This window comes from Notolepis coatsorum (assembly GCF_963971535.1).
Source record: "Notolepis coatsorum genome assembly, chromosome: 6".
NCBI lineage: Eukaryota > Metazoa > Chordata > Actinopteri > Aulopiformes > Paralepididae > Notolepis > Notolepis coatsorum.
Genome location: NC_140170.1, coordinates 107874303 through 107996198, shown reverse-complemented (window position 1 = coordinate 107996198; position 121896 = coordinate 107874303). Strand labels below are relative to the sequence as shown.

The 121896-nt window shown below is 42.7% G+C and overlaps 5 protein-coding genes across 5 annotated transcripts; 1 reads left to right on the top strand and 4 right to left on the bottom strand.

The window, feature by feature from the left end:
• Positions 1-221: 221 nt before the first annotated feature.
• On the bottom strand, positions 222-1457 carry LOC311230950 (transcription factor HES-5-like). Its single transcript, XM_084317404.1, has 2 exons — positions 1360-1457; positions 222-1170 (listed from the first exon to the last, which is right to left on the bottom strand). Exons 1-2 carry the CDS (start codon positions 1411-1413, stop codon positions 709-711), a joined length of 516 nt encoding a protein of 171 aa, XP_084173530.1. The 5' UTR covers positions 1414-1457; the 3' UTR covers positions 222-708.
• A 5390-nt stretch (positions 1458-6847) lies between these two features.
• Positions 6848-7964, top strand: LOC311230953 (transcription factor HES-5-like; the record flags this gene model as incomplete). The annotated part of the gene is made up of 2 exons (XM_084317408.1): positions 6848-6910; positions 7025-7964. The coding sequence occupies 2 exons, from the start codon at positions 6848-6850 to the stop codon at positions 7436-7438; spliced, it is 477 nt and encodes a 158-aa protein (XP_084173534.1). The 3' UTR covers positions 7439-7964.
• Positions 7965-10529: 2565 nt separating this feature from the next.
• On the bottom strand, positions 10530-11429 carry LOC311230954 (transcription factor HES-5-like; the record flags this gene model as incomplete). Its single annotated transcript, XM_084317409.1, has 2 exons — positions 10530-11251; positions 11367-11429. 2 exons carry the CDS (start codon positions 11427-11429, stop codon positions 10838-10840), a joined length of 477 nt encoding a protein of 158 aa, XP_084173535.1. The 3' UTR covers positions 10530-10837.
• A 5039-nt stretch (positions 11430-16468) lies between these two features.
• On the bottom strand, positions 16469-17135 carry LOC311230962 (transcription factor HES-5-like; the record flags this gene model as incomplete). Its single annotated transcript, XM_084317418.1, has 2 exons — positions 17044-17135; positions 16469-16900 (listed from the first exon to the last, which is right to left on the bottom strand). The coding sequence occupies exons 1-2, from the start codon at positions 17104-17106 to the stop codon at positions 16469-16471; spliced, it is 495 nt and encodes a 164-aa protein (XP_084173544.1). The 5' UTR covers positions 17107-17135.
• An 18863-nt stretch (positions 17136-35998) lies between these two features.
• Positions 35999-112767, bottom strand: LOC311229641 (coiled-coil domain-containing protein 106-like). The gene is made up of 8 exons (XM_084315718.1): positions 112742-112767; positions 112533-112588; positions 111730-111873; positions 111307-111492; positions 97649-97795; positions 55344-55538; positions 48626-48786; positions 35999-36764 (listed from the first exon to the last, which is right to left on the bottom strand). The coding sequence occupies exons 2-8, from the start codon at positions 112579-112581 to the stop codon at positions 36609-36611; spliced, it is 1038 nt and encodes a 345-aa protein (XP_084171844.1). The 5' UTR covers positions 112582-112588; positions 112742-112767; the 3' UTR covers positions 35999-36608.
• Between the last annotated feature and the right edge of the window lie 9129 nt (positions 112768-121896).

Below are 121896 nucleotides of genomic sequence, written 5' to 3'. Positions count from 1 at the left end.
CTCACGTATATCATCGTCAATCACATCTGACTCTGCATATAGAGCTCCAAAATGTCAGAGGGACCACTAAAACAAAAGAGAAATTTTCACTTGAAAATTATTTTATTTTGAAATTTCATGGTGAAATATTGCAGTGTTATAACACAAAGGTTAAATCATATCAGTATGATACAGTTTACGTTCGAAGCAAACACGTCTGAGAGTCTTTATCAAAGTGGTTATAACCCCATACAGAATATACTGAACAATATACATTACTTTACAATATGTAAAACATCATCCACCTTCACATAGTGAAGTCAATACTGAAGAAGAAAAAACAGCCAATAGTCTAATCGACTTTTTCTGAAACAAAAGACCAATACAAAAATGTAATGGAATATAAAAGTTCCTACAAGCAGAGAATATACGGGCTATAATGTTAGCCAACACTATTCTCTATAGAGTTTACATTGACAGTCTGATATCGTGGTCTCCACAAGTGCGCATCACCTCACCTCATTAGATTAGATTATTATATCTGTATATCTGTATGTTGTGTGTATGACATAAATGTCATTATGAATTGAAAATGGTCTGCATTCTTTCTCTGGTCTGCATCCTCTTAACAATTGTGTGTATTGAGCTTTACTGTACTGTACCCATTCTGCAATCTGTTAATTAAAGTTTTCAATCAATCAATCAATCAATCACCACATCGGGGCATCATCACCAGGGTCTCCACAGCGGCTGTCTTCCGCCTGCGTTGACGCACTTTGGCGCGCTGTTCCTGTCAGCGCTGACCACGCGGCTCGCCGCGCACATGACGGCGGCGCCCCGGCGGCGCTGTGGCGGAACGCGGCTGAAGTGATGAGCGACTCTCTGTCGCGCGTCGGTCGGCTGGTTGTGCGCAGAGAGGAAGCCGAGCGTCTCCTCCAGGCACCGGGTGAACCCCTCTGCATAGCTTTGACCACCAGGTGCAGCCGTCCGACCACCACGACCACCGCCGGCAGGTGCCGCCGGACGCAGGTTCTCTTGCAGGTAAAACACGGCGGTCTCGAGGATGTCGGCTTTCTCCAGCTTGGAGCTCGGCTGCTGGCCTTGGAGCTCTGTCTTCAATAGGGCTTTCAGCTGCTCGATGCTGCTGTTGATGCGGTCTCTGCGCAGCTTCTCCACAAGTGGTTTTCTTATCTGTGAAGGGGGGGGGGGGTAACAGATTAGACATTCGCATTAAGCGTCAGGACTCCCTGGAAGAAGAGATCTTGTATCTCAATGGGACATTCCTGGATAAATAAAGGATAAAAAAAAAAGCCCCGCATAACTAGAATATCAACTACGAAGAAAACTCTAATGTAAAGTGTGTGTGTGGGCAATACCTACTTTGAGTTTATCTTTAGTAGGAAGCACAAAGTTGCACACTTTGACAGGTGCCATGCTTGTGTGAGCTGAGTTGCTCTTGAGATGAGGAGGTTGGTTGTCAGAGATGTGAGTCAGTGTGTCCCTGAAGTTACAGCCTCTGTATTTATACACCCTCCAGGCTCCCACTGTAAACAGTGTGGGTCTCACTTTGACACGAGGTTCCCACACTTGCGGGCCAATCGGGATCGCGGACAGTACAATGACAAAGACTTCAATTACTTCATGCTAAATTGAATGTCTATTGCCTTTTGTCAATGAAAGTGTCCCAGGGGAACAGGTGGAGGGTGGAGTGTGTAATAAAAGAGTGTCGTGAAAAAGTTGACTCTGTCTATTCCTTCTCGGCATTCCAAGTTGTCTCGGCCCCATTCACATGAAAGGTTGTCATTAAGCCAAATGGCGGGAAAACCTGACTACAATTAATGAATGGGGCTCCCAAAGATTATTCGGAATCAATAAGGGATTCAAAGCACATTGGCTAGCCTATATGCACTTCTTCCCGCGAAATTCTTGTGAAATAAATTGATTTATTTTCAACAATTCGTTCGACATCCAGACATCCACACACGAAGCTTTGGCAAGGCTATGGTAATCTCGAATTGGCCGAGTATTGATAGGCATGGCTAATGATTTATTATTGATTATGATCAATAAAAAAACAATTAAGTTCGTTGTTTATTAATACCTATATAATATGACAAATATAAGAGGTTATATAGGCTGGTGGTAGGCCTAAGGATTTAATTATTTCGTGATATGCATAAGTACTAATGCATTTTAAAAACCTGCCAAATGAAGCCTATAAATAATCAATCTGGAAACAAATATATAACTATAAACGAATGAATAATCCCATTAATTAATTATTATTATTAAAAAAGAATAGGCAATTATTAAATAATTAGAATTATCATTATGAGCATTTCATTAGAAAAGGTCGAGATAACTTTAAGTTAGGCTTATATAATAGACAAGGGTTGATGGTTCATGAAATAGCCTTTTTTTTCCTTTTCTTTTCCACTCTTTTTTTGTAACGTGTTTTCCCCCATATGGTCTCTTGGGAATTAGATGGCCCTTTGCGGAGCGTGACTAATGCGGTATTGAGCACGGCACACGTCCATTGTCGCCGTGTTGAACGTGTGCTGTGGGAAAGTTGGGACAACACAGCCTCCAGGATTAGTCTTTGAAGGCAAGAGCATGGCAGCTGGCTCCCGTGCGCGGGAAACCACTGTCGGCTACTCGGCTCCGGTGAACTGTATGGGATTTCCAGGCCTGGCTGGCTGTGTGTGTGTTCTCTTCTTCTCACTCAGGTTCACGGAGGAGTTCAATCAAGTTATAATTTATAAGTACAGGCACAACTTACCACGGTGTCGTGTGACTCTTTGTAGAGGGCTTGGTTTTTAAGCTAATGGACCTCAGTGGAGTGTTTCATGTAGTTATAGGGTATAGCTAACCTACTTGTTTTCAATGTACTAATTATTCTCTGACAGAATGAATGAACACAATTCCACATTATTAGATTAGATTCAGTACAACGAAAATAAGTTTGGCATCCAAACAGAGTGAAAATGTATCAGTAAAGTGCAACAGCAATATACAATGTGGTGATTCAACTATGGGTACAAATATACAAATTAATACTACTGAGTTGTTGTATAATACATAAAGACAGTATTACTACTGGCCAGCAGCGTAACTAGTAAGAGTATGATATGTATAGATATAGTAAAGCACTATAGACAGGTGAGGATAGATATATTATGTGGTGAGAATAATGATATACAGCATTATTGTAAGATGCTATCATACAGAGCTATGGGTTATATGTATACAAGCAAGTATATAGAGGGGTTATATGCAGGTATATTGAGACAAATATGGGTGTGTGTATATATATATATATATATATATATATATATATATATATATATATATATATATGCAGTAAATATAAAGATATAAATGTAAATATTAAATATGCTGTGCACTGTTGTACATGCTACAGAGTATATGGGTAGACAGTGAAAGTATAGTATGGTATAGGTATAAATTGAGTAGGCAACAGAGTTCAGAGTTGTACAGTATGGGTAGAGCTATAGGATGTATAGGCAATGGAGTCAGAGTTCAGAGTTTATATAGTATTATGTAGTATTCTCACCTTTATGGGAATTTAAAGTTGTTTTTGTTGCGCTCAATGTGATGCCATGTGCAACGCTCTAAATCCAGGGTGTTTTCTAAGTTAATTGTTTCATACTTTCATTCAGTGTCACACATTTGATCTCCATCTCCCAGCGAACCGGGCTTGTGTTAAGGGGCACAAAGCATTCCTTGCTGTTGTGCTGCACCAAGCTTTGACTCTGGGTGCCCCTGTGAGGGCCGAGGCATGGCCACAAAAGAGAGGGGCAGGTGCTTGGTGTCATGCGCCTCAAGAAGGATCCTTGTGACTCCAGCAGCAACATAAGAGAACCTGGGAAATGCCTGACCCCTCTTTGGGGGGAAAAGAGAGCCGCCCTGGTTCCTTAATGTGGGACCGCCGGGGTCTAGCATTCCAACATGTGACCTGCTTACATTCAAAGTCAAGGCATGCTTTGAAGAAAGACCACTTTAGGCGGGAAACTTTGCCATTGTTTTTTTTTTTATCCACTTTTTCTCTCCCTTTTCTATTTTTCTCCCATCCCAATGTGCCAATTCTTCCCTCCCCTGTCTTGAACGCTGCTCGCATATGCCCCCCACTGGCCGGTTGTAGGGATGATAGAAGCCTTGCATCACGTGTCCCCTCCGGTACACGAGGGGGCAGCCTGTCACATCTTTTCACCTGCCAGCACGGACTCTCATTGGCGAGGTGTAACGTGTGGGAGGCTCACACTACCCCCGCCATTTCCTGTCTCTGATGTGCAGGCGTCCCCAACCGACCTGTAGGAGTCGCTGTCCACAACATCCAGATTACCACCCATCGACTTCCACCCGCTAATTCTGCCAATTGAATTAGTATGATGGCTAACCCAAGCCGGAGGCAGCGCCGACAGCCGGTGTCGAACCCGGTGTCTCTTGCGTTGGTGACGAGTGCAATATCCGCTGCGCCACCCAGCCGCCCTGAAGCTTTGCCATTGTTGAAATACCTTCTGTCACGACGGAGACACCTCCACAAAGTGGTGAGGTTTGGTTATGGTTAGGATCTGTAACAATAATAATAACTTAATTTTTTTTATTTGTATAGCACTTTCATACAGAAGTTATTGTAAACAAAACAATTTGTTTGCTTTTGGATTATACAGTACTTGTACACTGCACAGTTTGACTGTACTATACTGAGAATGAGATACAGGTGTTCAGTCCCTTGTGTGACCTATCACCAAACCTTGAGTATCAGTGATTACACTTGTTTCTGGTGATGTTGTATACACTATTTATGTATACAACGGTGTGTGTTTTTTTGTTTGTCTTCCACTATTATCTACCTGCGGTCCTCCCTAGGTGGACTTCCAAGCTCATGAGAAGCCTTGGCTCCCCCAGTAGATGTCCAGATGGCCTATTGAGGGCAAGGCATAATGAGGGCTGATGGATCAGTGGAGGCCGCGGCAGGGTGGGGCGCTACCCTGAATGGGGGCTTAAGTGTGGGAAAGAAGAGCAGGTCGCAGCTCTCACACATTCCTCAGTGGAGAGTGGGCCTTTGGCTCCACACAGACACTGGGGCATCTGGGCTCAAAGCCATGGAGGCTGTTTGACGTGTGCATGTGTGTGTGTGTGTGTGTGTGTGTGTGTGTGTGTGTGTGTGTGTGTGTGTGTGTCTGTGTGTGTCTGTGTGTGGGAGAGAGTGTGCAGAGGGGCCCACAATGAGGGCCATCGCCTTTTTCTCTCTCAATAGGAGGAATGTCCACATTGGAATGCGTTCATATAGTCAAAAGATGTGTTTTCACCGGCATAGTTTGTCATGACTCACTTCTGAGAAATGCGTCTTGAGGAGCAGAGAAGAAAGACTGGTGTGGATTTTCCGCCAAAAGGAGTTTTGCCATCTGCCTCTTTGTGGACATATTTTCATGGTTATTAACACACACTAAGGACTTCCAAATTGATCTTTATTTTCTTCTCTCAGGGAAAACCGTCTGCAGTTTTATTCACATTATTATTATTATTATTTCTTCTTCTTATTATTATTATCGTAAAAATGTAGGCCTACAAAGGTTACCAAAATATGAAAACATATTGATAATGAACCTAATACATTTGGATACACTACATTAATGAAAATCACTGTAGCTGCAACTGTAAAGTGGAATACAGTACTTACTACTTAGCCATGCAGCACATCACAGGTTTGAGAAGCAGCAGGTGTTGGAGCACATGTTCCGTTTATGAGAGGAGAGGAGGAGAGGTGTAATGAGTGGTATGTGAGCAAACGGATACACACACACACACACACACACACACACACACACACACACACACACACACACACACACACACACACACACACACTCACTCACACACGCGTCCCTAGGCTCCGCGGTGCGTCTGATCTGGCCAGCAGGTTGAAAGGACCTCTCGGGGGGGAGGGGGGGGGGGGGGGTACTCTATTGACTGGAGGATGTGTGAGTAGGATCCCAGCCCGCTTTCCCACACTCTCTTTCCCATTTATTACATATTCTCCTAGGGGTAAGCGCAGGGAGGGGGGCGAGGTGTCGGACAATGGAAGTGTGCCTACCCAGAGGACACTGGATAATTGTGTTTAATTGGCATTTACAATGGGAATGTTTCTCCCTCCCCCTCTCTTTCATAATTTTTTTTAGAACTTATTTTGAATGGAAGTGGATCCATGAACATTATGTAATACATCCCTTACAGTGTATATTATGCTATAAATTGCATATATAGTAATACTGATTTAATTTATTACCTTTTTATTGACTTAATACTGATATATAACAATTCCCTGCCACTGGTTGCCCATTCAGCATTGACTCACAACAGGTGTTTAATATTTCAACTTCATCACACTGCAGGCATTGTATTTGTTGCAGGTTTGATACAAACGTGCAGTAGTGTCCACTGTGTGAAGTAAGCATGTGCCTTATATTTATTTATGTTTGTAGTGGCCCTTATCAGGTCCACTGTCTCACACACTCCCCATCTGCAGTGGCCATATCAGATAAGACAGAGGGAAGGTTCCCAGGTAATAAAAGAGTAATGACCTGCTTGTGCTCAATGTGTACCTTTGATAGCTGCAGCACCATTCCCTCTGTTGGGGCCATGAGACCAGTTAACCATGAGATAATAGATGCCTCTCCTATTGTCGTGTCGGCCTCGCCCACTGGCCTCAGAGTGTGGGAAAGCTAATCCAGCCTGGGACTCATGGCTTTGTAATGCTAATGTCTAGCTATAAATAGGGGAGAGGCATCCTCACTCAACTCACAACTCACTCTGCTCTCTCAGAGAAGCTCTGCACTCTACCAGAATGGCTCCTACCTACACCAGAGACTCTGACTACTCAATGCTCTCTACCAAAGACAAGCACAAAGTAAGTACTGATGGTCATCTGATATCACTATTTATAAAATCTGAAATGTTTTCTTCATGGCTTGAAATCAACATCAGAACACATAACTAACAGAATTCCCTTTTCTTTCTACAGTTGAGAAAACCAGTTGTGGAGAAGATGCGTAGAGACCGCATCAACATCTGCATCGAGGAGCTCAAGGCCCTGCTGGAGAAGGAGTTCCAGAAGCGAGACCCCAATGCTAAGCTGGAGAAGGCTGACGTCCTGGAGATGACCGTGGTGTTCCTGAAGCAGCAGCTGCAGCCCCAGAGCTCAGCCCCTCAGAGGGCTCACAGTGAGGGCTTCTCCCAGTGCTGGAAGGAGACGCTGCACTTCCTGTCGGCCAACTCCTTGAAGGACGTGACGCTCCCGCACCTCCAGTACCTCCATGCTGCCCAGAGAGCCGGCCAGGACACCTGTCCTACCTCTCCACTCTCCTCCCAGAACCACAGCCAGGGCCCAGTGAAGCAGACCCCCAGCACACACAAGCTGGTGTGGAGGCCGTGGTAGACACTTCGTGAACTCTCTCAAACCGGATGGGTGTTTACCATCTTATGTACTGTAGGAGATATTTCTCCAAATATTTCCTTGAATGGATTTTTTTTCTTCAGTTTTTGAAAAGAACTCTACTATACTCTTAAACAAATAGTTGAAATTACATTTAGAATTCTTCATATTGAAGATGTTTTGTAAAAATTCTGTCTATGGCAGTGACCTGAGTTTTCTGTGTCGTACATCTTTAATCCTTTATTTTCTGTGAAGATGCCTTGTAAAGATAATGTCTTGATCTCTATGGTTGTTTAGCCAACTGAAACCTTGCCTTAAACCTTGTTGTGATAGTATTACTGTCTCATACTGCTGAATGCCATTCATGTTTATTGAATGTATTGAATGCCTTTCATAAAGGCTGTATTGTGGGACCCCACCTGGTCCAACGGAGGCATCATTGTGCCGTGATATGAACTGTCAACACTGTGTGTTCCTTATACTCACTTCATGAAGTGATCACCTGTGAACATGAAAAATACTTCCTTGTAGGAAAGTAAGACCTTTAAGATTTGTTGTTCCAAAGAGAACAGTGCATACAAATCCATCCCAAGACTCCAAATAAACATTGTATAGATGATCATAATACTCTTTCTGCATTTCTTTGTTCTTAATAATGGTGGGTTGGGATTAAGAATGAGAAAGTACAAATAAATCCAGTCTGCATTTCATTGCAAGAGGCTCTAGAAGGGATCAATATATCTTGACAGTTCTAGTGGTAGTCGTTAATGATTGGACTACAATAATCCAAGATCATGGTTATCAGGAGGAAGCTATAGTTACTACGAGTCACTGGCAGGAATGATAAGGGAGTATATTGATTGGGTCTCTAGGCTCATTAATCAATAATGATGGGAGGGTGTTTTTTACGTAAACTTTAGATACAGAGTTTGACCTCATGGGTTCAGAGGTTTCCCTGCTTTCCCACACTCCTTAACCAACATCAGTTTGTGACAACAGATAACATCACATCAATTATTGGTTATTTGCATACGTGTGTGAGAGGGGTTGTGTTTGTACCCGTATCATAGGGCAAGGAGTGGGAGTGTGCCAGGCAGTGTATGTGTGTGTTTATTTCTGCAATGTATTTTGCATAGTTTGTGTATGAATAGAGTATACTAGTGTGTATATGTATGTGTGTGTGTGTGTGTGTGCGTGCGTGCGTGCGTGCGCGTGTGTGTGTGGGTGTGTGTGTGTGTGTGCATGTGTGTGTGTGTGTGTGTGTGTTGGCTCTAAGTGTGCTGTGTAAACACATCAGCTATATCACCTGGGAGAAGAAACCTGCCCTGCAGCCTGACTTACACCTGCTTGCATCAGACAGAGGGCAGGGGTTTCCCACGATCGTGCGCAGGTCTTGTTACAAGTACAGACCCATCCTGCCACACACACACACACACACGCACACACACACACACACACACACACACACACACACACACACACGCACACACACCAACAACAGGATCTTGAAAGGAACCTATAGTCAAAGCCCTGTGATGCACTAAGTCAATAAACTCATATCATGCTGAATGAATGAAATCAACAATAATCAAGGAATGATCAATCGACAATCAGACATTAAAAAAAAAGAAACAAATATAATATATTATATATAAGCTAGATAAAGATATCGATGGCTTGTTTGAGTGATATCTTTCATTTGGAATAGTTATCTATTGATTATTTGACAATGGCAAACCTGTGTGCTGATGAAACAGCAAGCCTATAGTTTTCCCTCCAGAGACAGATTTGTAAGGGAAGGAGAGTGAGGCAGTGGGGTCAGGACGATTCTCACCATCACGGCTGGAGGGGGTGGGGTGCGGGGGGGGGGGGGGGGGGGGGTAATTTAGCACGGCACACTTCCTTTGTCCCTCGGATGAAGGGATAGAATGGCTCAGGAGTGTGGGAAAGCTGGGGAGAGGCAGGCTCCACACACAGGAGATGCAGCCTCCAGGCCCAGCAGCGGCTAAGCTCACCAGCTGTTTGATGAAACCAGACCTGACAGAGACCTACTGCTCAACGGCAACCTGGGGCTTTAGTGCACAAAGCACAAGACAGGCACGCTCAGTCACACTTGTACACACACACAACGCTAAACATCCTACACGTGTGCGAGCATGCTTTCCCCAAATCATATGTACTGTGTACATTTTGAGTGAAAACTTGCGCACACTGTATTACCCACTTTACAGGCACTCGCTTACACAGATGTGAGTCCCTATCGTCATGGTTGAGGAATAATAGATTGGATTACATGTAACCTGATTATTGAAATCAGATTACAAAATGGTAAATGTAATCCATTACAAAAAGATCACAGTAATTAGGTTACAGGACATATGATTACTTGTTGTATTAGTCAAAAACACTGTAAGTTTAGGGTTATTATTTAACATTTTAGAGACAAAGTAACTAAATAATAACTAGTATTCAGAGTGTTCCAATTAATTTAGTTACTTTTATGTAGGTAATCCATAATCTGAAACCAATTGAATTTGGAATATTAATTATGAATAATTATTAACCATATGCACAGCCATATTTTGTATACACTTTAGAAACCTCTTCTCAGCTATTAGCATCATCGTATGATATGATGGGGTTTTATGAAAAAGTTCTACTAAGTGACTACTAAGTATGAATTAATCACATCATGTTTTGCACTTTAATACTATGGTCTACATGCACAATTGCCAGGTCTTGACACTGTTACTCTCATCAGATATGGAAATGAAATACTTATTGCCTCCCAGCAGAAAATTCTCCCATAGCCTGCTATAATGTAAATTAAAGTAATTTTGGAGTAATTCAATTAAAACCTGGAGAAATTGAATAAAAACAATATTCAAATGTTGAAGATGCAAACAGTAGAATGTGGTTTTATTTTGGTTTGACATCAATGAGCATGAATTGTTTGGGCTCAGCACCAATCACACTAGAATAATATACTATTTCACAGTATTTTCCTTTACAAAAGGTCACAATCAAATTCACTTAAAATGGAATATATAACACATGAGAAAACAATCTCTCTAAGAAGTTTGCATTACAAATGCATATTTGCCTGTTCATTATTAGAATGAAGAAGTCAACTCCACAGGAGTCAGATAGCATACCAGGAATGGTAAGACGTTTTCATAATAGAAATACAACTTTTCCCTAAAAGGCACATAAAATAAATCAGCCTTTATATGGTAAAGGCACAACTCCTTTCAGGAGAAACAGAAACAACACAAATTGTTACATGGTTCTTGCTACACACAGTAAATCAAGGACCCAGGTGTACAGTTAGCATTGAGGGTAGAGATATATCCATATAAGATGGTGAACAACCATCCTTTTGAACGAGTCTGTGCAGTAATTCTACCACGGCCTCCACACCAGCTTGTGTGTGCTGGGGGCCTGCTTCACTGGGCCCTGGCTGTGGTTCTGGGAGGAGAGTGGAGAGGTAGGACAGGTGTCCTGGCCGGCTCTCTGGGCAGCATGGAGGTACTGGAGGTGCGGGAGCGTCACGTCCTTCAAGGAGTTGGCCGACAGGAAGTGCAGCGTCTCCTTCCAGCACTGGGAGAAGCCCTCACTGTGAGCCCTCTGAGGGGCTGAGCTCTGGGGCTGCAGCTGCTGCTTCAGGAACACCACGGTCATCTCCAGGACGTCAGCCTTCTCCAGCTTAGCATTGGGGTCTCGCTTCTGGAACTCCTTCTCCAGCAGGGCCTTGAGCTCCTCGATGCAGATGTTGATGCGGTCTCTACGCATCTTCTCCACAACTGGTTTTCTCAACTGTAGAAAAAAAAGTTGAATTCTGTTAGTTATGTGTTCTGATGTTGATTTCAAGCAATGAAGAAAACATTTCAGATTTTATAAATAGTGATATCAGATGACCATCAGTACTTACTTTGTGCTTGTCTTTGGTAGAGAGCATTGAGTAGTCAGAGTCTCTGGTGTAGGTAGGAGCCATTCTGGTAGTGCAGAGCTTCTCTGAGAGAGCAGAGTGAGTTGTGAGTTGAGTGAGGATGCCTCTCCCCTATTTATAGCTAGACATTAGCATTACAAAGCCATGAGTCCCAGGCTGGATTAGCTTTCCCACACTCTGAGGCCAGTGGGCGAGGCCGACACGACAATAGGAGAGGCATCTATTATCTCATGGTTAACTGGCCTCAACAGAGGGAATGGCGCTGCAGCTATCAGACTGAACACAGGCAGGTCATTACACCTTTATTACCTGGGAACCTTTCCTCTGTCTGATCTGATATGGCCACTGCAGATGGGGAGTGGGCGAGACACTGGACCAGATAAGGGTCACTACAAACATAAAGATAATTGCATATAGCTCGTACACAGTACACCATACCACTACAAATGGTTTTTAAATTGGTTCACATGGAAAGAAGGATGGGTGTTATCTTTGTGCAGAGTGAAAAATATACATTTATTTTCATCCCATTCTCTATCTTCCAGTCTCATAGGTTTTTGCTCCAGTGTTATCATCATGCTGCATATATTATGTCAAACTACTGTAACTATTCTGCCTCTCATGGGCGAGGGCACACTTCTATTCTACTGCAATTTATAACAATACCATTTTATTTTTTTTTTTTTTTTTACATGTGGGTTCTAAGTCATTGTTGTCTTGATACAAATTATTTGTCATAATCTTTGACCATCACTGAATTAATTATTTTCAACATTATGTCTTGCCTGTTAAAACATACCATAGGTTTCCAGTGTATTTGGCAATGTGTCTTAAGCTGTGTCACCATGCATGAAGTGAACCCATGAAAGTCACCACATTTGACTAAAATGCCATGCTAATCGGGAGGTGGAATTATTTCCCTGTAAAATTACTTTATTGTGCCTATATATACAGTGTCTAAAATGGAAGAGGAATAGGCTGTTTATGGGAGAATACCTCTTCTTCCTTTTAGACACTGTCATTCATTTCAGGAAAATCATTGCAGGTAAAATGTTCGCCTGACATTTTAGTGACTTCCGTGGGTTTGTGAGTTTAAGATACATTTCCGATATAGGCTACTGGAAGCTGATGGCATCATGGCAGTGGTAATTAACAAATAACTACACATAGTGACGGTAAAAGATAATGAAAAAGTTATTTACTTAATTTAGATTTTAGTATCTCGCTCTGCGCTCTCTCCAGGGTTTTGATTCGTGTTTTTGCTTATCGGATGGTGGCTGCCCCTCCCGCGCCCATGTTTGATTGATTGAACATTGTATTAAGATTGCAGAATGGGTACAATAGAGTACGGCTCAATACACACAATTGTTAAGGGGATGCAGACCAGATAAAGACTTTCGTCTTGTTTACATCAGGGTCCCCCATTTTCAATTCATCATAAATGTTGGCGCGGCGTGGGTATCTGTTTTGGATAAGTTGACGAGTAGAGTGTGAAACGCGCCTTTGATGCTTATGGGAACGTGTGCACGAGAGCATTGTTAAATGTGCACACGTTTCGATCAGCATCAAAGGCGCGTTTCATTCCTCCTCTTAACAGCTCGTGCTCGTGGGATCAAACGCGATCATCCCGTTCTCACAGTAAAAGGCGTCTCGTGGACACAGCGCGAGGCGCCAAGAGGGAGGTGTGACAGCGGCGGCACGCGTTCTGTCTGCAGGCTGCACGTCAGTCACACTTCTGTTTCAACAGAGACGAGACGAGGAAGCTGGGGAGATGTAGGGCCGGGGTGTGACCAAGACGTTTGTTGTGGTTTTATGACCCGGGTGACTGTGGGAACGTCTCAGGTGCTAAAAGTCCACGCAGGGAGCCCGGGCCCGGACACAGGTATAAATAGTCCCTTGGAGAGACAGTGACGGAGCTTTCCCCACAATACAACAGTGCGTGCGTTGAGTGCTGCTGACTGAAACGAGATTGAAGATTCCTTTTCTTTTTCTCTCAACTCGCAAATATGGATCCTGTGAATCAAAACAAGCCCGATGATACTTCTGTTGACAATAACAGTTCAAACAAGGTAAGCTATATGGCTGCTATACTGACTGTACTTGATTTGCACGTACACGTATGCCTAATATTCAAAATATAAAATGTTTATCATTTCAAATTCCTTTTGTTTTTGTGCTCCATGCAGTTGCGGAAACTCGTGGTGGAGAAAGTAAGGAGGGACCGCATCAATCACAGCATTGAGGAATTAAGAACACTTCTCAACCGAGGAGAGCAAAGCAGGGGCCAGACCTCCTCGAAGATGGAGAAAGCTGACATTTTGGAGATGGCAGTGAATTTACTGAGACAGAGGGCCACATCAGGCGTGGCGCCCATGCCCAGCCACTCTCAAAAGGGCTTCTCCCGGTGTCTTCAGGAGACACTTCGGCGTCTGTCACTTCACGCCGCTTTGCAGCCAGCAGAGAGAGAGGACACCAAGCGACTATCTGTGCGCCGGAGAACATCCCCGCAGAGGCGCGTGCCAGGCGAGCAAGGCCGAAGGACAGTTGCAGTGAAACGGTCAACTTCTAGGTCATCACCGCTGTCCCAAGGCTCACTGTGGAGACCATGGTAGTTCGGACTTCAGACAATAATGTTGATCAAGATTTATTGACAAGCAGTTGCAGGCTTCATCGTTATCATGGAAAATGTCGCGTCTTTTGTGGGGCATGGTTTTCTTGATTCAAAGTTTGCCTAACTTGTGCAACATTTGCACATTTTTGTACATGTAGGCCTCTAAATAGTATGTATACACAGTGTATGGTAAATACAAACGTTCGAAATGTCTTATGCCTATTATAGCAATTCAGCTTCTTGAAATAATGGCACATGTTGTCTTTTGTAAAGACGTTATTATACATGTTGTGTATTTCCTCATACCAGTAGTAGAGGTCAGAATAATTGTGTATTTTCATTATTCACATTATGTCGTAAACGAACCACTTATTAAAAAAAACTGATATTTGTGGTGTTTTCCTGTCAATTCTAGCTTGCTGACAGTCATAATCACACTGAACTATTTCGGTAGATAATCATTAGCCTAATACACCTCAATGTCCTGGCCGTTTATGTAATAGCCTTCCTTACAGCACCCACAAAACACCCCTCCCCCCGAAAAAAACCCAATGCCGGTGTTACCATCAACAAGACTCAAACAACGTTCGGCAGCAGAATATTGTAGATTGAAAACGCGTGGAAAAGGATTGTGGGTCATGCGCATGCGTGCGCAAGCGCAGGAGCGCTGGCAGCAGAATTCAGCAGGGAGTAGAATTTCGCAGAACACCTGTGCCTTGTCTTTTGCTCTGTGGAGGTTAGGCCTATGCATTTCAGCACCATGGACAGCTCTCCTATGTGCAGATCAGGCATGATGACAAAAGAACCTCCTGCAAATACCTTGTAGTTTCTCAACTGACCGCTGACGGGTCTCCCATGTGAAAACTGTATTCTGACACTGAGACCTTGCCAAACAACAGAAACATGCATTATAAAATGTGAAAAATGTTTGTGGAAAATAAAAGTTTTTTTCAAAGCTAACTTTTAGGAAGATATTAGCTAAACACATTCTCAGCTAAAACGTGAGTAATGTATATGTAGAGTAGGATAAATAACCTACTAATAAAGGAGCACGTCACTAAATAAATCTTGCTGACATAATCTCACACACATCCAAAACCATTTTGTTTGAATATGGCCACCAGTGTTAATTACAGGTCCATGAAATGATAAGGTATAGCAGTCCCTATAAGACAAGGTATTTTATCATCTTTTCATGAGGCTGTAATTAACACAACACAAGGGTTCAATGACCCCGATGACATCGCTGGTGACCATATATAACAAATTTACTCTGAATTACAATGATGTCAAACTAAATGAATGTGTGCAAAGCTGTTTAGTTTTTGAATGTGTGTGAGATTATGTGCAAAATAAATAAGCATTGTTCTTTTTTGTGAAGTGCCCCTTTAACTATTCCTTTGTTTAGCCTAATATGAGGCCTAATTCAAATGAATCTGACCAAAATAAGACAAGGTGAGGAAATATCATAAGCACCATGTAGCTGAATGTGAAAAGAAATGCTCTAGAATGACATGAATGTAACTGATGCTTGAAGTTTATTTGAACAGACTCAACCAGTCACATCAGGTATAAATGTTTCAACTGATAGAAGTGATGACAAGGTCACAACAAGAATTTGGATACAAATCCAAGGCACAATATACTCAAATAGAGTACAGGACACATGTAGAATTATCTTTATAAAAGATACATTGAGTCGTTTAGAATAAACAATGGATTTATGCCCAGAAAGGAAGACGAAATCTCATTAGATTGTGTTCTTAGTAGCAAGACGAAAATAAACACTGTGGATGTTATCAATAGCTGTTAATCACATAGTGATGTACAGGTAAGTAATCCTCACTGAGGAACAGCACAATAGTACAAGCTAAATAACTTGACAAGAAAAGAAAACATACAGTGGTTTCACATTGTGAAAATGATGTCAATGTCACTATTATACTCATGTGATATTGAAGATCCCTTTCGTCCAAAGGATATAATTGGAGAATTATTGATCTTACAACAGACCACTCCTGGATAATCACAAAGATTGAAGGCATGATGAAGCCCATTATGAGCTAAATGTCACAAAAGAAAGTACTGATAATCAGTAACGATGACATTGAGAAATCAAGCACAACAGGTATATGTCTCAAGATGCAACGAAAAAGTAATTTGATAAAAATGGATCTTACAATAGATCAGTCATGAACAACCACATAGGTTAAAGGTATAGGATGGCTATTTTGAGGAAATATTCTTCACAAATCTAATGTTCCCTTTCATGGAACAGGATAACATTTCCTGAGAAATGATCTTACAACAACAATAAGAACAACAGTATGGGCAGAATGTCCATTCAAAAGCAAAGGAAAACATTTTGATCATGATGATCATTAATAAACAGAATGGTCTCTGTTTCTATTTTGATTGATATTGTCTTTGATTATAAGCGGTGACCAACATGGTCATTTCAGTCAGTAGGTCTCTACCAGGGCCTCCAGAGGGCGCTGTTGACTGGCCTCTTCTCTTTGGTGATGCTGGGCTGGACTGAGGAGCTCAGCAGAAGCAGATCACTGTCCCTCATATTCTTATCAGAGGATGACTGCAGGTTCTGGACGTGGTTCAACAGTCTTCTGTGGGACTGTGTCTTCATCTTATCCTTGGACAGGAAGTGCACCGTCTCTTGGACACACCTGGAGTAACCTTGATTGACAGCTGTTGAGCAGGAGGAGGAGCTCACTGTCTGGTACTGCTGCTGTCGTCTCAGCAAGCAAACTGTCATCTCCAGGATGTCAGCTTTCTCCAGCTTGGAGTCAGGCTGTTGGTTGAGGAACTCTGGACCCAGGAGAGACTTGAGCTGCTCAATGCTGCTGTTGATTCGCTCTCTGCGCAACTTCTCCACAAGTGGTTTTCTCAACTGTAGAAAGAAGAAAGAAGTCATTAATAAACATATTCTGGATTATCAGATGAAGTAATTAACAATAATTAAATCAAATAACTTATATTTATATATAATACAAATACATTTAGATGTTTAGATAGTCAGGATCTTCAATTTACCTTGTTGGTCAAAGTCAGGTGCTCCTTAGAGTAAGGCATTGCTGCAGTGATTGTAGGAGCCATGGCTGGTCTCTGTGCAGTAGAGGTCCCTGTGTAGAGTGAATCTGGTCTCTACTGGCTTCTTCACTCCTACTTATAGTCCCCAATCTACATATGAATGTGTGGGTCTTGGTTTGGTTGGAGTTTCTCACAGTCTGCAGCCAATGGGAGAGCTTGGTTGGACAATGAGGAATGTGGAGCTGCCACATGCTCACTGCTCTTATTGCTGGGGGACAATGGTTAGGTCTCAGGGGACCAGGTGGAGGGCTGGGGGTGATGGAGAGACTCACAGAGCTCTGTGTGAATCTGGGAAAGTGGTGACCCTGTAAAGAGACCAAGTCTGCCGCCTGATGTTGGGATCAATGACACAGCAGAGCACACGCTCATCATCCTGTCACACACGTGGGATACTGACATTGATCCTTTTTTATTTAATATTTTATAATATATATCATTTAATCATTAATTTGAATAATAAATCATTTATTTAATACATTTTGTAAAAGTGCATTAAAAAAACTGGCGATTGAAGTGATTGAAAACCTTGAATTTCAAGCTGTTACAGGTTATAGGTATTACAAACTTCTCAAATCCTTAAAGCCATGTCTATGTATTACATTATTATTACATCTACTTCTAGGTGACTTGGTAAAGGATATTTTCAACAAAACATTGTTCAACTATGAGTTTATATTGATTTCAAGATAATGAATTTCACTTCCCCAGACAGGATCTGTATTGAGGTAAAGCAGTGCGGCGATCCCACATGACACCAGATGTTTTCTCCGTTACGTCTCTGGTCGTGTTTGTGAGTAGAGAGTTGATCTTGGTTTCCCACACTGGGTCCTCTGTGCTGTGGTCAATGCAGTATACAAAAGGGCTTTGAATGGGCTTTTATTGATGGCTATTGGCACTGGGTTGTAACCAGAGACGGACCGTTTATTCACCAACCATCTGGAGGAAAAGAACACCACTGGCTGCTTCTGAAGGGTTATCTCTTGATATAATGAATATTAATAATACCAAAAAATTAAGAAATAAAATAAAAGTATCAATAATAGCATTGGATGAATTTCCCACACCAAAACCACTGTACATAACAATTATTTATGTAACAATAATGTGAGCTTGCTTTTTGTTTTTCAGCATTGAGGGGAGGGGTAGTTCCAATGTGAAGTGTGCCAATTCCCCTTTGAGAATAGCCAGGTGCCGGTGGGGTTGATGATGCTAATGACACTGAACTGTGACTCTGCTCTCCAGAGCGTTCCCACACTCTGCCAATAGACAGACCTTCCCCTAAACCTAAACAATAGGCGTGTGCCTGGTTAAATGCAAATTCATCCCCACAATTAGTTCCAAATAATCCTCCCATGGTAAACAACATTGCGTAAATACTTTTGTTTTGAGACAGCTAAAGACCCATTACTAGAAACAATTAGGTCAAGATATTAATGTTTGTTTACAGCTCAACAATATATGCTTATACATAACATTTATTACTTTGGCATTAAAATATTAAATCTTTGAAGGAGCATTGTAGCATCATGATATTTAATATTGCATGTATTATCATTATCACTGCTCTTTTAAATACCTTATTTTGATATGTAATTCACATTGCATTGCAACTCTGTATTAATTGTGCTACAGCATAAATACAGCTTGAGTGATTGATATGATGAACAGTAAAAACTGTATTTAAAAAGGAATTCAAAATGTCCCACAGATCAATTTAGTAAGAAACCAGAAAATTAGGATGATTTTAAGCTGATCAATAGATTTATTTCCATGAGATCAACAACAACCCCCCCACCCCCCGGATGCCCCAGGATAGAGGTCTAAATCTATTGTCCCCCAGGGCTCTGTGAGTGAGTTTTCCCTGGTTTCCCACACTCTGTCCATTCACTGCTTTCATTGGAGGAACAATAGACGTGTGTATTATTATTATTACACATCACATTAGCTACGGAGTGCAACCTCAATGTCTAGGAGGGAGACAGTAACCCCAAATCTTGCGTCTCAAAATAACGTAAAACCTTCCCTACTCTAATACCTGAAATGAATGCCACATATTATTAAGTACAAGAGCCATCAACTTGACACAACTGAATTAAAAACTAGTCCACTATATAACACATTTACAACAAGCTCATGAAGAATACAGATATTGTCTTGACTGTATTGTGTAGCTATGAATACTAATACTTACAAATAGCATACACCCTGTAAAAAAATATATTCTTTCATTTAATTTTTTTTGTCAACTAGAAGGCTTGTTTTGATTGTTTTGGTGCATGTAAATGAGACATGGAAGTGGGGAGTTCATTTTGTGATGTGAATAGCAAGCGAGGATAGATATTGCCTCATCGTCCTGTCCTGTTTTTTTTGTTTAATAACTCACAAATACCCCTTGGGTTAATCAGGGTTTAATTCTACACAACATGCGACAGATTTATAGTCTCATCATTGTCTTATGACAATGACAGACATTCATAAAGCTCCCATGATGTCATTTAGGTTTCTCTGGGACAGCAAATTCTTCTTCCAGTCAGAGCAACAAGGCTCTGTGTTTTTATTGGTGGCCCATATACATTTTTGGCAAAGCTGCAAAGTCGCAAGTTGTCATAGTTTCAACCTTCAATTTGAACTATAGCAAATTGATCTAGTGGAATGTTTGGGTACCAATGGATGTGTTTGTAACTTGCTTTTATGGATATTAATAACTTTATTTGTATAGCACTTTTCATACAGAAGTTGCAGTTCAAAGTGCTTCACAACAGTAAAAAATACAGGCATAAGCTATCATAAAAAAGATAGAGAGGTAGCAAGGTAAGGTAAATCACAGTGCTTCACATTAGGATCTAGCATCCCAATAGGCCTTTCTGTTTACAGTTTCATTCAGTAATACAAATAATAAAAATAGTTTAAAATGATTCAGTTAAAAAATAGGCTAAAAATGATCAAATAGAACGGACATACAACAGAGCAGTGCATCAGTAAGAAGTACAAAGTGTGATCATAAAATAGTTCAATTTTGAATTACAACAGAGCAGTGCTCTTAAAATTACAGTGCATAGGAGGTAGTGAGATAACATTTTCATAGAACCGACACATGAATTAGATAGGAAGTGTATAAAAGTAGGTAGGGTAAGAATAGTGCAGGTAAAGTACAATTTGTGTCAGGATATCCCTGATGTTTCATTTAAATGCCTGAGCAAAGAGATTTTAAGATGTCTTTTGAAGATGTCTAGTGAGTTGGCTTCCCTGATGTTTTGCGGTAGTTTGTTCCATAGTTGATAAAGGCTGCATTACCGATCCTCTTTTGAATGTTTCTGGGAGCCTCTAGTAGTCCAGCAGCTGATGATCGCAGTGTTCTTGCTGGCCTGAATCTTTTAGAGTGTTAAGATAAGATAAGATAAGATAAGATATTCCTTTATTAATCCCCTTGGGGAAATTCGTGACACACACATACAGCTCAACGTCTCATTAATGATATTAACAACAACACAATCATTACATTTTTACAGTAACAATGGCACGGCATAAATTCAACAGACATGTACATTTGTTGACACATGTCATCATTACAGGAGGCCTGAGACACTGTATGCGATAGTCGGCTGCATTCCACCATGTAGAAACACAGTGGATCGCGCCTGGTGAACTGGAGGGGGGGGCGGAGTGGAGGGGGGGGGGGGCATTGGAGATTCGGGTAAGGAATTTGGTTGTGGAGCAGTCAAGGGGGGCCCCCACCGTCGCGCATCAGAGGCAGCCTGCCACGGCGTGGCGCCAGTTGAGTTACAACAACAGGGGCGGATGGGGGGGGGGGGGGGTGGGGGTAGGGGGGGCCTCATCAATCTTATCGCTTCCAGACAGTACAGTTTGTCTCCTCTTTCCCAGAAATCACACATCGCCGGAGAGTCAACTCCTCCGCGTTGACCTTGGCCTCGGTTCGTTCCACAGCAGAAAGGATAAGGAGGGTGTGGGAAGGGGGAGGGGGGGGGGGGTGATAACATGACATGCAGCTCGAGGCAGAAATGCCGCATATAGTCAGAATCAGGTCAATTTTGTCTAATCATCGTCACCATCGTCGTATCCCCTATTACGGTACGGTGGCATCTTTATTTTCACGTCCCTAATTTCCGACGTGATATCCAGTATGGCCTGTGACCGCGAAAGTTCCTCTGCATGGTTAGAAGCAAGTCTCTCAAGAATTGTCTTCAAGCATGACTGTTCGTCTACGTGGTAGAGTTCGCCTCTTTCCAACATGGTCTTGGAGCTCAATTGTTCATCACCGCGCAGGGTACTTAGGTCAGCGATTTTCTTAAACAGTTCCATTAGGTTTTCCTTGATCCCGGCCAGATCGCTGGCCAGGGAAATCAACTTCTTCCGAATTAGCTTCAGGCAGTACCAGATCCAGCAGCTGACGGTGCCCAGGCCGAGCAGCATGACAATTAGAAGATATACGTCCTCAGCGTCGTTTATCTCCAGCGGGAAAAAGCATATTGCGAGCCAGGTCCCGTATGAATTTATGGTGTATCCCGCCTGATAGCTCCCAAGAGGGCATAATGGGTCATCCGCATTCTGCTTCCTTGTAGAGAATATGCGATCAATCGCTGTAAAAGCCCAGCTTATTAGATCCATATTACGGTCAAAAGTCGAGTTGAGTTGAGGATTCTGTTGTAAAAAAGAAAGAAGAAAAAGGTCAAAACGTCTGAGCGTTTCCAGCGAGTGCAGATCTAGGCTCCGGTGAAACAAGCTGTAAGGGCTGGTACGGACGTCTCCAAACCGATAAGAGAGAGGCCTTGAGGTGTTTCTCTGGAGGAGGGAGAGGAGATAAAAATGCGACTGCTCCTGGGAAGAGAGTGTGGGAATAGCTAGGCGATGTAGCTAGGTCCCTGTCCATTTAGAGCAGGGGTAGGCAACCCTAGGCACGCGTGCCTGCATAGGCACGCGGGGGCATTTGCATAGGCACAGGGGGCAGCGCTAAAAAAATTATTACATTTTTTTTTTTGCTTTGAAATATTATAGTGAACTATTTTGCACTGTTGTCGCATTTATCTTGTTGAAATCCTCCCACAGGTTCTTTTTACTTCCACATATTTAATTGAGACCCTTTATTTGTTTATTATTTCAATTTAGCTGGAAATACATTGCTACATCATTCAGTAACATTTGCAGAGCCTTATAACAAAAATATTATTACGGTCACCATTGTGACCAGTGGGATTAATCAACAAATTGTATTATTTATTTTTCTATTTCATTGAACATTGCACGTTAACACTTTGGCTGCCTAAGGTTAAATTCATGATATACCATAGATTGCCAGCGCTATTTGTCTATGGAGAAAGTCCCCTTCTTTGCAGGGCTATAACTTTTTAAATTCTATTGCTACATTGCCATTATTAGGGCCCATTCAAAGTCCTATATGTATTGTTCATTGTGTAGCAACGTTAAACTTTTTCATTCACATATTCATAGTAAAGTATGGTCTAATGTATAAGTATGTTTTCATCTCTTTCTGCAGCTTTCTCCAGAACGTGATATATAGCCCCAAATGCATTATATTGATGATGAAATACAGTTTGATGGCAATCAGCGCGATATAAAAAATTCCAACTAGACGTACTTCTAGAAGTTACTACACGTCATCTGATGTTGACCGGATGGGCGAGGGGGCGTTTATAATTCCGTGGGCAGCGTTATACCAATCATCTAATGTGGGTCAAATGTTGATAATAGCAGTTAGTATCGAAGACGGTAACGTTACACGCTGAAACTCACCCCAGTCTCTGCGCGCCGTTGGGCGATCATCGTAGAGTAGAAATCTTATCATTATGGGATATATTTTTACCCGGTCCATCTCCAGCTTGTATAATGGTATATACGTCCAAATCATGTTGTTTATCGAGTTATTGCCAATCGATCACCGTGTAGCGTGACGAGCCAGAGTCCCATGACCTATAGCGAGCGCCCGGAAGTACTACGGACGTCTAGGACAACCTCTATGCCACATCCTGTTTGGCGATTGCGCCGATCGGCCACCAGATGGCGCTCCTGAACCGCCAGAGAGCTCAGTGGGTCCTGCTGGTGGATCTCAGGCCAGCGGAGGGGACATATGAATCCGATCGCAGATTTTTGAAATATTGATATAAGGATGACGTAACGCGTCCTCCGGCAACTTTAGCATGGCCAGCAAAGACGTCTAAAGACGGTTCCCGGCAGCCAAAGTGTTAAAAGCCATTTTTTTACTCAAAGTGTGAGTATTACCAAGTCAACTTGTGTTCTTAAAACAATGACAATAAACATAGTTTTATTAGGTTGAAATAATGTGGTTGTGTACTTATTGAAATGAAAACTGAAAACCTTAATGCACAGTAACTGAACTCAATATTTTTAAGTTCTGGTAACTAATAATTTTTTTTTACAGTGTAGTCTTGCGATCAATCAAAACTTATTTACACGATATACCTCACATTCACATCCTGGTGTTCTCCATTAGGCCTGTAGGTGGAGCTATGACAGCACATGTACAGTACGTGTGATGTGTCCAAAAATGAATGGGCAAATGTGAGTAAAATGGTCGCACTGTATGCAGCTGTTTGTCTGCATTGCATCCCCCCCCCCCCCAACAAAGATTTACGGTTGATACAACAATCATAATAATATTGTTAATAATAACAATAATGATGTAATAATGTAAAAATTATCATTAAAAAGACCCGATTATGAGAAAAAAAAATTACGATGCATGGAATATTGTTGAGGCACACTAGTTACAACTCCATGTCAAAAAGGTTGCTGACCCCTGATTTAGAGCTTTGTATGTAAGGAGGACCTTGAAGTCAATTCTAAATGTTACAGGAAGCCAGTGTAGAGCAGCTAAGACTGGACTAATGTGCTCTCTCCTTTTGGTTCTAGTAAGCAGTCGGGCTGCAGAGTTTTGGATTAGCTGAAGCCTCTCTGTGGTTTTCTTAGGGAGACCTGTAAAAAGTGCATTACAGTAGTCGGCTAGATATGAATGCATGAATTAGCTTCTCAGCATCGTTTTGATTAATAAATGGTCGTACTTTTGCTATATTTCTGAGATGGAAGAACAATGTTTTGGTCACTTTGTTAATATGAGATCTATGTTCTGAAACTATGACAACACCGAGACTTGTGACCTGTAATGGGAAATATTAAAGGACAAAACGATGAGCCGTTTATATTAATCATTCCGAGTCATTATTATAATAGAAACGTTTATTTCACCATGGCCACAATGAAAGGACAGTTTACAGACAGATACATCATGTTCACACATAATCGTCTGGCCGTAAAGTGACCAAGAGCTCTGGTCAGACGTATATTAAATACACAGTTGTCAGACGTAATATTATACATATGAAAGTAAAACAAAAATGGTTCCCAGTCACGGGAAGCAACAACAACCTTGCTATGGCTGGGGATCTTGGAGTCTCTTAAAGAGACACACACACATTACATAGCTGGTCAGAGGGAACCAGTCAAGCTGTCTATGACATGATAATATATTCCACGACAGACCTCAGATTTGATCCAAGGGGTTAGTCCTCCCAGGTTCTTTATTAACATTTCTTTTTTTGTTTTGGGGCCGATAATTAGAATTTCAGTTTTGTTCTCGTTTAGTTTCAGGAAGTTCTTACTCATCCATTTATTTATTTATTGCCAATAAGCAATCTGTGATGGAGTTAATAGCTGTATCATTTGGTTCAGCAGATATGTACAGTTGTGTATCATCCACATAGCTATGGAAACCTACATTATGTTCACTGATGATATCACCCAGCGGTAACATGTAAAGGGAGAAGAGTAAAGGACCTACTATATTGTTTGGTTGGAATGCTTCTCTTTGTGTTTTAAAGCCTTTTCAGTGCACAAGGTCAGAATCAGAAAGGTCTTTATTGCCAAGTATACTTTTCACATACGAGGAATTTGCTTTGGACGTTACTGGTGCGACATTAGCGGACAGACATTAACAGACAGATAATGACATAATATCCGCTCTACCTTTGAGTGAGGTTACCACAGAGATGGCAACCTCCACCCTCCTCTCAGCCCTTGCAACCTCCTTCGACAAGCTCTGTCCCCTCGTTGAGAAACTTGCCCGCCGTTCCCCACCCAGTCCATGGCTGACGGATGCAGTGAGAGAACAAAGACAGGTCCTGAGAGCGGCTGAGAGGAAGTATAGAAAGTCACGCCTCACTGCTGACATCGACACATATCACAACCTCTTGTTAACATTCTCCAAAACCATTACTAATGCCAAAGCTTCTTTCTTTCACCATAGGATCGAGGCCTCTGCCAAGAATCTTCGCAAACTGCATGCTACCATGTCCTCCCTCCTCACTCCCCCCCCCCCCACCTCCTCCTCCCTCATCTTTTTCTGCCGAAGACTTTGCGATCTTCTTTGAGGAAAAAGTGGAGAACATCAGCAGCTCCTTCTCCCAACCCCCACCCATTCCAAACGCTGAATCGAGAACCTCATCCTTCACTCTGTCATCTTTCTCTCCCATTACAGAAGCCGAGACCCTGACACTGGTAACGTCGAACCGTCCGACTACATGCCAGCTGGACCAGCTACCCTCCCCACTCCTCCAGACCATAGCACCGGACATCCTCCCATTCCTAACTGCAACCATCAACTCCTCACTCAACTCGGGGGTGGTCCCCACCTCCCTAAAACAAGCCAGAGTCACGCCCCTCATAAAAAAACCAACCCTGAACCCCACCGTCATAGCCAACTATCGTCCTGTCTCTCTTCTCTCCTTCCTTTCTAAAACACTTGAACGTGCTGTATCCAACCAACTTACTGCTTATCTCTTACAGAATGACCTCCTAGACCCCAATCAGTCTGGCTTCCGGACTGGCCACTCCACAGAAACGGCCCTCATTGCGGTCACAGAGGCACTTCACTTAGCAAAAGCGAAAGGCCTCTCCTCTGTCCTGATTCTCCTAGATCTATCTGCAGCCTTCGACACAGTCAACCATCAGATCCTCCTCGCGGCCCTCGCAGGAATGGGAGTGGCTGGATCTGCGCTGACATGGCTGACATCATACCTCAATGACCGCTCCTACCAAGTGTCATGGAGAGGGACTCTGTCGGCCACCCGCCCCCTCCGGACGGGTGTCCCCCAGGGCTCGGTCCTAGGACCCCTTCTCTTCTCCCTCTACACTAAATCACTGGGTAACATTATCACGTCTCATGGCTTCTCATATCATTGTTATGCCGATGATACTCAACTCTTCCTCTCCTTCCCTCCCTCAGATATCCACGTCTCTGAGCGGATCTCGGCCTGTCTGTCCGACATCTCCGCCTGGATGACGACCAACCACCTCAAACTGAACCTAAGCAAAACAGAATTGCTCCACCTGCCGGCCAAATCCTCCCCCCTGACCGACCTCTCCATCACAGTCGAGAATGCAGCTGTGACCGCGTCGCCGACCGCCAAGAACCTTGGTGTTGTCCTCGACGACCAGTTGAACTTCTCTGCTCACATCGCAGCGACAACCAGAACCTGCAGATTCCTCCTGAGCAACGTCAGAAGGATACGCCCCTTCCTGACAAAAGAAGCCACCCAACTCCTCGTCCAATCAACAGTCATCTCCCGCCTCGACTACTGCAACGCACTGCTAGCTGGCCTCCCGGCCACTGCCACCAAGCCTCTTCAACTCATTCAAAACGCAGCGGCCCGCCTGATCTCAAACCTACCGAAGTCGGCCCATGTCACCCCACTTCTTAGGGACCTGCACTGGCTCCCCATTGCTGCACGTATCCGCTTCAAGGCCCTCGACCTAGCATACCGTGCGGCAAAGGGAACCGCTCCTGCCTACCTCCGGTCAATGGTCTCTAACTACACACCCTCAAGACCCCTACGCTCTGCATCTTCTGGCCGCCTCAGATCTACTCCTATCCAAGCTCCCGGAGGGTCATCAAAGAGAAGCCGCCTATTCTCAGTCCTTGCCCCACAATGGTGGAATGAACTACCCATCCCAGTTAGGACAGCCGAATCCCGTCCAATCTTTCGCCGTCGACTAAAGACTCACTTCTTCAACCATTATCTGAAATGATAAAAAAAAAAAAAAAAAAAAAAACAGACTAACCTTACTGTCATGCACTTGTCCTAATAAACTAACCTACACTGTAACACGCAACACTTTGATGAACATTGTTACTCAGCTGATAGAGTTATACCCTTCTTGCTGTCTTGTCGCACAGAACTTGTAAGTCGCTTTGGATAAAAGCGTCAGCTAAATGACTAAATGTAAATGTAAATGTGGTGGAGTAAAGTCAAATGAAATATGAGCTAAGTTAAGCACAATAGAATAATATATTTAACTGGGCAGATGTAGTCAATTATACAATTATATACACTAATTAGAATGAAGTAACCATACAGTGGGCAAGAATATAGTCCAGTAGGGTGTGTTAATGTAACAGTGGGGGGGGGGGGGGGGGGGTTGTCATTGAGGGTCCCGAGCCTTGTTGATGAGGCTCACTGCAGAGGGGAAGAAACTGTTCTTATGGCGTGAGGTTTTGGCCCTGATGGACCGGGAGTGGCTCAAACAGGTTGTGACCAGGTGGTAGGGGTCGGCCACAATCTTACCTGCACGCTTCCGAGTTCTGGAGGCGTACAGGTCCTGGAGGGATGGCAGATTGCAGCCAATCACCTTCTCAGCAGAGTGGATGACACGCTGCAGCCTGCCTTTGTCCTTGGCCATGGCTGCAGCGTACCATACTGTGATGGAGGAGGTGAGGATGGACTCAATGATGGCTGTGTAAAAGTGCACCATCATCGTCTTTGGCAGGTTTGATTGATAACTTTATTAACAGATTGCAGAATGGGTACAGTACAGTACAGCTCAATACATACAATTGTTAAGGGGATGCAGACCAGAGAAAGACTTTCGTCTTGTTTACATCAGGGTCCCCCATTTTCAATTCATCGTAACATATATGACATACATGACATACAGATAGACAGTACTGCTACATCTATACATTTGACATACCAGATTTGCAAATACAGTACTGTTTGTGATACGAAAAGAGTCCAGAAAAAAAAGAGTATATACATTTGATGTAGAAACTGTACATTGGAGGAGGTTGGGTAGGTGGGGGGGACTGTACATTGGAGGTGGGAGGGTGGGTGGGGGACACTGTACAACTGTACAAGCAAAACTGTACATTGGAATATTGACAAGACCATACTTGGTAATTTACTGTACATTAGAGGTTGAAAAAACGTTACAGACAACATTGAGACAAAGCTTCCTGACACATATCCATCCAAACTCTTGGAAGAACTCATTGAAATCTCATCTGATACCACCTTGAGAGCTCGTTTCAGAGTGTGGTGCTGAGTACCAAGTATCTCATGATGCAGCAGTTAAGGTGTTGATACCATTCAGCACCACATATCTGTGTGAAGCTGGCTTTTCATCCATGACAGCTCTGAAAACAAAATATAGGGCCAAGTTGAGCCTTGAGGATGACATGCGTGTGTCATGTTTCCAAATAAGATTAGTCACAACGAAATGCTTTCTAGTTTAAATTTTTTGTTGGTTAGAATAGATGACCTCCGTTGAAACTTCACTGAGAGCGAGATTGATCACGGTCCATTATTCTACATTCCATGGGCGTGTTTTATAACCATATATGGTTAATTAAGGGCGGTTCAGTATGCAAATGCTTACAATCATGCACGAGCAGATGGTAAGACGGAGTGTGCGTAGGACCTGTGCACGCGCGGTTGATGAATCACTATTTTTCTGTGCGTAGAGACATTCTAAATTCCGTGCTTAGGAACGAAAATAGAACACTTTCTACACATCATTGATAAATAAGGGCCCTGGGGTCCAGAAGTTCACCCTGAAGCAGACCTGGGGTCAGACCTTAGTGCTGACACTTCAGTCTGAAAGTAGCCTTTGTTGCTGCCCTACATGCAGTAGGTATAAAAGTAAGTATGGTATCTAAACAGGAAGTATGGTATCTAAACAGGAAGTATGGTATCTAAACAGGAATTATGGTATCCAAACAGGAAGTATGGTATCTAAACAGGAAGTATAGTATCTAAGCAGGAAGAAAGGGAATTATTCCTCAGATACTGCATTACATCACAAGTTATACAAGTGATGCAAGATGCCAGCATCAGGGCTAGGCCTGCCACGATAACACATTTTGCTGGGCGATTAATTGCCCCCGAAAATATCGCGATAAGCGATATTATTGCGACCGGTTAGAGAATTTTGTTTGAGAAATTTATTTCCCAAAACTTTTATTTTGAAGCCCACCGCTCCGTCTTTTCCGGTTTTAGACTTTTATTTTGAAGCCCACCGACCGGACCGGAAGTATTGTTGTGATTATCCTAAGCAGAACATATGAGCCGACAACTTGTCTCGTCCGGTTGTTTTTGAGCTAATAACAAATGTTGAGATTGTTGGTGAACAACTAACTTTAGGTTAGTTTTAACGTTAGCTACTAACGTTAGATGCAGCTACTACAGGCAATCAACGATGAGGAGGAAGCGTCAAAGCAGTATATAATAGAATAGCTGTGGTGCGTAAGCACTGCAGCACGACTCGAAACTACCGGAGTGTTATAATAAATTAATTCATGTTTAACTTGTCCCCGTGTCCAGTCCTTTGACTAGCCCCACCCGTTCATTGTAAACAATGATGCATGTAATTGTATTAACGTTATTCTGTGTTGTACTTGTAGCTATGCTATACGTTGTATTTCGTTTGTTAGTTATTTAGCTAATGTTGTTAGCATGGAATGAGAATCAACGCTCTATCTTTCATCTTTATTTAGCAGTCCAGTTTCTCCGGGCAGTAGCGAGTAACTACTTGGGTCTAAAAATAGCTAACGTTACACTACAAATAATGCTACTTGGTTAAAAGGAGCAACACTATTGAGAAATGTAGTTAAGCTGTGGCGTTGCCCCACGGAGCTCCCGTGCTGTACTCTAGTAACGTCAGCGGCCCGCCTCCCAACACGGACAGTGACTGACAAGCGGCACTGGTTCCGCCTCATTAAAACAAACGCGCAAATAGCAATTAATCGCGCCCGTCAAAATCATTGCATTCATTTTAATTATCGCAGCAATTAATCGATTTATTGCTTATCGCGGCAGGCCTAATCAGGGCTGTACAGTGCAAGATATATGTCGCACGTGCTACAGCAACATCGATCTGTGCGATGAATGGATTTACTTCAGTAGCACTGGTGTGATAGGCATTCGGTTCATATCGATACTCTTTTTGAAAATCCTGTGGCGGGTCTCATTTTTTCACAACGGGTCAAATGCATCTAACATGCTTTGCATCGTCGCCATTCCTTTATGCCCACATGGCCCGAAATTAACGTTACGTTAGCGTAAGCTAACAAGCTAATCCTCATCAGAGGCAGAGCCATAGAGAACAGCAGAAAGTGGGGACTGAGGAAAGGGAAAGGGGGGGGCACTCTCCCTTTCTCTGTGTGCATAGGCGCCTACATAATGGAGCAGTCGAAGCAGGTGCCCCACCACTATTGAGCTTGGGGGGGGCAAACTTGTGCTTTTGCTCCTCCACTTTTTGATCATATGAATATATAAATCTAACCATAACTACGTAATTTCAATCAAATTAATAATACGCAATGACACTTAATAGCAAGTTTTTAAGTTTCCAAAGATTGTGTGACCCCCCACATTAATGGTTTGATCCAGTGCTTCCCATGGTCCCTCCCCCAGAGCATGAGCGCATTCGACGGTACCACAACGTGTTGGAATGGGGGAGGCGGCTGGTGCGAAAACAGCTGTTCGAATGTCCCTCGTCATGAGCGTATTCGGGAGGCGGCTGTTTTGAATGCCTCACCTGGATATTGGATTTAACATTCGCTTTGTGAGGATTATCCTTCGTCGTTTTACACCAAATGGAGCAAGTCATAACATAAGTCGAACACTGTGACTGTATACTAAATGCGCAAACAGATTGAAACTGAATATTTATCGTATTAGTGATGCGAGCCGAGCCGCCATGCTTAGCGTTACCTAACCATTAGCTAGTGAATCTTTCATGAATGAATGAAAACTTTATTTAACAGATTGCAGAATGGGTCCAATACAGTACGGCTCAATACATACAATTGTTAAGGGGATGCAGACCAGAGAAAGACTTTTACATCAGGGTCCCCGTGTTGATGTGGTCATGATGTTGTTGTTGTTGGCTTGTTGCTGCTCTGCTGGGGATCGGATGTGAACAGAGGGGCTTCGGGAGGATCAAGAAAGTTATTATTATTATTATTATTATTATTATTATTATTATTATTATAGTAATTGGCTATCATACTGCAATATAAAGAATGAAAACTTTATTTAACAGATTGCAGAATGGGTCCAATACAGTACGGCTCAATACATACAATTGTTAAGGGGATGCAGACCAGAGAAAGACGTTTGTCTTGTTTACATCAGGGTCCCCCCGTGTTGACGGTCATGATGTTGTTGTTGTTGGCTTGTTGCTGCTCTGCTGGGGATCGGATGTGAACGGAGGGGCTTCGGGAGGATGGGGAAAGTTATTATTATTATTATTATAGTAATTGGCTATCATACTGCAATATAAACTGAGTTTTATAGTGAAAAGAGCAGCTTTATTGGTCAAGATTGAAGGCTCTATATTGCAGGAAATTGCACGTACAGGTGTTCATTAAATGTAAAAAAATCTGCAGTGAAGGGGGTTTGGAAAGACGATGAAGTCAGGAGTATATTATAGTAAACTGAGGACTACTGAGGATGGACAGATAATGTTGATATTCAAATATAAAAAAAATTATAATAATAAATGAATTCATGATCATCATGCAACATAAAACAATTGTAGAAACAGTTTGGGAGAGGAAGGGGTTTTAGGTTTGTGTGTTGTGAGTTCCAAAAAAAATTTACTTGGAAGTTTAAAGCTCAATATATCAAAACGTGGCACTTTACAGTGAACAGGAGGTCTATTTGTATTCAAAACAAGAGATTGTTTTTTCATTTAAATGTCTGGAAGAGCTAAATAAACTTTTTTCAAATTATATTTTCGTTACCTTTTTTGAGTTGATCTAAATGTTACTGATTGTGTTAAATGGGCTTATGATATCGTCTCATATCGATTGCAGGCACCTGCATCGTATCGTGGCAGATATCGGCAAATATCGTATCGTTGTCCAAAGAATCGATATCGTATCGTGATGAAACTGGTGATTCCCACCCCTAGTAGAGTCCACACACCCAACACCAAATCCCATAATTCCTTACAGTAACGTGTCTGGCTGTGTGACGTCAACTTGTCAGCATGAAAATGACAGCCAAACATGGCACTGCAACTAAATAACACAAATACAATAGGCACATTTGTGACTGTTACAAATATAACACGTTTTATACTTGTGCTACAAGATTTTGGCCTGTGCTACAAGATTTTGGCCTGTGCTACAAAACTATCAACCTCTGTAGCACCAGTGCTATGTGCAAAAAAAGTTAACGTACAGCCCTGCAGCATGGTGTTTTAGTCAAATGTGGTGACACTTTATGTGGTGTTTAAGACACATTTTCAGATACACTGGAAGCCAATGGCGGTGGTAAACTGGAGAAAATACTACCAAATGTTTTTCAGTAAAATGGGAAAAGATTAACCTCTTAAGCCCGGAGCCCTATTTTCTGAAAATCCGCCTAAAATATATACATAAGTAAATGGAATATTGCTCCACTTCTACAAGGTCCATGGACCTCAGTGAATGTATTCCCAGTGTCAGACATATTGTGTCTATTACTAGTCTTGCTTAAATTGTGATTAAACAAAGGAGAATATGAATTATGATTTTTCTTTGCATCTTTGACAGTGAATAACACCATGCTAATAATGACCAGACATGAAAAACTTCAGTACCTTCTTGAGATCATCATCAAAAATCTAAGGAAATTAATAAAGGGAAGATGATTAAACAGAAGGTTTTGTTGATACAGTACTGAATTCTCCCATCCGGACCAATGCAATTTGAAATATTATTATAGAATATAGAATAGCAGGCTTATAAATTACCTTATTATAGCCAATTCGCACATTTATGGATTGTGCCAAATCTTATATTTCAAATGGCCGAGTTCAATTCAGATTTAGTATCACCAGGCGTGCATAAGAACAGATAATGAAATCTACTGTAAGTACAGTAGCTTTTTAATTTTTATCAGGGTGCAACCATTTTGAAACAAATTTCAAATCTAATTGTTGCTACATGCTAGAAATGGGGAAGAGAAACTAACTGCGCTTCAATATATGTCAATAACGTTAAGTGTTGTGGTTTATTATCCCGAATAATAAGATATTAAAAAAATTCATACAGAGGCGGCTGAGTGGCGCAGTGGGCAAGGCGCTCGCCACTAACGCAGGAGATGCTGGTATCGAGCCCAGCTCTCGGCGTTGCTACCGGCTTGGCCGGCCGACATACTAACACAATTGGCAGTGTTAGAGGGTGGGAAAGCCGGTGGGTGGGGATTGGACGTTGTGGACAGCGACTCCTACAGGTCGGTTGGGTGACGCCGGTACGGCGGAAACAGGAAGAATCGGGGGCAGCGTGAGCCTCCCACGCGTTACTCCTCGCCACTGAGAGTTCGAGCTGTTGTGGTGAAAAGATGCGACAGGCTGCCTCCTCGTGTACCGGAGGGGACACGTGATGCAAGGCTTCTATCCTCACTACAGCCGACCAGTGGGAAGTATAGTCTAGCAATGTTCAAGACAGGGGAGGGAAGAAATACGAAATTGGGATGGGAGAAAATTTTTAAAAATAAGGAGAAAAAGTGGATAAAAAAAAAATGCATACAGAAGTATGAAGCTTGAAACCCCATAGAGGCTTTTGGGAAGTGTCGTTCGGAAAAATTGTTGGTGTCCTCTACAAAATGGCAGCAAGAAAACTACAATTCCTGACGTTCAAAAGTTCCAAAATGGTTGACTTTCGTGAACTAAACAAGACCAAAACGAAAATCTATCTAATAACACTTTAACCTATTGGTAAACTAACGTATTGATGATAATATACATTATAAATGCTGTTGTGACATGGTTATGGTGTTTATACTTGAATAGGTTTGAAAAATAAAACGATACTTTTGTCAAACAGTCTGGAGAGATTGATTTATGACGTGATGTCATTTGCGGTCCGCCGATGGACCGCACGGGTGGAAGAGGTTAAGAAAAAAGTAGGGCAGCATGATTTTTGAATCGAGGCAAGAATGACTTGGAATCCGCATGTTTGTCAAGAAGACTGGTGTGGTCCGTTCAATGTTAAACATGAAGACAAATAAGAAATGGATCACCTACTTTTTCTCCTCCTTTTTTCTGTGAGTTTTTCTTACCCATCCCAATTTTACCTCTCGTGCCAATTCTCCCTCCCCTGTCCTGATCATTGCTCGCATATGCCCCCCACTGGCCGGTTGTAGGGAGGATAGAAGCCTTGCATCACATGTCCCCTCCGATACACGTTTTATGAGCTCTCGGCGGCAGCGTTTTTTGGCGGAGCGCTCCCAGCTCATAAAGTTGAAACTAGTTAAACTTTTGGAAAGGAGCGCGCTCATCAATGTAACTCATCGAGGAAGGGGCGGAGCCGCGGCTGACGCGAGCCTCAGAAAAACGCTCTGAGCTTTTTTTTTCTTTTTTTCAAAGCGGTCCGCCTTGAAAAAAAGGCTTTTAGTGGACACTCTGCCAAATGAGTTAGTATGACGGCCGGCCCGAGCCAGAGGCAACGCCGACAGCCGGATTCGAACCCAGTGTCTCTTGCGTTGGTGACGAGCGCAATGTCTGCTGCGCCACCCAGCCGCCCACCTGTGAGGTGCACTTGAAAAGACAATGCATATTAATATTCACTGATATTAATAGCAACTAAATGTAAACAGCAGGTCGTATGGGGTCCTCAAATAACTCCAGAAACAGCTTAAACCGTTAAGCTGTATCCCTATTTTCAGACATTTCGCCTAAAAGTACATGCCCAAGTAAATGGAAGATTGCGCCACTTCTACAAGGTCAATTAGCATGTTCTTGGTATCTAGGAACATCTATGGACCTGAGGGAATGTATTCCCAGTGTCAGAGATATTGTGTCTGTTACTAGGCTTGAGTAAATTGTGATGAAACAAAGGAGAATATAAATAATGATTTCTTTTGCATCTTTGCCGTTCTTCTGATTTCGCTCACTGAGCTCATTCACCACCTTCTTGAGAACAAGTGTACAAAAAATCGAAGCAAATGAATAAGGGAAGATGATTAAACAGAAGGATTTGTAAATACAGTAATAATTATAACCCATTTGAATTATGAACTATAAATTACCTTATTATGGCCATCTATGGATAGGGAAAAGCTCCTCTTTCCAATGGCAGTGTTTAATCTGGATTTAGTCATTTCCTCACAGTTTTACGATAAAAGAGAGATAGAATTCGCAATATTCCGATAAATTCTTATTTTCGGAAAATCTTAAAAACATCTGTAAACAAACGTAGTGCTGAAATATACACTTTGACTGCTGTTTTCATAGGGTTATGGTCTTTACTATTGGCTACATTAAAAAAAGAAACAACATTAATTCATACAGTCTGTATTGATCGATTTATTTAACAAAAATCAAATAATTATACATTTTTAACAATATATATACATATATTCTTAACTATTGGTTTTCAATTAACCTCTTCTATTTCACCTGAGAATAGGATAACTTAAATAAACAAAACATATCACATCTTTAACTTAAATCAAGTGCTTCATGTAGATCAGCCCAAAACAAAACCTGGGAACTGACTTACGCTGAGAGTGACAGAAGGACCAGCTTCTCTGCCTCCCTATCCTAACTAGGGATGCACCGAAAGTTTTCGGCCGAAAATGCATATTATTTGCGTGTTGTTGTGATGATGTCGCGCTGTCGGGAGTCACGCTGTTTCTATGTAAACTCTGCGCGCAACGCGTCCAATAAATGCGTCTTTAACATGCTTTATATCCTTATTTACTATATGCCGCGGTTAATCACTGAGTGATCTAATATGCATATTATTCAGAGCGAGAGGGGGGGGGGATTGTTTCTCACATTGACGCTGTCCGTCTGTCGCGCGTCTACTGTGCCGAGTCAAGCGAGCACATTCAGCTGGGGACTAGAAAGGTGCGCTCAGTAGAGCACAGATGTCCGCTGCGCAGATGGAATTAATGTACTGTATGCATTCAGAAGTGCTGCATAAATGTTTTATGGACCCATAATAGTGATTATTTATTATTTAAGTTAAGTTTTGCCATAATCATATATTTTTCCATAATCATAATGTTCCACAACATTGGTAAAAAAAATTCTATTCTATGAAACATTTTCGGCCTTTCGGCTTTCGGTTTTCGGCCAACTGTTTTCTATTTTCGGTATCGGTTTCGGCCAAGAATTTCCCATTCGGTGCATCCCTAATCCTAACCTTGACCAAACTGAACCCGGATCAGCGCCTATGGGTGCAGTCAGTTTCTGAACCTGTAGGAGATGGGCAGCAGCTGGTGGGTCTTCTTCATGGTCTGCACGTTGGCGTGCGTCTGCTCATCCATGGTCTTGTAGCACCTCCTGGCGTAATCCAGCAGTTTCTCCTTGGAAGCTTCAAACTCCCCAACCTCAGGCACCTGGTGGTGGAAAACATAGAAGAGGCTTCAAACTCCCCAACCTCAGGCACCTGGTGGTGGAAAACATAGAAGAGGCTTCAAACTCCACAACCTCAGGCACCTGGTGGTGGAAAACATAGAAGAGGCTTCAAACTCCCCAACCTCAGGCACCTGGTGGTGGAAAACATAGAAGAGGCTTCTAACTCCACCTCAGGCACCTGGTGGTGGAAAACATAGAAGAGGCTTCTAACTCCACCTCAGGCACCTGGTGGTGGAAAACATAGAAGAGGCTTCAAACTCCACCTCAGGCACCTGGTGGTGGAAAACATAGAAGAGGCTTCAAACTCCACCTCAGGCACCAGGTGGTGGAAAACATAGAAGAGGCTTCAAACTCCACAACCTCAGGCACCTGGTGGTGGAAAACATAGAAGAGGCTTCAAACTCCCCAACCTCAGGCACCTGGTGGTGGAAAACATAGAAGAGGCTTCAAACTCCACAACCTCAGGCACCTGGTGGTGGAAAACATAAGAGGCTTTTCACCCAATGTCTAGAATGACTTTTTCCACCGCATTGGAAGAGTCAACTGTTGCTAGATGTTGATATATGATAAATAAAGAAATTTATGATTTGGCATCTTATTATTGGATCTTGTAACCAAGTGGCAGTGGAACAGTAATATCATGCTTATCCAAAGTTTCACCTGCTCTACCGCCGCACAGAACTCAAGAGTGGTTACTAATGGTTACAGGCAGCCATGTTGGAATAAAGACAGCTACACGGCATCTTTAGTAAGGAAGAGACAGAGTAATGAAGAGACACAGAGTAAAGAAGAGACAGAGTAATGAAGAGACACAGAGTAAAGAAGAGACAGAGTAATGAAGAGACACAGAGTAAAGAAGAGACAAAGAGTAATGAAGAGACAGAGTAATGAAGAGACCAGCGTTTCAGTTAGCCGGTAATTACCGGTATTTGACCGGCAAAATCTGTTGAAGTCCGACATATTTAATCTCTCCGGTCATAATGTCCGGTGAAAATAATTCCCTCTAAACACAATTAGATTATTTGAATTGTATTAAAATAGGCTAAAATTAAATATCCTATGCGATGAACGAAACAAACAATCATTACATTTGTTTCATCGTTGCTTCACCAAGCAGCCGGTCTAATAATGACATCCTGTTGTCAGCGCGAGCTGGCTGCTGATATATTTGCGAGAAGCATCCATCTGCCGGCCGGCAGGGTGCAGTACTCCAATTCAGCCATTGGCAATTCAGCTGTTGGGTGGGGTTGCTGCTGAGCGGTTTCCAGACCGGACCTAAAAACACTGCTGCTCCATGCTTCACGTAAATATATCAACAGCCAGCTCGCGCTGACAACAGGATGTCATTATTAGACCGGCTGCTTGGTGAAGCAACGATGAAACAAATTATTGTTTCGTTCATCGCATAGGCTATTTAATTTTAGCCTATTTTAATACAATTCAAATAATCAAATTGTGTTTAGAGGGAATTATTTTCACAGGACATTATGACCAGCACCAAGTCGTTGGTGTAATGTCCATGGTTCACATAGTTGACGTTATGTTCATAATGTTCAGTGAGCTTGGTAATGTTTAGTTCTGACCTATAGAGGGCGCTCTAGGTTTTACTCCTCAAGAGCGAGACACTCGGGTGATCTTGTCAGTGCACTACGGAGAAGCAGCGGGAGTATTGTTATTGTGGTAGTTCTAGCGATAACAGCAGGAATGTGTCTGTAAGCTTGAAGACGTTCATAAAGAGTCAAACCAGGAATCAATGTGTCGGAGCCTTCATTCTAAAACTTTACACTGGCGACGAGGAGTAAAAGTTATATTTCTGTATAACCATGGCTGCTGCATTACCATCGTTCCCTACTTTTGATACAAGTGACGATCACAGCTCATCTATCCGTTGGAGAAAGTGGATACAGCGTTTTGAAAATTTCATTGTTGCGTTGGATGTCAAGGATGAAACAAGACGACGTGCGATGCTTCTACATTATGCAGGGGAAGGTGTACAGGACATTTTTGATACACTGTCAGACACGGGTGACGCAAAAGACTATAAAAAAGCTAAAGATAAACTGAGTGAGTATTTTTCCCCTAAACTCAACGTCACATACGAGACTTACAAATTCAGACAAGCTATACAATTGGCTGGAGAAAGTCTCGACTCTTATCACACTAGGCTGCGACAGCTAGCAGCAACCTGTGAGTTTTCTGATATTGAAAGAGAGATCAAGACGATGATTATCCAGACGTGCACATGTAATAAGCTGCGACGTCAAGCACTACAGAAACCGGAGATGACGCTGACTGAGCTACTATCACTGGGTAGAACCATGGCACTTGCCGAGACTCAAGCATCAGGAATGGAGCAAACACGACACAGTTCGGCTCAAGGAAACATGAGGGAAGATGTTTTGGCTATGAATATGGGGAGGGGAGCTACAAATAAAAGTTGCTATAATTGCTCTGGCACTTTTCCCCATCGTGAGGAAACACCGTGCCCAGCGAGGGGGAGAACGTGTAACACCTGCGGTAAACAAGGACATTTCTCAAAGTGCTGTCGTTCCAAACGACCACAAGGGGGCACCAGAGCACCATGGGAAAAGAGAGACCGACATGAAGTGCACTATATGCACACCAGTGACAGGGAAATCACACCAAACTCAACACATGCAGACAGAGAATCGTCTGAGGAGTATCTGTACACACTTTCTCAAACTAGATCAGACCTCCCACATGCAAACATAAAGGTTGGTGACTGCAAAATAAATGTGATGCTGGATACAGGGGCAACTGTAAATATCATTGATGAGGCAACTTACCAGAGACTGACATATAAGCCCCCACTCACCAAATGCACTGTTCCCATATTTCCCTATGGCTCTCGTAAGCCACTACCTGCCCTGGGAAAATTCACCTCGCTGGTGGAGTCCAAATCACAGTTCACAACTACAACATTCCATGTGTTACAAGGAAATAATGGCAGTTTACTCGGATATGACACTGCCAGTCAACTTGGGCTAATCAAGATTGCTAATGCCCTTCATACATCCCCAGAGCAGCAGGAACAGCTCACATCTCCACGACAACCGGTCGACAGACAGCCCACATCAGCTTGCAAACAGACAGAAGCGAATACAGTGGATGATATCCTCACTGAGTACGACGGTCTATTCCATGGATTGGGCAAGTTGGATGGGGTTCAAGTCAAGTTACACATAAATAAAGACGTTTCTACTGTCACACAACCTCATAGAAGAGTGCCGTTTCATGTGAGGAAGCGGGTTGAAGCTGAACTACAACGCCTGGAGGATCTCGATGTAATTGAAAAGGTTGATGGCCCCACTCCATGGGTTTCTCCGATAGTTGTTGTTCCAAAGCCAAAAGACCCGGAAGGTGTGCGTTTATGTGTGGACATGAGGGTACCAAATTGTGCCATCGAAAGAGAAAGACATCTCACACCCACAGTAGATGATGTGATACAGGCACTCAATGGAGCCAAGTTCTTCTCAAAGCTGGATTTAAACAGTGGATATCATCAGCTAGAACTGGATCCATCCTCACGATACATCACAACATTCTCCACTCATGTAGGGCTACGACGTTACAAGAGACTGAGCTTTGGGGTCTCGTCGGCTGCAGAGGTGTTCCAAAATGCCATTCAACAGGCCCTGGATGGCATTCCAGGAGTCATCAACCTCAGTGATGACATTCTGGTTTTTGGGGAAACCAGGGCTGCCCATGATCAAGCTCTCAGGGCAACCTTTCAGCGACTGAAAGAAAAAAACCTGACTCTCAACAAGGCCAAGTGCTCATACGCACAGACCACTCTTGACTTCTTCGGATATACATTCTCAGATGGAGGTTTCTCTCCAGATCCTAAGAAGGTTCAGGCGATTCATGATGCTGCTCCCCCGACCAATGCAAGTGAGATACGCAGTCTCCTTGGCATGGCAAACTACAGCGCCCGATTCATAAAGGATTTTGCCACCATAACTCAACCCTTGCGAGACCTGACAAGGAAATCTGCTCATTGGACATGGACCGAAGAACACCAGAGGTCTCTTAATGAGATGAAACGCAGCCTTACTAGTGACGCTGTGATGACCTACTTTGACCCACACAAACTAACTGAACTGGTTGTTGATGCAAGCCCAGTAGGTCTTGGGGCTGTATTGGCACAAAGGAACAGTCCAAATGAGCCGGCCAGAGTGATAAGCTATGCAAGTAGAGCACTGTCCCCCATTGAACAAAAGTATTCACAGACAGAACGTGAGGCCCTTGCTATTGTCTGGGGCTGTGAACATTTTCACATATACCTCTATGGTGCAGCCTTCACACTTGTCAGTGATCACAAACCATTGGAATGGATTTTCAATAACCCCAAATCCAAACCACCTGCTCGTATAGAGTGTTGGAGCCTGCGTCTGCAACCATACAACTACACAGTCTGTTACAAGGCTGGCAAAGACAACCCGGCGGATTACATGTCGCGCCACCCGGCACAGGTATCACACATCTCTCACGCTATGTCAGACGACGAAAGACAAGCTGAAGAATACATAAACTTTGTCACTGAAAATGCTGTACCCAAGGCGATGACACTGGCGGAAATTCAGGATGCAACCACAACTGATCCCACTCTACGTGAAGTAATGCGACTCATTAAAGATGACTCTTGGAGGTTGCTGTCTGACAAACGGGACTCTATTGATGGAGTTGACAGATCTGCTCTTGTGTCGTTCAAGAAAATAAAAGATGAACTGACAGTGACTGCTAATGGTGACACTGTACTGCGTGGCACAAAGATTGTCGTCCCCCACTCTTTACAAGTCAGAGCAATATCACTTGCACATGAAGGCCACCAGGGGGTGGTCAAAACTAAGAAGCTGATCAGGGAGAAAGTCTGGTTCCCTGGAATTGACAAGCAAGTGGAGGCAATGATAGCTGGCTGCATCCCATGTCAGGCTGTTGTGCCCAACCACACACAAGAACCCCTCTGCATGTCTGAACTGCCATCGTCACCATGGGAAAAGGTTAGTGTTGATTTCTGTGGTCCATTCCCCTCTGGGGATTATCTTTTGGTAGTTGTTGATGAATATTCAAGGTACCCAGAGGTTGAGATTCTTCAGTCCACGTCAGCCAGGGCCACTATCCCTAAACTCGACAAGATATTCTCAACACTGGGAATTCCACTGCAGGTCAAAACGGATAATGGCCCCCCCTTTCAGAGCTCGGAATTTGCAGATTTTGCAACATATTTGGGTTTTAAACACAGAAAGATAACTCCATTGTGGCCTCAGGCGAATGGAGAGGCAGAACGGTTCATGCGCACCTTGGAGAAGAATATACGGGCTACACATGTTGAAGGTCGTCCATGGAAACAGACTCTATATGCATTTCTACGCAACTACCGTGCCACGCCACACTGCTCCACTGGGATGGCTCCAGCTGATGTGCTGTTTGGTAGGCCTCTGAGGATCAAGCTACCCACGCCTGCTGTCCACTATCAGTCTCCGACTGATGCAAAAATACGACGAGCAGATGCAATGGCGAAGGACAGGATGAAACATAATGCGGAAAGGAGGCGCCATGTGGTTCCTTTGGCTCTGAAGGCTGGTGATAGAGTTCTCTGTCGTCAAAAGAAGGAAGGGAAGCTATGCCCTGCTTACAATCCCCACCCATACAAGATCATTGCGATCAAAGGCTCCATGGTGACAGCTAAACGTAACAATCATGTCATCACCAGAAACTCATCCCACTTTAAGAATTTACCTAAGGTGGATGATCACCACTCTCAATCAGCTGACATGCAAGGTGTCATAGACTGGACTGAAATAGATCCTCACTACACTGCAGAACGTTTATGCCCTGACAGCCCCAGGCCACAGCCACCTGGTCACAGGTACCCAGTGAGGGAAAGCAGAAGACCCCCATCATACCTCACTGACTTTGAATAATGTGCATAATGTAATAATGTTCCAAAATACATTGTTGAGTTCAACTAATGTGTAGTTATTGTTAAAGAAAAGAAATGTAAGGAAAGGAGGGTTGTAATGTCCATGGTTCACATAGTTGACGTTATGTTCATAATGTTCAGTGAGCTTGGTAATGTTTAGTTCTGACCTATAGAGGGCGCTCTAGGTTTTACTCCTCAAGAGCGAGACACTCGGGTGATCTTGTCAGTGCACTACGGAGAAGCAGCGGGAGTATTGTTATTGTGGTAGTTCTAGCGATAACAGCAGGAATGTGTCTGTAAGCTTGAAGACGTTCATAAAGAGTCAAACCAGGAATCAATGTGTCGGAGCCTTCATTCTAAAACTTTACAGTTGGGAGGTGGAGATACATCACGCAAACCCACGATAATGTTGCCGTCTCTCTCTGCCAAATTTCTCAGTTCTTCGCTTGATATAATTAATACAAATGTCCAATATAACGGAATTCGTTAGCTCATAAAAATGTGATTATAATAGACTGCTGTTTATTAAGGTCGGGCAGACTGCCCACTGACACCTCAAGTCGGCAGCAGCACGAAGTCTCGAGGGACTTATTTTATTTGGAATATATTAATGACTGTATATACGCAAAAGTAGCCTAGTTTTAAGTTAAAATATTATAAATGCCTTGATGATGTAATTCTTTATATAGGCCTATCAATTGTTTTTAAGCTCAATAAACTCTGACCGGAATTTATCCCATTTGTCCGGTAGATTGAAATCTACCGGACACTCAGACCTGCAAAAAAAAAAATTCTAACGGAAACCCTGGAAGAGACACAGAGTAATGAAGAGACACAGAGTAAAGAAGAGACACAGGGTAATGAAGAGACACAGGGTAATGAAGAGACAGAGTAAAGAAGAGACACAGAATAATGAAGAGACACAGAGTAATGAAGAGACACAGAGTAATGAAGAGACACAGAGTGATGAAGAGACACAGAGTAATGAAGAGACACACAGTAATGAAGAGACACAGAGTAATGAAGAGACACAGAGTAATGAAGAGACAGAGAGTAATGAAGAGACACAGTGATGAAGAGACACAGAGTAATGAAGAGACACACAGAGTAAAGAAGAGACACAGAGTAATGAAGAGACACAGAGTAATGAAGAGACAGAGTAATGAAGAGACACACAGAGTAATGAAGAGACACAGAGTAATGAAGACACACAGAGTAAAGAAGAGACAGAGTAAAGAAGAGACACAGAGTAATGAAGAGACACAGAGTAAAGAAGAGACAGAGTAAAGAAGAGACAGAGTAATGATGAGACACAGAGTAATGAAGAGACACAGAGTAAAGAAGAGACAGAGTAAAGAAGAGACAGAGTAATGATGAGACACAGAGTAATGAAGAGACAGAGTAATGAAGAGACACAGAGTAAAGAAGAGACACAGAGTAATGAGGAGACACAGAGTAAAGAAGAGACACAGAGTAATGAAGAGACAGAGTAAAGAAGAGACAGAGTAATGAAGAGACACAGAGTAATGAAGAGACACAGAGTAATGGAGACAGAGTAAAGAAGAGAGACAGAGTAAAGAAGAGACAGAGTAAAGAAGAAACACACAGAGTAAAGAAGAGACACAGAGTAAAGAAGACACAGAGTAATGAAGAGACACAGAGTAAAGAAGAGACAGAGTAATGAAGAGACACACAGAGTAAAGAAAAGACACAGAGTAAAGAAGACACAGAGTAATGAAGAGACACAGAGTAATGAAGAGACACAGAGTAAAGAAGAGACAGAGTAATGAAGAGACACAGAGTAATGAAGAGACACAGAGTAAAGAAGAGACAGAGTAATGAAGAGACAGAGTAAAGAAGAGACACAGAGTAATGAAGAGACACAGAGTAATGAAGAGACAGAGTAATGAAGAGACACAGAGTAAAGAAGAGACACAGAGTAATGAAGAGACACAGAGTAATGAAGAGACACAGAGTAAAGAAGAGACACAGAGTAATGAAGAGACACAGAGTAATGAAGAGACACAGAGTAAAGAAGAGACAGAGTAATGAAGAGACACAGAGTAAAGAAGAGACACAGAGTAATGAAGAGACACAGAGTAAAGAAGAGACACAGAGTAATGAAGAGACACACAGAGTAAAGAAGAGACACCGAGTAATGAAGAGACACAGTAATGAAGAGACACACAGAGTAAAGAAGAGACAGAGTAATGAAGAGACACAGAGTAAAGAAGAGACACAGAGTAATGAAGAGACATAGAGTAAAGAAGAGACAGAGTAAAGAAGAGACACACAGAGTAAAGAAGAGACACAGAGTAATGAAGAGACACAGAATAAAGAAGAGACAGAGTAAAGAAGAGACACAGAGTAATGAAGAGACACAGAGTAAAGAGGAGACACAGAGTAATGAAGAGACACAGAGTAAAGAAGAGACACAGAGTAATGAAGAGACACAGAGTAATGAAGAGACACACAGAATAAAGAAGAGACACAGAGTAATGAAGAGAGACAGAGCAATGAAGAGACACACAGAGTAAAGAAGAGACACAGAGTAAAGAAGAGACACAGAGTAATGAAGAGACACAGAGTAATGAAGAGAGACAGAGTAAAGAAGAGACACAGAGTAAAGAAGAGACACAGAGTAAAGAAGAGACCCAGAGTAATGAAGAGACACAGAGTAATGAAGAGACACACAGGGTAATGAAGTGACAGAGTAAAGAAGAGACACAGAGTAATGAAGAGACACAGAGTAATGAAGAGACAGAGTAAAGAAGAGACCCAGAGTAATGAAGAGACACAGAGTAATGAAGAGACAGAGTAATGAAGATCCACAGAGTAATGAAGAGACACAGAGTAATGAAGAGACACAGAGTAAAGAAGAGACACAGAGTAATGAAGAGACACACAGAGTAATGAAGAGACACAGAGTAATGAAGAGACACAGAGTAAACAAGACACACAGAGTAAAGAAGAGACACAGAGTAATGAAGAGACACAGAGTAAAGAAGAGACAGAGTAATGAAGAGACACAGAGTAATGAAGAGACACACAGCGTAATGAAGAGACAGAGTAATGAAGAGACAGAGTAAAGAAGAGACAGAGTAATGAAGAGAGACACAGAGTAAAGAAGAGACACAGAGTAATGAAGAGACAGAGTAATGAAGAGACACAGAGTAATGAAGAGACAGACAGAGTAATGAAGAGACAGAGTAAAGAGACACAGAGTAATGAAGAGACACACAGAGTAATGAAGAGACAGAGTAATGAAGAGACACAGAGTAATGAAGAGACACAGATTAATGAAGCGACACAGAGTAATGAAGAGACACAGAGTAATGAAGAGACACAGAGTAATGAAGAGACACACATAGTAATGAAGAGACACAGAGTAATGAAGAGACACAGAGTAATGAAGAGACACACAGAGTAATGAAGAGACACAGAGTAATGAAGCGACACAGAGTAATGAAGACACAGAGTAAAGAAGAAACACAGAGTAATGAAGAGACACAGAGTAATGAAGAGACACACAGAGTAATGAAGAGACACAGAGTAATGAAGAGACACAGAGTAATGGAGACAGAGTAATGAAGAGACACACAGAGTAATGAAGAGACACAGAGTAAAGAAGAGACAGAGTAATGAAGAGACAGAGTAATGAAGAGACACACAGAGTAATGAAGAGACAGAGTAATGAAGCGACACAGAGTAATGAAGACAGAGAGTAATGAAGACACAAAGTAATGAAGAGACACACAGAGTAATGAAGAGACACAGAGTAATGAAGAGACACAGAGTAAAGAAGAGACACACAGAGTAATGAAGAGACACACAGAGTAATGAAGAGACACACAGAGTAATGAAGAGACACAGAGTAATGAAGAGACACACAGAGTAAAGAAGACACAGAGTAATGAAGAGACACACAGAGTAATGAAGAGACAGAGTAATGAAGAGACAGAGTAAAGAAGAGACACAGAGTAAAGAAGAGACACAGAGTAAAGAAGAGACACAGAGTAATGAAGAGAGAGAGTAATGAAGAGACACAGAGTAATGAAGGGACACAGAGTAAGGATGGGAGACAGAGATACACATGTGTAAATGACTGTTATGCAGGGAAGCAGGGTACTGCCACCAGCCAGGGTTAACAGCGTGTTGGAAGCAGGGTACTGCCACCAGCCAGGGTTAACAGCGTGTTGGAAGCAGGGTACTGCCACCAGCCAGGGTTAACAGCGTGTTGGAAGCAGGGTACTGCCACCAGCCAGGGTTAACAGCATGTTGGAAGCAGGGTACTGCCACCAGCCAGGGTTAATGGCGCGTTGGAAGCAGGGTACTGCCACCAGCCAGGGTTAACAGCGTGTTGGAAGCATGGTACGTACTGCCACCAGCCAGGTTAGCGGGCGTGTTGGAAGCAGGGTACTGCCACCAGCCAGGGTTAACACTTTGGCTGCCATGAAACGTCTTTAGACGTCATTGCCGGCCATGCTCAAGTTGCCGGAGGACGCTGTACAGCGTCCTTATATCAATATTTCAAAAATCTGCGATCGGATTCATATGTCCCCTCCGCTGGCCTGAGATCCACCAGCAGGACCCACTGAGCTCTCTGGCGGTTCAGGAGCGCCATCTGGTGGCCGATCGGCGCAATCGCTTAACATGATGTGCCATAGAGGTTGTGCTAGACGTCCGTATTACTTCCGGGCACTCGCTATAGGTCCCGGGACTCTGGCTCGTCACGCTACACAGTGATCGATTGCCAATAACTTGATAAACAACATGATTTGGACGTATATACCATTATACAAGCTGGAGATGGACCGGGTAAATTTACATCCCATAATGATAAGATTTCTACTCTACGATGATCGCCCAACGGCGCGCGGAGACTGGGGTGAGTTTTAGCGTGTAACGTTACTGTCTTCGATACTAACTGCTATTATCAACATTTGACCCACATTAGATGATCGGTATAACGCTGCCCACGGAATTATAAACGCCCCCTAGCCCATCCGGTCAACATCAGATGACGTGTAGTAACTTCTAGAAGTACGTCTAGTTGGAATTTTTTATATCGCGCTGATTGCCATAAAACTGTATTGCATCATCAATATAATGCATTTGGGGCTATAGATCACGTTCTGGAGAAAGCTGCAGAAAGAGATGAAAACACTTATACATTAGACCATACTTTACTATGAATATGTGAATGAAAAAGTTTAACGTTGCTACACAATGAACAATACATATAGGACTTTGAATGGGCCCTAATAATGGCAATGTAGCAATAGAATTTAAAAAGTTATAGCCATGCAAAGAAGGGGTACTTCTCCATAGACAAATAGAGCCGGCAACCTATGGTATATCATGAATTTAACCCAAGGCAACCAAAGTGTTAACAGCGTGTTTAGTTTATTTATCACATTATAAAAATAAAAAAAACAGTGCTAGACAGTGCTAGCCTGCTAGGAGGGAACGAAGCCCAAAGGGCTTGTACAAAGTTCCACTCCCATCCCATTGTCCATAAACATATATGAACGAAATACATGTAAACATGGTCTAGAAAATAAACTTAAAACAAGATCAGAGACATAAGTCAGACACTATAGCGAAAAAATGGAAGATTGACACGAGCTAATAACAAGATTATTATTTTTTTAACTTAATGTGTTGATGATTTATGATGAAATTAAATGAGATTTTATTTGTTTTTTAAATATAGATAAGGAGGTTGTTGACCTCAATGATGAACTTAGTGTTCCAGAGTTTAGGACCTCTAAAGCTAATGTTGAATTGATGGCTAGATGTCCGACAGTAAGGTAAGTGGAATTTATTACTATGGTTCGTTGGAAGCAGGGTACTGCCACCAGCCCTAACCCTAACCCAGCATGTTGATCTCCATACCTTCTCTGGGGCCACCAGGAGCATCTCCGCGATGGGAGAGGTGGAGGCCATGGTATTTCGGTCCACCCCGTGGATGTTGAAGGCCCGGGACATGCTCCTCACACGCTGGTAGGTGGTCAGGATCTTCTTGTAACGCAACAACACCCCTTCTGGGTCTTTCACTGGGGGGGGGGGGTAGAGAGAGAGCGATATATAGAGACAGAGAGAGATATAGAGAGAGAGACAGAGATACAGAGACAGAGAGAGATATAGAGAGAGAGACAGAGATACAGAGACTCAGATAGTTATCACCCGACTCTAGGGCTGCAACTAACGATTATTTTGGTCGACTAATCTAACGATTATTTCTGTCACACCCTCCATCTCTGCTTCCTGTGGGCGCGGCTCCTTTTCCGGGCTCTTAGCAAACTTCTTAGCTTAACATAACAGGCCGACAGTAAGTTTGGGGGAACTAATGGAATAACTGGGGTTGCAACAAAAGTGCAACTAGGGATAAAAACACAATGAAATAAAATAATAATAATAAATAATATATCCTTCTTAGCAGACTTCTTAGCTTAACATCGCCGGGAACTAAAAGGATAACTGGGGATGTTGTTTGCTCCTGACAAGAGTCTCAAAGTCTGGGGTGATGGTAGACAAAGCAACTCTGAGGTCATGATCAATGTCCAATCTGTTCCTCTGCTTTGTCTTCAGCTGGACCAGAGCTGAGAAGCCACTTTCACAAAGATAGGTAGTGCAATTTTTTTTCTTCTTTTTTTACTACTAATCGACGCAAAAAATCTGCGTCGAGTTTTTATGATCGACGTAGTCGATTATGTCGACTAATCTTTGCAGCCCTACCTGACTCAGATAGTAATTAAATGTTAGGTGGATCATAAGTTAGGTGGTGTTAATCTAAATGTTAGGTGGTGTTAATCTAAATGTTAGGTGGTGTTAATCTAAATGTTAGGTGGTGTTCATCTAAATGTTAGGTGGTGTTCATCTAAATGTTAGGTAGATCATGTTAGGTGGTGTTAATCTAAATGTTAGGTAGATCATGTTAGGTGGTGTTAATCTAAATGTTAGGTAGATCATGTTAGGTGGTGTTAATCTAAATGTTAGGTGGTGTTAATCTAAATGTTAGGTAGATCATGTTAGGTGGTGTTAACCTAAATGGCAGGTGGTGTTCATCTAAATGACAGGCGGTGTTAATCTAAATGTTAGGTGGTGTTAATCTAAATGTTAGGTGGTGTTAATCTAAATGTTAGGTGGATCATATGTTAGGTGGTGTTAATCTAAATGTTAGGTAGATCATATGTTAGGTGGTGTTAATCTAAATGTTAGGTGGATCATATGTTAGGTTGGTGTTAAATGTCAGGTGGTGTTAATCTAAATGTTAGGTGGTGTTAATCTAAATCTTAGGTGGATCATATGTTAGGTGGTGTTAAATGTCAGGTGGTGTTAATCTAAATGTTAGGTGGTGTATATATCGAGGGCTTGGTGCAAAAGGGCATAAGAATTTTTTATATATACAGTATATCATTTTAAAGCTCTATCAAATGGTAAAAGGATAAGTTCACTATAATTTTACTTTTTCAAATAAAGTCTGAAAACAAAGGCGTAAGTGGAAACCTTCAATTGAGTTTGGTGGAAAAAAGGCGTAAATGCACTGAGCTTGGTGCACAAAGGATATAAGTGTAGGTCAAGTGCATTTACGCCTTTAGTAGTGCACTGAACAATTCATACAAGAGTGCCACTTATGCCCTTTAGTGCAGAAAAATGGCGCACTTGAGACCCACAGATGATGAAGTGGAAAGAAAACATTATTCTGATGGTGAGGAAATGGCTGTATAATGGCAACATTGAGTATTAAATAGGGATGTCCGATATTATCGGTCTACCGATATTATCGGCCGATATTGGTATTAAAATGTAATATCGAAAAATATCGGTATCGGTTTTCCAAAAAAAATAAAAAAATAATTATTTCTTTAACCTTTATTTACCCAGGCAAGCAAGTAAGAACACATTCTTATTTTATTTATTGTCAAAAGTATGCATAATGTTGTTTTAATTCCAAGAGATATGTAATGTTAATTACCTGAAATTATTCCGTTTTTGGGGGGGGGGGGGGGGGGGGGGGGGGGGGGCCCTGCATATATCGGTATCGGTTGATATCGGTATCGGAAATTAAGAGTTGAACAATATCGGTATATCGGATATCGGTAAAAAAGCCAATATCGAACATCCCTAGTATTAAATGATAAATCTGAATTTCAAATATTGACCAAATGCATAATTTGCCCATGCTGATTGTTATCTATCTAGGTGGATAGCTACATTGCTAGCAAGGTAGCTAAATTGCTAGTTAGTTAGCTTGTATGGTAAACAACGCCCATAACTGCTAACGAACAAGCTAGCTAGCTAGTGTTTTTCAAGATTTTGTTTACCATACAAGCTAGCTGTCTAGTTAGCTTGCACTAGCTCACTCTAATTAGCTAGCGATCTAGCAAGCTAGTTAGCTTCTATGGTAGTACTAGTAAGACTCTAGTCTAGAATACAGTAATAGCTAGCTGGCTATACTGCTCAGGCTAAAGGATCATGGTAATCTGGCCAAAGGCAGGGCTCTATGCTAACCTTTTTCCCCTAAATGAAAAAATTTAGGAGCACACAAAGAAATTTAGGAGCACCCAAAAATATTTAGGAGCACAGTGAAAATATTTCAAGTAACAGTTTTTTTTTTCAAAAATAAATGTATATTTGTACTGTGCGTGCATGTGTGTAAATTAGCTCTTGCTACAACCCTGCATGTTTACATTTTGTATTTTGTACTTGATGTTCATTAACATGTGCTGTCCCTATCAAATCAAACTACTGCTACAAAAGGGTCAGTCACTTAACTTTAGCTTTTGCCCCTTTTATGCATACAATGCTTATGTTTTGGCTGTGTTGCTCTTCTAGAAAAATAATCCTTTCAGGGTTGCCTATTGAAATACTGTACACCTCCAGTACAGAAACATTGTTTATGAGTTTGCGTGTCAGGTAGACCATTGATTGACAGTCGCGTCTGCCAATTACATCACACCGCTTGCACTCCGGCCGCCCGGCGCTGCAGCTGGACCCTATTGCCCATCTCTGCTGTTGATAACGCTAGCCAAGTTATTATACACACAGATACACAGTGGGCCAGTGACTTTGGTGTAGGGGTGTAACAATGCATCGATCCTAAGGGGGAAATTCAACTGCATCGATTTGAAAATGTTAGAATAGATTATCGCAATTTTAATGTGTACACGTTATGTTATTGTCATGTCCGTTACAGCCAACACACCGACATACGCTACTGCATCAAAGTTATGATTAACAAAGCAAGGCATTCGTTTTGTTGCATTAACGTTATATTACTATTGCTATCGATAAATCTAGGTGTTCTAAAATCTATTGCTATTGGTAAGAGAGAGACTATAATAAGTTAGTGTCTCGGAAAACGAGAGCCCTGATCGCAATGGCGGAGTTTCAGGAAGTAAACAAGCAAAATGAGAGCTTCCGATTGGTCATTTGCTTTATTTCCCATGAAACCAGTCACTTCACTCTACTGTGATTGGACCGTTGGCTTGAGTGCAATGTGGGACTTGTAGTTTTTTAACGATTCTCAGCGGAGAAATAAAAAGTACGACTTAGGCTGTCATCAGCAGTTCGCACACCGTGCGCGTAATTGACTTTTGAGGTTCGCACAGACATATTTTTAGGGGCATATGCGAGCAATATGGTCGCACTGTAGAGCCCTGAAAGGAGTTAGCTATTTGCTAGAATCTAGACACCACAACCATACTAACCTCTATGAAATACATAATTTGATGGTGATTAATTGTTTTTGTAGATATAGTCTTTGTAACCACATCTAAGCTACTACTTATTGTCTCACCTAGACTATTTTTGTCAGTGGACAGTAGGGCTGTCTTAAATACTTCGAAGCTTCGTTCGATGCCACAAGCTTCGAACATTAAAAAAAAATCGAAGTTAAAAAAATTATATCATCACTATTGCCTGTTTGAAGGATATCATCCTCAAACACATACACCTACATGCCTAAGAAAGAAAGATACTTGGATGAATAAACAAAATAGGAAATAAAATGTAGAAATGCATGCAATACAAAAAATATATATGAATCTCCATATATGAAATAGAACATTTAGATAAGGTGCTACTGAGATGTTTTGATGAGTTCTTTGTTTTTTTGTGGAAGTAGCCCTTCTTAAAAATGCATGAACATTCACTGATAATTGGTCTGTAGTGGAGTCTACAAGGTCTACATTGCCGGACCATGTAGAATCCGGACCTTGTAGACTGACATAATTCTGTGCATAGTTTAGTCTACACAGGCCATATTTCAAATAATCAAAATCTTACTTCATTCATCTTAAACATTCTTGATTTGGGGGATTGGTAGTTCCCATGAAATCTGAAGTTGTTCAAACGACAACAGTGATCCACCTTGAATAAAAATTAAATCACACAGCCGAGTAAAACCTTGTTGGCTGCGTCAGTCACGAAAGGGGCTACTTAATTAATTAATCCAATCCACTTTATTTATAGAGCACATTTAAAAACAACAAAGTTTACCAAAGTGCTGTACAAGTCCCACAACATAAGATAATTTTTTCTCGAAGCTTCGAATTAAAATCGAAGCTTGGCCCCGAAGCTTCGATTGCCAAAAAAAGCTTCGAAGGTCAGCCCTAGTGGACAGTGGAGTAAAAAGCTTTTGATCCACGCTCTCTCTGTCTTTCACTTACTGCATCTAAAGAGCAGGGGGCGTGGCTGACACACACAACTAAAATTACATGTAGGCTATGAAACCTATAAGATATAGTATACAAATAATAGCAAACATTATTTACATTAACTACCGGTATGTTCACAGAGTCAGAGGTCTGGGAACCAGAGAGGCAGGACATTTTAAACATGTCAGAGGTCGGGGAACCAGAGAGGCAGGATATTTTAAACATGTCAGAGGTCAGGGAACCAGAGAGGCAGGATAATTTAAACATGTCCGAGGTCGGGAAACCAGAGAGGCAGGACATTTTAAAGGGGCTATGTACTGCTATTCCTAGCACTATTTGGGCAACTTTACACAATTCCTGTGAGTCTATGTAACACATCTGTAAGGTTTATTCCAAAAATAATCATTGTTTTATATTTCTAATCAAGTACTCAAAACCAGCATTTTTCTGCCTCAGGATTTCAGGCTGTTATGGCCTGGCTCCGCCCATAAGCACTTTGAGTGACAGTCAGCCCACACAGCGACTGGTAGACAGAGAGAGATAGAGAGAGAGAGAGAGAGGGGGGTGGGAGAGAGAGAGAGGGGGGGGTGGGAGAGAGAGAGAGCTTCTTCCAGAGCGAAACCCGACACCTCTGCACACACTCCAGAGAGAGAGAGAGAGAGAGAGAGAGCAAAACCCGACACCTCTGCACACTCCGGAGGGAGGGAGAGAGAGAGAGAGACAGAGAGAGAGAGAGGGAGGGGGGGGGGACCGCGGCAGCTTGTGGGCCTCCCTTCCTCCCCTCTCCCGTGTGCCGCGCAGCAGGTCCCCCCCCCCCCCCCCCAAAGTGCTCCCTCTCTCTCCATCTCTCTCTCCCTCCAGAGCGCATGCAGAGGCGTCGGGCCCCACTCCGCCTCGCAGCATGAGGAAGTGGCTTCCACTCGCTGTCTAGTCTAGGTAGAATGGGGGCGGGGATTAGCTCCAACCACAGAGCCAATAGCATCACTGTGCGCTACCCAGCGACCGAATGACGTAAATCAGCCGTTCAAATAAAAATGGCCTGATTTACTGGAGGAGGAAAGGGGCTGAGCTGAATCAGAGCAATCCGCCAATATGGTATTTAGACACTAAAACACATTGATACGAACTCCTATTACTATAATACAATGCTAGAGACTGAAAAATGACATTTATAGTACATGTCACCTTTAAACATGTCTGAGGTCGGGGAACCAGAGCGGTAGGACATTTTAAACATGTCAGAGGTCGGGGGAAACAGAGAGGCAGGACATTTTAAAAATTTCTGGGAGATGGGAGATAAAAATAGGCAGAGGGACTTTGTCATACATCACATCGCAACACAATAAAATAAAAGGGGGAAAAAGCAGGACTCACACAGACAGAACACCTTGATATACAATCTAACAGTGCACGGAAGAAAGGTTAGTGTGTAAAGATTACACTCGATATCTCGAAAGATGGTTAGGTCTTCACTTTCAAACACTACAGGTGATGGCATATGTGAAAGTCCTAAAGGTGGAAGTCAAACACAGAAAAACAAGATTTCAGATGCTGATAAAGACAAAGTTAGGGAGCACATCAAGTCCTTTCAGACTATAGAAAGTCACTATTGTCGCAAAGACACTACTAAGGCCTATCTGGTGTTAATCTAAATATTAGGTGGTGTATATCTAGATGTTAGGTGGTGTATATTTAATGTTAGGTGGTGTATATTTAAATGTTAGGTGGTCGATATCTAAGTCTTAGGTGGTATATATCTAGATGTTAGGTGGTATATATCTAAATGTTAGGTGGAGGTGGTATATATCTAGATGTTAGCTGGTGTATATCTAGATGTTAGGTGGTATATATCTAGATGTTAGGTGGTGTATATATAGATGTTAGGTGGTTTATATCTAGATGTTAGGTGGTATAAATCTAGGTGTTAGGTGGTGTATATCTAACCAGCTCACCTCTCTGCCTCTCTCTTCCGTGGGTGATTCTGAAGATCCTCATCTTCTTCATCTTGCCCCCGGCTCTCCCTCCTTTGCCAGCCCGCTTGGACCCCCTCTCCACGGAGGAGTCCTCCTCCGTCTTCTCCTCCTCTTCCTGCACATACTCATCTTCCTCATAGTAGTCCTCTTCATCCATATGGACCTCCTGTTTGACTAAAGTGGAGAGATTTGAATTGCATGAAATCACATGATATAGATTCGATTCAAATGTAGTGCAAATGTAACAGTAAAGTGCAATAATAATTAGTGCCGTCAGGCGATTAAAAAAAGTAATCTAATTAATTACAGGATTTGTAATTAATTAATCGAATTAATCGCATTTTAATCGCATAACCATTTTATGCCTGATATTCTATAATCATATTTCAAATAGCATGTGTCCGGATGGCAGAATTCAGTACTGTATCTACAAAACCTTCTGTTTATTCATCTTCCATCTATTAATTTGCTTCGATTTTTCAGGTCTGGTCAATTTGAGCATGGTGTTATTCACAGTCAAAGATAAAAAAAAATTATTGATATTCTCATTTGGTTCATTACAATTTACTCAAAATAAAATGTTCATTCAATCAATCACAGAATTGAATGAAAATGTTATTATCAGATTGCAGAATGGGTACAATACAGTACGGCTCAATACACACAATTGGAAAACTCCAACATTTTGGGAAATTAGCTTATTTAACATCTTCCCTGGAGTTAGACAAGAAGATACATACCTTTTTTGTCTCTGTGCATGCATTTAGCTTAGGGAACAGTCGCTCCGTTAGCGTAGCTTAGCTTCATCACTGGAAGTGGGGGGGTTTTAGAGCCTGACGTTAGTGCCCTACAGTCACCAAATACACTCCAAATACAACTCCAAAACATTCCTGTAAACATGTTGTGACCGGTGTATTTACCACGTGGAGAAATACAAAATAATTGAATTCGACAATAAATTCGACAATAAATAAGATAACTCAAACTGAGAAATGCTGTCATTTATTTGACAATAAGCGGTGCAACAACACACACAACACAATTATTCCCCACTTATGAGTTGAAAAAGTGTGGAAGGCACTTTGGGTGGCTGTCTGCTCAAGACTATTCAGCTGCACAGTATTCACAATATTCGCTAACGTTAGACAGATGGAATACAGCCTTCCATCTAAAAACATAAATGAAAACTTACCAGTCATGGTAGCCATAATAACTTCAATCGGTTCGGATCCTTTGAATGACACGAATATGTAAACACTGACCTCGACGTTAGAAAGTGGTGACGTGGAATCACTGCGCCCAGACAGCAGTGGTTCGGCAAAAAATAGTTCCGAGTATATCTGCTTTGAAAACGTAATTGTCGAATTCAATTTTTTTTTATTACAGGAACGTTTTGGAGTTGTATTTGGTGACTGTAGGGCACTGTAGGGAACGTCAGGCTCTAAAACCGCTCCACTTCCAGTGATGAAGCTAAGCTACGCTAACGGAGCGACTGTTCCCTAAGCTAATGCACGCACAGAGACAAAAAAGGTATGCATCTTCTTGTCTAACTCCAGGGAAGATGTTAAATAAGCTAACTTCCCAAAATGTTGGAGTTTTCCTGGGGATGCAGACCAGAGAAAGACTTTCGTCTTGTTTACATCAGGGTCCCCCATTTTCAATTCATAATGAATTGTAAGTAAGGGTGCAACTTGCACCGTGCAATGCATTCTTTGTGGATCTAGCCCACAGTATTTCTGACACTGGGAATACATTCCCTGAGATTCATAGATGTCCCTAGAATCAGATACCAAGAACATGCAAATGTACCATATTAAAAAAGAAAGTCTGTAAATGTGTATTCTACATTATTATGGAATGAATGAGATAAAAAAAAAAAACATTTATAAAAAAAAAAAATGAGTACATTTTCATAACGTGATAATTTGCTGTGTAATTAATTAATCTAATTAACGCGATAAACTGACAGCCCTAATAATACTATACAATGTACAGGTGATTAAACTGGGTATCAAATATATAAATTAGTACTACAGAGTAATCAGGTGTATGTACAGAGTTTTAGTACTAATATGTACAGTGATGCAGGTATAAAGACACTATGGTATAGTAAGTCATACTGGCCAGCAGCGTAACTAGTAAGAGTAGGTAAGGGATATGTACAGATATAGATATATAGTTATAGTAACTAATAAGAGTAGGTAAGGGATATGTACAGAATATAGATATATAGTTATAGTAACTAGTAAGAGTAGGTAAGGGATATGTACAGATATTAGTGCCGTCAGGCGATTAATTTTAATCTAATTAATTACAGGATTTGTAATTAATTAATCTAATTAATCGTATTTTAATCGCATAACCATTTTAGGCCTGATATTCTATAATCATATTTCAAATGGCATGTGTCCGGATGGCAGAATTCAGTACTGTATCTACAAAACCTTCTGTTTAACGAGTGCCACGGACGAGCTATATCGTTATTTCATGCAAACCGTTGAGTGCCAGGAACGAGATATGCCGTTTTTTTAATGGTTATTTTTTGTATTAGCAATTTCCATTGATATTTCATCAATCTAGCCTCACGTTACCAGTGGGGATCTGTCTGAACTCGAATAGGGAAAATACCGCCCCCTATCGTCTCCCGGATGGTAATGCACGCATTGGAATGGACTCAATGAAAATGGATGAGAAAAGAAAAATCCGGAATCCACATTTTACTTCTCAGGCAAGTAATCTGAGCCGATCGGACTCAATCTCAAGCCTCAGAACAGCGTGGAATATATATTTACAGTACCCAGCGTTGGATCAATAAACGCAATCGATATTTGGAATGGCGATCAGGAATTGGAATAATCCTTTTGGAGAACATCCGATCTGAGGTAAGGAATCTATTTGACCAGTATTGGGATAATCAGAGCCATTTTCACCTATATATCAGCGTGTGCCATGTGTGTATGTGTGTGTGTGTGTGTGTGTGCGATCAGGAAATAAGAGAACCGATTTTTCAGCCCGCTTCTATAGCGTGCATAAGTACACATATACTATCGATAATCTAGCATTTATTTGAAAACGATTCATAAATAGGCAAAAAAATTACAATGTGTTTTGTGTATTACAAGTAAAGGGCGTTTATCACAGAATCTTCTGAAATCTTGTGGAAGTTTCAAGAAACTAGCGTTTTTCAAAATGGTATAAAACAGAAATGAACTGATTAAAAAACAATCCGTTTCGACAATGTTGACTGCAAATAAGTCATTGATAAGCGACACATTAGACACATAGGCATAATTTAAGATAGGGATGCACCGAATGGGAAATTCTTGGCCGAAACCGATACCGAAAATAGGAAACAGTTGGCCGAAAACCGAAAGGCCGAAAATGATTCATAGAATAGAATTTTTTTTTTACCAATGTTGTTCAGCTACATGATTATGGCAAAACTTAACTTAAATAATAAATAATCACTATTATGGGTCTTTTTGTATCACAAACAGTACTGTATTTGCAAATCTGGTATGTCATAAATGTATAGATGTAGCAGTACTGTCTATCTGTATGTCATGTATGTCATATATGTCCTGATGAATTGAAAATGGGGGACCCTGATGTAAACAAGACGAAAGTCTTTCTCTGGTCTGCATCCCCTTAACAATTGTGTGTATTGATCTGTACTGTATTGTACCCATTCTGCAATCTGTTAATAAAGTTTTCAATCAATCAATCAGAGAGAGAGAGAGAGGCGGACATCTGTGCTCTACTGAGCACACATTTCTAGTCCCCAGAGGACTTTGGCACAGTAGACGCGCGACAGTCAATGTGAGAAACACAATCCCTCCCCCTCTCGCTCTGAATAATATGCATATTAGATCACTCAGTGATTAACCGCAACGGGCATATAGTAAATAAGGATAAAGTACCGTACTTTTCGGACTATAAGCCGCGGCTTTTCCCCCCATTTTTCGACCCTGCGGCTTATATAACGGTGCGGCTTATATGTGACTCGACGTGACCAAACCTGAAAATGTAAAAATCTAAATATTGCTTTTTTGACTGCATTGAAATGTTATTTATCTGTTCCCTTATTTGCTAAACTTAATACAACTTGTAAATGAGTTAATTCTTGTTATTTGTCCGACAGTTTTGTGTCCCAATGCTAATTACATATGGTAATTAAACATTAAAACACCTGCGGCTTATAGTCCAGTGCGGCTTATATATGTACACATCATTCAATTTAGCTGCTGCGGCTTATAGTCAGGTGCGGCTTATAGTGCGAAAAGTACGGTATGTTAAAGACGCATTTATTGGACTCGTTGCGCGCGGAGTTTACATAGAAACAGCGCGACTCCCGAGGAGATGCATTGCTCCCGAGTCCCAAGAGGAGGACGCAGGACTGAAGAGCTCACAGCGCGCATGTAATGAATCCGCGTTGTGATGACATCATCACAACAACACGCGTTAGGTTACAGGTTGCTTCTGTTTCGGTGATATATTTTCGGTGAAAAAACTCTTTCGGCCAAAAGCCGAAAGGCCATTTTTGGCCGAAAACTTTCGGTGGCCGAATTTTCGGTGCATCCCTAATTTAAGATATAGTTTATGCGTTCGCAAATATGAGAGCTCTATCATTGAAGTAGGTGGTGGCATTCAAGGGGGTAAATAGGAAACAGAGGCCGGCACGGAAAGTGTTAATCATCTTCCATTTACCGGTATTCATTTGCTTAGATTTTTCAGGTCTGGTCAATTTTAGCATGGTGTTATTCACAGTCAAAGATAATAAAAAATTATTAATTGATATTCTCATTTGGTTCATTACAATTTACTTAAGCCTAGTAACAGACACAGTATTTCTGACACTGGGAATACATTCCCTGAGATCCATAGATGTCCCTAGAATCAGATACCAAGAACATGCAAATGGACCATATTAACCCATTCTCTGCCGGGCTTATATCCATCCTAAACCATGCTCTGCCAGCGCTATTTGTCTATGGAGATGTTCACCTTCTTTGTAGGGCTATAACTTTTTAAATTGTATTGCTAAATTGACATTACTATGGCCCATTCAACATCAATTATCTATCGTTCAGGATGTAGGAACGTTTTACCTTTTCATTCACACATTCATACTAAAATAAAATATGTTTTTATCGTTTTCTGCAGTATTTCATAGAACGTGAGATATAGGCATAAATGCATATATTAGATGATCAAATGCAGTTTGATACCGATCAACGTTATATTAAACATTTCAACTGTACATGGTCCTAAACGTCATGACTGGTCATCTGCGGGTGAACGGGGGGGGGTCGTTTATAATTCAATGACCGACGTTAAATGATTCATGTAGTATGGGTGATATATTGATCAGAGCAGTTTGTATAGAAAATGGTAAAGAAAAACGCTGAAACTCACCCAAGTCTCCTCGTAGCGTTGGGTGATGAGTGGAGCAAAAAGATCGCTATTATGGGATGTTGATCGATGCGATCCATTTCCGGTTTGTATACTAATACACATCCAAATCATGTTGATTATTGAGTTATGGCAAAGATTCATATCGACGGTGTCTGTATTGAGCCCCGGGACGATAAGCGAGTGGCCGGACGAAAATAGGGGACGGACCACTTCCGAGTTGGGCAACTTCCGGTTTGGCAACTCGCCGATCGGCCACCAGGTGGCGGCATTGAAGCGTTGCAGAGTTGTGATGGATCAGACAGCATCACCCAAGACTCCGTGGGTGAAATATGAATACCATGACGAAAATATGAAATATTGATCTCAAAAACACCTTACGGAGTTATTGGCAGACAACGCATGGCGGAGAAACCCGCCTTAACACGTGAATGGCGGAGAATGGGTTAAAAAAAATGTGTATTCTACGTTCTTATGGAATGAATGAGATAAAAAAATTATAAAGAATTGTCCATGTTCTGGGGCGCCCTCGTGGCGCATACCATAGTGCCTCGCGCACCTACGCGACCGACCCGGGTTCGATCCCAGCTCCCGTCGTTATTTGTCGCATGTCCTCCCCACCTCTCCTCCCGTTCGCCCTCTCCTCTGTCGGTCCTGCGTGACCAATAAAGCTGTAAAAATGCAAAAGAATTATATATATATATATATATATATATATATATATATATAAAAAAATCCATGTTCTGTCATCTAATAATATATTACATTACTTTTCCTGAAGAAGGTTTTTGCCGTGGTATCGTTTTAGAATCGGTATCGTGGTCAAAATGTTGGTATCGTGACAAGTTCAACACTAATATATATATAAATGGTAAATTATATATATGATAAGAATAAATATATATATATATTATATATATATATATGCATACAGCATATTTAATATTATATTAGTGGTGGGACTCGATAAAAAACTTTTATCGAATTAATTCGAGACTTTATAGTTAATTAATAGAAATTAATCACATTTTAATCGCATACCAATATTTGATGCCAAAAACATTTTTCAATTCAAATGAATTTTGGTATATAAGAGTGAATCAATGAATATACATATGTTTAAGCAGCAAAATCCTGTATTAGCTACTACACAGACCAACAGATCAATGCCATTTTTAACAAAGTGCAGCAATTTTAGGAATAATATATAGCGCAAAGGACCTTTTGTAAACTCAAGCACTTTCGAGGTAAAAGTAAGTAGTTTCAAGTACATTCCAGAACAAAAGAAACCTCTTGATTGATCTCAATTTCTCTTATTTTATTTTATGAACAAACCAGAATAAGAAAAAAAGTTATTTGCGATTTATTATACTTTATACTTATAGCACATGCATGAGTCTAGTCTCCTTTGAAAGGTAACATTCGTACACAATAAAGAAAAATCATCATGCGATTAAATCAATTTTCTTTACTTAAAATTATTTCTGTAGTTAATTAATTGAAATTAATGCGATAAAGTCCCAGCCCTAATATATATATAATATACAGCATTATTGTACATGCTATCATACAGAGTTATATGGGTGCGTGCATGTGCCCCCTGTAGTCTACCGTACTTTTCGGACTATAAGCCGCAGCTTTTTCCCCCATTTTTTGACCCTGCGGCTTATATAACGGTGCGGCTTATATGTGGACAAAACCCGAAAATCGAAATATTGCTTTTTTTACTGCATTGAAATGTTATTTATCTGTTCCCTTATTTGCTAAACTTAATACAACTTGTAAATGAGTTAATGTTATTTGTCCGACAGTATTGTGTCCCAATGGGAGTCATTCTCTGTAGAGGTGGGAACTTAAAGCTCAATATAAGAACGGCCATGCACCACCACTCACAGAATCGAGAAAGAGCATCAATCTGTCAATCCTTTCCGTGTCCGGGCCGGGTGAGGTTTCCCGTGTTGAGTCAAATTAAGCCGCAGGCTCCACTCCTTACATAATGGTAATTAAACATTAAAACACATGCGGCTTATAGTCCAGTGCGGCTTATATATGTACACATCATTCAATTTAGCTGCTGCGGCTTATAGTCAGGTGCGGCTTATAGTGCGAAAAGTACGATAGATGGAAACATAGGTCCACCTGCATAGGGTGGATTTCTTTTCACCACCTGTTTTTTCTTAATCCTTGAAGTGTCTATTTTAAGATTCTGCCATGTAATAGGTTGAAATAATGTCCCATGGGGTTTATATTTAACCCTGTATTACACCCATCCTGAACCAAAACCTGAAAAAGAAGAAAGAAAACAGCATAACTTTAAGTTAACACTTTGAGCGCCACGCCTGGTTTTCCGTTTTACCGGCTGAATGCCACCATCGGCGCCAATGTTAACGTTAATATCGCCTAATCTATGTTTTAAATTATGGCTATGTGTCTAATCTGCCCATCGCATTATCAAAGACTATTTTCCAGTCAATGCTGTCAAGGCAGATTGTTTTTTTATCGCGTCGTTTCCGTTTCAGAGCAGTTAGAAAAGCCCCCGTTTTGATATAAAAAACAGCTCATTCTGGAGCATTCTATGAAAATCGTCTTTTAGTGGAATATTCCACAACGTTGATATTCGTCTGCCTTTTTATGAATCGTTTTCAAATAAACGCTAGATGATCAATATTATACGTGCACGCAAGCACATTACGGCCGCGCACGGATAATCGCTCCGTTGATTTCCTCACAGACTTTTACAGTGAAACCGAAAGAAGACATTTCACAAAACAGCTTATAACTTCATCAAACTTACTCCGATTATCCTAACACTGATAACATAGAGTCCTTACCTGGCTGGATCAGTGAACTGGAAAATGTGGAGTACCGGATTTTTTTCCCCATTCATTTTCATTGAGTCCATTCCAAAATCACTTATGTCATCTGGGAGACGACAGGGGGCGCTTTTTTCCACAGTGATCGCCGGCGCCGCTCGGCTATACTCGGGTAGGCTCGGGTGATGCAATAATTTTTCAGATCGCTAAAAAAAATAAAAATAAAAAATTCCGAGAAATCTCGTGAGTGGCTAGCAACCACCTATAAAAAAACCTGAGAAATCTCGTGAGTGGCACTCAAAGTGTTAATAACATATAGACAAATTATAAAAAAAATCCCAAACAAGTTTGACCCAAGGAATTCAGTACAATTGTTGCTTTTAAGATTCAACCACATCTTGATTATATTTCAGGACAGAAAAAGCTAAAAATGCTGAAAAGAATTATATCACAACTCCCTTTTTACTAAAATGTAGTGCATTGGACGAGATACATTGTAGGTTAAAGGGGAACTATTTTACTATTTCTTTCACTATTTGGGCACTTTTACACAATTCCTGTGAGTCTATGGAACACCTCTGTAATATATATATTTTTTTTATTCATTGTTTTGTATTTCTAATCAAGTCCTCAAAAACAGCATTTTTCTACCTCAAGATCTCGAGCCGTTTTGAGCCTGGGCTCCTAAACCACTGCGCAGCGTCGTCGTCGCCTGAACATTATCATGCAGCGGTGTCTCTCTGACATCACATATCGCGCACATTTCAAATGACTCAGTTCAGTGAGGGTGAATATTAGGGATGCCCCGATCGATCGGCCCCCGATCGTTATCGGCCGATAATCAGTATAAATATGCGATCGGGGAATTCCGATAATTAGTCATATTCGCCGATCGCGGAAACTGATCAAGTGGATATCTCACTCGCTTGTCTCAGACGCACAGGACCTGCAAACTGCTCCTCCTCCCTAGCCCCGCCCGTACCCGTGTAGAGTTTGTAAACACTGAGGCGGACCTCCTCTGCTGAGTCTAGATAGTGCATTCGACCTGAGCTAACGTTAGCTACCTAGCTATCGTTACTGTTTAAACAAAATTACCCAGTCAACTATTCACTTTTAGTAGGCATTGTCTAACGGTATTTAGCCGGCTAGCTACTGATAGCTCCGGATATCAACAAATGCCCCAGGAAGTCCAGTAGCCCATGTTGATATCTCCGTTAGCTTGCGTTAGCTTGCGAACCGTTAGTTCACGGTTCAAAACGAAATGTCCGATTGAACTAAATAGTTGTCTTAACGTCATCTAGCCGGCTAGCAGTAGCTACAGATAGCTCCTGATATCAATGTCTTATAACATTGATTGAATGCGTATTCGAGCTGAGGGCTTGCTGAATGTGAAATGACCAAAGCATAACGTTACCAATAGGGTCCCGCTGCAGCGCCGGAGAATCCTTTTTGGAGCTAGGGCTACTAGAGTACACACAGACAGTGGAGCTGTTTGCAGATAGCGAGCATTTTGACTTGTTGCGTGGTGGCGATGTCTCGCAGATAATACAACTACAAGTCTAATTATATAATATATATATTTTATAAAAAAAAAAAAAAAAAAAATTTTTATATAAAATAATTTTTAATTTCTTTTTAATCAAAAACGATCGGTATCGGATCGGTATCGGCCGATATGGCTCACGACGATCGGTAATCGGTATCGGTGGCAAAAAACGTGATCGGGGCATCCCTAGTGAATATTGTGAGAGGAGAATTGGAAGAATGCGCCAATATGAGAATTTTGAGACATAGATCATATTAATATAAGTTCACATAGCTAGGAAACAATGCTAAACACTCAAAAAGGCCATTTATAAGATAGTTCCCCTTTAATATTGGAAATAATATTGTAATAAAGAGTCTCCATGCAGTTATGCAATAAGAAAAATACATATATCCCAAAACTGAAGGGAAAATATAAAATAGCGTAACTTTTGAAGTAAACAACATTCAGAGACAAATGATACCCCATACTAGGGATGCACGATAATTATCGGGCCGATATCAGCAATTATGACGTCATCCCGATAAACCCGATAACGTTATTAATAGCTCCGATAATATAATATATTTTTTGGTAAAAAAAAATGCTGTGTGGGTGAATTGGAATGAAGTGCGTTTGTTTTGACTGTAGGCTCATCCCGTTTTGCCAGTACTGTGGTACGACTGACAGCGTGTGGTTTAGGAACAGGGCGTTTTACACAAATCCAGCGCTCCCTTTCTTGGCTGTGACGTAGGCACGTACGTTTCTGAATCAGCGCGGACGTTAAAAACAAAGATGGCCGCGTCGGTACTCGGAATTTCAGAGGAAAAAGATCGCTTGCTATTTGTAATAAATGCAATGGAGAAGTTCCACAAGGAGGGAAAAGGGCAACAACTTGTAATACATCCAGCCTGACGGGTCACCTGCGGCATCACCACCGCTACGATGGTGTGTTATTGTGTTAACTTAGAAGCCTACGACGACGCGAGGAGCTAAGCAAAGCTAGCCCCTTCCATGGCTGTGATGCAACCCTCGGTTGAACGCAGTCACTTATTGCTCCATAGTAGCCAGGTTCATTTGCACCACCAAGGACTGCTTAAAAGCTAGCGGCTTGAGCCCTTGGGTCATTTCTGTCAAACTTCTTTAATTTAGCAAACGACTCGTCAATAGCTGGCTTTGGATTCACAGCAGCTTCTAGCTTCTAGGTTCTAGGACCAGGTTCTAGCTTCTAGCTTGTTGCAGGTGACTTGTTGTGGTGGTGATGTGTCCACTCAAAGCCTTTTTTTCAAGGCTCCGCTTTGAAAAAAGAAGAACAAAAAGCTTTGAGCGTCTTAGGTTGGATGTATTATAAGTTGTTGACGGATTGTGAATTTTCATTTGGAAAAATAAATATGGTCACTTTATCAGTCAAAACTGTTGTCTTGGCTTTTGTTTCTGTTGTCTGGTTAGGTCACATTTAAGTTTGTGTTAAGTTATTGTCCTGGGAAGTCTTTTTATGTATCATTATTGTATTGTGATATGTTTTGTTTCATGTTGAAAAAAAAATTGATAAAAAAAATATATATACATTAAAAAAAAAAATTATAATACAATAAATATCTGTTATCGATATCGGTTATCGGCCTGAGGAGCATAAAGTTATCGGTATCGGTGTCAAAAAATCAATATCGTGCATCCCTACCCCATACAATTCTGACCCAAACAACTAATTAAAATGGGTATTTGTAAGATTCAAACATATCCGGACTCTATTTCAGGAAGAAAACAAGCAGAAATGGTTTAGATCACATCTATATTTTTCCATTATAACCTTTAAGGCCCACTATTGCAATAATTGCAACATCTATTTGAAACTGTAGTAGTACCTATTCCTAACTGAATTTAGACAAATACTACACACCTCAGACTAAAAAAAGATAAAAAATATATAGTAACAAGGTAAGACCACATGCAAAGTCTCCCGCTGAGCCCATAGCTCTCTCTTTTGGAGCAATTTCAACAATTTTCCAAGTAAGTATTTGACCTGTAGTTTATTAGTTTCAGAGGACATTAGCTAGCATTATACCAACTATACTTCACCATACTTCCATACTATACCAACCATACTTCACCCCTCCAGCTGAAAACCAAAAGTCATATGATGCCTCAATGTTGGAGCACAGCACTACATCTATCTCCTCTGCAGACGTTGAAGCAGCAGGTGCCTGGATTCAATGGCTTTATTTCAAGCTCAGGAAAAGTGCCTCCTATAGAATCTACAGTTGACTTCTACATTCCCACCAACCAGCCCATTACAGACAGTGTTGTTGGGCAGCCACACACTATCAACACATTTGACCTGGGGGTGGTCATGAAGCCTATCCTATATGAAAGGAATTCAGGAAGCACGTCATCATCCCTTGCAAGTTCCACACAGCCATGAATTACATAGGCGAGCTCACTGGGTACAAATGTTAAAGGAAAACTCCAACATTTTGGGAAATTAGCTTATTTGCCATCTACCCTGGAGTTAGACAAGAAGATACATACCTTTTTTGTCTCTGTGCATGCATTAGGCTTAGGGAACAGCCGCTCTGTTAGCGTAGCTTCATCACTGGAAGTGGGTCAGACTTGTACCCTGACGTTCCCTACAGTGCCCTAGTCACGAAATACACTCCAAATACAACTCCAAAACGTTCCTGTAAACATGTTGTGACCTGTGTATTTACCACGTGGAGAAATAAAAAAATAATTGAATTCGACAATTACGTTTTCTAAGCAAATATACTCTGAACTATTTATTAGAGTTGTTCCGATACTGATACCAGTATCGGAAATGCCGCCGATACTGCCTAAAATGCTGGTATCAGTATCGGCAAATACCCTCTAATTTTGCGCTCCGATACCACGTAATTTATCAACAACACTGCGGTCTGCTGTGAGCATTATAAAACAAATGTGTGTTTAACCGACGTGAATTAAAGTGTCAATGCTGTTTGTCATTTTAACAGCAGATACTTTCTTAAATGACATCCTCCCGACAGAGCGGTGTTGACGGGGAGCTCTGATGGGTTCGCTTGGTTGTGTTATTAGCATTGAACAGCTAACCGAAAGCTAGCGTTAACTAACGTTAAAGGTTTAGCCATAACGTTACCTTGGCTAAAGTTGGGGCTATTCATAAATCCAGCAATAATGGCTGCAGACCTGCAAGCAAAGTACAGCAAGTTGGCAAAGGAGTATTCCAACGTAAATCACATTTTCACCAGTAACGTTAGTCTTTCCATCTCCCGGTAGCTCATGCTAGCTAACCTAGCTCACGTTAGCGTCGTCACTGAACCACCTCGCGTACACAATTAATGACATGTTGCGGACAGCCATATCGGTGACAATTTTTAGCTTTTAGTGCCAAATGATAAGAGTCTGAGGCGGAGTCTCAAAAGAGAATGTTGAATATTTATTGTGCAAAAATCACAACAGATCCTCTGCTTCAACGGAGCCTTCTGGAAGCAAGTGCAGCAACGAATAATGTCTGTGTGGATCATTGGAGTAGGGTATATCTGCAGTGCTGCAGCCCCATACTCTGATTAATGATACTAATACAAATCTATACAATCACCTGTTGTTGAATAAATACCAATATTTTCTAGTTATTACTAAAAAACAGTATATATAAAACAGTAGCTGTATAAAAAAATAATAATAATAATAATAATTTATATAATTTTTTTTTAAATAATTTTTTTTTAATGTATGCACTGGTATCGGATCAGTATCAGTATCGGCCGATACCCAAAGCTTAGGTATCGGAATCGGATCGGAAAGGAAAAAATGGTATCGGAACATCTCTACTATTTATTGCCGAACCACTCCTCTCGGGGCGCAGTCAGTGATTTCAACGTGACGCCGTGTTTGTTTACATTCTCATTTTATTCAAAGGATCCGAACCGATTGAAGTACCATGACTTAAAATCCTCTTACCTTGACGATTAAAAGCCTCCCCAATTTAGAAAACAGTATTCCCATGGTTGATCTTGATATGCTGCTAGCTAACGGAGCTAACCAACAAACACAGAACCGGGCGGACAGTCGGACACTAAAGCAAATAACGAGGGCAATGACGTCCGGTCGGGGGGGTTTCAAAATAAAAGAGCGACGTCTATAGCAGCGGAAATACGTTTATTTTGTACATTATATAACGTTAACACGAACCTAACGTTACAACTAACCTAAAGTTAGTTTAGGTTCGTGTTAACCCTTTAATCGCCAATGACGTGTTAAGACGTCATTCCTCGCCATGCGTAATCTGCCAATGACGTTTTACAGCGTCTTTGAGATCAATATTTCAAATTTCTGTCATGGTATTCATATTTCACCAACGGATCCTTGACTGGTGCTGTAGGACTCCGCTCAACTCTCCAGCGCTTCAATACCGCCACCTGGTGGCCGATCGGTGAGTTGCCAAACCGGAAGTGGGGCCGGAAGTGCTTGGTGTCCCCCCTATTCCGTCCGCCACTCGCTATCGCTCGCGGGACTCCATCTGGACACACTGGATAATCGATCCGTTGCCATAACTCGATAAACAACATTATTTGGACGTATAGTATTATACAACCTGGAAATGGTTCGCCTAGATCAACATCCCATAATAGCGATCTTTTTGCTCCAGTATCATCCCCCATCGCTACGAGGAAGCTGCGGTGAGTTTCAGCGTTTTTGATTATTATTATCCATACAAACTGCTATGATCAATATATCACCCATACTACATGATTCATTTAACGTTGGTCATTGCATTATAAACGACCCCCCCCCCCCCCCCCTCCGGTCACCAGCAGATGATGAGTCATGACGTTTAGGACCTTGTACAATTGAAATTTTTTCGCTATCAAACTGCATTTGATGATCTAATATATGGATAAATGTCTATAACTCACGTTCTATGAAATACTGCAGAAAACGATAAAAACATATTTATACTCTAGACGGTATTTTTGTATGAATGTGTGAATGAAAAAGTAAAACGTTCCTACACCCTGAACGATAGCTAATCGATGTTGAATGGGCCATAGTAATGTCAATTTAGCAATACAATTTAAAAAGTTATAGCCCTGCAAAGTAGGTGAACATCTCCATAGACAAATAGAGATGGGAGACTGGCTACAAGGATGGATATAAGCGTGGCAGAGAAAGGGTTAACTAGGGATGTCCGATATTATCGGACATTAAAATGTGATATCGGAAAATATCGGTATCGGTTTTCAAATTTTTATTTAATTTTTTTTTTTAACATTTTTATAACCTTTATTTACCCAGGCAAGCAAGTAAGAACAAATTGTGATTTTATTTATTGTCAAAAGTATGCATAATGTTGTGTTAATTCCACAACAAGAGATATGTAATGTTAATTACCTGAAATTATTAAAAAAAATTGGGGGGGGGGAACCCTGCATATATCGGTATCGGTTGATATCGGTATCGGAAATTAACCCTTTATTCGCCAATGACGTGTTCCCACTTCATTCTCCGCCATGCGTAATCTGCCAATGACGGCGTAAGGCGTCTTTGAGATCAATATTTCAAAAATCTGTGATGGCAATCATATTTTACCCACGGAGACTTGGGATCTCCTGTTGATCTCCTCTCAACTCTCCAACGGTTCAAGAGCGCCATCTGGTGGCCGATCGGCGGATCGCCCAAACAGGAAGTGAGGCGCCGGAAGTGGTGCTCATCCATATTCGGTCCGGGCACTCACTATCGTTAGCGGGACTCTAGCTCGACACACTGGACAGCGATCAGTTGCCAATAACTCGATAAACAACATGATTTGGACGTATATACTTTTATACAACCTGGAAATGGATCGCATATATCAACATCCCATAATCGAGAACTTTCTGCTCCACGCTGACCACCCAACGGTCAGAGGAAGATGCGGTAAGTTTCAGCGTGTTTTAATATTATGATCCATATAAACTGCTGTGATCTATGTATCGCCCATACTAAATAAATGATTTAACGTCGGCCACAGACCAAAAAAAAAAAAAAAAAAAAAGCCAATATCGAGCATCCCTAGTGTTAACGTTATATAATGTACAAAATAAACGTATTTCCACTGCTATAGACGTCGCTCTTTTATTTTTAAACCCCCCCGACCGGAAGTCATTGCCCTCGTTATTTGCTTTAGTGTCCGCCCGGTTCTGTGTTTGTTGGTTAGCTCCGTTAGCTAGCAGCATATCAAGATCAGCCATGGGAATACTGTTTTCTAAATTGGGGAGGCTTTTAATCGTCAAGGTAAGAGGATTTTAAGTCATGGTATCCATAAACTTCAATCGGTTCGGATCCTTTGAATAAAATGAGAATGTAAACAAACACGGCGTCACGTTGAAATCACTGACTGCGCCCCGAGAGGATTGGTTCGGCAATAAATAGTTCCGTTTGCTTAGAAAACGTAATTGTCGAATTAAATAATTTTTTATTTCTCCACGTGGTAAATACACAGGTCACAACATGTTTACAGGAACGTTTTGGTGTTGTATTTGGAGTGTATTTCGTGACTGTAGGGAACGTCAGGGTACAACAATGTGGAACGCCCTACCCAAAGCTGTAAAGGAATGTAAATCACTACCCACCTTCAAAAACACTCTCAAAGAACACCTACGGGAGACTGCAATTCAAAACTGGCCCCTACAAATGTCCTAACCCAGTTGTACAATAAAGACCAAGCATGGCTTTGTCAGTATTCCAATGTACAGCCCCACCCAACCCCACCCCACCTACCCAACCTCCTCCAATGTACAGTTTCCATGTCAAATGTATTAGACTAGGCAGAATTTCAGAAAATGTGCTTGTATAAAGTGCTGAAGGCATTTCGTGTTTATTTTTGGTACACAACATTTCTAGGGGTATTAAGGGGTGCTGAATCCAAATCTGCTGTATACCAAGCTAAAAAATGTCAAATAAGGCCTCAAAATTGAGAAATCCAATATGGCCGCCAGCACCAGGCCCTCTCTCCACAAAAGCAGGTGCTAAACCCACAGTTTTTATTCTGCTGACATGAAAGTTTGCACAGAACATCTGCACCTATGGAGGAAGAATGTAGGAATATAGCTGGGGTGCAACCATGAGTAACAGGGTGTTTTTGACTGTCTAACTGTAATCTTTGTATAGGTGAGGATACAAAAAATGACATTTCTTCAGTGTTTGCAGGAATACTACAGCAATTTGGTAATAACTGTACAGTGTTGGACACCAACATTAGAATCCCCCAAGTCTTAGCTTTCTTCAGGTACCAAGTGTATGCAAGTAGCTCTTATAAATCTGGATATATAAGCATTTTAATGTAAGCATGCTGTTTTAGGCGAATTTTCAAAAAATAAATGGTGGGGCTTAATGAGTTAAGTGTGACTACACAAGGTACAAACCTGAATTAAATGTGCTTTTGTAAGTTTTCTTACATACATCAACAAGGACGTAGTCACACCGGAGATTCAATAATCCATACTTGGCGCAGAACACCTTGGACAGGCACAACTGAACATGTTTGTGGACAAACGTTTGTGTGAACCTCCAGATAGTGACCAGCACCTGAACCTGAAATCACCCATTTGAAAGAACAAAGCCAAAGACATTTGCCTCTTTGTATGAAGTTGTGCAACTTTCCAAGAACAAGCAAAACACCATCAAAGTGGACAGGCAGATTCTACAAATGCTCATCACAGCTTACAGAGCAGGTCGTAAGGTAGACCTTGACAATATCCTCCAGCATGAGCTCATGCCCATCCCGCCATCTCTGGCCACAACTAACGGGAGTCTACATTCCACCAACAAGTCTGTGTTCGCAAATATACTGACGAAACAAGTTAAAACCCCTGCAGATCTTACCCTTCAGGGACCCAGCTGCCTGGTCATTGATGGCCAAGCTCTGGTAATGGCACTCGGAAAGCCACCTGACACTACAACATTTGGTGACTATGCCAACAAGTTCACTGACACCGTGTTGAAGATGGAAGCAAAATACCAGAGAGTAGATGTCGTCTTTGACAGATACCATGACCAATCCATCAAAACAGGCACAAGGGTGAAACGCAAACAGCGCCACAGGCCAGTACGTCGTGAAATCAAAAACAAGTCTGTTCCACTTCCTGCCGATTGGTCGAGCTTCATGGCCCTTGAAGACAACAAATCAGATATCGCTCGACTACTCTCAAACCACCTGATAGAGCACAGCCCGGATGATGAACCTGTAGTTGTAGTATCAGAGAGGTTTGCTGAAGGGACAACTGTCAAGTCAACAGATCCAGATCTTGAAGTCTCCTCTCTGAGTGCTGACCATGAGGAAGCTGATACACACTGATACACAGTCTGATTTTCTCATCCAGGCTCCAGTGGAAACAATCGTTGTGTCAGCGCGTGACACAGATGTGCTGCTTCTACTCTTGGCTCACTATGACAGAATCCGATGTACGCATCTCTACATGAAAGCTGGGACATCGAAGGATCCAAAATATTTTCCAGTACATGACATTAGAAAGCTACTATCTGATGATCAACTGGACACAATCCTTGCCTTCCATGCCCTCACCGGATGTGACAGTGTGTCCCAGTTCAGTGGTCACGGAAAGAAAACAGCCTGGCAGGTGTTCAAGCACCATCACACTGATCTTGCTGGCCTTGGGAAGGGCCCTTTCACAGAAGATCTTGTGACATCAACAGAGAGATTCATCTGCAAGATCTATGGTGTGCCTGAGTTATTCTGCAAAGGCCGTCCACAAGAGACTCTGCCACCAACCTCGGATGCTACATCTGTTCCTCCCTCCCCATCAACCTGGACCCCCTGCAATTTGCATACCGCCCCAACAGGTCCACGGAGGACGCCATAGCCCATGTGCTGCACACAGCAGCATCACACCTGGACAAGAGGCAGGGGAACTATGTGAGAATGCTATTCATCGACTACAGCTCAGCATTCAATACCATAGTCCCCTCCAAACTCATAGCCAAGCTCAGGGACCCGGGCTTGAACTATGACCTCTGCCAGTGGGTCTTGGACTTCCTGACGGGCAGACCCCAGGTTGTGAGAGCAGGCAACTGCACCTCCTCATCCATCACTCTCAACATAGGGGCCCCCCAGGGCTGTGTCCTGACTGAGTCCCCTCCTCCACTCCCTGTACACACATGACTGTGTGGCACAGCGGAACAACAACACAATCATAAAATTTGTTGACGACACAGTAGTGGTGGGCCTGATCTCTGCAAACAACGAGAGGTCCTACCTGGAAGAGGTTAAGGTTCTAGCGGGATGGTGTCAAGAGAACAGCCTCTCCCTGAACGTCAGCAAAACAAAGGAGATGATTGTGGACTTTAGGAGGTCGGGGTCAGGGACTACAGCCCCCTCAGCATCGACGGGGCACCGGTTGAGAGAGTCAACAGTTTTAAGTACCTCGGAGTCCACATATCCGAGGACTTGACATGGACCACACACATTGACAGTGTTATCAAGAAGGCACGACAACGCCTCTACTTCCTTAGGTGCTTAAGGAAGTTCAACGTGAGTCAGAAGATCCTCAAGAACTTCCACTCATGCACAATAGAAAGCATCCTGACTGGCAATATCACCTCCTGGTTTGGGAACTTGGGCACTGCACAAGACCGCAGCAGACTACAGAGAGTGGCCCGTTCAGCCGAACGCACAATTGAAGGTGGGCTTCCCACTCTCCAAGACATTTACAACAAGCGGTGCATGGGCAAGGCTAAGAGAATAATCAAAGACTCCAGCCACTCAAACAACTGCCTCTTTGAACTGCTGCGGTCAGGCAAGCGATACCGGAGTCTCATGGCAAGCACAGAGAGACTCAGAAGGAGCTTCTATCCCCAGACCATCAGGATGCTCAATGAATGAACAATGAACAATAAGCAAACCATCAACACACCCACAGCGCACATACACTCACTTAAATAAACAACACACTGTAGCACCCACTTTAGACACACTTTACACTTTATATTTATATTATTGGTAAGGAAATTGCACATCATTCTCATTCCTTATTGCACCTCACCACTACAAGGTGGCACCACAAGCTAAGCTATACTTCACCATTCTTGTACCAGCTGTACTGTATATATAGATACACTGAACAATTTTGTTGTTTACACTTGTTTACGTACTTGACTTCTTGACTTTCTATTTTATACTTATTATACTTATTTTATACTATCTTGTTATTATCTAGCACACTCTCAGGAGCAACACAGAAAGAAACATTTTATGCAAAGTATTCTGTATGACAACTAATAAAGAAACTTGAACATTCACTTATATTGATATGGTAAAATAATATTTTTATTTTATTATATTATAATCTATTCTATTCTATTCAGGAAAAGTGGCATTGGATGAATCATGCAACTGCAAGACACCTGCGACACATGCCTGAATACGATTGATGACTGACAATAAATTACTGTACCTAAGCTACTGTACGCATATTAAGGACTATCTAATTTGCATAAATGGCATGTTGATTAAAAAAATTCAAGAGAAAAGAGTTTGATGAATAAATCCATGGCCTGGGATCATCCTGCTTTTCTTTCTTATTTGGTTGATGAGTTATGCATCAATAACAACCACAGTTTCTGCTATAAATATGAGTTTCAAGCAACATTTTCACAACTGATCTAAAATCAGGATATGATTTTAAATTCCTCATGTATGCAAACATATAAAAACACATTTCATTCATGTTTCTACCTTGTTTAGTCAAAAAGATATGCACTTAAATAGATTTCAGCCTGGCGTTGGCGGCCATGTTGGATTTCTCAATTTTGAGGCCTTATTTGACATTTTTGAGCTTGGTATACAGCAGATTTGGATTCAGCACCCCTTAATACCCCTAGAAATGTTGTGTACCAAAAATAAACACGAAATGCCTTCAGGGTTATGATTTTCTGAAAATTGACCCTGTCTATATGTCAGTATTCCAATGTACAGTGTCCCCCCCCCCCCCTCCAATGTACAGCCCCACCCCACCTACCCAACCTCCCCCAATGCACAGTTTCTATGTCAAATGTATATACTCTTCTTCTGGATTTTTTTAGTATCACAAACAGTACTGTATTTGAAAATCTGGTATGTCATAAATGTATAGATGTAGCAGTACTGTCTATCTGTATGTCATGTGTGTCATATGATGAGTTGAAAATGGGGGACCCTGATGGAAACAAGACGAAAGTCTGTCTCAGGTCTGCATCCTCTTAACAATTGTATGTATTGAGCTGTACTGTACTGTACCCATTCTGCAATCTGTTAATAAACTTTTCAATCAATCAATCAATCAAAGTCTGACCCACTTCCAGTGATGAAGCTAAGCTACGCTAATGGAGCGGCTGTTCCCTAAGCCTAATGCACGCACAGAGAAGAAAAAAGTATGCATCTTCTTGTCTAACTCCAGGGTAGATGGCAAATAAGCTAATTTCCCAAAATGTTGGAGTTTTCCTTTAAGGTGCTGGCTACTCAGACATCCTTGTTGAAGCTGGCCTTGCAACCAGTGGCTGCCTGAAAAGTTTTCCGAATTGGAAATCATATGCCAAGGCTCTCTTCAATCTGAAGGTGGTTACGGAGGCGCTTGAATGGTTGCTGATCAATGTTTTCCTGAATGAGAAGAATCTGGACATACTGTACCACAGGAGACCCTCAATCTTATCCACTGCTGCAGTCATGAGAACCTTGATGCCACTCTGAAGGACTCCTCACTACTCAAGGTGATTCATCAATACATGGACTACCAACAGAAGGTTCGCAAGGGCCACCTGGGCAAGAGGAGCATGTTCTGGCTCTATGTGACGGATAGAAGGCTTCAGTCCCTACAGTCATAGAAGGCTGGTCTAAACTAAAAATGCTGGTCTTTTGCTGTGAAAACCAACAACTTTGAGCTCATCCATCACTGCAATGGTGCCATGGTAGATCTTGTCTTTGCGTACAATGGCCACAACTATGCCAGGTAATGCACTACCGGTAATTCTCCTAATACTCAAGCACATACCAGAAGTGGTGCCGTACAACCTCTGCATGTGCTCAGCTCTATGAGCTGACTCTGGAGATATGCAGCATCATTGATGATCCAGACTGCCCAAAGGCAGGCAAGCACCGTGAGCTGGAGCCTGCCCAGGGAGCAGTTTATCCATGAGCACTTTGTCTCCAAGAAGAAGGGGTTATTTGAGCGCTTCAAGAAGCTTAAACTGAAGACAATGGATCACTGCAGCAAGAAGGTCAAGCTCACATCTGCACAGGGCAAGGTGGATATTGCTTCAACTGATCACTAATTGCTATATCATACTTCATAACCAATTTTAAAAGTTGACATTGTACTAATGCAACACTTGTTTCTTCATATTCCATTGCAGCTCTTTAGGTACCAGGAGTAGAGCAACCTTGCCTTCCAGCTGCTCATTAGTCCCAGATGCTGGATATGCCCATCAACCTCCAAGAACTCATGCATTACCCCTTCTCGCCTCATGCAATTGGCTCTCCTGATGGCTTTTTTGCCAAGACAAACAAGGCCACCATCCTTCACTATCTGCTCCAGGACAGGGATGAGGACATGAGCTATCGTAAGTATGCACTCTTCATACAGGATGGTAACACCATCTTCCACATGAGGACTAGGGATGGGTACCGAATTCGGTACCGAACCGAAACACGTCGGTACGAGTATCGATTCAAGTTAGATACCGAAGAAAAAATAAAAATAAAAATTAATTTTTTTTTTGTACCTCGAAATTGTAGTTATTTGAAGTTTGGATTTTTTTTTTTTACGACTGAGGTAGGTAAATTTAATTTCTTGAGACTAAAGTACCGAAAAAAGGTACTGTTGGGTACCGGTATCGATTCACAGGTACCGGTACCGTATCGGTTCAAATGTGAAAGGTACCCATCCCTAATGAGGACCAACCTCCCACCAACCTGTGGAGAGATCTGCATGCAGCTCTTGGAACATAGGATTTCCAAGCACCACGTTGTCCTTTCCACAGGAGAGGCTAAATTGAATGAGACTATGGCATTATTTTAAGTCGTATACTGGGTATTTGGGTTCTTCTTCACTTGTTACATGCGTATCTGTCAAGGCTTATCTGACATCCATGCCCAGTGGTCAAACCAGGAGGAGACAAACAGCTGTGTCATCTTGTACCTCCACCAGGCTATCAAGTGGGGGTACAAATCCAGCGTGGTGACACACACACACACTGGTGATCCTCCTCTACCATGTCAGCATGACCAACCTCTCTATATACTAGGGCTGTCTTAAATACTTTGAAGCTTCATTCGATGGGCATGGGATTCGAATATGAAAATAAAATTCGATTATTAAAAAAAATTATAATCGAATTTGGGGTGCAAAATCAACTCTGCCTCTCTGTTAATTACAACAAGCAATGCTGTTCGTTATTTAAGATGAGGTCGGACTCGGCACTGACCGATTTGTGTTCATTGTGCTGCTTTTATAGTGTTTCATTTGTCTAAGATTTAAAAAGGTTTAAACTTTACAGCACTGACCAAGTTGAACAAAGTGCTGTACAAGTCCCACAACAGGAAAAAAAATTAAAAAATATATATATATTTTTTTAAATTCGAAGCTTCCAATTAAAATCGAATCTCGGCCTCGAAGCTTCGAATTCCCAAAAAGAAACCGAAGGTCAGCCCTACTATTATGTCAGCATGACCAACCTCTCCATATACCGATGCTCCTCCTCTACCATGTCAGCATGACCAACCTCTCTATATACTGATGATCCTCCTCTACCATGTCAGCATGACCAACCTCTCCATATACTGATGATCCTCCTCTACCATGTCAGCATGACCAACCTCTCTATATACTGATGATCCTCCTCTACCATGTCAGCATGACCAACCTCTCCATATACTGATGATCCTCCTCTACCAGCATGACCAACCTCTCCATATACTGATGATCCTCCTCTACCAGCATGACCAACCTCTCATATACTGATGATCCTCCTCTACCAGCATGACCAACCTCTTCACATACTGGTGATCCTCCTCTACCATGTCAGCATGAACAACATCTCCATATACTGGTGATCCTCCTCTACCAGCATGACCAACCTCTCTAAATACCAGCGTTTCCGTTAGCCGGTAATTACCGGTATTTGACCGACAAAATCTGTTGAAGTCCGACATATTTACTCTCTCCGGTCTTAATGTCCGGTGAAAATAATTCCCTGAGTCTAAGCACAATTTGATTATTTGAATTGTATTAAAATAGGCTAAAATTAAATAGCCTATGCGATGAACAAAACGATCATTACATTTGTTTCCTCGTTGCTTCTAATAATGACAACGACGTCGTCAGCGAGAGCTTAGTGCTGGGTGTGCGAACTTTTGTGAAGCTGCAGAGCCAGAGCACTATCAGCACAATGCAGTATTCCAGCAGTACTCCAATTCAGCCATTTTCAGCCAATGTTGGGTGGGGGGCGCTGCTGTGCGGTTCCCAGAAAAGAGCCAATAACACTGAATCAGCTTCTCTGCAGCGCCATACTCTTTGCAAATAAGTCGTTGCGAGGTGGAGAGTCGTCACGCAAACCACGATAATGTTGCCGTCTCTCTGCTTTCTCAGTTCTTCGCTTGATATAATTAATACAAATGTCCAATATAACGGAATTCGTTAGCTCATAAAAATGTGATTATAACAGACTGCTGTTTAGTGTCGGACCGACTGCCCACATACGCAGTCTATTTTATTTCAAGTCAGCAGCAGCACGGAGTATCGAGGGACTTATTTTATTTGGAATATATTAATGACTGTATACGTGAAGTTGAACATTATGATATGTGTGACGTGTCTGATACAACGAGGTGAAGCGATGTCGACTCGAGATTCATTTGGGGGTGCGTGTGACAGAGCTGCTGCAGCGGGAGCCTGCGGGGCGGGAGCTTGATGCTGGTAGCGTATCGCACTAACTTGAGAGGCGAGAGATAGTAATTTGATTCTGCAAATCAATTTCTCATTCTTCGCTTGATGTAATTAATACACATGTCCAATTATAACGGAATTCGTTAGCTCATAAAAATGTGATTATAATAGACTGCTGTTTAAAACTCTGACCGGAATATCTCGAATATGTCCGGTGATAGAAATCTTGCAGGACACTCAGACCGGCACGAATATGTTCTAACGGAAACGCTGCTATATACTGATGATCCTCCTCTACCAGCATAACCAACCTCTATATACTGGTGATCCTCCTCTACCATGTCAGCATGACCAACCTCTCCATATACTGGTGATCATCCTCTACCATGTCAGCATGACCAACCTATCCAGATACCTTTGCCCACGGCACTGGCACTGCAAGCTAATACATGTGTCCGAACTGACTGAGTGCTTTCAAAGGAAAGAGATGGGTGAATCCGTTGAAGAAGCTGCAGAAGAACCCTAGATTCCAGAAGGTTTTTAATCAGCTTGGCACATTGTCGGTGGTAACAGATGAGCTCCAACAGGAGATGGAGTCCTTCACATGCATTATGGATGGCCATGGTCGGATGAAGTCAGTTGATGCTGTGTGAGCCAAGATGCTGCAGAAAATAATGGGTGCTGATTAGGGCTGCAACTAATGACTAATTTGGTAGTCAACTAATCTGCCGATTATTTTTTCGATTAGTCGACTAATCGAAAACCAATGTAAACAACAACAAAAAAATAAATAAATAAAAAAAGTTTTTTTTTTAAACTTTGACCAGTCACCTGGTTCTTTTTAGCGTTTATCGCTTTTTCTTCTCATTCATACTTGGTCAAGTTCGACCGACAGAAGCAGGCTGAAAGGGTTCAGATGGGGGGGTAGACACTCTGGGAAAGGCACGGCTGCCGTCCGGGATTCGAACGCGCTCAGCCCCAGATCCGCGCGAGCGCGGTTGTCCACGGCGCTGAAATAGCACTCGCGGTACGTGGTGAGCTACTGGAGCTCCCAGATTTTTTTTTTTTTTTTTTAATTATCTATCTTTGTGAAAGTGGCTTCTCAGCTCTGGTCCAGCTGAAGACAGAGCAGAGGAACAGATTGGACATTGAGCATGACCTCAGAGTTGCTTGTCTACCATCACCCCAGACTTTGAGACTCTTGTCAGGACCAAACAACAACATCATAACATGATGATCCCATAGCAAATTAAAATAATGACTCATGAAACATTTGAATTTGGATCTTTAAGCCACTTTAAATGAAAATGTATTTGAAGAACAATACAGCAATCACTCATAACAAGATAAATAAATTAAATAATACAAATTAAAGTGGATGTGTATCATCACACACATAATAAACCTCTCCATAAAACAGGGACACGTCCCAAAGGACTTCAAAATTGCGAGGGTGACCCCTCTGCACAAAAAGGGCAGCAAATTAGACCCAGGCAACTACCGCCCTGTTTCTATTCTCACCTCCATCTCGAAAGTCATGGAAAAAATAGTCTACGAACAGGTCGAAAAGTACCTAGCGGAAAAAAATCTAATCTACGAATTCCAATCTGGCTTCAGAACATCCCACTCCACTGACACATGCCTTCTCTATTTGAATGACCACATCAAACAAGAGGTGGACGCAGGCAAATACTGCGGCATGGTCATGCTGGACCTACAAAAGGCCTTTGACACGGTCAATCACTCCATTCTGATTGACAAGCTAAAAGCAATTGGTTTTGATAGTCTATCAGTGAGCTGGATGCAATCCTACCTTGAGGGGAGGGAACAGATGGTGGAGGTAAACGGTACCCTATCCCCCCCTCTCACAGTGAGCTGTGGTGTTCCACAAGGAAGCATACTAGGACCGCTACTGTTCCTAATTTATGCAAATGACATGTCGTCAGCTTGTGACTGCAACTTGTTCCTGTTTGCGGACGACTCAGCCCTGCTGGTCTCTGACAAGAACAAGTTACAGGTTGAAAAAACCCTCAGCTCGGAACTAGGCAGAATCTGCATATGGCTCGCTGATAACAAACTATCATTACACATGGGCAAAACAGAGTCCATTCTCTTCGGTTCAAATAACAAACTCAGCAAGACCGACGGCTTCTCAGTTACAGTGGGTGACAATATTGTCACAAGGAAAGATGAAATTACCTACCTGGGTTCCATCCTAGAGGCTAATCTCTCCTGTGACAAAATGGCATCCAATGTAATAAAAAAAGTCAACCAACGAACTCGATTCTTGTACCGGATCTCCTCTCTGGTAAACAAGAATACCCTGAAGACTCTGGCAGGAGCACTCATTCAGGGGTACTACGACTATGCTTGCACCTCATGGTACCAAAGCACCTCAAAGGCGCTAAAAACAAAATTACAAACATCTCAAAACAAACTGGTCAGACTACTGCTTGACCTTACTCCTAGAACCCACCTCACCCCTGCCCACTTTGACAACCTAGGATGGCTTAGAGTAGATGACAGAGCAGGGTTCGAAATTAACGGGGGCTCGGGGCAAAATGCCCTTGAAAATGGACAAAATGCCCCTGAATATCAGTTAAGGGGGGCAGAAAATGCCCCCGACAGTTTACTAATTATATATATAATTATATATATGATCTACAGTGCGAGCATTTCCCTTGTATTTGGCCCTAATAATATGTGTGTGTGCGCCACCCGGAAAAATCATTTACTCGAGACGAGTGACGATTACAAAACAGCTCCGCTGTTATAATAGTCCCACATTACACAAGGCGCATAAACGTCCAATCACAGTAGCGCCCGAAAACAAAGTCACGGTACCGGCTTAGGCAAGTTATACATTCAGAATCAGACAACGCAAAAAAATCAGCCAGCCATGAAGCCCATTCATTTTTATTTTGAGCAAAAGAGAGACGAGGAGAAAGAGAGGAATCCGGCTGACATGGCTTTTGAAGTGATATTCGCACGTGTTTTTGCGGGTCCAGTCCCCACGGTATGTTGACAGAATTCGCAAAACACCTTATCGACTGAAGCATAAAAGTCATTAGGATACTGCTCTGCTCTGAATTTAGGGCTTAGTGGGGAATTTCTTCCGACGTTAACGTTAACGACGCACCGAAGCAGCTAGAGTCTAGACCATTTCTCCGTGTTGTGTGTAACACGCAGCGGTCCCCGCCTCCTCCCTCCTTGCAACAAACGTTCCACCCAAAAACGGAATTTCTATTTCATAATGAATTAAATAATTGTATAAAGAATTTTCAATGTTCTGTCATCTAATAATATATTCCATTACCTTTCCTATCTGTATCAAAGTCAAAATGTTGGTATCATAACAACACTACAACATACAAAAGCAGCTTGACAACCGATATCCTTTGCGTTTGATTGATTGAAAACTTTATTAACAGATTGCAGAATGGGTACAATACAGTACAGCTCAATACACACAAGTTAAGGGGATGCAGACCAGAGAAAGACTTTCGTCTTGTTTACATCAGGGTCCCCCATTTTCAATTCATAGTGTGCACACGCACAGTATAATAATGCATGAGATAAATAGTTAATAAACTCTGTGTTACTTGAACAATTTTCACTGTGCTCCTAAATTTCTTTGTGTGCTCCTAAATTTTTATTTAGATTTTATTTATTAACATTTTATTTAGGAGCACATGTGCTCCTTGGGAAAAAGGTTAGCGTAGAGCCCTATATATGGAGACATTAACATTACATTATCAAACATAGGGACGAAGACTGTAAAAAAAAGTGTCAACAATGTTTTATAATCCTTATGTTAATTTTCATCATAAAAATTCAGTGCCCCCGAAATACAAAAAAAAGCCCCCGAAAACCAATTAAGGGGGGCAAAAAAAGCCCTTGAAAAAAAATGTTAATTTCTAACCCTGTGACAGAGTACAGCAACTTGCAATGGGCCTGGTCTACAAGATACACTACACGACCAAGGTACCCATGTACATGGCAAAATACTTCCCAAAGGTCAGTGAATACCACGATCACAACACCAGAGGGAGCTCCACAAATCATGTTAAACCCAGATTCGGCTCAAATAAGGGACTAAACACGTTTCGCAATTATGCCACATCAATGTGGAACGCCCTACCCAAAGCTGTAAAGGAATGTGGATCACTACCCACTTTCAAAACCTCTCTCAAGAGACACCTACAGGAGACTGCAATTCAACACTGGCCCCTGTAAATATCCTAACCCAACCCCCCCCCCCCCCCCTCAATGTACAGTGTTACTTGTTTATACAGTGTGCCCCCCGGCCCCCCCCCCCCCCCCCCCCAACCACCTCCAATGTAAATTACCCAGTATGGTTGTCAATATCCCAATGTACCCAACCCCCCCCACCCAACCTCCTCCAATGTACAGTTTTCTACGTCAAATGTATATACTCCCTTTTCTTGACTCCTTCTGTATCACAAACAGTACTGTATTTGCAAATCTGGTATGTCATAAATGTATAGATGTAGCAGTACTGACTATCTGTATGTCATGTATGTCATATATGTCTATATGAATTGAAAATGGGGGACCCTGATGGAAACAAGACAAACGTCTTTCTCAGGTCTGCATCCCCTTAACAATTGTATGTATTGAGCCGTACTGTATTGTACCCATTCTGCAATCTGTTAAATAAAGTTTTCATTCATTTTCATTCATTCATTCATACTTTAAATAACTTTTGTTTGCTGTGTGTGAGAGGAGTCTGTGTGTGTGTGTGTATGTGTGTGTGTCTTACTCTGATCGCTGTGTGAGTGAGAGGAGTGCGTGTACTGTGTAATTTGTGTGTGTGTCTTACTCTGATCGCTGTGTGAGTGAGAGGTGTGTACTGTGTAATTTGTGTATGTGTGTGTGTCTTACTCTGATCGCTGTGTGTGAGTGAGAGGAGTGTGAATGTGTGTGTGTCTTACTCTGATCGCTGTGTGTGAGAGAGAGGAGTGTGAATGTGTGTGTGTCTTACTCTGATCGCTGTGTGTGAGTGAGAGGAGTGTGTATGTGTGTGTGTCTTACTCTGATCGCTGTGTGTGAGTGAGAGGAGTGTGTATGTGTGTGTCTTACTCTGATCGCTGTGTGTGAGTGAGAGGAGTGCGTGTGTAATGTATTGTGTGTCTAGTCTGATCATCATCTCCTGCAGGGGAACAATGTTTTCAATGTCCAAAATTTGCTATGGGATCATCATGTTATGATGTTGTCTGGAACCCTGAGAACTGAGAAGCCACTCTCACAAAGATAGGTAGTGCACAAAAAAAAAAAAAAAAAAATTAAATAAAGTTTTTTTTTTTTAATGACTAATCGACGCAACAATTTCTCGTCGACGATTTTTTATAATCGACGTCGCCGATTATGTCGACTAATCGTTGCAGCCCTAGTGCTGATAAAGTCCTGGATGCAAACTCCAAAGTAGACATTGAATGCCTGCCTCCTCCCAAGGTCTGTCTCAGTGAGCCAACTTTAGAGTCGCCTGCTACAAAAGAGCAGAACAGCCTATATTCAAGAGGCCCAAAGCCTATGATCAAAGTATGGACTGGTAAAAACAATGGAGGTGTTAGAGCCTGGACGGTTGGACCCATCCTCCGTCTTTCTCTTGTTGAGGTACTGGCCCAGAAAGTGGAGTCAGAAGAGCAAGAAGCTCTTGATAAGGAGGCAGATTACGCAAAAAAATAACATGGATGAGGAGGATGGAGAGTACGAGTGTGATGAGGCGGAGGAAGAGATGGAGATCGAAGATAGACTTTGACAATTGTTTTAGTGATGATGATGATTAGTAGTTTAGGGCACAAAATACAAATACAAAAAAATACTTCTTGTGTCAACCAAGAAGATATCCAGTCCATGATATCCAGTGCATATGAAAAAATATAGTTTGAACCTTAACACATTGACTGCCACGATATTTTCCCATCTTTGTACTTAGTGTGCCAGCGCTGTAAAGTATAGGGATTTTAACTGTGCGTTGCAGTGTTTGCAGGGCTATATCTATATTCTGAGTAACGGCATTCGTTTTAAATACTACATACGTTGATCGGCCGGATCGATATGGAATCATTGTAGGATCAAGGTGGAATTGATGCCATAATTGTCATATAGTCCTGGGCCCTCATTTATTAACACTTCTTAGAAAGTGTTCTATTTTCATACGTAAGCACAGAATTTAGAATGTGTGCACGCACAGAAATATTGGGATTTATCAACCGTGCGTACACAGGTCCTACGCTCCTCCGTGTTGATAAATACCTCTTTGTTCTACCGTCAATGCTCGTGCATGATTATCCATATAATGGTCATGAAACACCCCCCATGGGATGTGAAATAATGGACTGACCCGAGCGGAACTCTGAGAAACTTCACGGGAGATTGTTCACTGAGGCGTTGTCGAACCAAGAAGACACAACCGGTGTTATGGGATAAATAAAAGGCTGACTTGTACACGGTGATGTCAGATATCAACGGCTCCCTAAGACCATTGCTGCAATTCTGCCTGTACAACTCAAAATACTAATAAAGACCGTTCGTTGACCACTGTTTGGTGTTGGTGGTGTGTCATTATAACCGTGCTGTAATATGAATGCCTTTATTAGTTGTGTTCGATTGGCTATAATATGATTTTTAGAGGCATCTATTTTGTTGTCGGTATTAGCCTAATACCGACAACAAAATAGATGCCTCTAAAAATCATATACTATTAGGTAGCCTATATGAATTACATATAATAGCAGCCATAGCCTACATTATGCAACAGTAACTTGCGCATATATAATAGCACAATGCACAGTCCTGCGAACCCTGCACAGTAAACTAACTTGATCATTAATCTAGCTGTTGTATCTTTACGCTTATGAAAACATTAAATAATATGTTTTCATTGCATTAATAGCCTATATTCTCAAATCCAACTCCTCGTCGCTATCCTCGCAGACGGACCAGTGTATACCTTATATCATATTCCTATTCATATAATAGTTTACTCTATCAGCATACCAGCATGTAATACGTTCCGAGTGTGTATCTACCTCAACTCATTATTTTGCGCATAGATTTTTACCCCCTGAATGCCACCATCGGCGCCAATGTTAACGTTAATATCGCCTAATCTATGTTTTAAATTATGGCTATGTGTCTAATCTGCCCATCGCATTATCAAAGACTATTTTCCAGTCAGTGCTGTCAAGGCAGATTGTTTTTTTATCGCGTCATTTCCGTTTCAGAGCATTTAGAAAAGCACCCGTTTTCAGATAAAAAACAGCCCATTCTGGAGCATTCTATGAAAATCGTCTTTTACTGGAATATTCCACAACGTTGATATTCGTCGGCCTTTTTATGAATCGTTTTCAAATAAACGCTAGATGATCAATATTATACGTGCATGCAAGCACATTCGGGCCGCGCACGGATAATCGCCACGTTGATTTCCTCTCGGACTTTTACAGTGAAACCGAAAGCGTCCATTTCACAAAACAGCCTATAACTTCATCAAAATTTGTCTGATTATCCTAACACTGATAACATAGAGTCCTTACCTGACATCAGATGGTATCCAACTGGTATATTCCAATTCCTGATCACCATTCGAAAAAATCGATAAGTGTATAGATCCAACGCGATACAGTAGAACTCCATGATCAGCGGGGTTCAGAGGATCCAGAATGAACTCTGGTAACCCCGGCTGGATCAGTGGACTGGAAAATGTGGAGTACCGGATTTTTTCCCCCATCCATTTTCATTGAGTCCATTCCAAAATCCCTTATGTCATCTGGGAGACGACAGGGGGCGCTTTTTTCCACAATGATCCCCAGCGCCGCTCGGGTATACTCAGGTAGGCTCGGGTGATGCAATATGATTTCAGATAGCAAAAAAAGAAAAAAGAAATCCGGGAAATCTCGTGAGTGGCTTTCAACCACCTATAAATAAACCAGAAATATCTCGTGTGCGGCACGCAAAGTGTTAAGACACATTATTGCAAGGGTTCTCATTGCAATGCGTTTTTTATTCTTTCTTATACAGTAGGAAGGGGGAAGAACACTATATCGTGGGTGTTCATATGACTTGTATTCTGCTTACAGCTTCGAAATTCCACTTGTTTCGTTTAACGTAAAGCCTTTTAAATATAATCAAAACGTTCCCGTGTTTCCGTGGTCTGTGCACAAAATAATAATGAGTTGAGCTACGCGGAGCGCAGTCAGTCAGTACACCCCGTATATTCCGATAACGCTATATAAACCATGCTGCATTCATTCGGAGATAAAGACCTATTATTCCAAATGCTATTTATAGGGTTTTGACCATAATTACACTACTGTTGCTATTTTACAATGAACTATAATGAATTACGGTTCATACAGAACACGCCAGTGTTGAAACTAATGCACAGAAGCTTATTTCCTTGTTGTAATAATATATTCTATTCTACCAACGGGCGCCAGCTACACATGGTCCGACCTGTGCTTAAATATACGCACAAAGTCAAGCACAAGTTCAAATTGATAAATCACACACTTTGCTTAGAAATGATCGTACGCACGGGTTACGCACATATCTGTGCGTACGCCACGTTGATAAATGAGGGCCCTGACCTTTACATTTAGCTGACGCTTTTATCCAAAGCGACTTACAAGTTCTGTATGACAAGTCATCAGGAAGGGCACAACTCATCAGCTGAGTAACAATGTTCATCAAAGTGTTGAGTGCTACAGTGTAGGTTAGTTTATTAGGACAAGTGCATGACAGTAAGGTTAGTTAGGGTTTGATATATATATATATATTTTTTTTTGATGATAGTTGAAGAAGTGAGTCTTTAGTCGACGGCGAAAGATTGGATGGGTTTCGGCTGTCCTAACTGGGGTGGGCAGTTCATTCCACCATTGTGGGGCAAGGACTGAGAAAAGGCAGCTTCTCCTTGATGACCCTCCCGGAGCTCGGATAGGAGTGGGTCGGAGACGGCCAGAAGCTGCAGAGCGTAGGGGTCTTGAGGGTGTGTAGTTAGAGACCATTGACCGGAGGTAGGCAGGAGCAGTTCCCTTTGCCGCAAGGTATGCCAGGTCGAGGGCCTTGAAGCGGATTCGTGCAGCAATGGGGAGCCAGTGCAGGTCCCTAAGACCCCTAAGTGGGGTGACATGGGCCGACTTCGGTAGGTTTGAGATCAGGTGGGCCGCTGCGTTCTGAATGAGTTGAAGAGGCTTGGTGGCAGTGGCCGGGAGACCAGCAAGCAGTGCGTTGCTGTAGTCGAGGCGGGAGATGACTGTCGATTGGACGAGGAGTTGGGTGACTTCTTTTGTCAGGAAGGGGCGGATCCTTCTGACGTTGCTCAGGAGGAATCTGCAGGTTCTGGTTGTCGCTGCGATGTGAGCGGGGAAGTTCAACTCGTCGTCGAGGACAACACCAAGGTTCTTGGCAGTCGGGGACGCGGTCACAGCTGCATTCTCGACTGTGATGGAAAGGTCGGTCAGGGGGGAGGATTTGGCCGGCAGGTGGAGCAATTCTATTTTGCTTAGGTTCAGTTTGAGGTGGTTGGTCGTCATCCAGGCGGAGACTAGGAGGTATCCCAAAAAGAATATTCCAATTGTCTGATCGCGATTTCCAGTATTGGTGTCCATTGGGTCCCCGACATAATCCGGCACAACACATGCATCGAGGGGCATTGGACGCGTTTCAATGTGATCGGGTGAACCTCTAGGCTTGCCTGTACCAAAATGCTGCGCCCGGAGGGGTTTGGATGTAACACACGGTGTGAAATAAGGTTTCAAAGGGTGGGCGATAATGCCACCTAGCAGGATGCGGCCGGTATTGCGCTTTTGGGATTTCAGAATAATTTCCTATGGTAACACAGAGGTCCATGAAGATATAATGAATAAAAAAATCGAATAAAAGAAAAAAACGACCAAAACCAGAGAAATCTTGGGTCTGGCACTCGACACATGGCGAGTTAACCCGAGAAATCTCAGGTCTGGCAGTCAATGTTGAAGGATTTGGGGTGCTTTTTCAATGTATGTGATGTATAGATTGGGGGGAGAGGATCACAGCTAAAACGGTGATCGAAATGTGCATGGAAGACGGTGATAGAAGAAGCGGTTCAGAGGCAGTAGCCAGCAGAATGTTTAGCAGCGAGAGAATGTTTGTTGACATTCCTTGTAAGAACATCTGAGATAAGAGAGTGTCTCCCAGAGCAGGAGGGAGAGAGGTTCATCTTAATGAAACGTGAAATGTGTGTAAAGGTTATTAACGCAGTTGTCATGACAACACGTCGCAAGACAACCAGAAGGCGGGGGCCGTCGGTGCGACGACGAACATCTATAAGTCGAACGGTGTTTCCGGGTGTAAGGCAGACTAGAATCTGACCAAGAGCGAGTAGGACTGAGATCACACAGAAGACACTCTCTCCTCTCATTGAGAGGGGGGGGGGGGGGGGGGGTGGGAGGAAGAATGCCACATCATCATTAGCTCCGGCTAACGCGAGGAGGGTTAGGCTAAAGACCAGGCCTGAACACTATTGGACTGAATAACAAAAGGACGATAGACGAACACACCGAAAGATCATTAGAATAGACTCTTCAAGGACGATACAATTTGATAACATCTGATAACATCTGATTATGAGGTTCTGTTTATAGCAATAAAACAACGCTTTTCCTCATAAGGTATTTCACGGTGTCGAAGTGTCGAATTCTTACGGAGGTGGAGAATTAGTATGGTTTATGGATTGCACTAACGGGGGAGATAAGGATCTTATCAGCCAGTATCTGAGACGTCGGGACCATTAAAATGACACAACGCAGAGGAATTGGATGGAGAGCCAAGCAGACGAAGACGTGATACTGGCCAGTTTGATCAGGATCTTACAGTTGGTGCCGATGACAGCCGGATTTGCAAGAGATTAAAACAACGGGAGCAGTTGGTTGCCGAGAGATAAGAACAACGGAAAAAGACTTTTTCAATAATGGGACGACAGTGGACAACAGTCATCGTGTGTGGGAGAATCATGATCGAGCAAGGCCGGCCAGCCCTGGGAGAGAGCGGCGAGTCGAGCGGTCAGGAGGCGAACCAGCGCTGTAGGGGAAACAGCGCTCCGATCAAAAATGTGAGTTCACTGTGCACACGGTTGTTTTGATCTTTAAGCCAAATAAAAACGAACAGATAGTGCATCCGTAAATAAGGAGCGACAGAGAAGCCAGCTGTAATAATATGAACAGAGAGCCATGGTGTTTTGGAAATCGAGGGTGTTATCAACAGGATAGAATGAAAAACAAACGTAGGCTGCACGGTTTCTGGTGTTGGGAGTGTAAATGCAGGAGGAGAAAGGGGGGGGGGGGGGGGGGGGAACGCTTGAACCAGACTGAAATCTGTTATGGCGGGATTGTTATGACAAGACTGTTGCCTGAGACGGCCCACCTTAAACTGGTCGCTGTGGTCTCAAGACGGCCAGAATTTGTCGTAGCGGGAGGAAAGTCGATCGGGTGTTTACCTTAAACTGTGTATTATGTCCGATAAGCAAGAGTTTAGTCCGGGAGAAGCGTCCCCTGATATGGAGGAAAACAGCAGTGTTTTTAGGCCTTGGAAGGAAGGGCAGCGTTCGTTTGTTTGAGAGTAGCCATTTGCACCGAGACAAAATGGCCGTGAGCGCCACGAGGAGATAACAACAGATAAGAACCAGGAAGTGACACGTCAACTAAACCACCATAGAGGAGGAGTAGGTCGCCACCTAGTGGCGGAGAGGGGGTAGTGCTGGGGAGTTTTCATTACCCATAGGGGAATATTTAGATATAGGCCTGTACTACCATCTAGTGGCGGAGTGGGGGAGTGATTCAATAGTGAATCTAATGAGCACAGAGAGTGGATTATTATTATAATAATAATATTAGATAGAGTTTAATTATACAATGGATTAAATAGGAATTGCACAGAAAGATGGTGCAGTTATTTGAATGTGTTAATTATGGAATAAAGAGGGAGTTTAAATTCCAGTGGGGCCTTCTCACACCTAATAGATAGGCAGGGTCTTCAGAAGACACGTCACCAGAAGAACTGGCGCGCGCTGGGGGTCAAACTGGGATGAAGAGTTGCGCGGAGTGGGTATCGGAAACTGCAAGTGTCACGCCGGAAGACAACAAACAGGGAACCGCCCTGTAAGATGGATAATAGGTGTGGAGAAGGTGGTAGACTAATAGCAAAACAAGGGAAGTCGAATGTACAGACGACTGCCGGTGTTGTGTTTCTGCTTTCAAGGGGGGAATGACACCGACAGCGATGGAGATGACCAGGAGACAGACTGGAGGAGGAGGAAGCCGCAGGGGCCAGGCACCGCAGGGGCCAGGCACCGCAGCCTGGGACACAGATCATCCGCGACGAGAGAGAGGAGACGGCGGCGGTGGAGGAGCAGATGTGGAGGACAGCCAGAGACACTGAGCAGGAGCAGACCAGGGGAGACATTTTTGCCTAGGGGACCGCGCCCTGGGAGGGGGACCAGCTCAGGAAAGGAGCCGTCACTGAAAGGGGCCCTTGCCCTAGAAGACGGGACCGGCCCAAGATGGGAGGTGTACTGTAAGAGGGAAGGGAGCGCTCTGATTTGGACGTGGGGTACCTAATAGGGGGGCCGAAGGGTTTAGGTGTGTCGTCTGAAAAGTTGCAATCTGTGTTTTTCTCTGTCTCTCTCTCTCTCTCCTCCATGACCGTTGTTTATCCTTTCTGGTTTGGGTGTGATGCGGGTAATGGAAAACAAAAGGAAAACAGCAGACGGCGGGGCCCTCATTGTTATGAGTCTATTTTTGTGTATAATTAATTGAAAAACCAAGTAGTCTGTTGATTCTGAAGGTTGATTAAGAATCAAAGGGGGGAATGAAGGATTTGGGGTGCTTTTTCAATGTATGTGATGTATAGATTGGGGGGAGAGGATCACAGCTAAAGCGGTGATCGAAATGTGCATGGAAGACGGTGATAGAAGAAGCGGTTCAGAGGCAGTAGCCAGCAGAATGTTTAGCAGCGAGAGAATGTTTGTTGACATTCCTTGTAAGAACATCTGAGATAAGAGTGTCTCCCAGAGCAGGAGGGAGAGAGGTTCATCTTAATGAAACGTGAAATGTGTGTAAAGGTTATTAACGCAGTTGTCATGACAACACGTCGCATGACAACCAGAAGGCGGGGGCCGTCGGTGCGACGACGAACATCTATAAGTCGAACAGTGTTTCCGGGTATAAGGCAGACTAGAATCTGACCAAGAGCGAGTAGGACTGAGATCACACAGAAGACACTCTCTCCTCTCATTGAGAGGGGGGGGGGGGGGGGGGGAGGAAGAATGCCACATCATCATTAGCTCCGGCTAACGCGAGGAGGGTTAGGCTAAAGACCAGGGCCCTCATTCATCAACGTGTGCGTAGAACATGTTCTATTTCCACACGTAAGCACAGAATTTAGAATGAGTGTACGCACAGGAAAGTCGGGATTCATCAACCGTGCGTACGCAGGTCCTATGCTCCTCCGTGTTGATGAATACCACTTTGTTCTACCGTCAATGCTCGTGCATGATTATCCATATATGGTCATGAAAGTGAGGAAACACCCCCCATGGGATGTGAAATAATGGACTGACCCGAGCGGAACTCTGAGAAACTTCACGGAGATTGTTCAATGTTCACTGCTGTCGAACCAAGAAGACACTATCGCGTATTATGGGATAAATAAAAGGCGGACTTGTAAACGGTGATGTCAGATATCAACGGCTCCCTAAGACCATTGCTGCAATTCTGCCTGGACAGCTCAAAATACTAATAAAGACCGTTCGTTGACCACTGTTTGGCATTGGTTGTGTGTCATTATAACCGTGCTGTAAATTACTGAATGCCTTTATTAGTTGTGTTCGATTGGCTATATGATTTTTAGAGGCATCTATTTTGATGTCAGTATTGGGTAGCCCATATAAACAATAATACGAGAGCATATACAAGAACAATGAATCTTACTGCCATGTATGATGTAGCAGATACGCCATGTGTAGCCTGCCTATATGTGATCAATACAAACATGAACTTGAATTCCATCATGTCTGTGTGCGGGTCACTGCGGGAACTCACAAGGCTGTTGTCACAATGTAAATAAGAACGTGCACTGAAAAGTTACAGTATGTAGTTGGTTGATTATTTGTATGACAGTCAGTAAACCCTTGCAAAAAGTATCCGTTTTATTTAATGAATTGAAAACATTCAGCATCGCCTTCCTCCCGGCATCCAGCAATAACATGTATCAGGCAAATGCGCATCGCAACATTGACTGAGTGGAATCCCTTTCTATTCACATAACTGCATTTGTGATGGAGCTTTGACAGCTACAGTAACAGTCTATTGCTCGATCCATCTCCAATATCACGATGGACCGTGCCGGTGGCAAAGACCCGAGGGTGGAGAGGATCTTGAATGAATTCCATCATCATATATATATGTTGTGCGTCTGTCCACTATGTTTGTTACTTTGTTATTCCCCCCCCCCCTATCTATGTAAAGCGACCTTGGGTCTCTTGAAAGGCGCTATATAAAATGAAGCTATTATTATTATTGTTATTATTATTATCATCACATCTGTGCGGGAGCTCACAAATAGACTGTTAGTCTCAGTGAAGTTTCAACGGAGGTCATCTATTCTAACCAACAAATTGAAGTAGAAAGCATTTCGTGACCAATCTTATTTGGAAACATGACACTAGGGGTGGACGGTATGGTCTAAAATTTATATCACGGTATAATTTGAAGCATAGACGGTAACGGTATATATCACGGTATCATGGTTTTTGATAAAAAAAAAATTTTTATTTTATATAATTTTTTTTTTATTTTTTATAAAATATATATATTATATAATTAGACTTGTACTTGTATTATCTGCGAGACATCGCCACCACGCAACAAGCTCCACTGTCTGTGTGTACTCTAGTAGCCTCCAGCTACGGCCAGGTTTCCCCGGAGCTGCACCTGGACCTATACTCAGTAGCCTCGAGCAGAGCTACGGCCAGGATTCTCCGGTGCTGCACCTGGACCCTATTATATTGGAATAACGTTAGCAAGCCCTCAGCTCGAATACGCATCGAATCAGTGTTATAAGACATTGATATCAGGAGCTATCCGGCTAAGCCGGATATATAACGTTAATACAACGCCTCAGTGAATTATTTAGTTCAATGGGACATTTCGTTTTGAACGGTGAACTAACTCGCGTTAACGTGAGCTAACGGCTAACGGGTAGCACACACACGTCTCTCTCTACTAGACTTTGTGGAGCGTTTGTTGATGTCAGGAGCTATCGGTAGCTGGCCGACTAGATACCGTTCGGTTAGACAATGCCTCATCATGTATTAAACTAAAAGTGAATAGTTGACTGGGTCATTTTGTAACGGTAGCTAAGCTAACGTTAGCTCAGGGAGACGCCGCCGACAGCTGAGCTCCCGTGTCCCGTCCCACTAGACTACTAGATCCGTGTTTACATGCGTGCGGTAGGGGCTGGCACGCCCACTGCGCGAAGCCTCCTAAATAACTTTTTCCAGTTCGCACATATCTATTATCTATGACTAATTCTATCTATTTTTAGGGGCAAATGCGAGTGAAATAGTCGCGCTGTGGTTACATGACGTCATTGGTATTTTAGAGCTGCACTACCGGTTTAGACGGTATAGTCAAAATCCATACCGTAGAGCAAATTCATACCGTTTATACCGTATACCGTTTATACCGTCCACCCCTACATGACACACAAAATAATTTGCTTTTTATTTGAAACAATATCTAATCGCGTTTGGAGGTTGGTGTTTTGCGTCTGCCCCCCCGTGCCAAACAAGCAGGCCAACCTCTTGTTCGCGTGTGAGCCCGTTATAATTACACTACTGTCGCTATTTTACAATGAACTATAATGAATTACGGGTCATACAGAAGTTGAACACTAATGCACGGAAGCTTATTTCCGCCTTGAAACTAATGCAGAACTGAGGAGTGCTTATGCGTAGTAACGATATTCTACCACTGGGCGTCAGCTAAGTGTGCCCTGACCTGTGCGTAGACGTAAGCACGGAGTCAAGTTCAAGTTGAAATTGATGAATCCCACTCTTTGCTTAGAAATGATCGTACGCACAGGGTAAGCACAAATCTGTGCGTAGAACACTTGATGAATGAGGGCCCAGGCCTGAACACTATTGGACTGAATAACAAAAGGACGATAGACGAACACACCGAAAGATTAGAATAGACTCTTCAAGGACGATACAATTTGATAACATCTGATAACATCTGATTATGAGGTTCTGTTTATAGCAATAAAACAACGCTTTTCCTCATAAGGTATTTCACGGTGTCGAAGTGTCGAATTCTTACGGAGGTGGAGAATTAGTATGGTTTATGGATTGCACTAACAGGGGAGATAAGGATCTTATCAGCCAGTATCTGAGACGTCGGGACCATTAAAATGACACAACGCAGAGGAATTGGAGGGAGAGCCAAGCAGACGAAGACGTGATACTGGCCAGTTTGATCAGGATCTTACAATGTGTTAACAATAAATAAATCACTGATCAAAATTGCATGGGGAAATGTGTTAATTTGTCTCGATAGAATTGTTTATGCAAAACTATAATATTTAGGGCATAACAGCATGGAGACAATCTTTATTACAATATTATTTCCAATATCAACCTTTATTACATGGCGTTTTCACATTCGTCGAAATGCTTGCTTGTGATTGGTCAATAGCCTCCCGACAGCGGTCATTATTACACAATAATGACCGCTGTGGGACAATAATGACCGATGTGCGCAGCTGTTCGCAATCAAGCCCACATCAGTGCAGCAAATCAGACACACCTGCCGCGGCTGCACTGACAGCGGAGTGTGTGTGACGATTACAGCGGAGCCAGAACAGAGGCTGCCCGCGATAATAATAATCACTTTATTTGGGCTGACACAGAACTGCGATTTGTCAAATGAATTAGGTATATTGTTAGTAAGTTAGCCATGTAATAAGCGGGATAATGTATAGCTTTACTCGGTCATCATCGCAAAATAATTGACCTTCACTGACGTTTAAAACACCTCGCCGAGGCGGCTCGGTATTTTAAACTACGCGTCGGTCAATTATTTTGCGACAATGACCTCGTAGCTATACATTATCCCTTACATAATGTATCTCGTCCAATGCACTACATTTTAGTAAAAAGGGAAAATAGAGTTGTGATATACATTCTTTCAGCGTTTTTTGCTTTTTCTGTCCTGAAATAGAAACAAGATGTGTTTGAATCTTAAAACCAACAATTGTACTGCATTCCTTGAGTCAAACTTGTTTGGGGAAATGTTTAAATTTGTCTCTATATGTTATATATTATCAGGTTTAGGTTCAGGATACGTGTAATAAAGGGTTAAAAATAAACCCCATGGGACATTATTTCAACACGTTACCTGGCAGAATCTTAAAATAGACACTTCAAGGATTAAGAAAAAACAGGTGGTGTGTGTGGCCCCTCACCAGGGACTGCAGATCTGTGTGTGCGTGCGTGTGTGTGGCCCCTCACCAGGGACTGCAGAGCTCGCTGTGTGTGCATGCGTGTGTGTGGCCCCTCACCAGGGACTGCAGAGCGTGTACGTGGCCCCTGGGTCTGCAGGCGCTGCAGGGCCCTTCCTGACCTGGTAACCATGGGGGACGAAGGGGTGGGGGTGCTGGTGGGCGAGGCCTTCACATAGACACCCTGCTTGGAGTCTCCTGACCAGTCTGGCAGAAGACAGATACAATGTCCTCGTTTTGTAACAACTCACTAAATACCTTTCCTTTCTATATGACACCCGTGTTGACTTCATCTGCACTGGCCTGTTTATCAGGTAACAAGACAGAAGATCTGAACAGACTGCCTTGTTACGAGTGCAGGTAAGCAAATGTGAGTCCAGTTGTGGAGGAAATAATATGAGTTGGAGAATGGTTGCTCTTTCTTTGAGGTGTCTTTTAATGTAAGAACACAGAGCAACGGAGAATCCAGGAAAAGACGCCGAGCGTCAACATGAGAGAAGAGATGATACAGGAGTAGATCATTCAAGAGCGAGAAGGTCAGCAATATCTCCAGCTCCTTCCACATGATCAACAGTCTGAAGCCTCGACAGGGGCAGAGAGAAACAACAAGTGAATAAATAGTCAAAACCCAAACATTCCAATGCGTCAATTAGTGACAGGTCATTGACAGCTCGTGACAGCAACCAGTGGTGACAGAACAATGAGTGACACATCAGGAATAGGGCGTGACCAACAGTGAGTGCAGATACCAACCACCAGGTGAAATAACTCCAGAATGACAGTAGGGTTCCTAAGACAAGAACCCTGAACGTTACAGTACCTCCCCCCGACAAATGGCACCTGACGTTCACCTAGGGACCTCGGGATACAGCCGCCGGAAATCATCGATCAGGCTGGGGTCTAAGATATCCCTTTGAGGCACCCAAGAACGCTCTTCTACCCCGTACCCCTCCCAATCCACCAAGAACTGAAACCCCCTACCCCTCCGCCTACAACTCAGGATCCTCCGCACCGTATAGACAGGCTGACCATCAATAATGCGAGGCGGAGGTACCGCAGGAAGTGGCGGGGACAAGGGCGATGAGAGGAATAGCTTCAACAGGGACACATGAAACGTTGGATGAACCCTCAGAGGCCGGAAACCGCAGCCTGAAAGCCACAGAGTTCACCCGACGAACCACTTTAAAAGGGCCTATGAAGCGAGGAGCCAGCTTCCTGGATTCCACCCGGAGAGGGAGATCACGGGTGGAAAGCCAAACCCGCTGTCCAGGACGGAAAACCGGAGCCGGACGCCGCTTGCGGTTAGCCTGCCGCTGAGCCTTAACAGAGGCCTTCTGCAGCGCCGTCCGAACCCGGTTCCACGTCCTGCGGCAGCGAGCCACATCAGGGCTGTACGCTAAGCTTTTTCACTAGGGGCACACTTGCCCCTAAATGAGAAATTTAGGGGCAAAAAATATTTTTTAGGGGCAAATTTTTTAATAACAATTTTACCATTATTAAAAAAAATATGTTCCTCCTGCCTCATTACTGTGGTCCTTTTATTTAACATTTAAGTGCGTTTGTTTTCAGGTTTGTATCTTTTATAATGAACCAACTGAGAGTGTGTAAATCACTAATAGAACAAAAACAACAAACTGTGTGTGTGTGTGCGCGCGCTTGTGTAGTGCTCCTTGAATGAGATCATCACAACACACACACACCATTAATCAGGAGGAGAAGAAACTCTGCATACATTTGTTTCACAATGAAAAGTGCTTTAGAAATCAAATGAATTATTATTATTGTAAATAACCTCATGAAAGGTTTATTATTTGTATGGGTAATTACCTGCTTCATATTTGTGATGTTACTGGTTTCAGTGTGTGCCTAAAGTGATCAATGTGTTGGGCCGTTTATAGAGATCTATGCCAATTAATGTTTATGTATATCCGGGACTTTTTTTTTATAAGAATTGAGAGGTATTTGTATATATGACCTTTATTTTGAAAACTGTTGCAACGCAACCTTATTTACATTTGCGCTTTTGACAGTGAAATGTTCAGTCCAACTTAGCTCGAAGGAAAGACTAATAAAAAAGGTTTAATTGACCCGTATGAGGCTCTTACGGTAGGACTTTGATTGTTTATAGAAGTGGAATGTAATACTATGCAAAACGAGAAATAAACAGTGATTTTACCAGCAGTCATTTCATTTCATATACGGGGAACCGACAATTATTAGTATTATATTATTTGCATATCGTCTCATTATTAGATAGATAGGTTGATACTTTATTGATCCGCGGTGTCAATTTAAGTAGACAGTATTTCACGTCCTAATAGTGGGGTACTCACGTAATGCATGGCTGATCCTGAACGTTAGAAGTTTCCGTGTCCCCGTCAAGCAATCATCACATCATCACGTCAATCATCATCATCTTATCATCTCTCCACATCGGACGTGGTTGTCATAAAATTGACTGATATCCATTATCCACTCCGTTGTTCTTGCGGAGCAAGAGCCATATTATTATTTAAAGGAAGCGGCTACATTCAGTTTCGTTTCGCTAGGAATTATGGGATTTGGTGTTGGATGTATAGACTACGCAGATAGGGACATGGTCTTTAATCGCACGATAGACTACAAGTTCCAAGTATATAGCGTGACCCAGATTCACTCCGCGCAAATCTTTTTTTTCACTCAGGCTATCGGTGATCGCAGTAAGTTCATTCATTGCCGACAGATTCTTTCATAGCACCACGAGCTCGCGTGAGTGGCGTCATCACACGCCTTGGATAATTTAGGAGTGAAATGCGAATGCAAGGCTTGAAAGCACTACTCGCAAGCCCGCCCCCAGATAATATTTACCAATCGCAACGGCCAATTAAAGGGGCAATTCGCGATCATATCATCGCAGCGTACAGGCCTGCACATGTGCCTGGGCCGATGGCACCTCAGCCTCCTGCTCCTGTTCGGGAAAGAGAGGAGGTTGAAAACCATATTGACACTGAAAGGGAGACATACCAGTAGAGGAGGATATTATGCGCGTACTCCGCCCAGGTCAACCTCCTACTCCAAGTTGCCAGGCACCCGGCAACGTAACGCCTCAGGACGCCCTCCAGATCCTGGTTGGCGCGCTCCGTCTGCCCGTTCGACTGTGGGTGAAACCCAGACGACAGGCTGACGGAGGCGCCGAGGCTGGAGGAAAATGCCTTCCAGAACATGGAGGCGAACTGAGGACCCCGGTCAGACACAATATCCACTGGTAACCCGTGGACCTGAAAGACGTGCTGCACCACCACGTCAGCAGTCTCTCGAGCCGAGGGAAGTTTGGGGAGGGGAATGAAGTGGGCCGCCTTGGAAAAGCAATCCACTACCACCACCCAAACATTCCAATGCGTCAAGGTAATTGACAGCTCGTGACAGCAACCAGTGGTGACAAAACATTGAGTGACACATCAGGAATAGGGCGTGACCAACAGTGAGTGCAGATACCAACCACCAGGTGAAATAACTCCAGAATGACAGTAGGGTTCCTAAGACAAGAACCCTGAACGTTACATGCCTAGAGAGCACCGGGGAGAGGTAGGCTGCTATAGGTCTATATAGTAGGGCTGGGCAATTCTTGCTCAAATGTGAATCACGATTTTCCTCCCTAAGAATTGAGATCACGATTCTCTCACAATTATTTTTATTTTATAAAAACATTTATTGCACTTTCTTAAACGGACAACATAACATATATCAAAGTGCTTGACTTAAACTTAAAAGCCTCTTGTAACATACAAAATAACTAGTTTCTTTTCCTCTCTTATTTTAGAACACTTAATCAAAGTGATTCACTTAAATGCTGCTGAACATGAAAAACTAGAATGTAAAATGTATGAAAAAACTTAGGTGTGATTGCTTCATCATCAGTAATCAATGTTCGGTTATGGCTTTAGAATGTTCAGAGTGAAATAGGATGTTCGCTTAGGGCTTTAGAATGTTCAATTATGGTTTTAACATGAAATAGAATGTTCAGTTACAGCTTTAGAATAGGATGTTCGATATTGGCTTTTTTACCGATACCGACATTGTCCAACTCTTAATTTCCGATACCGATATCAACCGATACTGATATATGCGGGGTTTCCCCCCCAAAAAACACAACATTATGCATACTTTTCACAATAAATAAAATAAGAATTTGTTCTTACTTGCTTGCCTGGGTAAATAAAGGTTAAATAAATGTAAAAATATTTTTTTATTTTTTTTTGCAAACCGATACCGATATTTTCCGATAACATTTTAATGCCAATATCGGCCGATAATATCGGTAGGCCGATAATAATAAAACCTCATCACATAGTTCTGTCTCGACTGTCGTTCGACACTGGGTGTAACAGAGCAGACAATGCAACATTTGAAAAGTATTTGCGAGAGGGCATAGAGTAGCGCTTGTCTAGCCCAGTGGTTCCCAAAGTCGGGGTCGCGACCCAAAGGTGGGCCGCGAGCAGCCACGGGTGGGCAGCGAGATGATTAAAAAAAAAATAAATAAAAATTGTCAGGCCACTGAACTTAGAAGCAGGCCAGGACAGTTGTATTCTAAAATTCTATTCTATTGTATTCTAAAATGTGACTATATGGTTTTATATTAACTTAATAAATAAACAAAAACGAAAAATCTACTTATTTCAACGAACATTTCAAACTAAATAACAGATTATGCACATAAAACGCTGAAAACAACCGAAGCAACAATAGTATTTTAATGAGGCTATTATTATTATCATTATTATTTTGCAACAAGTTAGCCCTCTCATAAATAGCACATATAAATGAATAACTAACTTGAACTAACTTAATAGGATTGAAGTGATATTTGGCTTAAAAAATCGGTCGCCTGGCAAAAAAAAAAAAAAAAAAAAAGCCAGACGATGTGCATTGGGCCGCGGCTCTCTGACGCCTTATTTTCTGGGCCCTGGCCTGAAAAGTTTGGGAACCCCTGGTCTAGCGTCTTGATCATTTTCTTAAACCCCTAGTTTTGAACGGTGTTGATTGACTTGATGGATATGACGATGCACTGTATAGCGTTTGCTTGTGGTCTGACGGCTGGGATTTTGTGATGTGGTTTGTTTGTCCTTCATTGCTAAATCATATTGGACTTTATGGTGACGTTTGAGGTGGTTGTAGAGGTTGGTCGTGTTACCTTGTGTTGCTGCCAAAGCATTGCTTGCAAAGTATGACTCCTCCTTGTACATCATCATCGGATTGAAAGCCGAAAAAGTTCCATACACTGGAATGTGCTCCTTTTTTCGGTATAAGCACAGTAGTGGATACATCACTCTCTCCCTCACCACCGGGATTTTCTTCTCTTTAGCTTGAAAATGTTCTGTCGTGCTCGTTCAACACGTGTTTACTCAGCTGAGTAGTCTGAGGGGGGAGGGGCATTGTGGGGAGGGCAACGGCAGTGACTGAGCGCTGTGATTGAGGAAGAGAGAATAATAGGAGCGAGTGTTTTTAATGCAATTCAGGGCTCCAGACTAACTTTTTACATTGGTTGCACCAGTGCACCTAACTTTTTCATTTAGGTGCACCAGCACATAATTTAGGTGTACCCAGAAAAATTCACTGCGCCTTTTGTTGCTGCAATAATAAATTGTAAGCGTTACCTTTACCGTTACTTTTGTCAGTTCCCATACACATTAGTAATTTCTTAAGATGTTATGGAAATGATTGTAAACAGGAATAAGACAGGTACAAGCACCACAAAATGTTTCTTTACAAAAAAAACAATCTATAGTTCTCTTCATTTTAATTCAATTACCGTAATTCTCGCACTATAAGCCGCACCTGAATATAAGCCGCAGCAGCTAAATTGAATGATGTGTACATATATAAGCCGCACTGGACTATAAGCCGCAGGTGTTTTTATTTTTTTTTTTATCTTTTTCCCCCTCCATTTTCCTCCGATTTTCTCCCATCCCAATGTTAGTCGTATGCCAATTCCCAATCCCCTTCCTGGTCGCTGCGCACTTACCCCCCACAGTCAGATCATCTGGGAGAGTGGAGGCTATCACGTGCTTCCTCCGACACACGTCCAGCCAATCAACCGCTTCTTTTCACCTGGCAGCGCGGATCCTCCCTGAGAGGGCGTAGCGTGTGGAAGGATCACACTATCCCACTCAGGTCCTATCCGCGCTTAGCAGGCGCCCCGACCGAACTGTAGGAGTCGCTGTTTACAACGACCCGGACCCACCCCGCCAGCTTCTCCCACCCTCTAATACAGCCAATTGTATTAGTGTGAACGGCCAGCCAAGCTGGTGACAACCCCGGAGCTGTGAGCTGGATTCGAACAGGCGAATCCAGCTCACAGCTCCTGGGTTGGTGACGAACGCAATCTCCGCTACGCCACCTAACCGCCCCCAGCCGCAGGTGTTTTAATGTTTAATTACAGTCTTCCCACCAGCATTGGAACACAATACTGTCGGACAAGAATTAACTCATTTACAAGTTGTATTAAGTTTAGCAAATAAAGGAACAGATAAATAACATTTCAATGCAGTCAAAAAAGCAATATTTCGATTTTTACATTTTCGGGTTTGGTCACGTCGAGTCACATATAAGCCGCACCGTTATATAAGCCGCAGGGTCGAAAAATGGGGGGGAAAGGCGCGGCTTATAGTCCGAAAATTTCTGTACGCGCTTGTAGCTAGTAAGTGAACTTGTGGTGTCGCTCAATGAGTGGGAAAACAAAATTAAGGTGGCTGGTAGATTTAAAAAACGACCAGCCAGAAATGATAAATAGCTTTTTAGTATATCGCCATATGTTATTATTACTATACTCTCGCATGCTATTTTCAATTAATATCATAAACAACATAAGGAATATTAGCATAATTTTGAGTGGACTGAAGGAATAAGTCAGCGTTAATAGTTTAAAATGCAGATCATTTATTCAAACATGTATATTTAGTGTAGAGCTGTCCTAAATATAATTTTATATGCTTTGAATACTACTTGGTGTTTCCTAACGAGTATTCGAATACTCTCTCAAAAACACTGTTAAAAACAATAAGATTAACATTTCATAATTAACCAATCAATCACAAATCATGAGTGTTGGCTACCATTCTGTTCTATCCAGTAGCAACCAGAGACCGTCACTGTCAAATTTCTTTGGCAACATGCATTCTGAATCACCGTTTTATGAGACTAGGAGGAGTGGGGTCGGGACACACACACACACACCAGGGTTTCCGTTAGAATTTTTTTTTGTCGGTCTGAGTGTCCGGTAGATTTCAATCTACCGGACAAATGGGATCAATTCCGGTCAGAGTTTATTGATCTTAAAAACAATTGATAGGCCTATATAAAGAATGACATCCTCAAGGCATTTATAATATTTTAACTTAAAACTAGGCTACTTTTGCGTATATACAGTCATTAATATATTCCAAATAAAATAAGTCCCTCAAGACTTCGTGCTGCTGCCGACTTGAGGTGTCGGTGGGCAGTCTGCCCGACATTAATAAACAGCAGTCTCTGTTATAATCACATTTTTATGAGCTAACGAATTCCGTTATATTGGACATTTGTATTAATTATATCAAGCGAAGAACTGAGAAATTTGGCAGAGAGAGACGGCAACATTATCGTGGGTTTGCGTGATGTATCTCCACCTCCCAACGACTTGGTGCTGGTCATAATGTCCGGTGAAAATAATTCCCTCTAAGCACAATTTGATTATTTGAATTGTATTAAAATAGGCTAAAATTAAATAGCCTATGCGATGAACGAAACAATCATTACATTTGTTTCATCGTTGCTTCACCAAGCAGGTCTGTCTAATAATGACAACGGTGTGTCAGCGCGAGCTTGCTGCTAGATTTACGAGAAGCATGGAGCTGCAGACCCGCAGAGCAGCAGTGTTTTCAGGTCCGGTCGGGGGACCGCTCAGCAGCGCCCCCCACCCAACAGCTGAATTGCCAATGGCTGAATTGGAATACTGCACTGTGCCGGTAAAGCTGGTGGGTTCTGTGGGTCTGCAGCTCCATGCTTCTCGTAAATCTAGCAGCAAGCTCGCGCTGACACACCGTTGTCATTATTAGACAGACCTGCTTGGTGAAGCAACGTTGAAACAAATGTAATGATTGTTTCGTTCATCGCATAGGCTATTTAATTTGAGCCTATTTTAATACAATTCAAATAATCAAATTGTGCTTAGAGGGAATTATTTTCACCAGACATTAAGACCGGAGAGATTAAATATGTCGGACTTCAACAGATTTTGCCGGTCAAATACCGGTAATTACCAGCTAACGGAAACCCTGACACACACACACACACACAGCAAAGGCTCCTCGACTTCTCGAGCATTGTTCTGTACTAGCTAGCTAACGTTAGCGTCCAGGCTTACAAACATAACGTACTGAAAGTGAAAGCCGACACACCTATATAAACATGGGGAACTAACGTTATAACAAAAACACAATCAACTTACTCGCACATCCAAGCGAAGTCCTTGTAGGGTCTTGATTTATTCGCTATTGCATGTGCATTATGGAAGAGTATCCTCGTTTTAGTAAGTATTAAGTAAGTGAAATGAGTGGTGTGGCATGGACGCGTCTCTACAATTCGTAGCCGCATTTCTGCAGACCCCTCTCTGATTGGTTGAGCTCCATTTCTGCAGACCCCTCGCTGATTGGTTGAGCGAAGCCCCTCTCTGATTGGAAATGTACTACCAGATTCACGTATGACGTTATTTTGCGTGACTTCGCGGTTTATTCATAACGTTATGCACATTTCACAACACAGCAAGCTGTCAGAAACTGTACATTTGATGTTCCCAAATCATATTCAGAAAGTATCACAGAGACTTCTATTTAGGGGTGCACCGATGTATCGGTCGGGTATCGGTATCGGCCGATAAGTGCCTTGTTGACTGCAATCGGCCTATCGGCCGATAAGCTCGAATGTGCCGGTGGCAGTAGCCGATAAATTCAGTCCCGTCCTGCCAACGGCGCCGCCTCCAGTCCACTGTCCCCCACACACACACACAAGCTACTGCATCAAAGTTACTACTAAATATTCAACATTCTCTTATCATTTGGCACTAAAAGCTAAACATTGTCACCGATATGGCTGTCCGCAACATGTCATTAATTGTGTACGCGAGGTGGTCGCTCAGTGACGACGCTAACATGAGCTAGGTTAGCTAGCATGAGCTACCGGGAGGCAGAAGACTAACGTTACTGGTGAAAATGTGATTTACGTTGGAATACTCCTTTGCCAACTTGCTGTACTTTGCTTGCAGGTCTGCAGCCATTATTGCTGGATTATGAATAGCCCCAACTTTAGCCAACGTAACGTTATGGCTAAACCTTTAACGTTAGTTAACGCTAGCTTTCGGTTAGCTGTTCAATGCTATTAATAACACAATCAAGCGAACCCATCACACCCGTCAACACCCCTCTCTCGGGAAGATGGCATTTAAGAAAGTATCTGCTGTTAAAATGACACAAACATTCGTTTTGTGGCATTAACGTTAGGGGTGCACCGATATATCGGTCGGGTATCGGTATCGGCCGATAAGTGCCTTGTTGACTGCTATCGGCCTATAAGCTCAAATGTGCCGATAGCAGTCGCCGATAAATACCCATCAATTTGTGTAGCATCAAAAGGCACAAAAAAAATGCACTCGCGACCTACCTGCACAACGCCCGCCGTCCCCCACACACACACACAAGCTACTGCATCAAAGTAACTACTTATGATTAACAAGGCATTCGTTTTGTGGCATTAACGTTATATAGTTAGTGTTACACGGACAATAACATCAGCATATTATTATTACCCATAGCAGCAAGGCATTACTCCGAGTCCGTTCATTAGCTACCGGGAGATGCAAGACTAACGTTACTGGTGAAAATGTGATTTGCGTTGGAATACTCCTTTGCCAACTTGCTGTACTTTGCTTGCAGGTCTGCAGCCATTATTGCTGCATTATGAATAGCCCCAACTTTAGCCAAGGTAACGTTATGGCTAAACCTTTAACAATAGTTAACGCTAGCTTTCGGTTAGCTGTTCAATGCTATTAATAACACAACTCCCCATCAACACCCTCTCTCGGGAAGATGGCATTTAAGAAAGTATCTGCTGTTAAAATGACACAAACATTCGTTTTGTGGCATTAACGTTATATAGTTAGTGTTACACGTTCAATAACAAGCATATTATTTACCCGAAGATAGCAGTAAACAAGGCATTACTCCGTTAGTCCGTTCATAGCTCGGTTCCATTCCGTTGCTCATTCCGTACCCAACTACACATTCTGCAATCTGTTAATAAAGTTTTCAACCAGACAAATGTATAGAAAGGCTTTGTTTTATTATAACATTTGTTGCAGTAAAATCATTATGTCTCATTTGGTCATGCTGTGGAGCGCCGGTCGGCGGGCCGGGCAGCTAACGTAGCTACGTTAAGTGTGTTCTGCTCTCGCAAACAGAACAATGCCCGAAAGTAGAAAGTAAGGACAGCAGGAGGTGGGTGCTAGCGGTGTGGCGTAATTGGCCGAATCGACTGTCAATCAAAATGGTTCCATTGCATTGGTTGAAAGCTCTGGTTGAGAGAATAGTATCCCGCTGCAGGCCGCCAGAATGGTTCCATTGCATTGGTTGAAAGCTCTGGTTGAGAAAATAGTATCCCTCTGCAGGCCGCCAGACGATACTGGGAGAGAGATAGTGATACCATAAAGATATTTCTTGATGTTTCCTTTTTTTAAGTAAGTAAAGAGGCCTACAAATACAAACATACACATACAAATATACAGTAGTTTCATTAAAAAAAATTAAATAAAAAATAAAAAAAAATTACAAATACTTATATACAAATGTATCGGTATCGGTATCGGCCGATAGTGTTAGTTGAACAATCGGTATCGGTATCGGCGGCCAATTTTCATATCGGTGCATCCCTAATTAACGTTATATAGTTAGTGTTACACGTTCAATAATATCAGCATATTATTTACCCGAACGTAGCAAGCGTTCATACTAGCTCAGTTCCTTCCGTTGCTCACAGAGCCCTGAGTTTTACCCATTCTGCAATCTGTTAATAACGTTTTCAATCAGACACATGTATAGAAAGGCTTTGTTTTATTATAACATTAGTTGCAGTAAAATCATTATGCCTCATTTAAGTCATGCTGCGGAGCTAAAAGCTAAACGTCAGCCGCGCCGCCATTGTCGTTATTGTAGAAAAGCTCTCGTCAAGACGTCAACGCAAAATCAATGGCGGACAAAAGCCGAAGTAAAAAATTTATACGGCTTGCCGATTGGTGGTAACAGCAGAGGCGGGTGCAAGCGGTGTGTGACGTAATTGGCAGAATCGACTGTCAATCAAAATTTCATTGGTTGAGACAATAGTATCTCGCTGCAGCCCAGCAGGGTAGACCATGCTGGGAGAACTAGTATCTAGATGCAGCCCTGCAGAACATACTGGTAGAGAGATAGTGCTATTTCTTGATGTTTCCTTTTTTTAAGTAAGTAAAGAGGCCTATGTTCATATCGGTGAGCACAATTTGTAACACAAATATACAGTACTTTAATAAAAAAAATAAAAACATTACAAAAAAAAAAAATACAAAAAAAATATTTAAAAAAAATTTGTTGCCACAAATATCGGAATCGGTATCGGTATCGGCCGATTGTGTTAGTTGAACAATCGGTATCGGTGGCAAGTTTTCATATCGGTGCATCCCTACTTCTATTGACCAAGGAATTAGTTATTATTAGTAAGACACAACATAATTGACCACCAGACTCTCTCTTAAGGCATTAACTGGGTTAATTAATATAAATGTTATATTGTAAATGACAAACCAATTACATAATCCTATCCAACATATGTGTAAAGGCACACACAACATATTCCAGTTAACGGTATGTTTTTTTAATGATTCGTTATGGCTTAATCAATACTTCCATGCGTATAAATTGCGTTCGCGACCTCCATGTTTTGGGGCTATTCATCAGAAAACTCGGATCCGGGATTCGGCTCCCATCCGTCGGGCAACAACTGTGGGTTTTCAGCCTCTCTCTCTGGAGCTTAACGGAGTTTCGACTCCTGGCTAGAGGAGCTTGTCGCGGCTCATGCGCATGCGCGCGCTCGGCCAATCAGAGAGGGGTCTGCAGAAATGGTCTCAACCAATCAGAGAGGGGTCTGCAGAAATGCGGCTACGAATTGTATGGACGCGGCATGGACACACACACACACAAACACAAGGACACACGCGCTGTGCGGTTTCAGGTTTCACAGCTGCACATGGCTTTTACCCAATCAGAGCCAATCAATCATTGTTTACCCAGTCAGAGCGGAGCAGGTCTTTGAATACACATAGCTGTGGGGGGGGGGGGGAGACGCTACACACAGACAGACGGACCTGCTGGAATGTGAGGTGCACCAGTGCGACAAGGGAATATATTAAGTCGCACTCCAAAGATATTTGGGTGCTCAGTGCGCCCAAAATGGTCGCACTCTGGAGCCCTGCAATTGATCTCCATTTTGACGCAAATGCAAATACATCAGAATCGCCGTCATTTAGAAATTAGATCGCATAGGTCTATGAATCGAGATCGTAGTCTTTTTACGATTAATCACGCAGCCCTACTATATAGTATACATATATTACTGAATTTCCCCAAGGGGATCAATAAAGGAATATCTTATCTTACTATAAATCTATTCAGTCAGCCAGTCAGTCAGTTAGTCAATCAATCAAGCATTGAGGGACCCCAGAAGGACTGCCTTGTTGTAATTATATCATGCTAATAAATGTGCTAATAACAATCAAATGGTTAACTATTACACATTTAGCTACTATAACTACTGCTGCACTGCACTCCTGAGAGTGCTGAGTGAGGAGAAGAAAAGAGGGAAGAGACTGAATATAACATGTCTATAAGTATAATACTATACACTCAAGACTCAACACTGTACCAGAGTTGTACCTTCCTGTTTACTTGTTGTTAACTTGTAAGTGGCTTTGGATAAAAGCGTTCAGCTAAATGACTGAATGTAGACGTTCTTTCATCTGAAACACGTCATAATGTGGTCTTTTCTTTTCACCATATTATGATCACTGAAAGTAATACATATGTATATAAAAACTATCAGCCAATATTGGCTTTTTCTTTAATCAAATACACATTTGCCTTTAGACAGTAGATCTAGGTCTTATTCTGCGCTTGCAATTTCATAGTCTGCACATTTTATTGATACTTTTCTTTTAGCTGGTTAATGTCCAACATGGCCGCCAGTGTGTGTGCTCATGTTGATATATAATGTCGGGGCAGTAGTGGACCTCCAACATGGCCGTCAGTGTGTGTCCTCATGTTGATATATAATGTCAGGGCAGTAATGTGGGACCTCCAACATGGCCGTCAGTGTGTGTCCTCATGTTGATATATAATGTCAGGGCAGTAATGTGGGACCTCCAATATGGCCGCCAGTGTGTGTGCTCATGTTGATATATAATGTCAGGGCAGTAGTGTGGGACCTCCAACATGGCCGTCAGTGTGTGTCCTCATGTTGATATATAATGTCAGGGCAGTAATGTGGGACCTCCAACATGGCCGTCAGTGTGTGTCCTCATGTTGATATATAATGTCAGGGCAGTAGTGTGGGCCCTCCAACATGGCCGTCAGTGTGTATGCTCATGTTGATATATAATGTCAGGGCAGTAATGTGTCCCTCACCCCCTCTGCCCCTCATGTTGGCGGTGAAGCACTCTAGCTGGCGGCGCAGGAAGGTCCGCTCCTCCTCCAGGTCCTCGATGCGCTTCTGCAGCCAGGCGTTCTTCTCCAGGGAGACGTACAGGTGGGTCCGCAGGTTGGAGATCAGCATGAAGGGGTTGTACTGGGGGGGCTCCAACCCCCCCGGCTCTGGAGGGAGAGGGAGACCGTGTTGTTGTTGTTCCTTTGTAATTGACCATATTCACACAGTGGCCATTTTGCTCTTATGTAATGCTCAGGTTGGGATTCCTTTCCACCCTAAGGAATCCCAAACTTGAGCATGACATGAGATCAAAATGGCCACCGTTTGAATATGGTCAACATGGACCCTTGAAGCCTGTTCGAGGTGATAATGGGCTATTGAAATTCAACATCGCTGACCTGTACCTTCCATGCTCTGCTGTGCCTGGTTGAGGTGGTAGACGGACGGCTGCTCCATCCTCTCCTCTAAGGGGAAGGAGACCTCGTAAGCATTCAGATACAGCCCTCCGTCTCCTGCTGCTCGTCCCTCAGGATATGTCTCATGGTAAGCTGGAACCACACAACACACACCTCACGTGAAAACAGGGTTCCCACTCTTTTTGAGAAATCTTTTTCCAGGAGTTTTCTTTTGACAATCCAGGACAGCACAAACAGTCATAATTTACCGGTAGGCCTAGTATCAACACATTTAATTTTTTTTTAACGATGCAGGGTTCATGTAACAAGAGGAGACCAGTTTTTCCAGGATACTTGGTCATTTTAGTAGATATTTCATGGACAACCTGGAATATTGACTAAAATGACCCTATATCCTGGACATTTCAACAGCAAGGGCAGGATTCCTACTTTACTTATCATGGAAAACCTGGGGGGGGGGGATATAACACATAAGTCATAATATCCGTGGCTTGGTGTCCCTTTCATGGTATTTACTTGATTTTCTGTTCACTGCCATGAGTGACTATATTACCATAATGGTTTACATTGGATTATACCATGGTATTATTTAAGTACAAAAGTTGCAATACCACATAACTTTTACCAATGCAGTATCATGAGAAATTAGGGGGGAAATCATAGTCTCTGAATTTCCAGGTTGCCCAGGACGAGTGGGGAACCCTGGAAAATGTACATTACAAAGATGTTTTCATTGGAATTCAAAGTCCATTCGTTTTCACGTTTGCTAATTACAAGTCATAAGCTGTTACCTGGTGCGTTTGCAGGCCTAACGTTCTCATCCCTGGTTGGTGGATTCATCTTCAAACTTGAAACAAACGATATTGATTAATACTAAACGTTCGGCGAACGCTATAAATCCGCTATTATTGTCTGTCCGTTACCTTATAGCTTATATTCAGTTATACAAATGTAATATAGCCTGACATGCTAACAGGAGTTGCTAACACAACTCAATTACCTGATTATAGGCGGTGCGGTGTCACCGCATGCTTTTTGGAAGTTTGATTTACACATGCGCACAAGCGATGTAGCTCATCACGTCTATCCCTACACCGCTACACGGTGACAAGTGTGACCCTTCCTTTTTTTATGTTCCTTGGCGCCAACGGGCGTTCAAGCGCTACACCGGTGACGTTATGACCCTTCCTACTTTTATAGGGTTCCTTGGACTCCCCCAAACTATAACCTGACACCTTGGCGGGCGGGGCTCAGGTGAGTCGTTTAACGTTAGCTCAAAGTTTCTTCTGAAACCCTAAACCATTTTTTAGCACCAGACAAGCAGCGTTGAACACTGTGAGTTGAAATATAAGTTGTATTATTACAATTTGATTTCGTGTTCGCGCTTCTTTATTGGACTACATGTAGTATGCGTCTCATCTATATGAATTGAAAATGGGGGACCCTGATGGAAACAAGACAAACGTCTTTCTCAGGTCTGCATCCCCTTAACAATTGTATGTATTGAGCCGTACTGTATTGTACCCATTCTGCAATCTGTTAAATAAAGTTTTCATTCATTCATTCATTCATTCATTCATTCATTCATTCATTCATCTCTTGTCGAGGCCTACGTCACAATTGATTGATTTATTGAAAACGTTATTTAACAGATTGCAGAATGGGTACAGTACAGCTCAATACACATTGTTAAGGGGATGCAGACCAGAGACATACTTTCGTCTTGTTTACATCAGGGTCCCCCATTTTCAATTATAATGACATTTATGACATACACAAATACAGATATAAAAACCGAATCTAATCATCTAATCTAATCATGACATTATGACATACATCATGACATACAGATATGCAGTACTGTTACATTTGTGACATACAAGATATGCAAATATACAGTATATACATAGATCCTAACAGTAATATACGAGGGGGAGGGAACTGTACATTAGGTGGGGGTGGGCCTGGTTTCAGACATTTTCGGGGGCCAGTTTCGAATTGCAGCCTCCCGTAGGTGCTCTTTGAGAGCGGTTCTGAAGGTGGGTAGGGAATGGATTCACATTATTTTACGGCTGTGGGTAGGGCGTTCCACATTGATGTGGCATAATTGCGAAACGTGTTTAGACCCTTGTTTGTGCCGAATCTGGGTTGAACATGATTTGTGGTATTCACTGACCTTTGGGAAGTATTTCGACATGTACATGGGTACCTTCGTGGTGTAGTGTATCTTGTAGACCAGGCCCATTGCAAGTTGCTGTACTCTGTCGTCTACTCTAAGCCATCCTAGGCTGTGGTGCGTTGGTGATTTCATACCTGGTTGCACTGTGTTTTAATGACGCCACACGCGCTCCCGCGCATGCGCATAAATGTTCCCTCACGTGCGCACAGAAAAAATACAATGCCTAATTGCCTCTAGGAATGGAATGTAACACATTTCATTCACAAGTTTTGTGTGAATGTATCTGAGGACGTATTTGAACACACCTGACGACCTGAGCTATTGTTATGCAAAGTAGCCAGGTGGGTACTTGGCGAGTTGGCACATCAGCGAGTGCAGCGCATTCCTGTGTGCACACGCGTGCACATCCGTGCATGTGCACACGCATGCTTCTGCTCACAGACCCGGTTGCACGCCGTGCAACCCCGTCCCATGACCAACGCACCCCTGATCCTAGGTTGTCAAAGTGGGCAGGGGTGAGGTGGGTTCTAGGAGTTAGGTCAAGCAGTAGTCTGACCAGTTTGTTTTGAGATGTTTGTAATTTTGTTTTTAGCGTCTTTGAGGTGCTTTTGTACCATGAGGTGCAAGCATAGTCGTAGAACCCTTGAATGAGTGCTCCTGCCAGAGTCTTAGGGTATTCTTGTTTACCAGAGAGGAGATCCGGTACAAGAATTTAGTTCGTTGGTTGACTTTTTTTATTACATTGGATGCCATTTTATCACAGGAAATATTTGCCTCTAGGATGGAACCCAGGTATGTAATTGCATCTTTCCTTGTGACAATATTGTCACCCACTGTAACAGAGAACAGAGCTGTTGGTTTAGCTGAGTTTGTTATTTGATCCGAAAGAGAATGGACTCTGTTTTACCCAGGTGTAATGATAGTTTGTTATCAGCGAGCCAGGTGCAGATTCCGCCGAGTTCTGAGCTGAGGGTTAAACATTAGTTGTCGATGTTTTTTCATCTATCCTAAAGTATCATGGTAGTTTGATGGTAATGTCGGGTTTATCATGGTACTGGCCATGCTATAAATCATTTCCCATGATACTGCATTGGTATACGTTATGTAGTATCACCATAGTACTTTTGTACTTAAACAATACCATTGTATAATCCAATGTAAAGTTAAACCATGGTGGTAATATAGTCACTATCGTCATAGCAGTGAACAAAAAATCATGTAAATACCATGATACTTGTAAAAGGGCCTCTGTAAACCTAGGTGTGTATTAACTCCTCACTCATATGGACCATGTAAACCTAGGTGTGTATTAACTCCTCACTCAGATGGACCATGTAAACCTAGGTGTGTATTAACTCCTCACTCAGATGGACCATGTAAACCTAGGTGTGTATTAACTCTCTGTAAACCTAGGTGTGTATTAACTCTCTGTAAACCTAGGTGTGTATTAACTCCTCACTCAGATGGCCTCTGTAAACCTAGGTGTGTATTAACCCCTCACTCAGATGGCCTCTGTAAACCTAGGTGTGTATTAACTCCTCACTCAGATGGCCTCTGTAAACCTATAGGTGTATTAACTCCTCACTCAGATGGCCTCTGTAAACCTATAGGTGTATTAACTCCTCACTCAGATGGACCATGTAAACCTAGGTGTGTATTAACGAAGGGTTATGTATATAACCCAGTTCTGTGAGTTATGGTGCGCTCAGCACCTGTCTGCATATATCTCGCTTCAGCGTATATACACTGAATAAAAAATTCCACCATGTACCTTTACATGCCAGCATTCATCTGACCACACCCCCATCCGCTTACCTACATAAGCAGGGGTGGGGCCACACACATCTCCTTCCCAACAAATTTCACCACAGTGAAAAATCAAGGGCCGCAGCGGCGTCCAGGTGCTGAGCGCACCATAACTCACAGAACTGGGTTATATAACCCTTCGTTCTGTTTCGTTATGGCTTGCTCAGCACCTGTCTGCATAACAGGGGCTGAGCGGAGCCATAGCCCGACAAATGCACCCCGCTGAGGCCCCCCACAACCATCAGACCGGGGAGGACCGAGCCCCCCCGACCCTCCCTAATGGAGGATACCCCCCTATTGGAGGTTCACGGGAGGGCGATGGATCCGACCGTGCGAAGAGGCACTCAAGCAAATCAACGCACAGGGTGAGCAGACCGTGGCTTGACCCCACGACTACACACACGCACAACCCGCATGCCACCCGGGAACGAATGGAAGGAACAACCTCGTTAATGCCCCCAAAATCACGGGGTCAAGAGCAAACCCAACCCCGTGGAAAGGCCATAGCAGCGGAGCGCGAAGGAAGACCCAGACCCACTGAAGGGACTGGATCCCCTGAAAAAGGGGGCCCGGAGAGGTCAATGACGCCAGGCATCAAGACCCCACCAGGTGGCCACTTAGTGACACCGCCCCCCACATCGCCAGCGTATTCGGATAAGGCCCCTCCAAGAGCGGGCCCTTTCCCCCCAATAGCACACCGCCTGGCACACTGACCCTGCAGAACAGGCAGTCAGCATGGCCGTAAGCACTCAAAAGGTTAACCAACGGAAGCAGGCAGCGCACCGGGGAAACCAGGCAACAGGCTGTAACCTGAGCCTGGAGCACTGCGGACGAGACAGGCGCCAAAGGAGTCAGATGAAAACAGCCCCCCCGGCGGAAGGGGCGTATGCTGGCGTTGTTGATCACCATGACGAAGCCTCCATTAAAAAAAAACCACCCAGAGGGGTCGAGGCAGAGAAGGCTGACATGATTGGCAGACGTCATGAACGTGCAGGGGCACACTCAACCGGGTAACCCGGGAGTTGACTCTGCTCCAACACACCAGGGAATCAACCACCCTCTCTGTACAGACGGTGGTTGTTCCTATAACCCCTCAAGAAAAAACTCCAAAACACACCTGCGGGTATACACTGGCTATACCGCAGTACAAGTGTTTCAGTTTTCAAAAAAGGTTTATCCCAGGCCTACGGTATCAACGAAACTTTACTTCAAACCGGGCCCGGCGGCACAGGAAGCACAGGGTTACCAGAGGAGGTCCAAGACCATTCCAACAGCCCCCTCTTCGCCACGCGTGAGAGAGGAGCGAAAAGAATGGAGAACCAGCCCTAAGCACACCGCACTTGGTATTCCCAGGCGGTCTCCCAACCAAGTACTAACCAGGACCAAACCTGCGTAGCGTCCGAGATCGGACGAGATCGGGCGTGTACAGGTTGGTATGGCCGTAAGCCATTACGATAGTGCAGAGTACAACATGTACCCAACAAAGGGTCTCCATAGCGCCTAACCCTGTGACACCCGGACCGACCCGGCATTTTTCCCCCCGAAAAAAGCACAAGTCCCTCAGAGTACCAGAACAGCAGATCTGCATCCCCGGCGGACAACGGGTTAACTGACCTGGACCAGCGCGACCAGGCCAGTTCCGTGTCCTAACCACGCCGACATGCTCACTCCAGAAGAGGGGGTAGGTATGCGTGTCGATCTAAAACATGAAAAGAGGTCGCCACCCAGACGGTCCTATTTGGACCGTGCTCAGTGGCCCACCCCAAGGGCGTGAGACCCCTCTACCTATGTTCTGATCTATTCCGTTAAAATCCCCCAGATATGAACGAGAATTCATCGAGACAACCTAGTAAACTGGCGCTCGGAAGAGACAAAACTCCATCCCAGTTGCCCTATAAAAACGCTGTTTTAACAAGCAACCAAGGCGCACTTAGCCCCTGTGTGATTCTTTAACAGAAACACACCGAGCCAGCACTATGTATGCGTCGAGACCCAAACACATCAATGGATAGTCTAGCAAGACACCAAACATTGTTCCTCCAAGTCGCCTGGGAGAACGACACGGAGCCGTCGTGCTTCATGTACCTTCCTCTTTTTATTCAAAAAAGAAAGAACACAGACTGATATGAATCCCACGTGACGCAGCTGAGGGTAAAAATAGTTTACATTTTTACATCCCACCATCCTCGCCATAGGGAGGAGACGGAAATCCCCAGAGAGACATCCCACGCGAGCTGTATAGATTGAAAAGAATATATTGCAACATTGAGCTATGTAATATTTGGGTTAGGGCTCTCAGAGGAGGAGGCACTGAACCAATACACACTCAATAATTGAATTGAATCGAATACACACACAATAGAGCAGAACTCCTTTTTGAAGTTCTACCCACCTTGACAATCTGAGGAGGAGGCTCTGAACTCTGAGGAGGCTCCCTCACAGGGAAGGAGAGTCCTAACTCACAGAAGGCCCGAGGAGGAGCTTCATGAGGAGGAGCTCTGACAACTCCCTGAAACAGATCCATCACATGGACCTGAACAACTCACGGAAGTCTTACCAACAGAGACGCGCACAGTGACGTACTCTATGCCGGGGGGATTTCTGCGGTGCACACGCCCAATCTTCCAGGGCGTGGGACCAGGAAACTCCCCCCCCCCCCCTCTTACCCTGTAATGTGCCGAACAGCAACGTGACAGGAACCTTGAAGGACAGGAGGTTTTAACCCCTGACCAATCAAAAAGGGGAGGTAAGGATTACCCATGATACGATGTAATGACAAAAAAGAGCATGACACAGTCATAGTCAGCTACATGAAGTGTCTAACAGCTTCACACAGCTCATGTGCTAACCTGCTATCTGATTTTTACTAAGGAAAAAACACAGAATAGAGAGGGCCCCCTTAAGAGCCCCGGTACCAGACTTACACATGTGCTTCTGTGGCCAAACCTAACCCAGTTGTAGATCACAAGACACACACAACCCTTTATCACAACAAAAAATGGCAAGTACACTCTTGCTACAGAGGAACGCCGTTTTTCATAACGAGAGAATACAGAATCCTCGAAGCCTTGCTAAGCACACACGATAAGCGACCAAACAATCTTTTCTTTAGGAAAATATAGTTTCTCAAGCGATTAGCACAACCCCAGCAATTAAGCTAAGGGTTACATCGTATCCCCACAAACACAGTGACACAATATATTGTAAACAACATGTCTGAGGCTATGGTTAGACTAGTGTATTCCTGGCGTTTTTTTATACGTTTTTGACGACGTTTGATGTCCTATCTACACAGAAATGCGTTTTTTGGCGTTTTTTTGTGGATACGGCTGAAACGCAAAATTGTATTTGCGTTTGGAGATACGCAAAAAAAACGCGCCGACAACAGCGTGTAGTCAGCACGCTAGCCGTTGTTGCGAAAACGCCCATGCGCAGTAGATATCATCTGCGTGCCCTTCCGGTGACAACAGTGTGTGTGTTTGGGACAGAGCTCCGTGTCCCAAATAGCTTCAACTACCATGTGTTGTCAAGTTATTGTTATAAGGACCCCAGTCCAAGCTACAACAGTCTGCATTCCCTTAACAATTGTTTGTATTGAGCCGTATTGTATTGTACCCATATGCAATATGTTAAATAAAGTTTACATCCATTCATTCTGCTAGCATTACCGATTGCATGAGCAGCTGGCTAACGTGAGCTATCAGGATTCAGACCCTGTTAGCTCAGAGTTCCTCTGTCAACTTAACAAGCATTAAACAAAATGGCCCAGTCATCTATTCACCTTTGTTTAATACACACAGCGTTGTCTCTAATGTTATCTAACTACTGATAGCTCGCGATATCATCAGTTTCGTGCTGGCTAAGTAGCGTGAGCTAACGTTAGCTTCTAGCCACAATGCTATATTGTTATAATGGCATACTCCATTGACGTTAGCATGCAGCTAACAATGCTACCGATCGTTTTTTAGACTAAACTATCCGCTCTTGGTGGTCACTTGTGTTGATGTTAGTTTTGTTTCATCAACAAATGACAGGCAGAACACACAGTGAATGTATCCGTTTTGTTTATTGCACTTTTATTAGGCTTTGCTGAAAAAGAATGGCTGCATTGAGTAAATAGGCAAGATGGTGGCGCGGCATAGGCGCCTGCCTTATTGACATTTTCTTTGCTGGAGCTTCCACCAGGAAGTGTATTGGCACATTCGTTCTGATTGGTTGAAATTGCCTTCATGTTTGCCACCTACTGCCACCTACTGCTTTGGCAGTGTACTACATCAGTGTGCTCGGCTGACAAAAACGAAAAAAAAAACGAAAGTGTGACTCAGGCGCACGACGTCGCGGCGATACGCATAAGAAAACAATACGAAGATGATACGAAAGGTGTAACCGCAGCCTGAGAGTAGGGTGGGGAAGCCCCAGGGAAACCGGGGGGATCACCCCTCCTACCTTACCCTTGATACGGCCAAGTTGAACAGGTAACCCTGTTAATATGTGAACACACTGTTCATTGTCATTACAGGCTGAGAAAAGAATTCATTCTTCACTCATATGTCACTAAGCATAGCTTTATAGGTTAATTAACCCCCTTAGTTGTGAGTTCACGGTACATGAACACACATGTTCTCAACACAACTAACCAGATCATTTTTACACATGTAAAACAACAACCCGATTTCTATGGAGAGAGAAGCCATACCAGTGACAAGACAATTCACACACAACACGCGTCGTATCCTCAATGTATTGCAGCAACACCCGTTTTGGAAAACATCGTTATTACAAAACATTTAGAAGGGAAGGAAAGAAGAAGTGTTTAAGGTCCGGTCGGGACCTTCCTACCCTGAGCGCAGGCCAAGCGAACTGCAATCTGGCTAACGGGGCACCGACGTTGAACACAGCATCCCTGTGTTGACGACAAGGGCAGCGTCGCTGAGCCACCCAGCCGCTACGGTTCTCCATGTTGACGCAGTCCTCGCCGGCCGGGCTCCTGGTAGGTTCGACTAACATCCTCTGTCAAAGATGACGTCGTAGTCAGAGTGTTTAAGGCATGTTATAGTCACAGAAAACGTTCAACAGTGTAGCATTAAGCTAACAGCCGTTCGGCTGATAGCAACAAGCTAACGATTACTAGCTTGGTAAACACAACGAGCTAACGCCGCAGCTAACAGCTGTGCAGCTAACAGCTGACTGGCTAACACAGTAGTCCACAAACTAGCACGCAAGCTAAGCAGCTATCACCTGAACTGTACACAATGACATAACAAGCCACACTTCAGACAGGCCGCTGTCCCAATCCCTCCCCTAACAGGGAAAAGAAAAAGAATGTCAGAACACCGTTGTCAACGGTGATCCAGAAATACAGCGGGGCCCTTTGAGCATGGAACTCCCGATAAAGAAGATCCTATGCCCACATTTCCTCGTTAGGGTATACTTTCATTTGTATATGAAAGATGGGGCCTGCACGGGACAGAGAAGCATCCGCTCGAGAATCCTGGGATCACCAGGATCTAGTCGCGGCCCACTAGATTAACCATCATGGGGCGTCAGACCAAGATCTTCCGACCGCCGTTTAAGCCGAGCAGAGGACCCTAGCCTGGAGTCGGCGTTTCGTAAATTGTCAGTTAACCCCCACAGCATCAACAACAACCAGAGCTCGCAAGCAAAACAGTACGTACCCAACCTGGAAACAACCGCTTCTCACAACAGTCGGTGCGTCCTACAGTCCAGCTGTATTGCCGGAGGGTAACCCCATCCAGCCGCAGCAAGGAGAACTGTAGCTGGGAAGCATGTCAGCGGCGTGAGCTCCTAATACGAAAAAGCCGTTGAAGGTCGGAATGATCCAGACACTCCAGTAACGAAGACAATATCGCCGTATTTTCTCGAAAATAGTGAGAGAGAAAATAAAGATATGATGTCAACGTATCTCCTTGTTCTTCTGTTTTCCTTTCCTCAGACTAAATATTTCTCTCCATGTCAAGTGGGCATGAGAGCAGGCACTTCCTGTGGATGAAATTTGAGAAGGAGATGAGTGTGTGGCCCCACCCCTGCTTATGTAGGTAAGCGGATGGGGGTGTGGTCAGATGAATGCTGGCATGTAAAGGTACATGGTGGAATTTTTTATTCAGTGTATATACGCTGAAGCGAGATATATGCAGACAGGTGCTGAGCAA

What these genes read in the sequence shown, in the direction of transcription:
- LOC311230950 (XM_084317404.1), bottom strand. Translation starts at nt 1,413, where the DNA reads ATGGCACCTGTCAAAGTGTGCAACTTTGTGCTTCCTACTAAAGATAAA. An exon ending in CTACTAAAGATAAACTCAAA is followed by an intron (nt 1,171 to 1,359) that starts GTAGGTATTGCC and finishes CCCCCTTCACAG; the next exon opens with ATAAGAAAACCACTTGTGGA.
- LOC311229641 (XM_084315718.1), bottom strand. Translation starts at nt 112,581, where the DNA reads ATGAATCCACCAACCAGGGATGAGAACGTTAGGCCTGCAAACGCACCA. An exon ending in GGCACAGCAGAGCATGGAAG is followed by an intron (nt 111,493 to 111,729) that starts GTACAGGTCAGC and finishes CTCTCCCTCCAG; the next exon opens with AGCCGGGGGGGTTGGAGCCC. An exon ending in TACACGCTCTGCAGTCCCTG is followed by an intron (nt 55,539 to 97,648) that starts GTGAGGGGCCAC and finishes TCTCCACTTTAG; the next exon opens with TCAAACAGGAGGTCCATATG.